This window comes from Rutidosis leptorrhynchoides, chromosome 9 (assembly GCF_046630445.1).
Source record: "Rutidosis leptorrhynchoides isolate AG116_Rl617_1_P2 chromosome 9, CSIRO_AGI_Rlap_v1, whole genome shotgun sequence".
Taxonomy (NCBI): Eukaryota; Viridiplantae; Streptophyta; class Magnoliopsida; order Asterales; family Asteraceae; genus Rutidosis; species Rutidosis leptorrhynchoides.
Genome location: NC_092341.1, coordinates 353,873,707 through 354,017,885, shown reverse-complemented (window position 1 = coordinate 354,017,885; position 144,179 = coordinate 353,873,707). Strand labels below are relative to the sequence as shown.

Here is a 144,179-nt window from a genome sequence, read left to right as displayed (position 1 = left end):
ATAGAAATATGCAACATATCTATATTAAAAAAGTTTTAAGAAAAAATTGAAGTTGTACACATAAACTTATATTAAGAAACTTATTAGCCTACGAAATGTTAAGAAACTTATTAGCCTACGAAATGTCGTTACACTTATTCAAACGACGAAATTTTTAAAGCTTAATAGTGCTTATATATATATATATATATATATATATAATAATAATAATAATAATAATAATAATAATAATAATAATAATAATAATAATAATAATAATAATAATAATAAAAAAAGAAGACGCATTACTAAACTGCTTTGGTGTTGAAATCCGCACTAAGATGTCGTTTGAATTAATTAGAAGACAATACTTTTGGTCTTTTTTAATATGATAGGTGCTAATAAAAGTTAATGATTTAATCTTTACTACATACTGTTTGATGGTGCTCTTTGTTGCGGCTGCATCTTTTCTTTATGTTGTCTATTGTCTGAATGTGGTTCTTTGTGTCGTGTATGTCATTTATTTGATGTTTTAGTATGAAAAAGGGATTGACAATGCCTGCTAAAAAATGATTTTATAATTTTATATAATCATCGACTGAATCTCTAAGCTCGCGAACAGCGTCATTGTTCATAATAGCTTCCAAAACAAATTGATCAGATGCTAATGATATCACCATTTTCTAAACACTTTGAAGGTTCTGTTTGCAGTAAACAAAAAAGTATCATAAACACTTTGAGAACCACTAGATTGAGAATGAGTAGGGTCTGCTTATCCTGCTGATGGTTCATTGTTTGTCGGAACAATCTACAAGAAGCAACGATCTACACCTTAAGTATGCCCACTCTCCTAGCCAGTGTGGATGTTTCATGATCGGTATTTTGTTTATTTGCTGCTTATCAACTTTTTTATAGTATAGTGTATCATTATTTAAACAAATATTATTTATTACTACGTCTAATTGATACCTAATGTGAGGGTTTTGACCAACAGTATTCTGATCAGCAGTTGTTCCCGGTGGAAATCATTTACTAGAGGTTGTAAGTGCACCATTCTAAAATATATAACTTTTTTAAAACATGCAGGTAATAGTCTTTGAAGTGAAGAGAAGTAAATATCCTTTTGTAATTGCTCAAAGGTTGGTTATTTTTTTTTTCAATCTCATAAACTTTAAACATATCGATGGTGAATCGTGTGTGAATTATTTCTTACAATTGGTTAATTTTAAGGATTACAGTGCTTTATTCTTAACGGTGGTTAACAAATTGTCATTTGCATAATGGGTTAAAATTGACACCAAGTAGATCAAAATGGGTCATCAAGTGTTTATTCAGGTTATTATAGAAGGGTTGTCATTGTTGCAGCTGTAAATGAGTTTATCCAAGGGAAGTTTGTTATTTGCAGCTGGAATTGAATGTTTGGATGTTTCGATGCAAGTTTTAGCAATGGTGTCTTCGTTTGTAGTGATTGTTAAGCTTTCTGTTATTTTAGTTTATTAGTATAAAATCAAGCGTTTTGTATGTAGGTGTTACGTTTCTACATGTGTCCAGAAATAGAAACGTCGACAAAACTGCAACAAGCTGATGGTTATGCTGATGTTCAGCAGCTGGTGGAGGTGGTGGTGGTGCTTCTGCAACAAGCTGCTGGCAATGCTGATGCCTTTGCTACTGTTGAGCAGCTGGTATAAGTGATTCATGTGGAGTCTTGAAGTCCCATTATTTGATGCACATATTTTCGGTAACGTTAGGATATGATCCTTTACTTTTGTTATATTATAAATCAACCTGCACATACATGCTCCTTTACTCTATCATCATTAACGATTTTTTGATACTTGAGTTAGGAAAATTATTCAATTGATAGAAAAGTTAAATGTTTTTCACTCTATTTGTAACTTATAGGTGTTGACCTCTTTTACATCACTATGAATTCACTATTTCTTTTTGATGTCATCATACTTGACTTTAGGAGTTCCCTGATTGAGTGAAATGTTAAGCTTACTAGACTAATTTGTTTGTTAACAGTATTAACCTCCATTATATCATAAGTTTTTGATTGATTAAAATGTAATGTTTTTGTTGATGTTATGATACTTGACTTTAGAAATTTCTTGATTGAGTCAAATGTTAATTTTTTTTATTATGAGTGTTAACCTGTCCCTTTATTCTACATTTGTCAAACAGCTATTTGTCCATTACAATAACTATAATAATTTACAATTAACATCCATTATATAGTAACACTACTTCTATAATCTATCTCTTACAGGATGCAACAACCAGCTGGAACATATGACAATGATTTCGTAACAAGCAAGAAGAAAAATGATACCAGGCTAGAATATTTGAGCTCCACAACTATACGTAATATGTAAAAACAATGTTAAACCACGCATAATAACTTATGTTAAACAATACAGCCACTGAAACCTTCTCAAATCGATATCGCACCAAAACGTACATTCAAACTAGGCCGCCGCAAAGCGCGACCTGTCACTTTTCTAGTTATTGTCTAATTTGAACAAACTTTTAATATATTACCTATTTTTACCGTTTATTTATTAACGTTGACATCATTTTTTTTAATTCATTATTCATTAATCCCTTAAGCATTTAATCATATCATCTTCATTATTTTAAGAATTTCGTGCCCCCAATGTAATGACTAAAATTTGCATTAATTTCTACTTCAATAAGGATTACCTATTTTTGTTTAATGAAATTGTCATTCAAAAAAGATGAGGATTATAAAAATGTGTTAATATATCCACCACTCAAATTAATAAATTCATCACATTTGAAGATTAAATATTTATACAATATAGAAGTTTAATGCACGTTTGTAGTGATTTTATCAATACGAGTGCTAGATATATCACTATTCATACATTATAAAAGTCGATTTTTAATGATTAATCGATTTTAATGTAGGTTGACCAGGCTTGGCCAAAATGAATTAAAATCCATCAATATCGATCAGTAAGTCAAAATATCTTAAATTCAAATTTAGTTAGTCAAAATCGTGATTAATTCAATCATATTATAATTCAGTAGGCTTATAACTACCTTTAGTGGTTCTTGACTGTAGAAGGTATATAGAGATAGAGATACTGTAAAACGGAGAAAACAAAGGTTGAACAAAAGGTATGAGTAATTGGTTTTTTATTTATAGAAAAATGTACAATGAGAGTTTGGTGGCATTTGGAATCTAGAGAGAGAGTGTTTTGTTAACCAAAAAATAATACATTAAACTCTAACTCAACACACCTATTTATACTCAAAAAAATATACTATGCAATATCTATAATAATAATAAAATTATCATCCAATTATTACTTTTATAACACTCCCCCTTGGATGATAATTTTATTAGTGAATAACTAGTACTGCCTCGTTAAAAACCTTGCTAAAGAAAACCCTTTGGGATAAAACTTTAGCTAAGGGAAAAAGAGTGCAGCATAGAATTGACTCCCCCTCAAGTAGGCAACGCCTGAGTTGTTACATCTTCTGAACATGCCTCATGCCAATATTATGAACGTGTGTTCTGAAAATAGCAGTTGGAAGTGCTTTGGTGAAAAGGTCAGCAGAGTTTTTGCTGGACTGAACATATCTCATTTCAATCTGGTTGTCCTTAATGAGATTTTGAGTGTATGAGAAGAATCTAGGGGGTATGTGTTTTGTTCGGTCACTTTTGATATACCCTTCTTTCATCTGTGTTATGCAAGCTACATTATCTTCATAGATAGTTGTTGAACTTTTATTGCGTTCTAGTCCACAAGAATCAGTAATGAGTTGTGTCATTGATCTCAACCAAAAACATTCCCGACTGGCTTCATGTAATGCAATTACTTCGGCATGATTTGATGATGTTGCAACAAGTGTTTGTTTTTGAGAACGCCATGATATTGCGGTACCTCCATTTAGGAATACATATCCATTTTGAGATTTAGCTTTATGTGGATCAGATAAATAACCTGCATCTGCATAACCAACCAAATCTTGTTTTGATTCGTTAGAATAAAATAATCCTAAATCAGTAGTTCCTCGAAGGTATCGAAATATGTGTTTGATCCCATTCCAGTGTCTTTTGGTAGGAGCTGAGCTGAACCTTGCCAACAAATTAACTGCAAAAGAAATGTCAGGTCTTGTACAATTTGTAAGATACATAAGAGCTCCAATTGCACTAAGATATGGTACTTCTGGTCCCAGGATATCTTCATGATCTTCACAGGGACGAAATGGATCAGTGTCAACATTAAGTGATCTAACAACCATAGGAGTACTTAATGGTTTTGCCTTGTCCATATTAAAGCGTTTTAAAATCTTTTCAGTATATGTTGTTTGATGTACAAGTAAACCATTAGGCATATGTTCAATTTGTAAACCAAGGCAATACTTGGTTTTTCCGAGATCTTTCATTTCAAATTCTTTCTTTAGAAGTTGAATGGCTTCATGGATCTCTTTATTTGTACCTATGATATTAAGATCATCAACATAAACAGCTATGATCACATATCCGGATGTTGTTTTCTTAATGAAAACACATGGGCAAATAAGATTATTGGTATACCCTTTGCTTATCAAGTAATCACTTAATCGTTTATACCACATGCGACCCGATTGTTTCAACCCATATAAAGACCTTTGTAACTTGATTGAGTACATTTCTTTGGGTTTTGCATTGGTTGCTTCTGATACCTTAAATCCTTCAGGTATCTTCATATATATATCACTATCAAGTGATCCATAAAGATAAGCAGTCACAACATCCATGAGATGCATTTCTAAATTTTCAGAAACTGCCAGGCTGATTAAGTATCTAAAAGTAATTGCATCCATAACAGGAGAATAAGTTTCCTCATAATCAATTCCCGGTCTTTGAGAAAAACCTTGAGCTACAAGTCTAGCTTTATACCTTGTAACTTCATTTTTCTCATTTCTTTTTCGCACAAAAACCCATCTATATCCCACAGGTTTCACATCTTTAGGTGTGAGAATGATAGATCCGAAAACTTTTTTTTTATTGAGTGATTCAAATTCAGCTCGTATTGCTCCTTTCCAATGATCTCAATCATGTCTATTTTGACATTCCATGACAGATTTTGGTTCTGGATCATCATCATCATTCATGATGTCATATGCAACATTATATGAAAATATCTCATCAAGATTTTTCATTTCATTTCGGTTCCATAATATTTTTGAATGTGCGTAATTGATTGAAAATTCCGTATTGACATCATCAATCTCCTCTGCAGAAGGAGTATTGATTTGTAGTTCTTCTTGAACACTTTCTTTTACCTCATTATCAGCTGATTTTCTTTTCCGAGGATTTTTATCTTTGGAACCAATTGGTCTCCCACGTTTCTGGCGTGGCAAAGACTCAAGAATAACATTATTGCCAGTTTTTGGAATTTCAATTCGAGCTGGAGCATTTGCTGCTGGTATATATGATTTAGTCACTCTTTTTGTATCTGTAAATGCATCAGGTAATTTATTTGCAAGTTCTTGCATATGCATTATTTTTTGAACTTCGATCTCGCATTCTTTTGTGCGAGGATCAAGATACATTAATTGAGGTTCACACCATGAAACATCATTTTCTTTATTTTTTATTTCTCCCCCTAATCTAGGGAATAATGTTTCATTAAAGTGACAATCAGCAAAACGTGCTGTAAAAACATCACCCGTCATGGGTTCAATATATCTTATTATTGAAGATGTTTCATATCTGTAGTGACCCGAACTTTTCCATGTTTATATATATTAATTGAGATTGATATTTACATGATTAAATGTTTCCAACATGTTAAGCAATCAAACTTGTTAAGACTTGATTAATTGAAATATGTTTCATATAGACAATTGACCACCCAAGTTGACTGGTGATTCACGAACGTTAAAACTTGTAAAAACTATATGATGACATATATATGGATATATATATATAGTTAACATGATACTATGATAAGTAAACATATCATTAAGTATATTAACAATGAACTACATATGTAAAAACAAGACTACTAACTTAATGATTTTTTAAACGAGACATATATGTAACGATTATCGTTGTAAAGACATTTAAGGTATATATATCATATTAAGAGATATTCATACATGATAAGATCATGATAATATAATAATTTAAAATCTCATTTGATATTATAAACATTGGGTTAACAACATTTAACAAGATCGTTAACCTAAAGGTTTCAAAACAACATTTACATGTAACGACTAACGATGACTTAACGACTCAGTTAAAATGTATATACATGTAGTGTTTTAATATGTATTCATACACTTTTGAAAGACTTCAAGACACTTATCAAAATACTTCTACTTAACAAAAATGCTTACAATTACATCCTCGTTCAGTTTCATCAACAATTCTACTCGTATGCACCCGTATTCGTACTCGTACAATACATAGCTTTTAGATGTATGTACTATTGGTATATACACTCCAATGATCAGCTCTTAGCAGCCCATGTGAGTCACCTAACACATGTGGGAACCATCATTTGGCAACTAGCATGAAATATCTCATAAAATTACAAAAATATGAGTAATCATTCATGACTTATTTACATGAAAACAAAATTACATATCCTTTATATCTAATCCATACACCAACGACCAAAAATACCTACAAACACTTTCATTCTTCAATTTTCTTCATCTAATTGATCTCTCTCAAGTTCTATCTTCAAGTTCTAAGTGTTCTTCATAAATTCCAAAAGTTCTAGTTTCATAAAATCAAGAATACTTTCAAGTTTGCTAGCTCACTTCCAATCTTGTAAGGTGATCATCCAACCTCAAGAAATCTTTGTTTCTTACAGTAGGTTATCATTCTAATACAAGGTAATAATCATATTCAAACTTTGGTTCAATTTCTATAACTATAACAATCTTATTTCAAGTGATGATCTTACTTGAACTTGTTTTCGTGTCATGATTCTGCTTCAAGAACTTCAAGCCATCCAAGGATCCATTGAAGCTAGATCAATTTTTCTCTTTTCCAGTAGGTTTATCCAAGGAACTTAAGGTAGTAATGATGTTCATAACATCATTCGATTCATACATATAAAGCTATCTTATTCGAAGGTTTAAACTTGTAATCACTAGAACATAGTTTAGTTAATTCTAAACTTGTTCGCAAACAAAAGTTAATCCTTCTAACTTGACTTTTAAAATAAACTAAACACATGTTCTATATCTATATGATATGCTAACTTAATGATTTAAAACCTGGAAACACGAAAAATACCGTAAAACCGGATTTACGCCGTCGTAGTAACACCGCGGGCTGTTTTGGGTTAGTTAATTAAAAACTATGATAAACTTTGATTTAAAAGTTGTTATTCTGAGAAAATGATTTTTATTATGAACATGAAACTATATCCAAAAATTATGGTTAAAGTCAAAGTGGAAGTATGTTTTCTAAAATGGTCATCTAGACGTCGTTCTTTCGACTGAAATGACTACCTTTACAAAAACGACTTGTAACTAATTTTTCCGACTATAAACCTATACTTTTTCTGTTTAGATTCATAAAATAGAGTTCAATATGAAACCATAGCAATTTGATTCACTCAAAACGGATTTAAAATGAAGAAGTTATGGGTAAAACAAGATTGGATAATTTTTCTCATTTTAGCTACGTGAAAATTGGTAACAAATCTATTCCAACCATAACTTAATCAACTTGTATTGTATATTATGTAATCTTGAGATACCATAGACACGTATACAATGTTTCGACCTATCATGTCGACACATCTATATATATTTCGGAACAACCATAGACACTCTATATGTGAATGTTGGAGTTAGCTATACAGGGTTGAGGTTGATTCCAAAATATATATAGTTTGAGTTGTGATCAATACTGAGATACGTATACACTGGGTCGTGGATTGATTAAAGATAATATTTATCGATTTATTTCTGTACATCTAACTGTGGACAACTAGTTGTAGGTTACTAACGAGGACAGCTGACTTAATAAACTTAAAACATCAAAATATATTAAAAGTGTTGTAAATATATTTTGAACATACTTTGATATATATGTATATATTGTTATAGGTTCGTGAATCAACCAGTGGTCAAGTCTTACTTCCCGCCGAAGTAAAAATCTGTGAAAGTGAGTTATAGTCCCACTTTTAAAATCTAATATTTTTTGGATGAGAATACATGCAGGTTTTATAAATGATTTACAAAATAGACACAAGTACGTGAAACTACATTCTATGGTTGAATTATCGAAATCGAATATGCCCCTTTTTATTAAGTCTGGTAATCTAAGAATTAGGGAACAGACACCCTAATTGACGCGAATCCTAAAGATAGATCTATCGGGCCCAACAAGCCCCATCCAAAGTACCGGATGCTTTAGTACTTCGAAATTTATATCATATCCGAAGGGTGTCCCGGAATGATGGGGATATTCTTATATATGCATCTTGTTAATGTCGGTTACCAGGTGTTCACCATATGAATGATTTTTATCTCTATGTATGGGATGTGTATTGAAATATGAAATCTTGTGGTCTATTATTATGATTTGATATATATAGGTTAAACCTATAACTCACCAACATTTTTTGTTGACGTTTTAAGCATGTTTATTCTCAGGTGATTATTAAGAGCTTCCGCTGTCGCATACTTAAATAAGGACGAGATTTGGAGTCCATGCTTGTATGATATTGTGTAAAAACTGCATTCAAGAAACTTATTTTGTTGTAACATATTTGTATTGTAAACCATTATGCAATGGTCGTGTGTAAACAGGATATTTTAGATTATCATTATTTGATAATCTACGTAAAGCTTTTTAAAACCTTTATCTATGAAATAAAGGTTATGGTTTGTTTTAAAAATGAATGCAGTCTTTGAAAAATGTCTTATATAGAGGTCAAAACCTCGCAACAAAATCAATTAATATGGAACGTTTTTAATCAATAAGAACGGGACATTTCAGTTGGTATCCGAGCGTTGGTCTTAGAGAACCAGAATTTTGCATTAGTGTGTCTTATCGAGTTTGTTAGGATGCATTAGTGAGTCTGGACTTCGACCGTGTTTACTTGAAAAATGATTGCTTAACAAATTTTGTTGGAAACTATATATTTTTAACATGTGAATATTATGTGATATATTAATCTCTTAACGCGTTTGATATTATGTGATAGATGTCTACCTCTAGAACAAGTCCCATTGACTCACCTAATAATAATGAAGAGTCAAATGTAAATTGGAATGATTCGTGGACTGATTCACAAGTTCCCGAAGAGGAACCGGAAGAAGAGTCGGAACCGGAAGAAGAATCGGAACCGGAAGAAGAATCGGAACCGGATGAAGAAATAGAACCGGTGGGGGAAATAATAAAACGGTTAAGTAAAAGAAAATCCTCAACCAACCGACCAAGGTTAATTATGTTCAATGGTGTTTCCGCCAAGGAAGCAAAATATTGGGAGGATTACCAATTCTCCGATGAATCGGATTCCGACGAGAATTCTGATGATGTTATAGAAATTACCCCAACTGAATTTAAAAAGGCAAAAGAAAATAATAAGGGAAAGGGCATAAAAATAGAGAAATCTAATTCCAACCCCGATGAACTTTATATGTATCGTCAACCCCCGAAGTCCTTAAGTTGTAACAATGACCCGGGAACCTCTAAACCACCAGGTTTTTCTAAACCAATGTGGATAACGACGGCTCGTATTAGGGGAACATCATATATCCCTAGAAACTTGGCAAAACGAACCAAAACCGAAGAAGAAGAAACAAGCGAGTCGGAATAAGATAGTTGTATTCGTGTGGTGTAATATATGTAATATAGTGTGCTTATGCTTTATGATATATGTAAAAATTGCTTGTATTAATAAGTATTTTTTTTTATGAATCTAACTCTTGTCTATTTTACAGTATAAAAACACAAAATGGATAGACAACCCAATATTTTAAGAGACCTACCCGGAGACATGATTGATGAAATCTTGTCTAAAGTCGGTCAGAATTCTTCGGCACAACTATTTAAGGCGAGATCAGTTTGTAAGACATTCGAAGAACGTTCCAAGAATGTCTTGGTATATAAGAGACTTTCATTTGAAAGATGGGGGATATCACATTGGGAAACCCATAAGTTACGATGTGTTTACTTTGACGCATATATTGCGGGGAACCCAAATGCTATTTTACGCAACGGGTTAAGAAATTATTTTGACTCAATATATCCGAATATTGGACTTCGTGATTTAGAAAAAGCGGCTAACATGCAACATAAAGAAGCATGTTATGCTTACGGATTAGTAATGTTCGCTTCTCACCAAAGTGAGAACAAGAACATCGGGCTACAACTATTAAACAAAACGTTTCCACAAGTGACGGAGTCGGTAATTGGGGTAAGAAATGAGGTTTTTAGATTGTTACGGGACTGTTGGACATTACGTAACCCTCGTCCCTTTGACGATGTTACAACACGCTGTCTTATCAACGGCCATAACGGTTATGTTCCACAAGACCAAGGATGGGAAGTAGTCCTAGTAAAACCAGAATGCATGACTTGTTTCTGGACGTATGAATTACGTGTCTTTATTGCCTTTGCTGAACGACTTGTGTACTAGCTAGAATTATCTTCACAACTATCTTGTATCAAAGTTATTGTGTGCTATATTTCATGCTTTATGTAAAATAAGCGGTATTGTAAGTTTGTAAAATATTGTATAAAAGTTTGAACGCGAAATATTATTATAATCAGTTTTTCATATAGAATTGTAGTAGTTGAATTGTATATTAGCTACTAAGTATGAACTTAACGGGTAGGTACTACCCGAATTTAAACTTATAAAACGCTAATATGAAGAAAAAGCTTTTATAAATGAGTTCATATTATGCTACGAAATACTATTAACTACTCTTAATATTCTGTATGATTAACTTGTTCCATTTAACTATTTTGAAGGAAATGGCACCGACTACTCGACACACCGTGAATATGAATGAAGAGGAATTCCGTACTTTTCTAGCTTCAAACATAGCCGCAGTACAGGCTGCGCTACATACCAACAATAACCTTGGATCTAGCAGTACAGGAAATCGTGTAGGATGCACCTACAAAGAATTCACTGCCTGCAAACCTTTGGAATTTGATGGAACCGAAGGACCGATCGGATTGAAACGGTGGACTGAGAAGGTTGAATCGGTGTTTGCCATAAGTAAGTGTACTGAAGAGGACAAAGTGAAGTACGCTACGCATACCTTCACAGGTTCTGCGTTAACATGGTGGAATACCTATCTAGAGCAAGTGGGACAAGACGATGCGTACGCACTACCGTGGTCAGCATTCAAGCACTTGATGAACGAGAAGTACCGTCCCAGAACCGAGGTCAATAAGCTCAAGACAGAACTTAGAGGGTTACGAACCCAAGGATTTGATATTACCACGTACGAAAGACGATTCACAGAATTGTGCCTATTGTGTCCGGGAGCATTCGAAGATGAGGAAGAGAAGATCGACGCGTTTGTGAAAGGATTACCGGAAAGAATCCAAGAAGATATAAGTTCACACGAGCCCGCCTCCATACAACAAGCATGTAGAATGGCTCACAAACTAGTGAACCAGATTGAAGAAAGAATTAAAGAACAGACTGCTGAAGAGGCCAATGTGAAGCAAGTCAAAAGAAAGTGGGAGGAAAACGGTGATAAGAATCACCAATACAACAACAACAGTAATTACAACAATAATCGCAACAATTATCCCAACAATCGCAACATCAATCGCAACTACAACAAACGGCCCAACAACAACAACAACAACAACAACAACAACAACAGCTATAACAATCATCCCAACAACAATAATAACCGCAACAACAACAACAATCAGAAGCAGCTATGCCAAAGGTGTGAAAAGTATCACTCGGGGTTCTGCACCAAATTTTGCAACAAGTGTAAAAGAAATGGTCATAGCGCGGCGAAGTGTGATGTCTACGGACCAGGGGTTAACAGAACGAAAGGAACAAATGGTGTCGGAACGAGTAATGGCGGAGCAAGTAGTGTCGGAGCAAGTTATGCCAATGTAGTTTGTTATAAATGTGGAAAACCGGGCCACATTATTAGAAATTGCCCGAACCAGGAGAACACGAATGGACAAGGCCGCGGAAGAGTTTTCAATATTAATGCGGCAGAGGCACAGGAAGACCCGGAGCTTGTTACGGGTACGTTTCTTATTGACAATAAATCTGCTTACGTTTTATTTGATTCGGGTGCGGATAGAAGCTATATGAGTAGAGATTTTTGTGCTAAATTAAGTTGTCCATTGACGCCTTTGGATAGTAAATTTTTACTCGAATTAGCAAATGGTAAATTAATTTCAGCAGATAATATATGTCGGAATCGAGAAATTAAACTGGTTAGCGAAACATTTAAGATTGATTTGATACCAGTAGAATTAGGGAGTTTTGATGTGATAATCGGTATGGACTGGTTGAAAGGAGTGAAAGCAGAGATTGTTTGTTACAAAAATGCAATTCGCATTATACGAGAAAAAGGAAAACCCTTAATGGTGTACGGAGAAAAGGGCAACACGAAGCTACATCTTATTAGTAATTTGAAGGCACAAAAACTAATAAGAAAAGGTTGCTATGCTGTTCTAGCACACGTCGAGAAAGTACAAACTGAAGAAAAGAGCATCAATGATGTTCCCATTGCAAAAGAATTTCCCGATGTATTTCCGAAAGAATTACCGGGATTACCCCCACATCGATCCGTTGAATTTCAAATAGATCTTGTACCAGGAGCTGCACCAATAGCTCGTGCTCCTTACAGACTCGCACCCAGCGAGATGAAAGAACTACAAAGCCAATTACAAGAACTTTTAGAGCGTGGTTTCATTCGACCAAGCACATCACCGTGGGGAGCTCCTGTTTTGTTTGTCAAGAAGAAAGATGGTACATTCAGGTTGTGTATCGACTACCGAGAGTTGAACAAACTTACCATCAAGAACCGCTACCCACTACCGAGAATCGATGACTTATTTGATCAACTACAAGGCTCGTCTGTTTATTCAAAGATTGACTTACGTTCCGGGTATCATCAAATGCGGGTGAAAGAAGATGATATTCCAAAGACTGCTTTCAGAACACGTTACGGTCATTACGAGTTTATGGTCATGCCGTTTGGTTTAACTAATGCACCAGCTGTGTTCATGGACCTTATGAACCGAGTGTGTGGACCATACCTTGACAAGTTTGTCATTGTTTTCATTGATGACATACTTATTTACTCAAAGAATGACCAAGAACACGGTGAACATTTGAGAAAGGTGTTAGAAGTATTGAGGAAGGAAGAATTGTACGCTAAGTTTTCAAAGTGTGCATTTTGGTTGGAAGAAGTTCAATTCCTCGGTCACATAGTGAACAAAGAAGGTATTAAGGTGGATCCGGCAAAGATAGAAACTGTTGAAAAGTGGGAAACCCCGAAAACTCCGAAACACATACGCCAGTTTTTAGGACTAGCTGGTTACTACAGAAGGTTCATCCAAGACTTTTCCAGAATAGCAAAACCCTTGACTGCATTAACGCATAAAGGGAAGAAATTTGAATGGAAGGATGAACAAGAGAAAGCGTTTCAGTTATTGAAGAAAAAGCTAACTACGGCACCTATATTGTCATTGCCTGAAGGGAATGATGATTTTGTGATTTATTGTGACGCATCAAAGCAAGGTCTCGATTGTGTATTAATGCAACGAACGAAGGTGATTGCTTATGCATCTAGACAATTGAAGATTCACGAGCAAAATTATACGATGCATGATTTGGAATTAGGCGCGGTTGTTTTTGCATTAAAGACTTGGAGGCACTACTTATATGGGGTCAAAAGTATTATATATACCGACCACAAAAGTCTTCAACACATATTTAATCAGAAACAACTGAATATGAGGCAGCGTAGGTGGATTGAATTATTGAATGATTACGACTTTGAGATTCGTTACCACCCGGGGAAGGCAAATGTGGTAGCCGATGCCTTGAGCAGGAAGGACAGAGAACCCATTCGAGTAAACTCTATGAATATAATGATTCATAATAACATTACTACTCAAATAAAGGAGGCACAACAAGGAGTTTTAAAAGAGGAAAATTTAAAGGATGAAATACCCAAAGGATCGGAGAAGCATCTTAATATTCGAGAAGACGGAACCCGGTATAGGGCTGAAAGGATTTGGGTACCAAAATTTGGAGATATGAGAGAAATGGTACTTAGAGAAGCTCATAAAACCAGATACTCAATACATCCTGGAACGGGGAAGATGTACAAGGATCTCAAGAAACATTTTTGGTGGTCGGGTATGAAAGCCGATGTTGCTAAATACGTAGGAGAATGTTTGACGTGTTCTAAGGTCAAAGCTGAGCATCAGAAACCATCAGGTCTACTTCAACAACCCGAAATCCCGGAATGGAAATGGGAAAACATTACAATGGATTTCATCACTAAATTGCCAAGGACTGCAAGTGGTTTTGATACTATTTGGGTAATAGTTGATCGTCTCACCAAATCAGCACACTTCCTACCAATAAGAGAAGATGACAAGATGGAGAAGTTAGCACGACTGTATTTGAAGGAAGTCGTCTCCAGACATGGAATACCAATCTCTATTATCTCTGATAGGGATGGCAGATTTATTTCAAGATTCTGGCAGACATTACAACAAGCATTAGGAACTCGTCTAGACATGAGTACTGCCTATCATCCACAAACTGATGGGCAGAGCGAAAGGACGATACAAACGCTTGAAGACATGCTACGAGCATGTGTTATTGATTTCGGAAACAGTTGGGATCGACATCTACCGTTAGCAGAATTTTCCTACAACAACAGCTACCATTCAAGCATTGAGATGGCGCCGTTTGAAGCACTTTATGGTAGAAAGTGCAGGTCTCCGATTTGTTGGAGTGAAGTGGGGGATAGACAGATTACGGGTCCGGAGATTATACAAGAAACTACCTAGAAGATCATCCAAATTCAACAACGGTTGAAAACCGCCCAAAGTCGACAAAAGAGCTACGCTGACATTAAAAGAAAAGATATAGAATTTAAAATTGGAGAGATGGTCATGATTAAAGTTGCACCTTGGAAAGGCGTTGTTCGATTTGGTAAACGAGGGAAATTAAATCCAAGGTATATTGGACCATTCAAGATTATTGATCGTGTCGGACCAGTAGCTTACCGACTTGAGTTACCTCAACAACTCGCGGCTGTACATAACACTTTCCACGTCTCGAATTTGAAGAAATGTTTTGCTAAAGAAGATCTCACTATTCCGTTAGATGAAATCCAAATCAACGAAAAACTTCAATTCATCGAAGAACCCGTCGAAATAATGGATCGTGAGGTTAAAAGACTTAAGCAAAACAAGATACCAATTGTTAAGGTTCGATGGAATGCTCGTAGAGGACCCGAGTTCACCTGGGAGCGTGAAGATCAGATGAAGAAGAAATACCCGCATCTATTTCCAGAAGATTCGTCAACACCTTCAACAGCTTAAAATTTCGGGACGAAATTTATTTAACGGGTAGGTACTGTAGTGACCCGAACTTTTCCATGTTTATATATATTAATTGAGATTGATATTTACATGATTAAATGTTTCCAACATGTTAAGCAATCAAACTTGTTAAGACTTGATTAATTGAAATATGTTTCATATAGACAATTGACCACCCAAGTTGACCGGTGATTCACGAACGTTAAAACTTGTAAAAACTATATGATGACATATATATGGATATATATATATAGTTAACATGATACTATGATAAGTAAACATATCATTAAGTATATTAACAATGAACTACATATGTAAAAACAAGACTACTAACTTAATGATTTTTTAAACGAGACATATATGTAACGATTATCGTTGTAAAGACATTTAAGGTATATATATCATATTAAGAGATATTCATACATGATAAGATCATGATAATATAATAATTTAAAATCTCATTTGATATTATAAATATTGGGTTAACAACATTTAACAAGTTCGTTAACCTAAAGGTTTCAAAACAACATTTACATGTAACGACTAACGATGACTTAACGACTCAGTTAAAATGTATATACATGTAGTGTTTTAATATGTATTCATACACTTTTGAAAGACTTCAAGACACTTATCAAAATACTTCTACTTAACAAAAATGCTTACAATTACATCCTCGTTCAGTTTCATCAACAATTCTACTCGTATGCACCCGTATTCGTACTCGTACAATACATAGCTTTTAGATGTATGTACTATTGGTATATACACTCCAATGATCAGCTCTTAGCAGCCCATGTGAGTCACCTAACACATGTGGGAACCATCACTTGGCAACTAGCATGAAATATCTCATAAAATTACAAAAATATGAGTAATCATTCATGACTTATTTACATGAAAACAAAATTACATATCCTTTATATCTAATCCATACACCAACGACCAAAAACACCTACAAACACTTTCATTCTTCAATTTTCTTCATCTAATTGATCTCTCTCAAGTTCTATCTTCAAGTTCTAAGTGTTCTTCATAAATTCCAAAAGTTCTAGTTTCATAAAATCAAGAATACTTTCAAGTTTGCTAGCTCACTTCCAATCTTGTAAGGTGATCATCCAACCTCAAGAAATCTTTGTTTCTTACAGTAGGTTATCATTCTAATACAAGGTAATAATCATATTCAAACTTTGGTTCAATTTCTATAACTATAACAATCTTATTTCAAGTGATGATCTTACTTGAACTTGTTTTCGTGTCATGATTCTGCTTCAAGAACTTCGAGCCATCCAAGGATCCATTGAAGCTAGATCCATTTTTATCTTTTCCAGTAGGTTTATTCAAGGAACTTAAGGTAGTAATGATGTTCATAACATCATTCGATTCATACATATAAAGCTATCTTATTCGAAGGTTTAAACTTGTAATCACTAGAACATAGTTTAGTTAATTCTAAACTTGTTCGCAAACAAAAGTTAATCCTTCTAAATTGACTTTTAAAATCAACTAAACACATGTTCTATATCTATATGATATGCTAACTTAATGATTTAAAACCTGGAAACACGAAAAATACCGTAAAACCGGATTTACGCCGTCGTAGTAACACCGCGGGCTGTTTTGGGTTAGTTAATTAAAAACTATGATAAACTTTGATTTAAAAGTTGTTATTCTGAGAAAATGATTTTTATTATGAACATGAAACTATATCCAAAAATTATGGTTAAAGTCAAAGTGGAAGTATGTTTTCTAAAATGGTCATCTAGACGTCGTTCTTTCGACTGAAATGACTACCTTTACAAAAACGACTTGTAACTAATTTTTCCGACTATAAACCTATACTTTTTCTGTTTAGATTCATAAAATAGAGTTCAATATGAAACCATAGCAATTTGATTCACTCAAAACGGATTTAAAATGAAGAAGTTATGGGTAAAACAAGATTGGATAATTTTCCTCATTTTAGCTACGTGAAAATTGGTAACAAATCTATTCCAACCATAACTTAATCAACTTGTATTGTATATTATGTAATCTTGAGATACCATAGACACGTATACAATGTTTCGACCTATCATGTCGACACATCTATATATATTTCGGAACAACCATAGACACTCTATATGTGAATGTTGGAGTTAGCTATACAGGGTTGAGGTTGATTCCAAAATATATATAGTTTGAGTTGTGATCAATACTGAGATACGTATATACTGGGTCGTGGATTGATTCAAGATAATATTTGTCGATTTATTTCTGTACATCTAACTGTGGACAACTAGTTGTAGGTTACTAACGAGGACAGCTGACTTAATAAACTTAAAACATCAAAATATATTAAAAGTGTTGTAAATATATTTTGAACATACTTTGATATATATGTATATATTGTTATAGGTTCGTGAATCAACCAGTGGTCAAGTCTTACTTCCCGACGAAGTAAAAATCTGTGAAAGTGAGTTATAGTCCCACTTTTAAAATCTAATATTTTTGGGATGAGAATACATGCAGGTTTTATAAATGATTTACAAAATAGACACAAGTACGTGAAACTACATTCTATGGTTGAATTATCGAAATCGAATATGCCCCTTTTTATTAAGTCTGGTAATCTAAGAATTAGGGAACAGACACCCTAATTGACGCGAATCCTAAAGATAGATCTATCGGGCCCAACAAGCCCCATCCAAAGTACCGGATGCTTTAGTACTTCGAAATTTATATCATATCCGAAGGGTGTCCTGGAATGATGGGGATATTGTTATATATGCATCTTATTAATGTCGGTTACCAGGTGTTCACCATATGAATGATTTTTATCTCTATGTATGGGATGTGTATTGAAATATGAAATCTTGTGGTCTATTATTATGATTTGATATATATAGGTTAAACCTATAACTCACCAACATTTTTTGTTGACGTTTTAAGCATGTTTATTCTCAGGTGATTATTAAGAGCTTCCGCTGTCGCATACTTAAATAAGGACGAGATTTGGAGTCCATGCTTGTATGATATTGTGTAAAAACTGCATTCAAGAAACTTATTTTGTTGTAACATATTTGTATTGTAAACCATTATGTAATGGTCGTGTGTAAACAGGATATTTTAGATTATCATTATTTGATAATCTACGTAAAGCTTTTTAAAACCTTTATCTATGAAATAAAGGTTATGGTTTGTTTTAAAAATGAATGCAGTCTTTGAAAAATGTCTCATATAGAGGTCAAAACCTCGCAACGAAATCAATTAATATGGAACGTTTTTAATCAATAAGAACGGGACATTTCAGTTGGTATCCGAGCGTTGGTCTTAGAGAACCAGAATTTTGCATTAGTGTGTCTTATCGAGTTTGTTAGGATGCATTTGTGAGTCTGGACTTCGACCGTGTTTACTTGAAAAATGATTGCTTAACAAATTTTGTTGGAAACTATATATTTTTAACATGTGAATATTATGTGATATATTAATCTCTTAACGCGTTTGATATTATGTGATAGATGTCTACCTCTAGAACAAGTCCCATTGACTCACCTAATAATAATGAAGAGTCAAATGTAAATTGGAATGATTCGTGGACTGATTCACAAGTTCCCGAAGAGGAACCGGAAGAAGAGTCGGAACCGGAAGAAGAATCGGAACCGGATGAAGAAATAGAACCGGTGGGGTAAATAATAAAACGGTTAAGTAAAAGAAAATCCTCAACCAACCGACCAAGGTTAATTATGTTCAATGGTGTTTCCGCCAAGGAAGCAAAATATTGGGAGGATTACCAATTCTCCGATGAATCGGATTCCGACGAGAATTCTGATGATGTTATAGAAATTACCCCAACTGAATTTAAAAAGGCAAAAGAAAATAATAAGGGAAAGGGCATAAAAATAGAGAAATCTAATTCCAACCCCGATGAACTTTATATGTATCGTCAACCCCCGAAGTCCTTAAGTTGTAACAATGACCCGGGAACCTCTAAACCACCAGGTTTTTCTAAACCAATGTGGATAACGACGGCTCGTATTAGGGGAACATCATATATCCCTAGAAACTTGGCAAAACGAACCAAAACCGAAGAAGAAGAAACAAGCGAGTCGGAATAAGATAGTTGTATTCGTGTGGTGTAATATATGTAATATAGTGTGTTTATGCTTTATGATATATGTAAAAATTGCTTGTATTAATAAGTATTTTTTTTTATGAATCTAACTCTTGTCTATTTTACAGTATAAAAACACAAAATGGATAGACAACCCAATATTTTAAGAGACCTACCCGGAGACATGATTGATGAAATCTTGTCTAAAGTCGGTCAGAATTCTTCGGCACAACTATTTAAGGCGAGATCAGTTTGTAAGACATTCGAAGAACGTTCCAAGAATGTCTTGGTATATAAGAGACTTTCATTTGAAAGATGGGGGATATCACATTGGGAAACCCATAAGTTACGATGTGTTTACTTTGACGCATATATTGCGGGGAACCCAAATGCTATTTTACGCAACGGGTTAAGAAATTATTTTGACTCAATATATCCGAATATTGGACTTCGTGATTTAGAAAAAGCGGCTAACATGCAACATAAAGAAGCATGTTATGCTTACGGATTAGTAATGTTCGCTTCTCACCAAAGTGAGAACAAGAACATCGGGCTACAACTATTAAACAAAACGTTTCCACAAGTGACGGAGTCGGTAATTGGGGTAAGAAATGAGGTTTTTAGATTGTTACGGGACTGTTGGACATTACGTAACCCTCGTCCCTTTGACGACGTTACAACACGCTGTCTTATCAACGGCCATAACGGTTATGTTCCACAAGACCAAGGATGGGAAGTAGTCCTAGTAAAACCAGAATGCATGACTTGTTTCTGGACGTATGAATTACGTGTCTTTATTGCCTTTGCTGAACGACTTGTGTACTAGCTAGAATTATCTTCACAACTATCTTGTATCAAAGTTATTGTGTGCTATATTTCATGCTTTATGTAAAATAAGCGGTATTGTAAGTTTGTAAAATATTGTATAAAAGTTTGAACGCGAAATATTATTATAATCAGTTTTTCATATAGAATTGTAGTAGTTGAATTGTATATTAGCTACTAAGTATGAACTTAACGGGTAGGTACTACCCGAATTTAAACTTATAAAACGCTAATATGAAGAAAAAGCTTTTATAAATGAGTTCATATTATGCTACGAAATACTATTAACTACTCTTAATATTCTGTATGATTAACTTGTTCCATTTAACTATTTTGAAGGAAATGGCACCGACTACTCGACACACCGTGAATATGAATGAAGAGGAATTCCGTACTTTTCTAGCTTCAAACATAGCCGCAGTACAGGCTGCGCTACATACCAACAATAACCTTGGATCTAGCAGTACAGGAAATCGTGTAGGATGCACCTACAAAGAATTCACTGCCTGCAAACCTTTGGAATTTGATGGAACCGAAGGACCGATCGGATTGAAACGGTGGACTGAGAAGGTTGAATCGGTGTTTGCCATAAGTAAGTGTACTGAAGAGGACAAAGTGAAGTACGCTACGCATACCTTCACAGGTTCTGCGTTAACATGGTGGAATACCTATCTAGAGCAAGTGGGACAAGACGATGCGTACGCACTACCGTGGTCAGCATTCAAGCACTTGATGAACGAGAAGTACCGTCCCAGAACCGAGGTCAATAAGCTCAAGACAGAACTTAGAGGGTTACGAACCCAAGGATTTGATATTACCACGTACGAAAGACGATTCACAGAATTGTGCCTATTGTGTCCGGGAGCATTCGAAGATGAGGAAGAGAAGATCGACGCGTTTGTGAAAGGATTACCGGAAAGAATCCAAGAAGATATAAGTTCACACGAGCCCGCCTCCATACAACAAGCATGTAGAATGGCTCACAAACTAGTGAACCAGATTGAAGAAAGAATTAAAGAACAGACTGCTGAAGAGGCCAATGTGAAGCAAGTCAAAAGAAAGTGGGAGGAAAACGGTGATAAGAATCACCAATACAACAACAACAGTAATTACAACAATAATCGCAACAATTATCCCAACAATCGCAACATCAATCGCAACTACAACAAACGGCCCAACAACAACAACAACAACAACAACAACAGCAGCTACAACAATCATCCCAACAACAATAATAACCGCAACAACAACAACAATCAGAAGCAGCTATGCCAAAGGTGTGAAAAGTATCACTCGGGGTTCTGCACCAAATTTTGCAACAAGTGTAAAAGAAATGGTCATAGCGCGGCGAAGTGTGATGTCTACGGACCAGGGGTTAACAGAACGAAAGGAACAAATGGTGTCGGAACGAGTAATGGCGGAGCAAGTAGTGTCGGAGCAAGTTATGCCAATGTAGTTTGTTATAAATGTGGAAAACCGGGCCATATTATTAGAAATTGCCCGAACCAGGAGAACACGAATGGACAAGGCCGCGGAATAGTTTTCAATATTAATGCGGCAGAGGCACAGGAAGACCCGGAGCTTGTTACGGGTACGTTTCTTATTGACAATAAATCTGCTTACGTTTTATTTGATTCGGGTGCGGATAGAAGCTATATGAGTAGAGATTTTTGTGCTAAATTAAGTTGTCCATTGACGCCTTTGGATAGTAAATTTTTACTCGAATTAGCAAATGGTAAATTAATTTCAGCAGATAATATATGTCGGAATCGAGAAATTAAACTGGTTAGCGAAACATTTAAGATTGATTTGATACCAGTAGAATTAGGGAGTTTTGATGTGATAATCGGTATGGACTGGTTGAAAGGAGTGAAAGCAGAGATTGTTTGTTACAAAAATGCAATTCGCATTATACGAGAAAAAGGAAAACCCTTAATGGTGTACGGAGAAAAGGGCAACACGAAGCTACAGCTTATTAGTAATTTGAAGGCACAAAAACTAATAAGAAAAGGTTGCTATGCTGTTCTAGCACACGTCGAGAAAGTACAAACTGAAGAAAAGAGCATCAATGATGTTCCCATTGCAAAAGAATTTCCCGATGTATTTCCGAAAGAATTACCGGGATTACCCCCACATCGATCCGTTGAATTTCAAATAGATCTTGTACCAGGAGCTGCACCAATAGCTCGTGCTCCTTACAGACTCGCACCCAGCGAGATGAAAGAACTACAAAGCCAATTACAAGAACTTTTAGAGCGTGGTTTCATTCGACCAAGCACATCACCGTGGGGAGCTCCTGTTTTGTTTGTCAAGAAGAAAGATGGTACATTCAGGTTGTGTATCGACTACCGAGAGTTGAACAAACTTACCATCAAGAACCGCTACCCACTACCGAGAATCGATGACTTATTTGATCAACTACAAGGCTCGTCTGTTTATTCAAAGATTGACTTACGTTCCGGGTATCATCAAATGCGGGTGAAAGAAGATGATATTCCAAAGACTGCTTTCAGAACACGTTACGGTCATTACGAGTTTATGGTCATGCCGTTTGGTTTAACTAATGCACCAGCTGTGTTCATGGACCTTATGAACCGAGTGTGTGGACCATACCTTGACAAGTTTGTCATTGTTTTCATTGATGACATACTTATTTACTCAAAGAATGACCAAGAACACGGTGAACATTTGAGAAAGGTGTTAGAAGTATTGAGGAAGGAAGAATTGTACGCTAAGTTTTCAAAGTGTGCATTTTGGTTGGAAGAAGTTCAATTCCTCGGTCACATAGTGAACAAAGAAGGTATTAAGGTGGATCCGGCAAAGATAGAAACTGTTGAAAAGTGGGAAACCCCGAAAACTCCGAAACACATACGCCAGTTTTTAGGACTAGCTGGTTACTACAGAAGGTTCATCCAAGACTTTTCCAGAATAGCAAAACCCTTGACTGCATTAACGCATAAAGGGAAGAAATTTGAATGGAAGGATGAACAAGAGAAAGCGTTTCAGTTATTGAAGAAAAAGCTAACTACGGCACCTATATTGTCATTGCCTGAAGGGAATGATGATTTTGTGATTTATTGTGACGCATCAAAGCAAGGTCTCGGTTGTGTATTAATGCAACGAACGAAGGTGATTGCTTATGCATCTAGACAATTGAAGATTCACGAGCAAAATTATACGACGCATGATTTGGAATTAGGCGCGGTTGTTTTTGCATTAAAGACTTGGAGGCACTACTTATATGGGGTCAAAAGTATTATATATACCGACCACAAAAGTCTTCAACACATATTTAATCAGAAACAACTGAATATGAGGCAGCGTAGGTGGATTGAATTATTGAATGATTACGACTTTGAGATTCGTTACCACCCGGGGAAGGCAAATGTGGTAGCCGATGCCTTGAGCAGGAAGGACAGAGAACCCATTCGAGTAAAATCTATGAATATAATGATTCATAATAACATTACTACTCAAATAAAGGAGGCACAACAAGGAGTTTTAAAAGAGGGAAATTTAAAGGATGAAATACCCAAAGGATCGGAGAAGCATCTTAATATTCGAGAAGACGGAACCCGGTATAGGGCTGAAAGGATTTGGGTACCAAAATTTGGAGATATGAGAGAAATGGTACTTAGAGAAGCTCATAAAACCAGATACTCAATACATCCTGGAACGGGGAAGATGTACAAGGATCTCAAGAAACATTTTTGGTGGCCGGGTATGAAAGCCGATGTTGCTAAATACGTAGGAGAATGTTTGACGTGTTCTAAGGTCAAAGCTGAGCATCAGAAACCATCAGGTCTACTTCAACAACCCGAAATCCCGGAATGGAAATGGGAAAACATTACAATGGATTTCATCACTAAATTGCCAAGGACTGCAAGTGGTTTTGATACTATTTGGGTAATAGTTGATCGTCTCACCAAATCAGCACACTTCCTACCAATAAGAGAAGATGACAAGATGGAGAAGTTAGCACGACTGTATTTGAAGGAAGTCGTCTCCAGACATGGAATACCAATCTCTATTATCTCTGATAGGGATGGCAGATTTATTTCAAGATTCTGGCAGACATTACAACAAGCATTAGGAACTCGTCTAGACATGAGTACTGCCTATCATCCACAAACTGATGGGCAGAGCGAAAGGACGATACAAACGCTTGAAGACATGCTACGAGCATGTGTTATTGATTTCGGAAACAGTTGGGATCGACATCTACCGTTAGCAGAATTTTCCTACAACAACAGCTACCATTCAAGCATTGAGATGGCGCCGTTTGAAGCACTTTATGGTAGAAAGTGCAGGTCTCCGATTTGTTGGAGTGAAGTGGGGGATAGACAGATTACGGGTCCGGAGATTATACAAGAAACTACCGAGAAGATCATCCAAATTCAACAACGGTTGAAAACCGCCCAAAGTCGACAAAAGAGCTACGCTGACATTAAAAGAAAAGATATAGAATTTGAAATTGGAGAGATGGTCATGCTTAAAGTTGCACCTTGGAAAGGCGTTGTTCGATTTGGTAAACGAGGGAAATTAAATCCAAGGTATATTGGACCATTCAAGATTATTGATCGTGTCGGACCAGTAGCTTACCGACTTGAGTTACCTCAACAACTCGCGGCTGTACATAACACTTTCCACGTCTCGAATTTGAAGAAATGTTTTGCTAAAGAAGATCTCACTATTCCGTTAGATGAAATCCAAATCAACGAAAAACTTCAATTCATCGAAGAACCCGTCGAAATAATGGATCGTGAGGTTAAAAGACTTAAGCAAAACAAGATACCAATTGTTAAGGTTCGATGGAATGCTCGTAGAGGACCCGAGTTCACCTGGGAGCGTGAAGATCAGATGAAGAAGAAATACCCGCATCTATTTCCAGAAGATTCGTCAACACCTTCAACAGCTTAAAATTTCGGGACGAAATTTATTTAACGGGTAGGTACTGTAGTGACCCGAACTTTTCCATGTTTATATATATTAATTGAGATTGATATTTACATGATTAAATGTTTCCAACATGTTAAGCAATCAAACTTGTTAAGACTTGATTAATTGAAATATGTTTCATATAGACAATTGACCACCCAAGTTGACCGGTGATTCACGAACGTTAAAACTTGTAAAAACTATATGATGACATATATATGGATATATATATATAGTTAACATGATACTATGATAAGTAAACATATCATTAAGTATATTAACAATGAACTACATATGTAAAAACAAGACTACTAACTTAATGATTTTTTAAACGAGACATATATGTAACGATTATCGTTGTAAAGACATTTAAGGTATATATATCATATTAAGAGATATTCATACATGATAAGATCATGATAATATAATAATTTAAAATCTCATTTGATATTATAAACATTGGGTTAACAACATTTAACAAGATCGTTAACCTAAAGGTTTCAAAACAACATTTACATGTAACGACTAACGATGACTTAACGACTCAGTTAAAATGTATATACATGTAGTGTTTTAATATGTATTCATACACTTTTGAAAGACTTCAAGACACTTATCAAAATACTTCTACTTAACAAAAATGCTTACAATTACATCCTCGTTCAGTTTCATCAACAATTCTACTCGTATGCACCCGTATTCGTACTCGTACAATACATAGCTTTTAGATGTATGTACTATTGGTATATACACTCCAATGATCAGCTCTTAGCAGCCCATGTGAGTCACCTAACATATGTGGGAACCATCATTTGGCAACTAGCATGAAATATCTCATAAAATTACAAAAATATGAGTAATCATTCATGACTTATTTACATGAAAACAAAATTACATATCCTTTATATCTAATCCATACACCAACGACCAAAAACACCTACAAACACTTTCATTCTTCAATTTTCTTCATCTAATTGATCTCTCTCAAGTTCTATCTTCAAGTTCTAAGTGTTCTTCATAAATTCCAAAAGTTCTAGTTTCATAAAATCAAGAATACTTTCAAGTTTGCTAGCTCACTTCCAATCTTGTAAGGTGATCATCCAACCTCAAGAAATCTTTGTTTCTTACAGTAGGTTATCATTCTAATACAAGGTAATAATCATATTCAAACTTTGGTTCAATTTCTATAACTATAACAATCTTATTTCAAGTGATGATCTTACTTGAACTTGTTTTCGTGTCATGATTCTGCTTCAAGAACTTCGAGCCATCCAAGGATCCATTGAAGCTAGATCCATTTTTCTCTTTTCCAGTAGGTTTATCCAAGGAACTTAAGGTAGTAATGATGTTCATAACATCATTCGATTCATACATATAAAGCTATCTTATTCGAAGGTTTAAACTTGTAATCACTAGAACATAGTTTAGTTAATTCTAAACTTGTTCGCAAACAAAAGTTAATCCTTCTAACTTGACTTTTAAAATTAACTAAACACATGTTCTATATCTATATGATATGCTAACTTAATGATTTAAAACCTGGAAACACGAAAAATACCGTAAAACCGGATTTACGCCGTCGTAGTAACACCGCGGGCTGTTTTGGGTTAGTTAATTAAAAACTATGATAAACTTTGATTTAAAAGTTGTTATTCTGAGAAAATGATTATTATTATGAACATGAAACTATATCCAAAAATTATGGTTAAAGTCAAAGTGGAAGTATGTTTTCTAAAATGGTCATCTAGACGTCGTTCTTTCGACTGAAATGACTACCTTTACAAAAACGACTTGTAACTAATTTTTCCGACTATAAACCTATACTTTTTATGTTTAGATTCATAAAATAGAGTTCAATATAAAACCATAGCAATTTGATTCACTCAAAACGGATTTAAAATGAAGAAGTTATGGGTAAAACAAGATTGGATAATTTTTCTCATTTTAGCTACGTGAAAATTGGTAACAAATCTATTCCAACCATAACTTAATCAACTTGTATTGTATATTATGTAATCTTGAGATACCATAGACACGTATACAATGTTTCGACCTATCATGTCGACACATCTATATATATTTCGGAACAACCATAGACACTCTATATGTGAATGTTGGAGTTAGCTATACAGGGTTGAGGTTGATTCCAAAATATATATAGTTTGAGTTGTGATCAATACTGAGATACGTATACACTGGGTCGTGGATTGATTCAAGATAATATTTATCGATTTATTTCTGTACATCTAACTGTGGACAACTAGTTGTAGGTTACTAACGAGGACAGCTGACTTAATAAACTTAAAACATCAAAATATATTAAAAGTGTTGTAAATATATTTTGAACATACTTTGATATATATGTATATATTGTTATAGGTTCGTGAATCAACCAGTGGTCAAGTCTTACTTCCCGACGAAGTAAAAATCTGTGAAAGTGAGTTATAGTCCCACTTTTAAAATCTAATATTTTTGGGATGAGAATACATGCAGGTTTTATAAATGATTTACAAAATAGACACAAGTACGTGAAACTACATTCTATGGTTGAATTATCGAAATCGAATATGCCCCTTTTTATTAAGTCTGGTAATCTAAGAATTAGGGAACAGACACCCTAATTGACGCGAATCCTAAAGATAGATCTATCGGGCCCAACAAGCCTCATCCAAAGTACCGGATGCTTTAGTACTTCGAAATTTATATCATATCCGAAGGGTGTCCTGGAATGATGGGGATATTGTTATATATGCATCTTGTTAATGTCGGTTACCAGGTGTTCACCATATGAATGATTTTTATCTCTATGTATGGGATGTGTATTGAAATATGAAATCTTGTGGTCTATTATTATGATTTGATATATATAGGTTAAACCTATAACTCACCAACATTTTTTGTTGACGTTTTAAGCATGTTTATTCTCAGGTGATTATTAAGAGCTTCCGCTGTCGCATACTTAAATAAGGACGAGATTTGGAGTCCATGCTTGTATGATATTGTGTAAAAACTGCATTCAAGAAACTTATTTTGTTGTAACATATTTGTATTGTAAACCATTATGTAATGGTCGTGTGTAAACAGGATATTTTAGATTATCATTATTTGATAATCTACGTAAAGCTTTTTAAAACCTTTATCTATGAAATAAAGGTTATGGTTTGTTTTAAAAATGAATGCAGTCTTTGAAAAATGTCTCATATAGAGGTCAAAACCTCGCAACGAAATCAATTAATATGGAACGTTTTTAATCAATAAGAACGGGACATTTCAATATCCAACATATATTCCCATCCTTCTTTGAGGACCCATTTTAGTGCGTTGTGGTGGTGCGATAGGGACATAAACCGCACAACCAAATGTTCTAAGGTGGGAAATATTTGGCTGATGACCAAAAGCAAGTTGCAAAGGAGAATATGTATGACTTGCGCTTGGTCTAATACGAATCAATGATGCAGCATGCAAAATTGCATGGCCCCATACAGATACTGGGAGTTTTGTTCGCATTATCAATGGTCTAGCTATTAGCTGCAATCGTTTAATTAATGATTCAGCTAAACCATTTTGTGTATGCACATGGGCAACGGGATGTTCAACAATAATCCCAATAGACATGCAAAAGTTATTAAATGCTTGAGACGTAAACTCACCGGCATTATCTAGTCTCACCCTTTTAATAGTATAATCAGGGAAATGTGCTCTCAATTTAATAATTTGAGCAAGAAATTTTGTAAATGCCATATTTCGACTTGATAATAGACAAACATGAGACCATCTACTAGATGCGTCTATTAGAACCATAAAATATCTAAATGGTCCACATGGTGGATGAATTGGTCCACATATATCACCTTGAATTCTTTCAAGAAACATTGGTGATTCTTTTTCAACCTTAAGCGGTGATGGTCTTATTATCAACTTTCCAAGTGAGCATGATGTACATGGGATAAGTGCATCATGAGGGATCCTTTGATCCGCCAATGGATGTCCATGTGTATTTTGTATTATTCTTTTCATCATTGTTGATCCTGGGTGACCTAATCTCTCATGCCACAAACTGATCATTACAGGATCACATAATTTTTCTTTAACTACCACATTTACTTCAGGTACATTTATATGTGTATAATGTAAACCAGAATGAAGTCTTGGTAGTTTTTCAATTACACGATTCTTGTCAGTGATACTTAAATATTTTTCATTTTCTGTTGTCACTGACTGATAATCATATCCATTTTGGTATATGTCAGAGAAACTTAACAAATTTCTCTTTGACATGGGAGAAAATAAGGCATTATTTATCAGAAAATTCGTACCATTTGGTAACATGAATTTTGCCTTTCCCATTCCTTTTATTAAGTCCACAGGACCTGATATAGTATGTATAGTTCCTTCCGTTGCTTTCAAGTCTGTGAAATATTTTTTAGATTTGAGTATGGTGTGAGTGGCACCACTGTCTGCAATACAAATATCTCCACCATTTGACTGATTTTTTACTCCAGCAGTATACATCATGAACTTCAAAAAAAATATGAGAAACAAATAATGAGTATATAATTCATCAATATATTACATTCAAAACATGTTACAAACGATAGCACATAATAAGGAAATATGTAGTAAACTAGATATGGTGTAGATTGAAAATCTACAACCATTTATTTAACGAGAACATATAATAGGATATCTATATATATATATATAGATATTAGAAATTTATTCATTAAAATAGTCACAAGTTGGCTCAGTGATTTTTATATCAAGGTCATCCACAAGATTTGCTTCTTTTCCTTTTCCCTTTAGGGATTCTTGATACCGATTAACAGAATGCTGATTTGTTCGGCAGTTTTTAGACCAGTGGCCAATTTTACCACATCGGTAACAAGAATCTTCAACATTCTTTGAAGAGCCTTCTTCAACATTGTGATTTGTGGGATTGTATGGTGTTTGGATTTTATAATTTTGTGGATTATTATTTCTTTGTCCACGACCACGACCACGACCACCACCACGACCATTACCATAAGGGTGATTTCGAACATAGTTATGATTTTTATTATTGTTATGGTAATTTCCATGATGATGGTTTTGGCCAATATGGCTACGACCTCTTCCACGCCCTCGTCCATGTGCATTTCTTCTTTTATTATTATTATTATTATTGTTAATAGCATTAGCTTCAGGAAATGCTAGCGCACCGGCAGGACGAGATTCTTGATTTTTCATCAGTAATTCTTTATTAACTTCTGCAACTAAGAGATAAGTTTGAAGTTTGGAAAAAGTTTTATAATTCTGCAATCTTAAATTTTCTTGCACAGTTATATTTGCAGAATGCATTGTGGAGAAAGTTGTTTCCATCATATCAGCATCACTTATTTCTTGACCACAGAATTGAAGCTTTGAACGGATCTTGAACATGGCCGAGCTGTATTCACTTACCTTTTTGAAATCTTGGAACCTTAGATTTCTCCATTCTTCCCTCGCAGCTGGAAGTAATATTTCCTTTTGATTATCGAATCTACTCTTGATACTTTCCCATAAAACATGTGGATCTTTGATAGTGAGAAACATATGTTTTAAGGTGGTATCAATATGTTTGCGAATAAAAGCAATTGATTTTAATTTATCTTGATCGGAACAAGTATTATTTTCTTTTAAAGTTTCTAGAATACCCAATGATCCAAGATTTATTTCTACGTCCATAACCCATGATGTGTAGTTTGTTCCCGATACGTCTAAGGCATCAAACTCAAGCTTTGATAAGTTTGACATTTTCTATTTTCAGAAAGATGAACAGCATAAATCATAATCATAATCATAATATTTTTTTTCGTAGATAAATAACAACATGCAATTAGAATTAGTTTAGATTCATAAGTAGTAAACAAAGGAATAATGGTATGATTACAAATAATAAAATTATAAGGGAATATAGGTTCATATTATATTATATTATTAATGATATTATTATAATATATATTAAGTTATAATATATATTATTATAATATATTTTTCTTATTTTAACCTTTAAGATTTACTTTTAATAAAAATACAAACTACTTTTCTTATTTTAACTTTTAAGATTTACTTTTAATAAAAATACAAACTACTTTTTTTATTTTAACTTTTAAGATTTACTTTTAATAAAAATACAAACTACTTTTTTTATTTTAACTTTTAAGATTTACTTTTAATAAAAATACAAACTATTTTTTCTATTTTAACTTTTAAGATTTACTTTTAATAAAAATACAAACTACTTTTTTTATTTTAACTTTTAAGATTTACTTTTAATAAAAATACAAACTACTTTTTCTATTTTAACTTTTAAGATTTACTTTTAATAAAAATACAAACTACTTTTTTATTTTAACTTTTAAGATTTACTTTTAATAAAAATACAAACTACTTTTTTTTATTTTAACTTTTAAGATTATAAATTTAAGAATAAACATTAGTATGCATGAAATAAATAATGATTAATTGCATAAGTAATCTTAAATGTTAGATAACATATAAAGACCCCATCGTATTCGTATTGATCGGAATTAATCTCGACCCATGGTACCGTGTTGTCAAATGACGTGTTGCGTACATAAAGTACCGTGTTGTCAAATGACGTGTTGCGTACAATCATGAGGTCTTATTAACATAAATATAAATGTTAGTGAAGTTAATAAGAGTTAGATTACAGAAAATATAATTCAGGTGGTATAACCGACCATATATAACTTAAATAACATAAATATAAATGTTAGTGAACATAACTGTAAATGTTAGTATACATAAATAAATGTTAGATAACATAAATGTAAATGTTAGTATACATAAATAAATGTTAGATAACATAAATGTAAATTAGGCGACAGTGTCGACCATATATCATTTAGGTGGTATAACCGACCATATATTAGTTAGGTGGCAGAGCCAACCATATTTAGTATAAATGTTGAGATAATCGTGCTGATAACGTATTATAATTCAGTAGGCTTATAACTACATTTAGTGGTTCTTGACTGTAGAAGGTATATAGAGATAGAGATACTGTAAAACGGAGAAAACAAAGGTTGAACAAAAGGTATGAGTAATTGGTTTTTTATTTATAGAAAAATGTACAATGAGAGTTTGGTGGCATTTGGAATCTAGAGAGAGAGAGAGTGTTTTGTTAACCAAAAAATACATACATTAAACTCTAACTCAACACACCTATTTATACTCAAAAAAATATACTATGCAATATCTATAATAATAATAAAATTATCATCCAATTATTACTTTTATAACAAATCAAAGATAGTTAACATTAAATAATAAATTCTAGAAACTCACTTATTATTTACTTTTACTTTTTATTTTTATTAGAAAATCAAAGCTACAATATATTACTGTATATTTAATGATTATACAAAGGTTATAAAATCAGGTGAAACAAAGCTAATATGATTATTAAAAAAAATGGTTCAGATTTAAATGAAATAAAGATCATGATTTTTTGATAATCAATGTATTTTCAGTGAAATATAGAGATATGATTGATTGTTATTTCAAAGATTCTTTTCTAAATCTTCCATCAGTGGCGGAACTTGACCCCGACTCGAGAGGGGGCGAAACAAATCGAAGGGGGGTAATCACTAAAAAAAACCTTATTTTTCCGTAATTTTTTTTTTAGTGTAAATTTTTTTTTTTCGAAATCGAGGGGGGGCGGATACCCCCTTTTGTCCCTATAATGTACCGCCCCTGTCTTCCATTATCAATTATCAATAATGAATTTACAAATATAGTAAGTTGCGTAATGCTTTTGCAAGTTCATGTTCACTTCAATAAATATATTCAAAGTATAAGATGAAGATCAAGGGTATCAAGGCGTTTTAGCATCTTTTTGCATTCATCTTAAAAGAAAAAGGCCATGAATTGCAGTATCCAACGACTATGAAACGAATAAAAAAATCAATTCCATTTTCAATAGTTCAAACTATAAACATTTTAATAAATAATAAATACAATTGTTCTTTTTAAAGTATAAAGTAACTTACATTTTCATTCTAATCTATGCCTATATATATGTATTTATAATTAAATTTATATTTATATATATTGAAATGTATATGTATAAATAATTTGGGACATGTAAAAGAAATTAATGGACAATTTTATTGAAACGTATATTTAACAAAATATAAAGACTCTTTCTGTAATTAAGACATACTTCAAGGTCTAAATTACACAACACATGAAAACTATATCCCAAATCAAAAAAGGGTTTTTGGGGTTTTTCCGGTTTCAACACGCCTCTCTTTCAGTTTGCCTCCACTGTTACTCACAGATTTTGGAACTATGGTTCTATCAAACAAGAAATTAAAGCAAAAGCTACGAGCCCAATTAGCTGAATCATTAGCCAATTCAGAGTCCCAATTAACTCAACCAGATCCCAGTCACTCACAAACCCATCAATCTTTCAAATCTTTGTTAAATTCAGCAACCCAGAAACCCATTTTATCAAAAAGAGAAATACGGAGGGTTAAAACGCCTGTTCTTGAAAAAAGTTCGAAGCTTGAAGATGGTGACGGAAAAAAAGAAAGTGAAAAGGGTAATAGGGATGGATTGAGTGAAAATAAGAAGAGAAAGAGGGAAAAAGATGGAGTTGAGGTGAAAGATTTGAGTGAAAAAAAGAATAAAAATAAAAAGAAAAATAATAAGAAAAAGAAAGTGGAGAAAAAGGAAGAAGTGGTTGTGGTGAAAGAAAATGGTGTAAGTGAAGAACAAGGTGTGGTTGAGGCAATTCAAACTCAAACTAGGTATGATTTTTCAGTTTCTTTGATACCCATTTTGCTTTTGGTGTTTATTTGTTATTTTGCATTTGATTGTGTTTAGGCTAATTTTGTAAAGCTTTTATTGGTGTGTTAATGTTTTGTGATTGAGCTTATTAAATGTGTTAATCAGTTTCGTCGAATACTTGTTATGTTTTTTGTGACTTGAAGTCACAATGAGCACTTTAAACATGTTTTCGAACTCCGACTTAAAGGCTAAGGTGAAACGTTGTAGGTGTTTATGCTATAAGTTGGTATACAGTTTTGGTGATGCGTGAGGTTTATAGCATTCGGTCTATGCATACCGTTCGAGGTCATAGAATGGAGAACAGGGGAGAAGAAATATAAACGAGTCGAACCTAGATACTTGACAGTTTTATTTATGATGAAAGTTTTAAGCCAAACTTGATTGAATTTTTACGTTGTGTTAATGCAGTAAAGAAGATGAGAGTATTGCTACAAAAATTTACGTTGGAGGCATTCCATACTACTCGACTGTCGATGATATTCGAAGTTTTTTTGAAGGTTGTGGAAGCATCACTGAAATTGATTGTCTCAAATTTCCCGAGACGGGAAAATTTAACGGAATCGCAATGATAAGTTTTCGGGTATGATAAAGGTGCATTTGTTATTGCAGTTCTTTTGATCATTATTATTATTTACTCCGTATAATTTAGTTCCCGTTAAGGTGGCAACATATGTGGGTGATGATATGGGTGCTTGGGTCAAAACATGTACTATAAGTTTAGTTCCAGTTATGCGGGTTGGTTTTACCGGCAACCTTTTGCTTCATAATTTGTAGGTTTTTAATAATCAATGTACGGTTAAATATGATTATGAAAGCTGTAGTGTTACTTTGTTATAATATAAGCTGATTTTCTATTACATAATATAGGAGATTGCCAAGATTATATCTGTTCCCTTTTTAGTTAATTATTGCGCTTTTGACGTGTTTGATGTAATATATAACCCGAATCGACCCATTAATGTGCAAATAGGTCAAAACTAGCATCTCTATTGTTGCGTGAAATAAAATGTATATATACGGTTACAAGTCTGGTGTTAAATTAACATCCCAATAATTTATTACAGACTGATGCTGCAGCAAAAAGGGCGTTGACACTTGATGGATCGGATATGTGAGTAAAATTTATTTTTTTAGTAGACACAATCATCACTCTATTATTATTATTATTAAATTATTAATTATTTATTGATATTAATTATAATTATAATTATTATTTTTAGAATTATTATGTGAACAACAATTACATCTTGCTACAGGGGTGGATTGTCCCTGAAGGTTCAACCATACAAGGCAACCAGAGATAAAAAAGTTTCCGACTTTGCCCCTGCAATGTTGGATGGCTATAACAGGATTTATGTAGGAAACTTGTCATGGGATATGAACGAAGATGAATTGAAGAAATTTTTTTCAGATTGCAGTATATCTGCTGTTCGACTTGGTAAGGATAAACAAACAGGGGAATTTCGAGGCTTTGCCCACGTGGATTTTTCTGATAATTTGTCTTTAACAATGGCGTTAAAATTGGATCAAAAACCTCTTTTTGGTAGACCAGTGAGAGTTAGATGTGCGGTCCCACCAAAAGTAGTGAACCCTGGTTCAAGTTCGGATGTCACTGGTGTTAAAAATGAGGGCAACGTTAAATCTGTGTCTGCGGGTGCAAGTGGTGATACGATAGTTAATGACGAGATGGCAAGAAAAGCAAAGAGGCAAACATGCTACGATTGTGGTGAAAAGGGTCATCTTTCTTCATCATGCCCAAACAAGAAGGCTGCTGATGTGGCAGTCACAGATTACGAAACAAATTATACGGCCTTTGATGGAGAAGAGACCGATAACGTTGGTGACGGTAAGCTGAAGAGGAGGACGTGTTATGAGTGTGGTGAAAAAGGTCATCTTTCTTCATTATGCCCGAACAAGAAGGCTGCTGACGTGGCACACACATATAACAGAACTAATGACGTGCTATTTGATGAAGTCAAAGAGGAGGTTGGTAATCTCGGTGACGGTAAACTGAAGAGGAGGTCATGCTATGAGTGTGGCGAAAAGGGACATTTGTCTTCATCTTGTCCGAAAAAGCAAGCTGCTGATGTGGCAAATTCTGTTAGGGAAACATTTGCTCCTGCAGCAGTTGTGTATGACAAAGGGGTTGACTATAATACGGTTAATTCGGTTAGCGATGGTAAGTTAAGGAGGAGAACATGTTATGAGTGTGGTGAAAAGGGTCATCTATCGTCAGCATGCCCGAAAGTACAAGCTGCTGACGTGGCAAATTTGGTAAAAGAAATTAATCATGTGGCAGTTGAGAAAGCTGACGTGGCAGTTGCTGGTAAAGAAGGTGGCGATAACATGATGGGTTCTGTCAGTGAAGGTAAGCTGAGGAGGAGAACGTGTTATGAATGTGGTGAAAGGGGTCATTTATCTTCATTATGCCCGAAGAAAGAAGTTGCTGATGTGGCAAATTCAGTAAAGAAAGTTAATGACACAGCAGTTGAGAAAGCTGATGTGGCAGTTGCTGGTAATGAAGGTGGTGATACTGTGGTGGGTCTGATTAGTGATGGTAAGCTAAAGAGGAGAACATGTTACGAATGTGGTGAAAGGGGTCATTTATCGTCATTATGTCCCACAAAACAAGCTGCTGACGTGGCGAGTTTGAACAAGGAAGGTGATGACATGGAGGTTGAGAAAGTTGAGGTTACAACTACACCGGCCGTTAGTGGCGGTAAGATAAAGAGAAGGAATTGCTATGAGTGTGGTTTAAAGGGTCATCTTTCGTCAATGTGTCCAAACAAAAAAGATATTGGTTTAACGACTTGATCAAGTAAGTTGAAAGCACTTTGTACTTATATGATATTATGATCAAGGTTACTTAGTTTTTTATTAGGAAATAAAAGAATGTTGCTATCCTACATCTAAAAGAGTATGTTGCCTAATATAGAAGCTGACATGTACTACGTTGTTATGCACATATGGTTAAAACTACAAATAAACTAGTAACATTTTATAGAAGCTATAAAGTTGTTAATGTTATAATAATAATAATAATATAGATATGGATAGTCAATTTTGGTGTATACATATAGTCAATTTTGGTACACAAAGTATGTATTTTTATATTGAGATTTTAGGCTATAAATACTCATGAATGCAAGCATTAAACTTGCACCATTTCTCACACTTACAAAGTGTTTCTTTCTTTCTCTCCATTATCATCTTTGTTCTTACACTTCATTATTAGTATTCTAAATCAAGAATCAAATCACTAAAGGTAGTTATAAGCCTACTGAATTATAACATCAAGAATCAAACCACTAAAGGTAGTTATAAGCCTACTGAATTATAACATCAAGAATCAAACCACTAAAGGTAGTTATAAGCCTACTGAATTATAACACGTTATCAGCACGATAATCTTAATACTAAATATGGTTGGCTCTGCCACCAAAATGATATATGGTCGGTTATACCACCAAAATGATATATGGTCGGTTATACCACCAAAATGATATATGGTCGGTTATACCACCAGAATGATATAGGTCGGTTATACCACCTGAAAAAATATATGGTCGACACTGTCGCCAAATTTTCATTTATGTTTACTAATATTTATATTTTTGTTATATAACATTTATTTATGATTGCTTACACATGGTCGACACTGTCACCTACTTATCATTTATGTTATATTAAATTTATGTTTAATGTTTATATACTTATGAATATAAATTGACTCTAATTTATCATAATGTTTGTTTTAATTTTTGATAATAGAAAATGTCGAATCTGGAAAAGCTTAAATTTACTCCTTTAGAATCAACTGGAAACAACTACATGCCATGGGTTATAAAAGTAAAAATGCATCTTAAATCAATGGGCATTCTTGAAACCATAAATGAAAACAACACTTGTTCTGAAAAAGAACAAGCTACGGCATGTTGCTTTATTCATCAACATATTGATGAATGCTTACAAAATAATTATGTGACTGTAGAAGATCCCCATGTTTTATGGGAAGATCTCAAAAGCAGATTCAATAATCAAAGAGAAATTTTACTTCCAGCTGCAATGGAACAATGGAGAACATTAAGGTTCCAAGACTTTAAGAAAGTAAATGAATACAGCTCAGCTCTGTATAATACATGTTCACAACTTAAATTCTGTGGACATGAAATTAGTGATGCAGACATGATGGAGAAAACTTTCTCCACAATGAATGCTGCAAACATCACAGTGCAAAGAAATTTGAGAATGCTAAAGTTCAAAACATATCCTGAACTTAATTCATATCTCTTAGTTGCAGAGCAAAATGATGAGCTATTAATGAAAAATCAGCAATCCCGTCCTACTGGTACACTTGCAATCCCTGAAGCAAATACTGCAAATAATTATAAACAGGGACAAGGACGCGGGCAAGGTCGTGGTTATAATAACCATCACCATCATCATGCCAAAAGCCATAACTATGGTAGAAACCATCCTTATGGTAATGGTAATGGGCGTGGACGTGGTCGTGGTCGTGGCCGTGGTGGTCAAAGAAATAGTAATCCACGAAAATATAAATATCAACCACAAAACAAGCCCATTAAACAAGATGTTGAAGAAAATTCTTCTAAAAATTCTGAAGAATCTTGCTACAGATGTGGTAGAATGGGCCACTGGGCTAATACTTGCCGAACATCTAAACATCTTGTTAAGATGTATCAGGATTCGCTGAAAGGTAAAGAAAAGGAAGTAAATTTTGTGGATAATATTGATCCAACAGTCACTGAGAAACCATCTGATTTATATGAAGATTTCTTGAATGTTTAAGTTGTGTGTCTTTTGAAAAATAAACGATTTAATATCGTCTGTCTTTGTCATTATGTTTGCTAAATGTTTCAGTACTATCTATTTGCGTTTAAAATATTGTGTAATATTAATGTACTCACTATTTATTTCTTATATATGAAGTTCAATATGAATTTTGCTGGAATACAACATCAATCAAGTGGTGGAGATCTCTGTATAGCAGACAGTGGAACTACACACACTATACTTAAATCCGAGAAATATTTTATTGATCTAAAACCAACGGAAGGAACTATACATACAATATCAGGACCTGCTAACTTGATAAAAGGGATAGGAAAGGCAAATTTCATACTACCAAATGGTACAAAATTTTTAATAAATGATGCCTTATTTTCTCCCAAGTCAAGCAGAAATTTATTGAGTTTCTCCGACATATACCTTAACGGGTATGATTATCAGTCAGTGACAACAGAAAATGAGAAATATTTAAGTATCACTGACAAGAGTCATGTGGTTGAAAAACTGCCAAGACTTAGTTCTGGATTACATTATACACATATAAATGTACCAGAAATACATATGGTAGTTAACGAAAAATATATTGATCCTGGTGTATTCAGTTTATGGCATAACAGATTAGGCCATCCAGGATCAACAATGATGAAAAGGATTATTGAATGTACTCATGGACATCCACTAAAGGATAGAAAAATCCATCATGATACAATGGTTCCATGTACATCTTGCTCTCTTGGAAAATTGATAACTAGACCCTCACCACTTAAGGTTGAGAAAGAATCACCAATGTTTCTTGAAAGAATTCAAGGTGATATATGTGGACCAATTCATCCACCATGTGGACCATTTAGATATTTCATGGTTCTAATAGACGCATCTAGCAGATGGTCTCATGTTTGTCTGTTATCAAGCCGTAATGTGGCATTTGCAAAATTTCTTGCCCAAATTATTAAATTGAGAGCTCATTTTCCTGATTACACCATTAAAAGGGTGAGACTTGATAATGCTGGTGAATTTACATCTCAAGCATTTAATGACTATTGCATGTCTATAGGAATTGTTGTTGAACATTCTGTTGCTCATGTGCATACACAAAATGGTTTAGCCGAGTCATTGATTAAACGTTTACAGTTAATCGCTAGACCATTGATAATGAGAACAAAACTCCCTGTATCTATATGGGGTCATGCAATTTTACATGCTGCTGCATTGATTCGCATCAGACCAAGTGCAAGTCATAAATATTCCCCCCTACAACTTGCTTTTGGTCAAGAGCCAAATATTTCCCATCTTAGAACATTTGGTTGTGCAGTGTATGTTCCAATTGCGACACCACAACGTACAAAAATGGGTCCTCAAAGGAGGTTGGGAATATATGTTGGATATGAAACATCTTCAATATTAAGGTATATTGAACCTATGACAGGTGACGTTTTTACAGCACGTTTTGCTGATTGTCATTTTAATGAAACATTGTTCCCTAGATTAGGGGGAGAAATGAAAAATAAAGAAAATGATGTTTCATGGTGTGAACCTCAATTAAAGTATCTTGATCCTCGCACAAAAGAATGCGAGACAGAAGTTCAAAAGATAATGCATATACAAGAACTTGCAAATCAATTGCCTGATGCATTTACAGATACAAAAACGGTGACAAAATCATATATACCAGCAGTAAATACTCCAGCTCGAATTGAAATTCCAAAAGCTGGCAATAACGTCACTCATGAATCTTTGCCACGTCAGAAACGTGGAAGACCAATCGGTTCAAAGGATAAAAATCCTCGAAAAAGAAAATCAGCTGATAATGAAGTAAAAGAAAGTGTTCAAGAAGAACCACAAATCAGTACTCCTACTGCAGAGGAGATTGATGATGTCAATACAGAAATTGCAATCAATTATGCATATTCAAAAATATTATGGAACCGAAATGAAATGAAAAATCTTGATGAGAAATTTTCATTTAATGTTGCATATGACATCATGAATAATGATGATGATCCAGAACCAACATCTATGGTTGAATGTCAAAATAGACATGATTGGGCTCAATGGAAAGAAGCAATACGAGCTGAATTAGAATCACTCAATAAAAGAAAAGTTTTCGGATCCATCATTCTCACTCCTAAAGATGTGAAACCTGTAGGATACAGATGGATTTTTGTCCGAAAAAGAAATGAGAAAAATGAAGTTACAAGGTATAAAGCTAGACTTGTAGCTCAAGGTTTTTCTCAAAGACCGGGAATTGATTATGAAGAAACTTATTCTCCTGTTATGGATGCAATTACTTTTAGGTACTTAATCAGTCTGGCAGTTTCTAAAAATTTAGAAATGCATCTCATGGATGTTGTGACTGCTTATCTATATGGATCACTTGATAGTGATATATATATGAAGATACCTGAAGGATTTAAGGTACCAGAAGCATCAAATGCAAAACCCAAAGAAATGTATTCGATTAAATTACAAAGATCTTTATATGGGTTAAAACAATCGGGACGTATGTGGTATAACCGATTAAGTGATTACTTGATAAGCAAAGGGTATACAAATAATCTTACTTGCCCTTGTGTTTTCATTAAGAAAACAACATCCGGATATGTGATCATAGCTGTTTATGTTGATGATCTTAACATCATAGGTACAAATAAAGAGATCCATGAAGCCATTCAACTTCTAAAGAAAGAATTTGAAATGAAAGATCTCGGAAAAACCAAGTATTGCCTTGGTTTACAAATTGAGCATATGCCTAATGGTTTACTTGTACATCAAACAACATATACTGAAAAGATTTTGAAACGTTTCAATATGGACAAGGCAAAACCATTAAGTACTCCTATGGTTGTTAGATCACTCAATGTTGAAGCTGATCCATTTCGTCCATGTGAAGATCAAGAAGACATTCTTGGACCAGAAGTACCATATCTTAGTGCAATTGGAGCTCTTATGTATCTTACAAATTGTACAAGACCTGACATTTCTTTTGCAGTTAATTTGTTGGCAAGGTTCAGCTCTGCTCCTACCAAAAGACACTGGAATGGGATCAAACACATATTTCGATACCTTCGAGGAACTACTGATTTAGGATTATTTTATTCTAACGAATCAAAACAAGATTTGGTTGGTTATGCAGATGCAGGTTATTTATCTGATCCACATAAAGCTAAATCTCAAACTGGATATGTATTCCTAAATGGAGGTACTGCAATATCATGGCGTTCTCAAAAACAAACACTTGTTGCTACATCGTCAAATCATGCCGAAGTGATTGCATTACATGAAGCTACTCGAGAATGTTTTTGGTTGAGATCAATGACACAACTCATTACTGATTCTTGTGGACTAGAACGCGATAAAAGTCCAACAACTATCTATGAAGATAATGCAGCTTGCATAGCACAGATGAAAGAAGGGTATATCAAAAGTGACCGAACAAAACACATACCACCTAGATTCTTCTCATACACTCAAAATCTCATTAAGGACAACCAGATTGAAATGAGATATGTGCAATCTAGCAAAAACTCTGCTGATCTTTTCACGAAAGCACTTCCAACTGCTATTTTCAGAACACACGTTCATAACATTGGCATGAGACATGTTCAAAAGATGTAACAGCTGAAGCGATGTCTACTTGAGGGGGAGTCAACTCCATGCTGCACTCTTTTTCCCTTAGCTAAAGTTTTTTCCCACTGGGTTTTCTTTAGCAAGGTTTTTAACGAGGCAGTAATTTATAGTTGATCTTCAACAAAATAAAATTGCTATCCAAGGGGGAGTGTTATAATAATAATAATAATATAGATATGGATAGTCAATTTTGGTGTATACATATAGTCAATTTTGGTACACAAAGTATGTATTTTTATATTGAGATTTTAGGCTATAAATACTCATGAATGCAAGCATTAAACTTGCACCATTTCTCACACTTACAAAGTGTTTCTTTCTTTCTCTCCATTATCATCTTTGTTCTTACACTTCATTATTAGTATTCTAAATCAAGAATCAAATCACTAAAGGTAGTTATAAGCCTACTGAATTATAACATCAAGAATCAAACCACTAAAGGTAGTTATAAGCCTACTGAATTATAACATCAAGAATCAAACCACTAAAGGTAGTTATAAGCCTACTGAATTATAACAGTTAATAGGTTTTTTAGTTAGTTGATTAAAATTAAATGAGTACATGACACTAATCGTTACAAAAGGTATCTTTTTTTAGCATATACTCTACTACTCCGTATGCCAACGATGTTATGTTACTTCTTATGTTACATGTTGTATGAGACTTGTATTGAACCCTTAGCATGCACTCCCTAGTTTTTAAGCGTTTTAGACATTTGATTATTTGTCAAATATATATATTTATTATACTATGTACCATATGCAGCACTTATTGGGATCTACATATTTTATAGATGTTAACTTAGTGAGTGTCAAGATCTTATTCGCCATTAAGAGAGTATTTGGCCCAGCCCAACATGACACTCTATGGACGTGTATGTAATTACCCATTCTTCCCATTTTTCTGCTTGCTGGCCTCTAACATTAACCATTAATTTGTATATGCTTTTGGGGCAATGATGTTTTAAAAAAATTGTTTACGTAATTATCCATTCTGATCTTATTCTCTTCCTTTCAGGTTTTGTCATGTTGGTCAACCATGCCTCAATTTGGGTCATGAGGGTTATGGTTCGGCTCTCATTGATGACAGAAAACAAGTATCGTTTCATTTAATATTTAGTCAAAGTCGTTGCAGCACATAATGGGACGACGCTTCTCATTTGTGAATTGTGACACATGATATGCTGCCTAAGTTTTGTAGCGCTTCAGCGGAATCAACTTTATGTGGATGTGAGTTATTTTGAGAATTGAGAGAAAACAATATAATTTTCATTTTATTTTGGCTATTTTTTTTGTCTTTTATTGTATAATAGGATAGGATAGGATAGGATGAATTGGATTCAGAAAATTTGTTTGAATGTCATGTGTTCTGATAAGAAACCTTGATGGTAAATGCACACAAAATGGGTCCTTGTCATAAAACAAAGCCCAAGTTGGAACATTGAATTTTGATGCTTTATTTTCCTACACTTATGTGTTTATTAGTCAAAATGGACAACATGTGAAGAAGACAACATTTCTCATCAGATTTACTGAAAATCAAATCCGACATTATGCTACTATCAACACTTGGTACTGAAATGCTATAGTAACCTGACATAATTGGTTCTTTGTTGGGATGTAAATAAACCGAGTTGAGCTCAAACTCGCCTATGCTCGAGCTCAACTCGTTTAAAATTAAAAGAACTTGAGCTCGACTTCGGCTCATTTGATATTAAACAAGATCGAACTTCACTCGATATTATGCTAATAGATAGTAATAGATATTCTTATATAGTTATACATTATACTATTGTAAAAATAATAAGAAATTTACATAAATGAAATGCTCGTTTAGGATCATGAACGTGTTCGAGCTCGATATAAGAAGCCCAAACTCGTGAATTAAACAATCTTCAAAATATGTTCTAGTCCGGGCTCGAGCTTGTTTAAGCTCGGCTCGAGTCGAATAGTTCATTTACATCCGAGTCGAATAGTTCAAAATGGGTGAATAGTGGGATGTAGATACAAATGGAATGTAGAAACAAAGAAAGATCACGGAGCAACTCGGGAAATGGGGAAGTGTATTTGGAATATTGCACAATTTTGGTTTTTGAGCCGTTAAATACATACAATACAATACAAATTATAATAAATCATAACTACAATTTAATTAAAGGAAGATGTTGGCCCTTTGTCATTCTAATTTTGGACATCAATGGACAAATACATATTTTTATTGTATTGTTTTCTGTGATTAGTGTATTATTTTAAAGGACGTGGGCGTTTTGGGAAGTTTTTTAACATATTATATATAGGGATGATTCTAACACACCATTTTTTGATCCTCACACACCTATTTTAACCTTTTACTCTTCTAATAATACTCCATTTCTTTAAATTGGTGTGTGAGAATCATCCCCCATTATATATCCACTCTTCCATAACTATTCATCACTGAAAATGTAGAGTATTCTTTTTTTATAGATTACGGATCTCGAATTTACATTTACTAATGTTGTTACAAGAAATCAAAATATTTCACAAGATAAAACTAAAATAAACCACAATTTCCGAAGTTTGTTAACTCAAATACAAAAGAAAACTGCCAATGAGGCCTTGCTTCATTGGTATCCATGTTTCATGGATTCGAGAGTGACCCAGGTTCGAGTCTAACAACTAACCTTGCCTTTCAAAAAAAAAAAAAAAAAAAAAAAAAAAAAAAAAAAAAAAAAAACTGGAGTCAATAGCCGAAGATTAAGGAAAACCTGGAAATTTTTGTTTATAAAATCCTTGAATACAGATTACCAGTATCTTTTCTGTTTTGTATTTTTGCATGAAACAAAATTAGGGTGGCTTTGTATGATCATTGTGTTTCATATATTCTTTTTATTTAACCAAATTTCTAGTTGAATGTCATCATGATCTCAGGATAGCAAATTCATTTAAAGATATGATTGACACCAAAACATTATAATAACATGACTGAGGTGATGATCGAGATCGATTCACAAATAGTATTTTTTCACTTACCGTCCATGCCGCGTATGAGATTGGTGCAGGTTTTCTTCTGGGCACGCAATTGGAGGCGGGTATAACTGTTTGGGAGATAAACGCGTGAGTGGTTAAGTCCCCCCTTAGGTGATCCTAACCGCTATAAAAAAAAAAAAAAAAAGGCATTAGACCGTAAAACTAAACAATGTCATTCATACCTCTACGACTGAACTTCTTTGTGTCACGTTAGCATTTATTTACATTTTCATTTCCTCTAACTAAAACAAAACATTACACTTTTTTACAACTCAAATTTTGTTAAAATATTTCATGATTACATTTAAAAATAATAAAAAACAAAAACAATCAAAAACATTATTAATGGTGTATCCTATGATTTACACGCATAAAAACATCATTTTTGTACAGAGAAAACGTTTGGAACACACAAAAACAGTGTTAAAGGCAGTTTTTATTATTTATCCGTTCATCGTGTTCCATTGTGATGACCCGGAAATTTCTGACCAAATTTAAACTTAATCTTTGTATGATTAACATTTCCGACACGATAAGCAAAGTCTGTAAAACTGAATCTCAAAATTTTTGAACTACTTTTATATATTTAAATACCCTTCGGTTATTTTCGACGATTCGCGAACAATTATATGTAAATAGATACATATATACTATAACTTGAAAAGGTAACAATGTATTAATTATTTGATACCGTACATTAAACTTATTGGATACAAATACTAAAACTGATTTTGTGTGAGTTTCATAAGATCCCTTTTACTTTCTACATTTTCGGGCTGAGAATACATGCAAATGATTTATTAACCGATATACAATATTTATATGCGTGAGTTTCATATGATCCCTTTTACTCAATATATTTTTGGGCTGAGAATACATGCGACTGTTTATAAATACTGAAAATACTAGATTTATAAGCGTGAGTTTCATTTGCTCCCTTTTTAATTGCTTTTGCAATATATATTTTTGGGCTGAGAAAACATGCACTTTATTTTAAACACAATGGATACAAGTACATACTAAATTCTACACTGAGTTTGAACCGAAAATCCCTTAGCTTTGGTAACTAGTAACTGCCAGTTATAAGAACTGGTGGGCGCGAGTAGTAGTATATGGATCCATAGGGCTTGATATCCCCGTCCGAGCTAGAGCACTAGCCTTTTAACGGACGTATGCTATTTGAGAAGCGTACACGTTGGTTTGCGTGTATTATTAAGATGATTATACAAAGGGTACAAATTATATATACGTTAAAGTTTAGTTACCAGGGTGCTCAATTTCGTAGTATATTTTTGATAAACGTTTCTGGATGAAACAACTGAAATCTTGTGATCCACTTTTATAGAATATATTGATAAACGTTTCGGATGAAACAACTGAAATCTTGTGATCCACCTTTTATGTAAAACCTATTGATAAACGTTTTGAATAAAACAACTGAACTTTTGTAAATCCACATTGATATACGGATTATGTGTAATATTAAAACTATGAACTCACCAACCTTTGTGTTGACACTTGAAGCATGTTTATTCTCAGGTTTCCTAGAAGTCTTCCGCTGTTTGTTTAGATGTTAGACAAGCTATGTGCATGGAGTCTTATATGACACATTTTTCAAGGAAACGCTGCATTCACCAAATCATCACCATGTATTTTATTTTGACTGCATTGTCAACGGAAATAATGTTGTAAACTATTATTCATGGTGATTGTCTATATGTAGAAATCATCAGATGTCAAAAACCTTTGATTTAAATATTCATTTATGGTGTGCCTTTTCAAAAGAATGCAATGTTTACAAAATGTATCATATAGAGGTCAAATACCTCGCAATGAAATCAATAAATGACGTGTTCGTCCATATGGATTTGGAGCGATCGTCACATCCATCGAGAACAGTAAAATATATAAACAGGCCGCCCAGCGTTTTGCGTAAGCCCTGAAGGCAACTTTCTATGCTTAAGCCCTTAAGTAAGTACGTGAGCAGCACACATGCCACGTCACTATTTAGCATAAACTCGGTTACGGAAATCTCGCATAAATCAATCAATAGCGGCATGACACGTGTCTCCAAATATCACGGGGATTTATGCCTATAAATAGGCCACCTGTGTCATCACTTTACAACTAAATTTGTGACAGAGAACGCACTCTCTCACACACAGTACCTTCTATCACTAGAACTGAACCGTTCAACCACAGAACGCCAAACGGACGAGTTCATATCCTAGTTCCGGAAGATTGATAAAGCAACCCCACGACTCCTAGGTCGTGAACCGGGTCTACATGGATTCTTCCGAATGTATACATGAATCGACAATCCACCTCATCACATGGAGTAGTTCTAGTATTGTACTGATACGTCTTGACGCTAGCCCGAAATAAGTACCAACAATTATAATTATAATCATTTTTAAAAGTATTAAAAAAGTGTACTTAGATGATTAAAACCAAAAATCCTTGCAATTAATCTTAAAATATTAACTCTGTTTTTCTATTTGCGTGTAGAAACAGTAGAATGTTTCCTTTAGCTCTTTCCCATAAATACCACATCACATAACCATGCGCCATAGGAACTAGCAACTCAAGAAGCTAACTGAATTTACGTACCCGCCATCTTTTACACACATAAACATACACATGACTACCGATTCTAACAATACGACGTCGGATATGTTCATCTCCAGATCAAGGCCTAAGAAGAATACTCGAAATCATCATCGTGTTATTAATGCAACTGCAAATGCAAATTCAGATCATTTGATCATTGAAAATCATACCATTACTCCTGATACAACACCTGTTGCTGTGATTAAACCTAGAACATCGGTAATGGCCCCTCGAAAAGTTCCGGTTTTGTATTACCTCACACGAAATGGCCGCATCGAACATCCACATCTTATCGATGTGCCGTTATCTTCTCCTCGTGGTTTATATCTCAGAGGTAATTAATTTATCACACACATGTATATATGTATATGTATATATAGTTTTGTGCACTCAATTGAATTCGTTTTTACGCTAATTTGTACTGTTTTGGTTTGCAGATGTTATGAACACACTGAATAATTACAGAGGAAAAGGAATGGCAAATATGTATTCATGGTCTTTTAAACGGTATTCAACGATAAGCCAAAATTTAGTTTTCTACAGGTAATTATATGAGATCCTAATTCGCGATATATATATATATATTTTTTTTTAATTGATGAAATTTAGGAGCTACAAAAATGGATATGTATGGCATGATTTATCAGAAGACGATTTAATTGAAGCGATAAATAGTCAAGATTACATCCTGAAAGGATCTGAGCTGCTCGAAACGGATGCAATGGAAACAAACCATATAAACAACGAAGATTGTGTGTCAAGAACAACTGCAGCTGCATCAATTATCAGAAGACGGAATCAGTCCTGGAGCTCGTTCGATAATCCACAAGAATACATGGTGGTGAAATGTGAATCCAGCAGAGAGTTAGCGGCGAATTTTGCAGCTGATGCAGCCACTCAAACAGATGAGCAAATGAAACGACGTAATTTTAAACATGAGAAAAAGGATCAAGTGAGAATGATGGTGGGAAGAGAAGATATGATATCAGTAGTATCACCGCCACTTTCTAATTCGAGTTCGGACGTTTCTGAGGGAGCGATTGGTGGGAGACATGTTGATCGGACGCCGACGGTGAACGACAGGGGAAGAGAATCAACGGTTGAGGATCGATATGATGTTGGTGGAAAGATGAAAGCTTCTCAAGTTTTGAAGCAGCTGATTGCGTGTGGGACGCCTTCCCGGTTAAGAATTTAAGCAAGGTGAAATGTAAGTACTTGAGAGGAAAAAGTTTTAGTGAATCAATAAGTATGTAATGTAATGTAGTGTTTATAAATACAAAACATGAACATATGTGACTGTTTGTACATTCTGATTCATGTATGAAAACGAACTCCGCTGGAATATTTCATGTATATTATGTTTTGGCTCGGCCTCGATCAAAAGGTCTAGGTTTGATGCAGATACGCAGGGACATGTTGGGTTGAGTATTGGGCCACGTCTTGGGCCACTCAAGCTGGAAGACTATTTTGCTGAATTGGATTTTGGGCTCAAGTAATGGCAGCAGCCCACAAAAGAGTCTCCCTGGAAGATAAGGAACGACTTGTTCCTGGAAGTTTGTTTTAAGAAAATTAGGCTCCTCGTTTCTCGTTAATTTGTTTTGATGTTTATCTCTTTTAATTTTCCAGTATTTTAGTCGATGTTTTGTCATTCAAATGGACTGGTTGATTATCATTGTTTTGAGTAAAATAAAGATAAACCGAGAAGGTTTTTATTCCTCAGTATTCGATTTTGTCCCTGTTTTCTGTTTAGCCACGATCTTGTTTCATTAAGGTTTCTTTGGCGTCGTGTGAAGTAGTATCACCGTTTAGTCATACATTGTAGTGTTGTGTAATCGAGGGTCTATCAAGCTTTGTTCTCAGCTTCTGGCAACTTTGATCTTATAAATATAGTCTGTTGTTGTGACGTTCGGGTTTTTAAGTTTACAGGATGACAAATAAGTTGAGTCATTCAACAATGGAAGCAACAATGGCCTAACAGAATTTAATAGTAGCCGTACAGTTCATCGTTGATTTTGGGTTTTGTGCAGTGACAATGCTTGATAATGTAGGATATAAAACTTCAATATACATCATATAGCTGGCAACAAATGTAATTAGGAAGTAAAACTGAAATCAGAATACAATACCAATTTTGTATTTTTTTTTAATGTAGGATCACACAAAAAACATCACAACTTATACTAGAATTCATCAAATTCTTACGAAAGCAACTTGAAAAGTAAAGCAGGTAAGACAGACAACATCATATCTAAATGTTCATCCCGCGTTTCACAACCATTAGACATTTAAAATATATTGGCTCTCCAATTGTAGCATCGCATGAATCAGTTAGCTCGGCTTTTAATAATGTCAAGGCCCACCTCAGTAGGATCAGTTGCTTGCAACTCTACCTGAATACCGTCGAGCTCTCTCTTGAACCTGTCCTTTGAGCTTGCATAAATCATTTTGGTCCTCACTCTTGCAGTATCAGGGGACCTTCAAACAGATTAACATTGTTACGGGTCAGTTGAGTTACGGGTCAAAACAGAGCAGGTCAGTTGGGTTAAGGGTCAAAACAGGTTGTATTTGATATAAATCATTTTTTGGTACAGTAGTACAGGCTACTGTCAAGATAAGTCAGTTCTGGTTGGCTCACTATCACTTTTTTTTATCAATAACTAACGACTTAAATATGAGTTTATGACTAGTAAAGCAATTTTAGAACCATGATATCAATTAATTGAGATATGATGAAAAGATTATTACCAAGCAATAAAGAATATTCTACTTTTTTGGCAATTTTCTTCTGTCACAAAATCGAAATCGTAAACAGCATATCGGCATTCATCAGCAGGAAGGCAAGCTGTAAAATCTTCATAACTTTCAGATGGTTCACCAAGCTTTTCAACAATAACTTGCTTTTCTTTCTCCTCGATCTTGTATATGATGAAACGAAAGGTTCTCTTTGCCTTCAAATCAAGAAATTTTAGCTTGCACTCATCATGCACAGCAAACCCTGATGCTGCATTGGCCTACATATTTGATAGATTATCAATCACAAAGAACACAAAAGAAAAAGATAACATAACAAAAATTCGAATGGCAACCGCCAAGCGATCATTATAGGATTATAAGTAGGCATATGACGAGTACCGAAATAGTTGGATTTTAGATTCTTGCATTTGCAATTTTAGCATGACATCATTAGGTTCAATAGACAAAAAAAGTAAACAAACAGGTGATGTCATAGACTTCGCATTGCACAATGCAAGACTTTCAATCTCTCAAACAGATCTGTACTAATAATTCAGACTATAAATTCATACTTCCTCAAGACTCCATCTGTTTCCACACACCCTTCATCAAAACCTCCTAAAAACCTAATAAGCAACATTTACAGACTATGATCACCAACTTAATGCAAAATCAAGCTTCAATGATCTTACAGAAATGTGCTTCACTCAGTTGATAATCTTACAGAAATGTAATAATCTTATAAATATGATTAGAATTACTGAGTAGATACTGGTAATTCATAATCCAGTTGCCATATGACATTAATTAATTTCTATAAGGTGAGGTGTATATCAAGCAACATTTTCGAACTTCCACCAAAAATCAGCCTAAACTTGACATGAGGGGAGGCAAAAGTCTCAAGTCACCAACCCACAATAACTAACTGATAACTACCTTCAACCTAAAGACAAGCCTATTTCACCCACTAGGGCACCAATATTCCCTTGTTAATCTATATACCAAGCAATCAACCGCTTCAGATTTATTTTATCATTACTAACGCCACCTGAATTCATTTATTTGATCATTACGTGTAGATACATCACAAAAAAAATCTATAAAAGTCCAATTATCCACTCATATATCTATTAAAAAGTATATACTAGATACAATCATCTTGCAGTACTTTTGTTAACTGCTAATTCCTCAAACTGTAATAAAAAAACGCATAAATCTGATAATCTATCGAAATAACTAAGGTTAATCAAAAACTTTCAGTGCAGCATCTAGGATTATAAACAATAAGTACGATTATATCTACCATTACAGACCGCTCGATTTAACAATTTCAAAGTCAAAATATTACGATCACGCGAGATCATCAGCACACGTATACGTAAATCACAAATTCTCATCAAAGCTAAACGACCGCATACAGAGATCAAATAAGCAAACAGCAACACAATCAGTCTATCACAAACCTTAGCATGCGTAAGAGTAGCTACAATTATACAGATCGCACTAAAAAAATATCAAATCGAGCAAAATTACAACTAAAATGAAGCAAATCATGTATGTGAATGAACAGATTAAATACAGGAAGTAAATAAGATGAGTTTACCATGGTTTTGATCGATGGATTGAATTTTGAGTAAATCTAGGGTTAGCTGGCGATTTATGAAATATTATGTGTGGATTTGGGTGTGTTTAATCTCTGCCTTTGGAATTTGGTAAAGGATTTGCGGTTATATAGATGGTGGGAATTTGAAATGTTAAAAGTAAGTGAAAAAAATAAGATATGAGGTGTATATAGAATTTGTTATTTGTGTCAATAACCTTCTAGAAAATAAATGGTCATGTTACACCTTGCACTTTGTCAAAATGTTGAAATCAAAACCTTTATAGTGTGAATATTGGAGTAATATTAATGACATTTCATAAATCATAAGGTTTTACTCCATATTTTATTTGTTTCAAATCAACTGTGTACACCTCAAAAATTTGAAAGTGTTTGCAAAGTAGATTATTAACTTGTTCTTTTCACCAAACTGCAAAATTAACAAAAATGCTTTGTGTAGCAAACTACATATAAAGGCTAATATTCAAAATCATAAATACTACTGTAGTAAATATTAGAAAAGTAAGAGTTAAAGGTATATTCTATGTGTCATTTTCAGTGTTGAAAGAGTCGGTTGACTTGGGCGACGCGTCGGCCGACGCGTCGTTTTTTAGGCATGACCGATGCGTCGTTGCTAAAAAGTCGGTCAATGGTAAAAAGTCGGTCAAAGTCGGAAAAAGTCGGTCAAAGTCAGAAAAAGTCGGTCCAAGTCGGTCAAAGTCGGTCAATTTTTTTATTTTTTCTTTTTAATATTGTTGAAAATTGTTAATTGTTTATGTTTATTGTAAATATAGTTTATATTTTAAGATTCGATCTATATACTGTTATACAAATATATATTTCATAAAAATATTTTAAAAAGTCAACGTTAGTCAACGCCCGTTGCGTCCCCGTTGCGTCCGACGCGCCATTTTTTAGGCTTGGCGGATGCGTCCCCGACTCGCATCTTTTACAACCTTGGTCATTTTGATGTAAATGTAAATAATCTATGTATGGCTAATTACATAGATATGATAAGTCCAACAATACATATTTACAAGAAAGATAAAAGAAAGTATTTACATTTACATGAATAATATAGTATATACTCAATTCTAATATCATGAATCACTTTCATAGTAGACGATGTACATCTTTAATCTTTAATGGAAATAAACTAAATTATTTACTACTTACTAGTATTGATTATAAACAATGGTGTTGTGTACGAAAGTGATAGTAATATAACAGAGGATAAAATAACTATGTGTTGAGTGTTTAAGTACAATATTACAACTTGCTTGTTCGATGATTTTGTACATGCTTGAATAATACAACTATTCTATAGTGAAATATAATGTCTTGCAGTTTTATAATATTGTTTTATCATATCTTAGGTCTATCAAAAAATATGATGGTTTTGATACAAGTTTGACAGACCTAGTTTTTATGAGATGTTAACGCAAAATTCATGTAACATCATGGATCTTTCTTCAATATCTTTTTAGTATCTCTCTCTATGTCCTCACAATTCCACTCGCTTTTTGTTGGCGTTAGATTTCCGCTACTATTAAAAAGCATGTAGTAGCCACTAACATTCCGCCACGTGTATCTCGTGTTAATATTCTTTAAGTAAATAACTATATGAGGTATAGTAATCGGCTCCATTTATACTTGGCTACCGAATTTTATTTTGAAGATAAAAAAAATGAAGTTAAAAGAAAAGTTAGAGATTTAATGTTCTTGAGTTTTAGTTTGGAAATAAAAAGAAAAGTTAGAGATTTAATGTTCTTGAGTTTTAGTTTGGAAATAAAGGAAAGAAGATGAAAAGGTTATTCATATTACTTTTCCTTTCAAATTGGAAGGATCATGTTTTGTTTTTTTTTTTTTTTTTTTTTAAAGGGTTATCCCGGAAAATATTATTAAAAAATAATAAAGGAATGAGTACAATGAGAGTTCAATGTTGTAAGCGCGCCTTACAACCAAACAGCAAACCAACTAGACTAAACATAAATTATGCAAAATCTAGACCCCACTACCAAAACAAGATTATGTTATGGCACTTTCCAACACTCCTTCATTACTCGAACAAAGGCAGAATTCCGAAACTTGATAGACAATAACTTCATTCGAGCTGTTGAGAAGATAGCTTCATAAAGTTGGTCCACCGAACGAGCCTTTTGGCCATATAACAGGTTGTTTTTTTCCTGCCACACGTAGTCAACCAAGGCACCAAAAACGAGTTTAGCAACAACACCACGAGCAACATTGCAGTTCGCATAAGGGATTAGAATTTCCCGAAGATTTTTCCAATCGCTACTCCAGTTTGCAACCGCAACCACATGCGTGAACCTCTCGCATGATTGTTTCGAAACGGGGCAATCAAAAAATAAATGATCATGCGAGTCAGGTTGAGTCTTACACAAGGCACACGTCAAATTCACATTCAATTGTAAATTTCGTTCCCATGCCTTTAATTTATCCTGGGTTTTCAACCGTTCTCCCATAATAAGCCAAACAATAAAGCGTGTCGGGGAATGCAATGGCTATACCAAATCACGCTACACCACGGGATCGTAGGAGCATGGGGACGAATTGTATCCCATACCACACTAACTGAAAAATCTATCCAATTACCACTACAATCTCGCCATTGAACTATATCAGATTGATCCGTAAGAATGGGAGGCGCAACATCTTGGATAGCATTAAATTCCGTATACCACGTACTCGGCCATGTCAATTCAGAACCATGCATTACATCACACACCTTCTCATTTAAATTGTACCCTTCACGAACAATGTTCCGACGAGAAACAATTTCTACAATAGTCCCGTGAGGGTGCCAACGATCAAACCAAGCATTAGTGGTAGTCCCATTACCAATCTTATGAACAACATGCATATGGATAATGTCTCTAATATTAAGCATTTTCCGCCAACTCCAACTAGCATCATTAGGCATCACCACATCCCAAAAATTACGATTAGGCAAACGGTAAGTGTGCACCCACTTCACCCATAAAGATTGCTTATGGGATAACAGACGCCAAACTTGGGAAGATAATAACGCCACATTCCATAGTTTGAGACGCCTAATACCGAGACCACCCTCTGTTTTTGGAAGGCATACATCATCCCACTTAACCTTAGCTTTACCACGTTTCATCTCGCCTTGACACCACAAGAAACCCCTTGTCATTTTCTCAATCTCTTTGACTACCGAATCTGGGATAACAAACATCGAGTACCAATACAGTTGCATAGACTCGATCACCGACGTAATCAGTTGGACTCGGCCTGCAAACGATAAAAACTTATTTTTCCAGTCATTAATACGATTTTTCACCATCTCAAGCAACGGTTTACAATCACGTATGTGTAATCTTGAAGAAACCAAGGGAACACCCAAATAACGCACAGGAAGATGACCCACTTCAAACGACATTAATGAAATGTCCCGTTCTTATTGATTAAAAACGTTCCATATTAATTGATTTCGTTGCGAGGTTTTGACCTCTATATGAGACGTTTTTCAAAGACTGCATTCATTTTAAAATAAACCATAACCTTTATTTCATCAATAAAGGTTTAAAAAACTTTACGTAGATTATCAAATAATGATAATCTAAAATATCCTGTTTACACACGACTATTACATAATGGTTTACAATACAAATATGTTGCAACAAAATAAGTATCTTGAATGCAGTTTTTTTACACAATATCATACAAGCATGGACTCCAAATCTTGTCCTTATTTAAGTATGCGACAGCGGAAGCTCTTAATAATCACCTGAGAATAAACATGCTTAAAACGTCAACAAAAAATGTTGGTGAGTTATGAAAGGACCCGTTCATATACATTATAAACGATTCACAATAGTTGATTACATTGCGAGGTATTTGACCTATATATGATATATTTTACAAACATTGCATTCGTTTTTAAAAGACAATCTTTCTTTACATCAAAAATTGACAGGCATGCATACCATTTCATAATATCCACTATCCAACTATAAATTGATTTAATAATAATCTTTGATGAACTCAATGACTCGAATGCAACGTTCTTCGAAATATGCTATGAAAGACTCCAAGTAATATCTTTAAAATGAGCAAATGCACAGCGGAAGATTTCTTTAACACCTGAGAATAAACATGCTTTAAAGTGTCAACCAAAAGGTTGGTGAGTTCATTAGTTTATCATAATCATTTATTTCCATCATTTTAATAGACCACAAGAATTTCATTTCCAGTTCTCATAAATATACGTCCCATGCATAGAGACAAAAAATAATCATTCATATGGTGAACACCTGGTAACCGACATTAACTAGATACATATAAGAATATCCCCTATCATTCCGGGATCCTCCTTCGGACATGATATAATTTCGAAGTACTAAAGCATCCGGTACTTTGGATGGGGTTTGTTAGGCCCAATAGATCTATCTTTAGGATTCGCGTCAATTAGGGTGTCTGTTCCCTAATTCTTAGATTACCAGACTTAATAAAAAGGGGCATATTCGATTTCGATAATTCAACCATATAATGTAGTTTCGATTACTTGTGTCTATTTCGAAAAACATTTATAAAAATTGCGCATGTATTCTCAGCCCAAAAATATAAAGGGTAAAAAGGCAAATGAAACTCACCATACTGTATTTCGTAGTAAAAATGCATATAACGTCATTGAACAAGTGCAAGGTTGGCCTCGGATTCACGAACCTAAATTAATTATATATATTTATGTGTTGGTCAATATTTGTCTAACAAATTAGGTCAAGTCATGGTGTACCACAATCCTAATGCTCGAGACTAATATGCAAAAGTCAACAAAAGTAAATTTGACTCAAAATAATTTCCAAAAATTTATACATGATTAATATATAGTTTAAATATTGTCGTTTTATATTTTTAAATATTTTTAAAAGATTTATTAGAGTAAATAATATAATTTATTTATTAATAAATAAAATTTTATATTATATTTATATAATAAAATATACTTTTATATATATTAAGTAATAAAATTTATAGGGTTCATTTAATATTATAAAGATAATATGATACGTATTATTAAAATAAGTTATTACACGTAGTAAAATATGTTTGTATCAAATATTTATTTGATAAAATAATATCTATAATGATAGTAAGTAAAAGTTGTATTATTTTGTAATAATAATTATTATTATAAAAATATCAATATTTATAATTACTAAAATGACATTATGATAAAACGATAATTCTAATTATGATAACTTTAATATTTACGATAATTTTTAATATTATCTTTAAAATAATAATTCTATTTAAAATAATAATAATAATGATATTTTATAGTAACAATGACATTTCTATTAAAATGATAATTTTTGTTAAAATGATAGTTTTAATACTAACGATAATTTTAATAATAATAGTAATGATAAAAATAATAAGAACGATAATTTTATCTAAATCAATATTTTATAATATTTTAATTTCATCATGATACTCTTACCCATTATTTCCTAATCGTTTCGTTTAATAGCTTTTAATCGTCTTTTATATCGTGTTCGTAATAATGATAATAATAGTAATCAAAATAATTAGGTGTTACAAATATTTATTTTAATTACACTAATATTAATAATGATAGTTACTATAACATTATTAATGATAATACTAATAAATATCTTAATGATAATATAGTAATAATAATAATAACAATAACAATAACCATTTTTAAATAATGATATATATATTAATAATGATAATAATAATAATAATACCAATAATAATAATAATAATAATAATAATAATAATAATAATAATAATAATAATAATAATAATAATAATAATAATAATAATAATAATAATAATAATAATAATTGGATAATAATAATAATACTAATTATAACTTTAACGATAATAACGATAGTAATAATAAAAAAATAACAATTTTTAATGATAAATCCTTTTATTAATAAAGATAATAATAATAATAATAATAATAATAAGAAAAAACTAGAACGACGATAATAACGACGATAATAATAATCATTTTTAATAATAATACAAAAATTCGATGGACTATAACTTCAAATCCGTTCATCGAAATCATTCGATATCTAAATGAAAAGTTCTTAATTTTTCGCTAGCTTTCCAACGACATGCATATCTTATACCTTATCTCAGTCGCATATATAACTAATTCAGGATTCAACATAACCTAACTAAAGGCAATATCAAAAGTACAAACATGCATAATCCTATATACTCGAGCATTAGTCAGGGATACACTATTAGTATGTATGTAAGACCCAAATATTGATTGTACATAATGTATTTATGGTGTATGATGCGTGTATGAAGTGTACGTGTTGCTTGCTCGAACGTCGAAGGAAACTGGACGTTGTCCGAAGTGACAAGGTGTGTACGTATCTTTTCAACCCCAAATAAAGTTTGAGTTGATGTTTCAAAGCGTTACCATTGGATAGAATATCTTATTACGTTTCCAACGATATTTGATTCATCAAAAACGGAGTTACGGTCAAAAAGTTATGGCCAAAACAAGTTGCTGAAACCTGTTTTGGGCTCGACCACAATTTCCAGTTATTTGGAGCGGCGCTCCACCTTCTGGCGCGGCGCGCCGATTGCTGCTGAGGCAATTTTCAGCCTTTTTAAAAGGTTTAAATGAAGGGTATTTGGGTAATTTCACTTGGGGCCGGATTTGTGAGCCATATTAGCTGGTTTGGATCAGTTTTGGATCATTTTCACATCCATCCATCACTCCCAACTATCTAGAGAGAGAGAGAGAGATTCTAGAGAGAGATTTGGGGTTTTGGATAAGAAGGAGGCCGTTTGGATCAAAAGCTCGAGTTCTAAAGTTGTTCCTTTCGTTCCTAGCTACGTTGTGGTAGTATTGGTAAGCTCAAACTCTGAATTTCATCTATTTGATTTGATATTCAAGTTAGGGTTTTGAGTTAGTTTGTGGTAAAACCCTTTTAGGTGATGAAATGGGTTTAGTGAAGCTAGTAATTGGGTTTATTGTTAATTGTTGGTGGATTTTGGGTTGGTGAACTAATTGGCCATGTTTAGGACTTGAAATTGAGTTTAATCACTTAAGTTAGTGATTACGGAAGTATTGAAACCCATTTAAAGTTATTTGGTTGACTAATTGTGACTTTGGGTCAAATTAGGGTTTGGTGGTGATTATGACCCATTTGGCGATTTAATGAGGTTTATAAACTTAAAATGGATTAAGTTGAAGTATTAAACCGAGTTAAATGTGTTTTGGTGTCAAAACTTGTAAATGGTGAGATTTTGACCTTATAGGTCAAAATTAGGGTTTAAGTGTCAAAATGGGTATGACACGTGTTTAACACTTGAGTTCGGGTTTAATTGGCGTATTAGGACCATTCTCACTCGTGTTAGTGATTATTGGTTAGTTTTGGGCACGGTTTGTGCTTGGAAGTGCATTTGGGTCGCAATTGCACTAAGTGACGAATTGGGTTGATTTGTAAATCCACTCTAAGTGTATTGTTGTAATTGTGATAATGGAATAGGTATTTTCCATTGGCGAGTGGCGGTTTACTTGGAAGCTTTCTTCAAGACTTCAAGGTGAGTGATAATATCCTATATGCATATGTATGTGTAGGATGGGTGCGGGTCGGGTGAAGTGGTTCTCGGTTATAGAGCTCCCTTCACATATAGGTGGATTTGATAGACTTGCGTTTAGATCCAATTGGCACGGTTGTGCCTTTTGGTTGACCACCTTTGGCGAGGTACACGTTTTGTGTGTACACTATCACACGTGGTTGTGATGTGGATGATATAACCCCAATGGCGAAGGGTTTTGAGTTGGAGAAGTGAATCGCGTGTAGTTCGGATTCACGATGACGCGTGTAGTTCGGTCATCTTATCAAAAATGAATCTCGTGTAGTTCGGATTCATGGTGACTCGTGTAGTTCGGTCATCTTATTGAGGTAGTAATCTCGTGTGGTTTCGGATTACTAAGGCTCGTGTAGTTCGGCCAACCTCGATGTTGTGAAGATAGTAATCTCGTGTGGTTTCGGATTACTAAGGCTCGTGTAGTTCGGCCAATCTTCATTGTGGTATTTGGTTCTCGGTATTGGGTTAAGGCGTTAACCTTGTTCGTTTATAATGTTATATATTAATGTATTGTTGTGTTGTAGCTAACCCTCCGGGTGTAGCTATTTGGCGTTGTTCACATCGTCGTTGGTGAACTTATATTGTTGTTGTATCTTTAGCTCGTTGCTTAGAGATCGTACTGTATGCTTAGTGTAGTGCCTTATATATGGATGCCTCGGTATGCGGTATTTGTTATTTTGTGGCGTGTCCATTTTATACATATATATGTATGTAGTATATTATCATTCACTAAGCGTTAGCTTACCCTCTCGTTGTTGACTCTTTTTATAGATTGCATGCGGATGGTGGCTCGGGTAAGCGCGAGGATTAGAGGACTTGCATAGTTTGCGTAGAAGGCTTGCTTTTGGATTTATTAGGATTGAGTAGCGTATCCCCAATCGCCATGCTCGGCTTTGTTTTGTATTAAAAGTCTTATGGTCGAAAATTGTATTTTGATACTTAAAGGGTAATTTGGGTCGATGTGGGCCCCGCTTCGTAAACATAATTTTATTAATAGAACGTGCTAGTTTTTATATATGGAACATGGGGTTAAAAGCGTTACGCCTAAATATGTCGGGAACTAGTCAAACATTTTCGCGTTTAAAGACTTTCCGGACAGACAGGTTTGGCGCGCCGCGCCAGGTGGCAGTTCAGCAAATATTTTTTTTTTTTTTTTTTTTTTGTAATTTTACACGGTTTAATCGCGGGTTGGTTTGGGTTGTTACAAGTGGTATCAGAGCATGGTCTAAGGGATTTAGGTGACTTGAGATAGGTGCCTAGACTTAGACTTGTGTGTGCTTAAATTGTTGCGGGACTTGTAGGATTACGGGTCGGAATGGGTTTGGTTAGTGCCTTGGCTATAGGTTGACTAACGTTTATATTAGTAATGCGGATATTATTAATATGTTGTTGTGTTGAGATAATAATTCTCGCGTGTGTTTGTACCGCGTAGAATTTTAGTTGTGTTTGTGTATATCATCGAGCGAGACGGTCGTTGTACTAACGAGTCGATGCGGCATGTGTGCGTAATAAGAACTTGCAAACCTTATTACGGGTGCAAATCGTGTCTAACAAGTGATGTACGATGAGTGTTTAGCAAGATGGGGCTGTGTCGTGCGTACGGTTTTACACGTTCGTGGACTAATCGTTTTGCATTCTTTAGAATGACGACGCGAAACGAGACCGAGGCTAATGACGCGGAGTTTAACACTAGGGTTGCGGCCGCCGTTGCGGAGCAAATGGGTGCGTTAGAAGAAAGAATGGAAAGGAGGTATTCCAAACTTCAAAGTAGTGGTGAAATGGAGCGTTATCTTAAGAGCTTCATGAGGACTAAACCCCCGATGTATGACGGAAAGCCGGATCCTTTGGTAAGCACAACTTGGATTTCGAACATCGAAGGGTGTTTCCGTACTATTGATTGCCCTTCCGAGAGAAAGACGAGACTCGCTACGAGTTTGTTGCGGGGTAGGGCAAGGGATTGGTTGGATGGTAAGATTGATCTTGTCGGTGGCGAGACGTTTATGGCTTTATCGTGGGACGACTTTAAGGAGGAATTCTTCGAGGAGTTCCGGACTTCGGCCGATTTGTGGGAATTGCGTAATGAGTTGCGAAATTTGCGACAAGGATCTATGGATTTGAGTACTCTCAAGACGACCTTTATGGCGAAGGCTCGTTTTTGTCCGGAGTATTTGGGGAATGATCGTTTGTTGATGGGAGATTTCTATCGGACCTTGAATGATGACTTGAAAAGTAAAATTAGCCGGGGTCAAGCGAAATCGTTTTCGGAATTATTCGACTTGGCTAGAGGTTTCGAGTCGTATTCACGATCGAAAAAGGGTGAACCTTCAAGTGAGCGAAGGGTCGTTTCTTATGGTGCTCCGAGTAAGAGGGCTAAGGGTCCGAGTGTAACGACCCGCACTTTTTCGATCATACTATACTTATAAGATTAATATTTACATAAATTAAACCTTGCCAACATGATAAGCAATCCAAATTGTCGAGACTTATATTTCCGAAAAGAGTTTTACACAACGTTTGACCGTCTAGTTTGACCAATGATATCACGAACTATACAATATATGATAATTATACGTTTGTGTATATAAATGTATATATACATATTTAACATGATTAATAAATGTTTTAATGTCTCATTTTGTATTAATAACAACAAGTTATATGTGTATTTTGAAACTACTAACTTAAGTTTTCAAAACGATAACTATACGTAACGTTATTTGACATAAATACTTAAGACATATAATGTTTATACATATATTGTATAAGTAATGTATTTAATCACTTTTAAAGACTTAAATACATAAAACCATATAAGTGTATTCACAAAAGATAGCTATATTTGAATCCTCATTCCATTTTTCACAAAATTTCTATACGTATACCTAGAGTATTTGTACTCGTATCATACCAAGCTCCTATATGTATTTAATAATAGTAAATACACATCAAAATCACCACCTAACCAGCCATTATTCATGCCATGAGGGCTAGGTAATTGAATTTGGAAGCAATTAGGACTAGATACATAAAATTATAACTTGGAATTTTTGTCCATATACACCATGGAACACGTTTTTGGTGTATATATATACATGATCATTTTGCTTCATTTTTACTTCCATTTTCTTATCAAAAACACACACTCTTTCTTACTCTCTAAACTCCATAACAATCCAGCAAATAACCAAGAAGATCTAGCCATAAAAACCATACTAAAACACCATAAGAAAACTCTTACAACAACACTTCAAGAAAACCTTCCAAGAACACCAACTTACTTCCAATCTTTCATCCACTTCTATCACCCTTTTGATTCTAGCTTCTTACTCCTCTTTTACAGCAAACTTATCCAAGGAACTTGAGGTAGTAACTATGTTCATAACCTTATTCGATTCATATATATATAGCTATCTTATTTTGTGGTACAAAAGTTTAACAACAAGAACATAGTTTGAATGTTTTCAAACTTGTTTGCAAACTAAATAGATCCTTCTAACTTAACTTTTAAAATACTTCAAGACATGTAACATAACTTATTTATATGTTAATTTAACAAGGTAAAACTTGGTTTTTCAAAGTATAAGTATTTTTAGAAAAATGGTCATTAAATGATTTTGTTGTAACAAAAATGTTTAACTTCATATGTTTCACTAATGTTTCACTTATGCCGTATGATTTTGAATACAAACCAAGGTATTTACAGTTCATAGTCTTAAAGAAGAACTCGATCCAAGAAGATGGCAATTTGAATCAACGAAAACGGATTTGTAACGAAGAAACTATGACCGAAACAAAATTGGTTATCCTAGATCATTTCAACTACGGGATCAATTGGAAAAAAATGATATAAATCACATATTTCTAAGATAACATGATATTTTATATATATGTACTTATAATTCAATTTTATATGGTTCAGGATCACCCGTAAACAATACGAGAAGATTAATCATAAGATCCCATGTTTGTACGCAACACGTCATTTGACAACACCGGTACTTTATGTACGCAACACGTCATTTGACAACACCGGTACCATGGGTCAAGATTAATCTCGACCAACACATATACGATGGGGTTTTATTGATTTCGTTGGGGGTTTTATTTATTTCATTGCGGGTATATTAAACATCTAAAAATGAACCATTAAAATTGAATTACTAACATCGGACTGCTAACTACGGACTAAGGAATTATTCAAAGTATTAAAAGTATAACAAGTATATATTTATAACGTTTAAAAATGAAAACATATTGATATATTATATATGGATAGGTTCGTGATATCAACCGGAAGACCGAGTCAAAATATATATATCATCAAGACAAGAGTGAGTATATAGTCCCACTTTTAAACTCTAAATATTTCGGGATGAGAATACATGTATTTTATGTTTTACATTATGGACACAAGTAACTGAAAAATATGTTCTACGTTGAGTTGTACCACTGGCATACTTCCCTGTAGCTTGGTAACTAATATTTACAGCGGTAATGTAAACGCGAATCCTGTTGATAGATCTATCGGGCCTGACAACCCCAATCGGACTGGACGACCAGTATTCAACGGTTGCACAGTACTTCGTTTTGTGACTACACTTGGTACGGTGTAGTAAGATTTCATATTAAAGGGAATATGCGACGTGAAAATGTTAAGTATGGTTACCAAGTGCTCAACCACTTAGAATATTTTTATTGAAATGTTTATATACGAAATCTTGTGGTCTATATATATATATTGCTGCGCACTAAACCTATATCTCACCAACTTTATGTTGACGTTTTTAAACATGTTTATTCTCAGGTGATAATTAAAGCTTCCGCTGCATTATGTTGAATCTAAGCAGGATCATGCGTACTCATATTTGTGTCAAAAATAAAACTGCATATCCGAGGACGTGTGTTGTAAAATATGCTAGAAATCGTGTTGTTATTATCATTTGTAAAGTTTGTAAGTCGAAGATTATCGTTAAACGATAATCATCTTTTTATTATCTAAAGCTTGTAACAAAAATAATGGTTTGGTTTGTAATGTATAATATATGCAGTTTTCCTTTTTTAAAAATGTCGCATATAGAGGTCAATACCTCGCAATGAAATCATACGTTATCTAACACGTTCTTATGGTTAAGGACGGGTTATGACATGTGGTATCAGAGCGTTGGTCTTAGCGAACCAGGTCTGTATTAGTGTGTCTAACCGAGAAGCCGTTAGGATACATTAGTAAGTCTGGACTTTGACCGGGTCTGATTTAAAAAAAAAAAAACCATTGCTTATCACTGTTGGTTAAAATTTATATGTAAATATTATATAAGTACTAATGGGTTAGTTGTTGTGTGATAGATGTCGAGCTCAAAAATTGTTATCACAATCAACGACTCCGAATCAGAATCTTCAGATGGCGTTCCAGTCATTAACCTGTCCGATGACGAAAATGATATCCTTGGGGAAGACTCACAATTTCCGGATGAACCAACTATAGAAATATCGGAAAGTGAACCCGAGGAGGAAAGTGAACCCGAGGAGGAAAGTGAACCCGAGGAGGAAAGTGAACCCGAGGAAGAAATACAGGAAATTACAAAAGACGAGTTCGAACTAGGAAAGAAACGAAAGGCTAATGAATTAGAAAATTCAAATCCCGAACTTAGTGAGAATGACGTAGCACCAATTCCACTCAACACTACCACCCCTATCCCCGCTATTCCTATTAGTGCTATCCCCGCATCTAGTTCTTCGGCTCCTCAGCCAAAACGTAGGCAGACAGCTAGGATAAGCGTTAGGCCATTCATTGGAACTAAACGCCCTAGAAAATAGACCGAACGATGCACTGCCGTATTAAGCCATGGAATCATATAATGTTTTGTATAATATTATTAGTGTGGTTTGCTTAAAGTTTGATGTAAGCATATGTAAAATAGCGAAGTATGAAATGCAATAATTTTCCATGGTTAAGTATTATTTAGATTGTAGTAATTGGTTCTGTACTAAGCTATTAAGTATGAACATTAACGGGTAGGTACTACCCAAGATATAATTATAAAACGCTAATAAGAAGAAAAGGCTTTTATAATAATACCTAGTTCATATTATTAATAAGCTATAATGTACTATAAATACACACTACATCTATAATAATCCATGTGAATAATTATTTTCTTTCATTAGGAAATGGCGCGATTGAATCGAATGACGGAACAAGAACTCGAGGAACTCATCAACCAGCGAGTGAACGACAGAATGTTATGGGTTGAGGCTGCAAGAGCTGCTGCAGTTAATCCAAATCCTCGTGTAGGATGCTCCTACAAGACGTTTCAAGCTTGCAAGCCATCATCATTCAGTGGAACGGAAGGACCTATCGGTTTAACCCGATGGATAGAAAAGATGGAGACGGTGTTCAAAATCAGCGGTTGTGATGAAAAAGACATGACCAAGTTTGCATCGTGCACTTTACAAGATAGTGCACTCACATGGTGGAAGAATTATGTGAAGGCGGTAGGAGGAGATGTAGCTTATGATACTCCATGGGAAGAATTCAAAGCAATGATAATCACCGAGTATTGTCCAAGGAATGAGGTTATTAAGTTAGAAGATGAGTTACGAAGTTTGAAGGTGGTTGGTACTGAAATCACCAACTACAATCAGCGATTCATGGAATTGGTTTTACTATGTCCTGAATTGGTTCCAACCGAAGCACGGAAGATTGAAATGTACAAAGGTGGTTTGCCCAAAAAGGTCAAGGCAAACGTTACAGCATCGAAACCTAAGACAATTCATGAAGCTATAACCATGGCAAACGAGCTAATGGATCAGGTCATTTTGGACAAGAAAGCATTCAATACTGAGGTGAAGGTATTGGGGAACAAGAAAAAGTGGAATGGAGGTTATGATCAAGGTAACCAACAACAACCTTATAAGAAACAAGAAACCACGAAAGGTGCGGGTAGCGGTTCAGGCTTTGGTTACAAAGGACAAAGTCCTTTATGCAACCGTTGTCACAAACATCATTTTGGTTACTGTAGTGTGTTGTGCACTAAATGCAATAGACAGGGACATCTTGCTGAAGATTGTAAGGCTCTCGTTACAAATGCAAATGGTAACAAGACTCCTGCCACCAACGCAAATAGAACTGCTTTGGCTAACATTACTTGTTTTGGGTGTGGAAAACAAGGTCATTATAAGAGCCAGTGCCCGAATCAGAATGGCGGACCTGCACGTGGAAGAGCGTTTGTTATTAATGCTAGAGAGGCACGAGAAGACCCGGAGCTTGTTACGGGTACGTTTACCATTAATAACTTATCAGCATCTATTTTATTTGATACTGGCGCCGATAGAAGTTATGTGTGTAGAAATTTTTACACTAAATTGAATTGTTCATCATTACCTCTAGATGCTAAGTACTTGATTGAGTTAGCTAATGGTAAACTAATTAAAGCCGATAAAATTTGTCGTGATTGTGAAATAAATCTAGCCGGAGAAACGTTTAAAATCGACTTAATACCCGTAGAATTAGGAGGTTTTGATGTAATAGTCGGCATGGACTGGATGTCCAAAATAGGAGCGGAAGTTGTTTGTGCCAAGAAGGCAATTCGTATTCCTGGTAAGGATAAAATACCGGTGATGATTTATGGAGAGAAGGGTAATTCAAAGCTAAAACTCATTAGCTGTTTGAAAGCCAAGAAGTGTTTAGAAAAGGGATGTTACGCTATTTTAGCACATGTTAATAAAGTCGAAAAGAAAGAAAAGTGCATCAACGACGTGCCTGTGGCAAGAGATTTTCCTGAAGTTTTTCCGGAAGAATTGCCGGGATTACCTCCATTTAGATCTGTAGAATTTCAAATAGATTTAGTACCAGGAGCTGCACCAGTGGCCCGTGCGCCATATAGACTTGCACCGTCCGAATTAAAAGAACTTCAAAGTCAGTTAAAAGAATTACTAGACCGTGGATTCATACGACCAAGTACTTCACCGTGGGGAGCTCCGATTCTATTTGTTAAAAAGAAAGATGGATCTTTTAGGATGTGCATAGATTATCGTGAATTAAATAAGTTAACTATCAAAAATCGGTATCCACTACCGAGAATTGACGACTTATTTGATCAACTCCAGGGATCATGTGTTTATTCGAAAATCGACCTAAGATCGGGCTATCATCAACTACGTGTCAAAGAAGAGGACATTCCGAAAACTGCTTTTCGAACACGTTATGGTCATTACGAATTTTTGGTCATGCCGTTTGGGTTGACAAATGCGCCAGCTGTATTCATGGACCTCATGAATCGAGTTTGTAGTCCGTATTTGGATAAGTTTGTTATCGTTTTCATTGATGATATTCTTATCTATTCCAAGAGTGAGCAAGAGCATGAGCAGCATTTAAGGTTGATATTAGAGTTGTTGAGAAAAGAACAGCTATACGCTAAATTTTCTAAGTGTGCTTTCTGGTTGAAAGAAGTGCAATTTCTTGGTCACGTTGTTAATAGCAAAGGAATTCAGGTTGATCCAGCAAAAACTGAAGCTATTGAAAAATGGGAGACTCCTAAGACACCAACACAGATACGCCAATTTTTGGGTTTAGCCGGTTATTATAGAAGGTTTATTCAAGATTTTTCCCGAATAGCTAAGCCGTTGACAGCATTAACGCAAAAAGGGAAGAAATACGAATGGACCTCGGAGCAGGAGAACGCATTTCAAATACTGAAGAAGAAGTTAACTACGGCGCCTATTTTATCGTTACCAGAAGGGAACGATGATTTTGAAATATATTGTGACGCTTCGCGACAAGGTTTTGGTTGTGTTCTTATGCAACGGAAGAAAGTTATTGCATTTGCATCCCGACAATTGAAGATTCACGAGCGAAATTATACGACGCATGATCTAGAATTGGGAGCAGTCGTGTTTGCATTGAAGATGTGGAGACACTACTTGTATGGGGTTAAATTCACTGTGTTTACTGATCATAAAAGCCTTCAACATATTTTCGATCAAAAACAGCTGAACATGAGGCAACGTAGGTGGGTCGAGCTGATAAACGACTATGATTGTGAAATTCGTTATCATCCCGGGAAGGCGAACGTGGTGGCCGATGCTCTAAGCAGAAAGGAACGAGAACCAATTCGAGTACGAGCGATGAACATAAAAATTCGCATGAATCTCAACTCACAAATCAAAGAAGTTCAACGAGAAGCACTTACTAAAGAAAATATAGGAAATGAAATAATGAAGAAGTATGAGAAGCAACTCGTTATGCGGGAAGATGGAATTCGATATTTTGCAAATCGTATTTGGGTACCGAAGTTGGGTGGATTAAGGAAGTTGATATTGAACGAGGCACATAAGACAAGATATTCGATACATCCTGGAGTTGGAAAGATGTACCAAGATCTTAAGACGCATTATTGGTGGCCTAATTTAAAAACAGACGTTGCAACATATGTTGGGGAGTGTTTAACTTGTTCCAAGGTTAAAGCAGAACACCAGAAGCCGTCAGGGTTACTTCAACAACCAGAAATTCCAGAATGGAAATGGGACGGTATTACCATGGATTTCATCACGAAGTTACCAAAGACTGCCTGGGGATACGACACCATTTGGGTGATTGTTGATCGTCTCACCAAGTCTGCACATTTCTTGCCTATAAAGGAAACGGATAGAATGGAGAAACTATTACGATTGTATATAAAGGAAGTTGTTTCAAGGCATGGAATACCTATTTCCATTATATCCGATCGTGATAGTAGATTTACCTCAAAGTTTTGGCAATCACTACAGGAGGCACTAGGAACTCGTTTGGATATGAGTACCGCATATCATCCGCAGATCGACGGACAGAGTGAGAGAACGATTCAGACTCTCGAAGACATGCTCAGGGCATGTGTGATCGATTTTGGAAACGGATGGGATAAATATCTACCGTTAGCAGAATTCTCGTATAATAATAGTTATCATGCGAGCATTGGAGCTGCGCCATTCGAAGCATTGTATGGAAGGAAGTGTAGATCTCCTATCTGTTGGAATGAAGTAGGAGATCGACAATTAACTGGTCCCGAGATCATACATGAAACGACTGAGAAGATAGTGCAAATCAAGGAGAGATTGAAAACAGCCCGTAGTCGCCAAAAGAGCTACGCCGATGTCCGAAGGAAACCATTAGAGTTTCAGGTCGGGGACATGGTTATGCTAAAGGTGTCACCTTGGAAAGGTGTGATACGTTTCGGCAAAAGGGGTAAATTGAACCCAAGATATGTAGGTCCGTTCAAGATTATCGAACGCATTGGACCGGTAGCTTATCGACTCGAGTTACCGCAACAACTCGCCGGAGTACATAATACCTTTCACGTCTCAAACCTTAAGAAGTGTCTTGCAAAGGAAGACCTCACCATTCCTCTTGAAGAAATCCATGTCGACGAGAAACTACAATTCGTCGAAGAACCAATCGAAATCATGGACCGTGAAGTTAAACAGCTCAAGCAGAGCAATATACCGATTGTTAAGGTTCGTTGGAATGCTAGAAGAGGTCCCGAGTTTACTTGGGAACGAGAGGATCAGATGAAACGAAAGTATCCGCATTTTTTTCTCGATGACGCAAAATAGGTACAATTTTAAAATTTCGGGACGAAATTTATTTAACGGGGAGGTAATGTAACGACCCGCACTTTTTCGATCATACTATACTTATAAGATTAATATTTACATAAATTAAACCTTGCCAACATGATAAGCAATCCAAATTGTCGAGACTTATATTTCCGAAAAGAGTTTTACACAACGTTTGACCGTCTAGTTTGACCAATGATATCACGAACTATACAATATATGATAATTATACGTTTGTGTATATAAATGTATATATACATATTTAACATGATTAATAAATGTTTTAATGTCTCATTTTGTATTAATAACAACAAGTTATATGTGTATTTTGAAACTACTAACTTAAGTTTTCAAAACGATAACTATACGTAACGTTATTTGACATAAATACTTAAGACATATAATGTTTATACATATATTGTATAAGTAATGTATTTAATCACTTTTAAAGACTTAAATACATAAAACCATATAAGTGTATTCACAAAAGATAGCTATATTTGAATCCTCATTCCATTTTTCACAAAATTTCTATACGTATACCTAGAGTATTTGTACTCGTATCATACCAAGCTCCTATATGTATTTAATAATAGTAAATACACATCAAAATCACCACCTAACCAGCCATTATTCATGCCATGAGGGCTAGGTAATTGAATTTGGAAGCAATTAGGACTAGATACATAAAATTATAACTTGGAATTTTTGTCCATATACACCATGGAACACGTTTTTGGTGTATATATATACATGATCATTTTGCTTCATTTTTACTTCCATTTTCTTATCAAAAACACACACTCTTTCTTACTCTCTAAACTCCATAACAATCCAGCAAATAACCAAGAAGATCTAGCCATAAAAACCATACTAAAACACCATAAGAAAACTCTTACAACAACACTTCAAGAAAACCTTCCAAGAACACCAACTTACTTCCAATCTTTCATCCACTTCTATCACCCTTTTGATTCTAGCTTCTTACTCCTCTTTTACAGCAAACTTATCCAAGGAACTTGAGGTAGTAACTATGTTCATAACCTTATTCGATTCATATATATATAGCTATCTTATTTTGTGGTACAAAAGTTTAACAACAAGAACATAGTTTGAATGTTTTCAAACTTGTTTGCAAACTAAATAGATCCTTCTAACTTAACTTTTAAAATACTTCAAGACATGTAACATAACTTATTTATATGTTAATTTAACAAGGTAAAACTTGGTTTTTCAAAGTATAAGTATTTTTAGAAAAATGGTCATTAAATGATTTTGTTGTAACAAAAATGTTTAACTTCATATGTTTCACTAATGTTTCACTTATGCCGTATGATTTTGAATACAAACCAAGGTATTTACAGTTCATAGTCTTAAAGAAGAACTCGATCCAAGAAGATGGCAATTTGAATCAACGAAAACGGATTTGTAACGAAGAAACTATGACCGAAACAAAATTGGTTATCCTAGATCATTTCAACTACGGGATCAATTGGAAAAAAATGATATAAATCACATATTTCTAAGATAACATGATATTTTATATATATGTACTTATAATTCAATTTTATATGGTTCAGGATCACCCGTAAACAATACGAGAAGATTAATCATAAGATCCCATGTTTGTACGCAACACGTCATTTGACAACACCGGTACTTTATGTACGCAACACGTCATTTGACAACACCGGTACCATGGGTCAAGATTAATCTCGACCAACACATATACGATGGGGTTTTATTGATTTCGTTGGGGGTTTTATTTATTTCATTGCGGGTATATTAAACATCTAAAAATGAACCATTAAAATTGAATTACTAACATCGGACTGCTAACTACGGACTAAGGAATTATTCAAAGTATTAAAAGTATAACAAGTATATATTTATAACGTTTAAAAATGAAAACATATTGATATATTATATATGGATAGGTTCGTGATATCAACCGGAAGACCGAGTCAAAATATATATATCATCAAGACAAGAGTGAGTATATAGTCCCACTTTTAAACTCTAAATATTTCGGGATGAGAATACATGTATTTTATGTTTTACATTATGGACACAAGTAACTGAAAAATATGTTCTACGTTGAGTTGTACCACTGGCATACTTCCCTGTAGCTTGGTAACTAATATTTACAGCGGTAATGTAAACGCGAATCCTGTTGATAGATCTATCGGGCCTGACAACCCCAATCGGACTGGACGACCAGTATTCAACGGTTGCACAGTACTTCGTTTTGTGACTACACTTGGTACGGTGTAGTAAGATTTCATATTAAAGGGAATATGCGACGTGAAAATGTTAAGTATGGTTACCAAGTGCTCAACCACTTAGAATATTTTTATTGAAATGTTTATATACGAAATCTTGTGGTCTATATATATATATTGCTGCGCACTAAACCTATATCTCACCAACTTTATGTTGACGTTTTTAAACATGTTTATTCTCAGGTGATAATTAAAGCTTCCGCTGCATTATGTTGAATCTAAGCAGGATCATGCGTACTCATATTTGTGTCAAAAATAAAACTGCATATCCGAGGACGTGTGTTGTAAAATATGCTAGAAATCGTGTTGTTATTATCATTTGTAAAGTTTGTAAGTCGAAGATTATCGTTAAACGATAATCATCTTTTTATTGTCTAAAGCTTGTAACAAAAATAATGGTTTGGTTTGTAATGTATAATATATGCAGTTTTCCTTTTTTAAAAATGTCGCATATAGAGGTCAATACCTCGCAATGAAATCATACGTTATCTAACACGTTCTTATGGTTAAGGACGGGTTATGACACCGAGTGTGAGCACGGGTGGTACGCGAGCGGGTATGTCGGATTCTAGTGCGGCTAGATGTTACAATTGTGGCGTGAGGGGTCACAAGTCTTGGGAATGTTCGGTACCAAAGGGTGATGGTATGGTGTGCTTCAATTGCCAAAAAGAAGGACATCGTAAGTCGGAATGTCCCAAGTTAGTGGGGACGGGTGCGGCCAGGAGACGTTAAGGTACGTTTAATTTTGATAAATATGTCTTTTGATTATTTATTAAATGCCGTTTGAGTTTGAGTTGCGTGCCTTTGTTGTGCATGTTATGCTATGGGTGACGTTCCTAATGGAAGTACCCTATGTTGATGTTTGATTGACGGGCGAAGGGCGTAAGACTTGGTGTAACCAAGCATTCCTTAGTATTTGGGAAACGTTTCTACCAAGCCACGGAAATGGTTTTGGTGTTTGGTTGTTAAGCGCGTGTTCGCTTTTATGTTGAAGTGACGAATCATGAGGTTCGTCAGTTGGTTGTAACCCTTGAGATCGAGTGTTTTAAATCTCGATGTGTGTTGGTAATGGAGTCTTTATGACGCGACATTAGGTGCCTCTTTTATACCTACTAGTGTGGTGTTCGACTTCGATTGTGTTGCGGTACACTTTTCGTACAAAGTGTTTAAGGGTTGGTTAAAATCCTTCGTGTGCTCAAGGTTGGAGCAAGATGTGGTAAGGGGTCGTGTGAGCCCAATTGTTGGTAAAGTCTACCTGTGGTAGCATTGTGCAGTTGTACGAGTTGTGGATATGGAACGTGGTTCTAAGTGGGGGAGTTACACTCCCGCACGAGGAAGTTTTAGTGTGAGATTTCGGATGATGCTATTGGTAGATCCGGAAAATGCTGTCGAGACCTGGTTGGGTCGAATTGTGGTAGAGCACAATTTTGGATAAATTGTACTTATGATTTTGGATTTGAATTATCACCAAGGTGGTAATGTGGTAAATCTCGTTGAGGGATAATGGACGTATTTGGCGAGCAAGGTGAAATCCTCCGGTTAAGGGAGGTGTGTGTCGGGTTCTCTTGTGGAGAATTATTGTTTGGTACCTATGTTTGGTATAGGTGGTTCTTGCTCCATTATGGTATGGTTGTTTGATGAAGCATGATCTTTAGGGTCCGCTGACTTCATCATAGGAATACGTGATTGGTGGAGCACGACCTTCAGGGTCCGCTGACTTCATCATGAGCGTGATGTTATATCGGTGAAGCATGATCTTCGGGTCCGGTGACTTCATCCGGTGTTGTGATTGGTGGAGCATGACCTTCGGGGTCCGCTGACTTCATCAAGGGAGTAGTGTTATGTCGGTATGGTGTAACACTATCGGGAAATGCGAAGTACCGGTGGGAAATGCGAGTACCATTCCTATGTTGAGATTGTGAATCGCGTGTGGTTTCGGATTCATGATGACGCGTGTGGTTTCGGTCATCTTAACTAAATGAATCTCATGTAGTTCGGATTCATGGTGACTCGTGTAGTTCGGTCATCTTATTGAGGTAGTAATCTCGTGTGGTTTCGGATTACTAAGGCCCGTGTAGTTCGGCCAACCTCGATGTTGTGGAAGTGAATCTCGTGTAGTTCGGATTCACAAATGACTCGTGTGGTTTCGGTCATTGTATTGAGGAGTGAGTCTCGTGTAGTTCAGATTCACAAATGACTCGTGTAGTTCGGTCATTCCTCCGGGATAGTGACTCTCGTGTAGTTCGGATTCACTATGGCGCGTATAGTTCAGCCATTCCCGATTGTTGTTGTGGTGAAGGTAATGAGTCGCGTGTAGCTCGGATTCACTAGGGCGCGTGTGTTTTCGGCCAGCCTTCGTGTCATGTGATCTATTGGTTGTTTGATACACCAATGGTAGGGTCGTAAGGACCATGTTGCGGGAACTATCGGTCGTTTTATACATCGATGGTGGGGTTGTGAGGACCATGTTGTGGGATTAGTGAGGCGATAGCCGTGTTTCGCTCACATGTTTGTTACGGGTGTGACGATGGTTGATTTTGTACACCTTAGGATTAGCGTTGCCATAGTCGTTTTGGGCGCTTTTGGTTTTAGTCGTTGCTTATGATGTTAGGATAGTGGCGTATTGGTTGTATTGCGCACTACAAAGGATGTTGAGTGGTAAGAGTAATCCGTGAGGATTCATGTGGTTCGATCTTCAACGTTCGGATTGTTGACTTTAGGATTTAAACTTGGTTGCTTTTAGCATTGTACTTGGTAATGATACGCTAGAGGATTGATATCTCGGTACGAGATTAGTTGAGTTTCTCCCGATGTTGGGGTAGGAGCATGGTTTTAGTGCTCGGATTGTGGTTTTGATAAATCGTGGGTGACGATTTTAGTTGTTAAAGGCGATTCATTGGGAAGAATTGCCTAGAAAAGTCGGATTGGGACTTATAATTGAGGACCGTTGAGTAGTTCCGAATTGGTTAAGTGGAGAAGATCACGAGGACGTGATCGAGTTTAAGTGGGGAGAGTTGTAAGACCCAAATATTGATTGTACATAATGTATTTATGGTGTATGATGCGTGTATGAAGTGTACGTGTTGCTTGCTCGAACGTCGAAGGAAACTGGACGTTGTCCGAAGTGACAAGGTGTGTACGTATCTTTTCAACCCCAAATAAAGTTTGAGTTGAGGTTTCAAAGCCTTACCATTGGATAGAATATCTTATTACGTTTCCAATGATATTTGATTCATCAAAAACGGAGTTACGGTCGAAAAGTTATGGCCAAAACAAGTTGCTGAAACCTGTTTTGGGCTCGACCACAATTTCCAGTTATTTGGAGCGGCGCTCCACCTTCTGGCGCGGCGCGCCGATTGCTGCTGAGGCAATTTTTAGCCTTTTTAAAAGGTTTAAATGAAGGGTATTTGGGTAATTTCACTTGGGGCCGGATTTGTGAGCCATATTAGCTGGTTTGGATCAGTTTTGGATCATTTTCACATCCATCCATCACTCCCAACTATCTAGAGAGATTCTAGAGAGAGATTTGGGGTTTTGGATAAGAAGGAGGCCGTTTGGATCAAAAGCTCGAGTTCTAAAGTTGTTCCTTTCGTTCCTAGCTACGTTGTGGTAGTATTGGTAAGCTCAAACTCTGAATTTCATCTATTTGATTTGATATTCAAGTTAGGGTTTTGAGTTAGTTTGTGGTAAAACCCTTTTAGGTGATGAAATGGGTTTAGTGAAGCTAGTAATTGGGTTTATTGTTAATTGTTGGTGGATTTTGGGTTGGTGAACTAATTGGCCATGTTTAGGACTTGAAATTGAGTTTAATCACTTAAGTTAGTGATTACGGAAGTATTGAAACCCATTTAAAGTTATTTGGTTGACTAATTGTGACTTTGGGTCAAATTAGGGTTTGGTGGTGATTATGACCCATTTGGCGATTTAATGAGGTTTATAAACTTAAAATGGATTAAGTTGAAGTATTAAACCGAGTTAAATGTGTTTTGGTGTCAAAACTTGTAAATGGTGAGATTTTGACCTTATGGGTCAAAATTAGGGTTTAAGTGTCAAAATGGGTATGACACGTGTTTAGCACTTGAGTTCGGGTTTAATTGGCGTATTAGGACCATTCTCACTCGTGTTAGTGATTATTGGTTAGTTTTGGGCACGGTTTGTGCTTGGAAGTGCATTTGGGTCGCAATTGCACTAAGTAACGAATTGGGTTGATTTGTAAATCCACTCTAAGTGTATTGTTGTAATTGTGATAATGGAATAGGTATTTTCCATTGGCGAGTGGCGGTTTACTTGGAAGCTTTCTTCAAGACTTCAAGGTGAGTGATAATATCCTATATGCATATGTATGTGTAGGATGGGTGCGGGTCGGGTGAAGTGGTTCTCGGTTATAGAGCTCCCTTCACATATAGGTGGATTTGATAGACTTGCGTTTAGATCCAATTGGCACGGTTGTGCCTTTTGGTTGACCACCTTTGGCGAGGTACACGTTTTGTGTGTACACTATCACACGTGGTTGTGATGTGGATGATATAACCCCAATGGCAAAGGGTTTTGAGTTGGAGAAGTGAATCGCGTGTAGTTCGGATTCACGATGACGCGTGTAGTTCGGTCATCTTATCAAAAATGAATCTCGTGTAGTTCGGATTCATGGTGACTCGTGTAGTTCGGTCATCTTATTGAGGTAGTAATCTCGTGTGGTTTCGGATTACTAAGGCTCGTGTAGTTCGGCCAACCTCGATGTTGTGAAGATAGTAATCTCGTGTGGTTTCGGATTACTAAGGCTCGTGTAGTTCGGCCAATCTTCATTGTGGTATTTGGTTCTCGGTATTGGGTTAAGGCGTTAACCTTGTTCGTTTATAATGTTATATATTAATGTATTGTTGTGTTGTAGCTAACCCTCCGGGTGTAGCTATTTGGCGTTGTTCACATCGTCGTTGGTGAACTTATATTGTTGTTGTATCTTTAGCTCGTTGCTTAGAGATCGTACGGTATGCTTAGTGTAGTGCCTTATATATGGATGCCTCGGTATGCGGTATTTGTTATTTTGTGGCGTGTCCATTTTATACATATATATGTATGTAGTATATTATCATTCACTAAGCGTTAGCTTACCCTCTCGTTGTTGACTCTTTTTATAGATTGCATGCGGATGGTGGCTCGGGTAAGCGCGAGGATTAGAGGACTTGCATAGTTTGCGTAGAAGGCTTGCTTTTGGATTTATTAGGATTGAGTAGCGTATCCCCAATCGCCATGCTCGGCTTTGTTTTGTATTAAAAGTCTTATGGTCGAAAATTGTATTTTGATACTTAAAGGGTAATTTGGGTCGATGTGGGCCCCGCTTCGTAAACATAATTTTATTAATAGAACGTGCTAGTTTTTATATATGGAACATGGGGTTAAAAGCGTTACGCCTAAATATGTCGGGAACTAGTCAAACATTTTCGCGTTTAAAGACTTTCCGGACAGACAGGTTTGGCGCGCCGCGCACCCCTGGTGGCACGCCGCGCCAGGTGGCAGTTCAGCAAATTTTTTTTTTTTTTTGTAATTTTACACGGTTTAATCGCGGGTTGGTTTGGGTTGTTACAATGTAAAAGTTAAATTATGAGTACTCACGTATCAATATTGAGATTCAATATTGCAGGAAAGGTACGTAGACGCAACGGAGATGATAAACACTATATTGACCTCACGAGCATACCCATGAACCATATCAATCACCTCCATAGCTATAACCTATAATTTCCTTAATCCAATCCCACTCGAAAAACAATTTCGAAATCACTCGGACAGCACTCTGACGTAATATTTTATGTATACTAATAATATCTTGAAATAATACGGAGTAAATATATATATATGTAAATCGATTGAGAGAGTTTAGAGAAAAATATTTTCAAGTTTCTATGAAATAATGAAACCTATTGAATTCTATTTATAATAGATTTTTGAATTATTAAAGTGAATTATTAAAGTATGAATTATTAAAGTGAATTATTAAAGTATGAATTATTAAAGTGAATTATTAAAGTATGAATTATTAAAGTGAATTATTAAAGTATGAATTATTAAAGTGAATTATTAAAGTATGAATTATTAAAGTGAATTATTAAAGTATATATTATTAAAGTGAATTATTAAAGTTAAAGTAAAGTAAAAATAAAGTAAAGGTAAAGTTTAAGTATAGTAAAAGTATAAAACTATGTACGTATAATACGCGTATAAATATATATAATATTAATTTAAATCGTTATATATATATTTAATAAAATAAAATATAAATATCGTTATCTTTATCATACTGGTTAAGTAATGAGTTGTTAAAAGTGGTTCTAGATATTTATAAAAGTTATATACGTTTTAATAATAAAGTTCTTTTTAAACTGAAAACGTTTTTGTACGTTTGAAACTAAATCAAATAAATATAATAATTTTGTTTTCCAAAACCAAATATATTTTTAAGAATCATTTTGTTTAAAGGTTAAAATAATGGAAATCGTTATATCATAAAATGTTTTAAAAAAGTAGAATCATATATATTCATAATAGGTTTCAAGTTTTTAAATTACAGTTTGTTGGTGAAGCATGGGATAAAGTTCAAAGGTTAAATAAACGTATGAAATTATCTTAATGAAAAATGTCGAGTTACTTAACTTGTCGATATCCAACATCTAAGTTATTTACACTTCACGTTCTTACTTATAAATCACTTTACCATTTTCCGAATGTTGTCAAAAAGAATAGATTTCTTAAATCATAGTGGACCTCATAACATAGACCCGTAATCATATCATAATGTATCTGATAAATCAACAATTTGATATTATCTTCTAATTCCATCGATAAACATATTGAAACAAATACGATCATGTAAAGTATTATACGTTTAATACTTTATTAATATTCTCAAGTTATAATATATATATATATACATATATATACATATTTATTTATATATAACGGTTCGTGAATCGTCTGAATTTGGTCGAGGTTATAATGAATATATGAACACAATTTAAAATTCTTGAGATTTAACTTAACAAACTTTGCTTATCGTGTCGGAATAATATAAAGATAAAGTTTAAATTTGATTGGAAATTTCCGGGTTGTCACAGTACCTACCCGTTAAAGAAATTTCGTCCCGAAATTTGAGTGGAAAGGTCGTGAATGATAATAAGTATGTTTTCATGATGCATACAGGCTGAAAATTAGAGTTTTATCATCAGCGAATAATTTGGATAAACAATCCATTTATATGAAGAGTACGAATGAAGCTAACATAGAAGAGTGAAATGAGTAAGTGTAGATTCATCTTATCATTTGACGTAGATATGATTGATTTCCAGATTTCAAGGGATTTGAAGAAAATCTTTGTAATAAGATTTGATTCTCCGGTAACAAAAGGAATTAGGATCCGCTTTAAATGCGATCATCCATTTTAATTGTTCTGTCGGAGATTTTCTTATAAATTCACCTCCTTCCTTTTCTTACAACTCACACCTTCTGTTGATGCATTTTATGCAAGTCCCTAGACATCTACCCACGTCCATTGCAGGTACAACAGTTTACAGGCCACCATGATCGTTCGTTATTATCCTATTTGTGTTTGTATGTGGTTACAGCAACTGCAGGAACGAGATGTGGATGTTTGACTATGTTAGACTTAGTCAGACGTCCGAGTGAAGCCTCACTCGTACAGCTGACAGGCTCATACGCACGGTTGATGCTGAGCTAAGTCACAATTACAATCTAAATGAGAAGACACGAGTGAGTGATCACCCGTACGGCTGATGAAGCTAACTCGTATGTGTGATGGATGAATCATACGGGTGAGTCAACAGCAGGGGTATATAAAGTCTTATATTCTTCATTTTTAGGTTAAGCATCTCATTTGTTACACACACTCAAATCTGGTGAGCTCCTCCGATTCTCTCTCAACTCAAATCACCCAGGTGGTGAATAATAGCTCTAGGTGTTGATCTAATCACACTTGATTTAGTTGTGGTATGACTAAATTAATCACAAAAAGCTTAACCTATTCACTAGAGGGTTTGATTCACTTATTCCGTCATTGTATGAGTTAAATCTGTTGATTTCTAAGTTCCTAGTCATATTTCATCACCTTCTATTCTTTCCCCCTCAACTCATATTTTAAAGTATTCATCAATATGCTCCATCCAGTTCTGATTCTCGATATACTTATAACTTTCATATCGGTCATTCTTCTTTTTCATCTACCGTCGGAAGAATCTATTTACTTCTACTATACTCTTGGGTTTATAGTGTTTCTAGTTCTCCCGTATCTTTATATTGCTATATGCATCGATATATATGGTTTATAATTTTTGGTTTGTCGTTGGGCTTTATATCTTCCCTTATATTTCAAAGTCTCTGTTTCTATCTTCTATAATCATTGTCATCCACAGTTAATGCTCTCTTTTATTTGCCGCAATTTATACCCCAATTTCTATTTCGGAGTTTTGTCCTTTCGTTTCTTCTTCTTGCGATTAAGCACCGCTTGTAATGGTCCAGAATTCACAAATATGATTTTCGGAATGAACATTGTTAATGTTCTAGGAAGGAAATTGTGATGGCACGATCTTGACTTGTCAAATTACTAGAATACCTTGGAAAAGGCCGAATCATCAAGAAATATTTTCTTGATATTTTAGAGGTTAAATAGAATACAAGAGTCGTATAACATGGCACATGATGATGTTATGATCTGTGAATCATCACGTTCCATTTAGAAACTCAGCATGAATTACTGTAATATAATCACGTTGATCAAGTGTCATTATATTATACTAACTCATGCTTCAGTTTCCAACACTACTTCAAAAACATTCATATTTTAAACTCAAAGGTTTACAGAGTATAGGAACTAAACAGTTTCCTTTTTGATGTAATACAGATAGCGCAAAGAGATAAATGATTCCAGATAAAAATAGTTATGGAAATATCTTCAGAAATATGGAGGATATTTATAATGAAAGATACGATGATATCTTAGAATTTCTAATATCAGAGGATGATGAAGAATATTGTCTGTAAGGATTTAGTGTCAGGAGCAAGGTATTCGTTAATGACTTCAGCAGACACTGAATCATTTGGATTCTTTGAAGGCAGGTTCAGTCTTTGTGATTTGTCCACAGCCTCCTTCATACTTTGCTCAATCCGTTTTCCAGTTCCAAAACTTCTCTATTTCTGAGCTTTGTTAATACACTAATCTTTATCATCAAACTTTTTACTGCTAAGGTCGTTTACAGTTTTTGTTGCTTTATCAGCATTTCGAGAACTAGTTGCGGTTCAGAGTGTTTTTCAGAAACTTCACATTCGAAGTATGTAAGCCTTGGAAATAGACGTTATGTATAACTGTTGGCGTCAACATGCTGTGAGATTTCAATATACTGATTGCTAACTCCCAATGATTCGTATGACAATTCTCGTTACAAGAGGCAGATGAGTAAATGATGAGGTTTCGATAAATATAAAGATTCTTCGGAATGCCCAAGATCAGTGAAGTTGTTGGTAAGTTTATTGCTAATGTGGTGGAATATGAAAGGTTCTCCGGTAACAAAAGGGTAATCACATATATCAAAATTATGATAAGGCTACTCCGAATGAAAAAATCGAAGTTATCTTGCTGGAGCTGTGATATAATTTGCTACTTTGCAAAGGAATTGCAAGGTTATTTTTGCTAATAAATGCCAAAAGATCTGACACAGATATGTGTTTAATTATGACTTTGGTTTCGAGAGCTTTTTAAGTACATAACTGTGGGTAATATGTGGTTGGATCATCATCTCGATTGCTCAATATTTGAAGTGTCTTCAGAGATTTTCGAAGGGTTTGAACATAGATTGTAATCGTTTATATACATTTGATGTTCTAACACACTTTTGAAGTCAAAGTATAGCTTTGAAAGATGTAGGAATCTAAAAGTAATGGTACCGGTTATATCTCGAATTGAATTCTGAGATTTTAAAATCAGAATACGTAATTGGGTTTGAATGAGTATGGTTGTTTTGATTTCTATGAAAGAATGTATATTATTGTGAAAGTAGGAAGTATAATTGATAATTTGCTTAATCTGATTCGAAGAATGTAACATATTAATTGTGAATTTATATATATCTCTCGGGTATTACCTATCCGTTAAAAAATTTTCACAAGTAATATTTTGTACATAAGAATTTTATTACAGTCTTTATGAAAATATATATGTATATATTCTCCTCAAATGTAACATAGATTTTAATGAGTTAATACTAAATTAAACTCATTCGATTTACGGTTGGAACTAGAATTGAATAATTCCTTGAAGGTTTAGAGGTTACATAAGTATTTCTTCAATAATATTGAAATTATGAATCAATACTTCATTATTTGTTGAGAAGTGATGTTGGTTTTCGTTAAATTCTTGTGAACTTCGCAAAGTATGAATGATGTTATCTGAAAAGTTTCGGTTACATCAATGATGAAGTGTAAAATCAAATATATACTTGATTTATTAGGAATTGGAATTTGTTGAATTGAGACAGAGATTGTAGTTAACGATGGTTAAGTCGCGGGTGAGGGACGTACATTATTGCATATTTGTAATATGAATTAACTGAGTAGTTAAGATTCACACACAATAGCTTAGCACGGAAAGATTTGTTTTTTATTTCAAAAAATATATATATATATAATATATATATATATAATTTCTTCAGAGGGAATGAGTTAATTCTTCATAACTTGTTGATACAATATACACGTTATTGATTCGTAATGATGTCCACAGTGATTCTTGAACTGACGGAGTTTGTGATGTTATAGGTGTTGTTGATTCTGATGTTGACTGTACTGACGATGCTGGTGACGTTGACGGTACTGTTGATGCTGTTAGTAAAACAAGTTTAACTTGTTAATCACACACCATTTTTGTCAGGGTTTCTACTCTTCTTTCTATCATTTTGGTTCGCTTAACTGATTTATGGTTAGGGCTAGATTAGATAATCTCTAAGACTTTAGAGATTAAATAATCGCCGCGGAATGTTTCTCCAATGAAGTTATGAATTAATACTTCGTCAGTTATTGTTGTTGGTACTCCTTGGTATCTATGGTGCGTATGACGTTGATGCTCGTGGGACAGATTGTGAAGTTGAGGTTTACAACGCGGTTGTGGTTGGAGGTGGTAATGGTACTGTTGGCGTTGATGATGGTGGTACTGGTTATGCTGCTGGTGCTGCTGCTGGTGTTTGTCATCTCTGCACCATATTCTCCAAAGCCACTACCCGAGCGCGAAGTTCGTTGACTTCTTCTATTATTCCAGGATGATTGTCGGCCGGAACGAGCGGATAAATAAAATCAAGAATTTGATGTAGTATATAATCGTGACGAGATACCCTGGAAATGAGAGAGAAAATGGTGTCTCGAACAGGTTCGCCGGTAAGTGCTTCAGGTTCTTCGCCAAGAGGGTAATGTGGTGGATGGAAAGGATCGCCTTCTTCTTGTTTCCAATGATTGAGGAGGCTACGAACCCATCCCCAATTTATCCAGAATAGGTGATGACTGATTGGTTGATACATTCCGGTCACATTGCTTTCGGAGCTTGAGTGAGATTCCATTTCGGAATCCGAGTGACTGGAACTGATGACAAATTCCATTTCGTACGATTGGATAAAGGATTTTTAATATAAAAATGATTTTTCAGCTATCGGGTGGTATTCTATTTACATAGGATATCTATATATAGAGATCAAAAGATTTCATAGATTACGGAGGAATTTGCGGGGTATGTCAGGTAAAGTTTAAAGTAACAGATACGATAAGATATGATTTAGCAGATACGCTAAGATATGAAGTTTGTCTATACACTACTCATGCAATTAATGTAGTAAGACGTGTCTAGACTAATAATGATAAGTAGGTAATTTCCTATGGATGATAAGCAGATGATTTCCGACTAGAAATGATAAGCAAAACTTTTGACATGCAGACACAGTCGAAGTCCAGACTCACTAATGCATCCTAACGACTTATCAGTTAGACACACTAATGCAGACCTGGTTCGCTAAGACCATCGCTCTGATACCAACTGAAAGGACCCGTTCATATACATTATAAACGATTCACAATAGTCGATTACATTGCGAGGTATTTGACCTATATATGATATATTTTACAAACATTGCATTCGTTTTTAAAAGACAATCTTTCTTTACATCAAAAATTGACAGGCATGCATACCATTTCATAATATCCACTATCCAACTATAAATTGATTTAATAATAATCTTTGATGAACTCAATGACTCGAATGCAACGTTCTTTAACATGCTTTAAAGTGGAAGATTTCTTTAACACCTGAGAATAAACATGCTTTAAAGTGTCAACCAAAAGGTTGGTGAGTTCATTAGTTTATCATAATCATTTATTTCCATCATTTTAATAGACCACAAGAATTTCATTTCCAGTTCTCATAAATATACGTCCCATGCATAGAGACAAAAAATAATCATTCATATGGTGAACACCTGGTAACCGACATTAACTAGATACATATAAGAATATCCCCTATCATTCCGGGATCCTCCTTCGGACATGATATAATTTCGAAGTACTAAAGCATCCGGTACTTTGGATGGGGTTTGTTAGGCCCAATAGATCTATCTTTAGGATTCGCGTCAATTAGGGTGTCTGTTCCCTAATTCTTAGATTACCAGACTTAATAAAAAGGGGCATATTCGATTTCGATAATTCAACCATATAATGTAGTTTCGATTACTTGTGTCTATTTCGAAAAACATTTATAAAAATTGCGCATGTATTCTCAGCCCAAAAATATAAAGGGTAAAAAGGCAAATGAAACTCACCATACTGTATTTCGTAGTAAAAATACATATAACGTCATTGAACAAGTGCAAGGTTGGCCTCGGATTCACGAACCTAAATTAATTATATATATTTATGTGTTGGTCAATATTTGTCTAACAAATTAGGTCAAGTCATGGTGTACCACAATCCTAATGCTCGAGACTAATATGCAAAAGTCAACAAAAGTAAATTTGACTCAAAATAATTTCCAAAAATTTATACATGATTAATATATAGTTTAAATATTGTCGTTTTATATTTTTAAATATTTTTAAAAGATTTATTAGAGTAAATAATATAATTTATTTATTAATAAATAAAATTTTATATTATATTTATATAATAAAATATACTTTTATATATATTAAGTAATAAAATTTATAGGGTTCATTTAATATTATAAAGATAATATGATACGTATTATTAAAGTAAGTTATTACACGTAGTAAAATATGTTTGTATCAAATATTTATTTGATAAAATAATATCTATAATGATAGTAAGTAAAAGTTGTATTATTTTGTAATAATAATTATTATTATAAAAATATCAATATTTATAATTACTAAAATGACATTATGATAAAACGATAATTCTAATTATGATAACTTTAATATTTACGATAATTTTTAATATTATCTTTAAAATAATAATTCTATTTAAAATAATAATAATAATGATATTTTATAGTAACAATGACATTTCTATTAAAATGATAATTTTTGTTAAAATGATAGTTTTAATACTAACGATAATTTTAATAATAATAGTAATGATAAAAATAATAAGAACGATAATTTTATCTAAATCAATATTTTATAATATTTTAATTTCATCATGATACTCTTACCCATTATTTCCTAATCGTTTCGTTTAATAGCTTTTAATCGTCTTTTATATCGTGTTCGTAATAATGATAATAATAGTAATCAAAATAATTAGGTGTTACAAATATTTGTTTTAATTACACTAATATTAATAATGATAGTTACTATAACATTATTAACGATAATACTAATAATTATCTTAATGATAATATAGTAATAATAATAATAACAATAACAATAACCATTTTTAAATAATGATATATATATTAATAATGATAATAATAATAATAATACCAATAATAATAATAATAATAATAATAATAATAATAATAATAATAATAATAATAATAATAATAATAATAATAATAATAATAATAATAATAATTGGATAATAATAATAATACTAATACTAATTATAACTTTAACGATAATAACTATAGTAATAATAAAAAAATAACAATTTTTAATGATAAATCCTTTTATTAATAAAGATAATAATAATAATAATAAGAAGAAAAAACTAGAACGACGATAATAACGACGATAATAATAATCATTTTTAATAATAATACAAAAATTCGATGGACTATAACTTCAAATCCGTTCATCGAAATCATTCGATATCTAAATGAAAAGTTCTTAATTTTTCGCTAGCTTTCCAACGACATCCATATCTTATACCTTATCTCAGTCGCATATATAACTAATTCAGGATTCAACATAACCTAACTAAAGGCAATATCAAAAGTACAAACATGCATAATCCTATATACTCGAGCACTAGTCAGGGATACACTATTAGTATGTAAAAGTTAAATTATGAGTACTCACGTATCAATATTGAGATTCAATATTGCAGGAAAGGTACGTAGACGCAACGGAGATGATAAACACTATATTGACCTCACGAGCATACCCATGAACCATACCAATCACCTCCATAGCTATAACCTATAATTTCCTTAATCCAATCCCACTCGAAAAACAATTTCGAAATCACTCGGACAGCACTCTGACGTAATATTTTATGTATACTAATAATATCTTGAAATAATACGGAGTAAATATATATATATGTAAATCGATTGAGAGAGTTTAGAGAAAAATATTTTCAAGTTTCTATGAAATAATGAAACCTATTGAATTCTATTTATAATAGATTTTTGAATTATTAAAGTGAATTATTAAAGTATGAATTATTAAAGTGAATTATTAAAGTATGAATTATTAAAGTGAATTATTAAAGTATGAATTATTAAAGTGAATTATTAAAGTATGAATTATTAAAGTGAATTATTAAAGTATATATTATTAAAGTGAATTATTAAAGTTAAAGTAAAGTAAAAATAAAGTAAAGGTAAAGTTTAAGTATAGTAAAAGTATAAAACTATGTACGTATAATACGCGTATAAATATATATAATATTAATTTAAATCGTTATATATATTTAATAAAATAAAATATAAATATCGTTATCTTTATCATACTGGTTAAGTAATGAGTTGTTAAAAGTGGTTCTAGATATTTATAAAAGTTATATACGTTTTAATAATAAAGTTCTTTTTAAACTGAAAACGTTTTGTACGTTTGAAACTAAATCAAATAAATATAATAATTTTGTTTTCCAAAACCAAATATATTTTTAAGAATCATTTTGTTTAAAGGTTAAAATAATGGAAATCGTTATATCATAAAATGTTTTAAAAAAGTAGAATCATATATATTCATAATAGGTTTCAAGTTTTTAAATTACAGTTTGTTGGTGAAGCATGGGATAAAGTTCAAAGGTTAAATAAACGTATGAAATCATCTTAATGAAAAATGTCGAGTTACTTAACTTGTCGATATCCAACATCTAAGTTATTTACACTTCACGTTCTTACTTATAAATCACTTTACCATTTTCTGAATGTTGTCAAAAAGAATAGATTTCTTAAATCACAGTGGACCTCATAACATAGACCCGTAATCATATCATAATGTATCTGATAAATCAACAATTTGATATTATCTTCTAATTCCATCGATAAACATATTGAAACAAATACGATCATGTAAAGTATTATACGTTTAATACTTTATTAATATTCTCAAGTTATAATATATATATATATACATATATATACATATTTATTTATATATAACGGTTCGTGAATCGTCTGAATTTGGTCGAGGTTATAATGAATATATGAACACAATTTAAAATTCTTGAGATTTAACTTAACAAACTTTGCTTATCGTGTCGGAATAATATAAATATAAAGTTTAAATTTGATTGGAAATTTCTGGGTTGTCACAAGTTATAGGTTTAACCTATATATATCAAATCGTAACAATATACCACAAGATTTCATATTTTAATATACATCCCATACATAGAGATAAAAATCATTCATATGGTGAACACCTGGTAACCGACATTAACAAGATGCATATATAAGAATATCCTCATCATTCCGGGATCCTCCATCGGACATGATATAAATTTCGAAGTACTAAAGCATCCGGTACTTTGGATGGGGCTTGTTGGGCCAGATAGATCTATCTTTAGGATTCGCGTCAATTAGGGTGTCTGTTCCCTAATTCTTAGATTACCAGACTTAATAAAAAAGGGCATATTCGATTTCGATAATTCAACCATAGAATGTAGTTTCACGTACTTGTGTCTATTTTGTAAATCATTTATAAAACCTGCATGTATTCTCATCCCAAAAATATTAGATTTTAAAAGTGGGACTATAACTCACTTTCACATATTTTTACTTCGTCGGGAAGTAAGACTTGGCCACTGGTCGATTCACGAACCTACAACAAATATGTACATATGATAATGCTAAAAACGAACATATATTTCATAGCATTATTCCTCAAGAAAGACAAGCTTTTAGTTGCAATTGTTCTATTTACAAGTGATATTCGTTTAAATAATAAAAGGTGAAGACAAAAGACAGATTCGACGAATTGAAGACGCAAACGACCAAAAAGCTCAAAAGAACAAAAGACAATCAAAGAGGTTCCAATTATTGATAAGAAACGTCTCGAAATTACAAGAGTACAAGATTCAAAACGCAAAGTACAAAATATAAAATTGTACGCAAGGACGTTCGAAAATCCGGAACCGGGACCAGAGTCAACTCTTAACGCTCGACGCAACGGACTAAAAATTACAAGTTAACTATGCATATAAATATAATATAATATATAATTAATTATATTAATTATATATATATTATATTTATAAATAAAAACCGTCGGCAGAGAAAGACTCCAAGATGTGAGCTGGAATTTCAAACTCCGCGACTCGCGGAGTTTGAAGGCCAAAATGGCCGCGAGTCGCGGAGCCCCAAAATGAAAAAATGCCTATAAAGCCAACCGAATTCTGAACGCAAAATATCAATCTCTCTTCTCTCATATATACGTAAAATATATATATATAATTCATATTTTAATTTTAATTTTAATTATAATTCTAATAATAAGGGTATGTTAGCGAATGTTGTAAGGGTGTAAGTCGAAATTCTGTCCGTGTAACGCTACGCTATTTTTAATCATTGTAAGTTATGTTCAACCTTTTTACATTAATGTCTCGTAGCTAAGTTATTATTATGCTTATTTAAAACGAAGTAATCATGATGTTGGGCTAATTACTAAAATTGGGTAATTGGGCTTTGTACCATAATTGGGGTTTGGACAAAAGAACGACACTTGTGGAAATTAGACTATGGGCTATTAATGGGCTTTATATTTGTTTAACTAAATGAAAGTTTGTTAATGTTAATATAAAGATTTACAATTGGGCGTCCCTATAAATTACCATATACACTCAATCGGACACGATGGGCGGGGTATTTATATGTACGAATAATCGTTCATTTAACCGGACACGGAAATGGATTAATAGCCACTAGAATAATTAAAACAGGGGTGAAATTACATTCAAGGGTAATTGGTGTAATTGTTAACAAAGTAGTAAAACCTTGGTTTACACGCAGTCGATAACCTGGTGTATTCATTAAACAAAGTATTAAAACCTTGTTACAATTCGAATCCCCAATTAGTTGGAATATTTAACTTCGGGTATAAGGATAATTTGACGAGGACACTCGCACTTTATATTTATGACTGATGGACTGTTATGGACAAAAACCAGACGGACATATTAAATAATCCAGGACAAAGGACAATTAACCCATGGGCATAAAACTAAAATCAACACGTCAAACATCATGATTACGGAAGTTTAAATAAGCATAATTCTTTTATTTCATATTTAATTTCCTTTATTTTATATTTAATTGCACTTCTAATTATCGCACTTTTATTTATTGTTATTTAATCGCACTTTTAATTATCGTACTTTTTAATTATCGCAATTTTATTTTATCGCACTTTTATTATTCGCAATTTCATTATCGTTATTTACTTTACGCTTTAATTTAAGTCTTGTATTTATTTTTAACTGCGACTAAAGTTTTAAAATCGACAAACCGGTCATTAAACGGTAAAAACCCCCCTTTATAATAATAATATTACTTATATATATGTTTGTATTTTTATAAAAGTAAATTAATATAGCGTTGAGCTTTGTTTAAAGATTTCCCTGTGGAACGAACCGGACTTACTAAAAACTACACTACTGTACGATTAGGTACACTGCCTATAAGTGTTGTAGCAAGGTTTAAGTATATCCATTCTATAAATAAATAAATATCTTGTGTAAAATTGTATCGTATTTAATAGTATTTCCTAGTAAAATATAAGCTATTTTATATACACCTCGCATAACATCAAGTATTTTTGGCGCCGCTGCCGGGGAACACTCTTAAACGCCGGAAGCGCAACGCTAATATAAAAAAAAAAAAAATTTAGTTTACTTCTATTAAAAGTCGCTTTTGTAAAAATACGTTTTAATTATTCAAAAATATAAAAAGAAAAACAAAAATATAAGTATTTTTAAGATTTTGTTAAATATTTAAGTTTTATAAAGTTTCTTTATTTTTAGTTTATAAAAACATAAGTTTTATTTAAGTATTTTGTTTTTATTTAAAAACATAAAAAAAAAATATATAAAAAAATATATATATAAATCTAGTTTTAAGATTTTTATTTATAAAATTATAAAGTGATTCTATTTTTATTTAAGTTTTAAATATAAGTTTTATTTATACACATATTATTTTTTTTATAAACAGAAAATAAAATTAAAAATAGAAAATAAAATAAAAAAATAAAAAAATAAAAAAAAACGCGTAAAATTTCAAACTGCTCCAGATCTGAAATTCTGAACCCCGCGACTCGCGGGGTTTTCTTATTAAATTACCGCGACTCGCAGAGGGTACCTGACACACGGACAGAAGCCCTAATTCAGCATTTATTACGGTAATTATTAATTAATTATTATTAAACCCTAACTAATTATTATTATTATAATTACTTTTACTTTTTATTTAATTTATATATTTTAGTTAAATTAGTTTAGTTAAATTGTAAAATTAATAGTTTAATAAAATAAATAATATAAAAATAATATTTTTATAAAAATTGTACTTTTTACAACTTTTTATATATTTTTATATTTTGTCCCTTTTTAATCGTTTTAGCGTAACTTTTGTATTTTTAGCTCATATTTAATTTTAAACTTAGTTTTTGCTATAGTCATTTTTACTCCTAGATTTTTAGGCTTTGCCGTAGAATTCCTTAAGTGCTTTTTCTTTAGACTAAGATTTAGGTGCTTTAGAATTTTGCGACGCCTTTTTAAGTTTTAGTTTCTTTTTAAGTATTTCCATTTGGGATTTAGTTTTTCCCGTAAGCTTTAATATTTTTAGACACCTTTTACTATGTATCAATTATCATTCCAATTAGTAATTTCAATTTGCGATTATAATTTTAAGTTAGTTGTAGTAATAAGGTTAGGTTAGTCAAGTATTTTTAAGTTTTTATAAGTTTCTTTTATTTTTCCGTCACCTTTTATTTTTCAACCATTTTTTCTTTTTCGACCTGAAGCGACGAACTCTTTTTCTCTCTCATTTCTCGCTATTCTAGTTTTAGGACATAGATTTTTTTCTACTTCTTATCTAAATTTTCTTAAAATTACGAAAATTTATTTTAAGTGGTTAAATTAATAGACATCAAAATTTTCTGGTTCGTAGTAATAGTTGGATTTGTACGTGGACCGGGTTATTGGAGCCAAACAGTCCTCAATTATATTGAGACCAAACGAATCCTGCCCCTCTGCTGCATCTTTTGGCTATTCGAAACGTGGGCAAAATCAGAAAAGTCTATTGATTGGATAACTTATTATAATTTTTCTTTCCTTTTTAAAACTAATAGGATATTCAGTGAATGCACCGAGCAAGACGTTCATCACCTTTTGTACGTTCACCACCTGTAACTAGATCAAGACATTTAGCAAATATAACCGCCGTTGATTTTTCTTTAGAATCGTCATCCAGTCGACCAAGTACTTCAGTTCAAATTTCCGATAATCCATTTTTTGAACCCGACATCACAATTGAGAATCCGAAAAATATTCAGGAACGGTTCGTAGATCCTGAACCATTAAACCTTCCTCCGGAACCACTAATCATTCAAACAGAGATTGTTGAGGAACGAACCATTAAATCAGAATCATCTAGTGATACCGATTCAACAAATTCAATTATGGAGAATCTGGAACCTTTAAGTATGGAAGACCGAATGAGAGCTAAACGCACTGGTCAAGGTCACGCAATTACTCATCCAGACATTAATGCGCCAGATTATGAAATCAAAGGACAAATTCTACACATGGTGACTAATCAATGCCAATTTAGTGGTGCGCCGAAGGAAGATCCAAATGAACATCTACGTACCTTTAATAGGATCTGCACACTATTTAAAATCCGAGAAGTGGAGGATGAACAGATATATCTCATGTTATTTCCCTGGACTTTAAAGGGAGAAGCCAAAGATTGGTTGGAATCGTTACCTGAAGGGGCGATCGATACATGGGACGTTTTAGTTGACAAATTTCTTAAACAATTCTTTCCTGCATCTAAAGCCGTAAGACTTCAAGCAGAAATTGTTACGTTCACACAGAAACCAAATGAAACTCTATATGAGGCGTGGACAAGATATGGAAAGTTATTAAGAGGATGTCGGCAACATGGTTTAGACACCTGTCAAATAGTACAAATATTCTACCAAGGATGCGACATCACTACAAGGAAAGACATAGATATAGCAGCTGGTGGTTCTATTATGAAGAAAACTGAAACTGATGCTTACAAAATTATTGATAATACTGCTTCCCACTCACATGAGTGGCACCAAGAAAAAGATATCATTAGATCATCTAAAGCAGCTAGAGCCGATTCTAGCCATGACTTAGATTCCATTTCCGCAAAGATAGATGCTGTGGAGAGACGAATGGAAAAGATGACTAAGGATATTCACTCAATACGAATTAGTTGTGAGCAGTGTGGAGGACCACATTTGACAAAAGATTGTCTCAGTATTGAATTAACAATGGAACAAAGAGAGAATATTTCATACATAAACCAAAGGCCTGGAAATAATTATCAGAATAATTATCAACCGCCAAGACCGATTTACAATCAAAACCAGAATTATAATCGAAATATTCCATACAACAACCAACAAGGTCCTACCAATCAACAAGTATCCAATAATACTTATAATCAGCAAAGACCTAATTTTCAAAACAAACCACCACAACAAACCGATGATAAAAAGCCGAATTTAGAAGATATGATGGCGAAGCTAGTTGAAACTCAAACGCAGTTTTTCACGTCTCAGAAACAAACCAATGAACAAAATGCTCAAGCATTTAGAAATCAACAAGCTTCTATTCAAAATCTGGAACAAGAAGTAAGTAACCTAGCAAGATTAATAGGTGAAAGAAAACCGGGAAGTTTACCAAGCGATACAAATGTTAACCCCCGGAATGAAACAGCTAAAGCTATTACCACAAGAAGTGGTACAACACTTAAACCACCTGAAATACCTGTAACTTCTGATGAAACTATTCCTACTCCACAAGAACCACAACCTGATCAAGATAAGGAAAAAGAACCGGTAGTTGAGAAGGTTAATGAAGATAACAAAGTTAAGGATAAACCTTATGTTAAACCATACCAACCATCACTTCCTTACCCGAGTAAAATAAAGAAAGAGAAACTTGAAGCCGAGCAATCCAAATTCTTGGATATGTTTAAACAGATAAATGTAAATCTTCCTTTCATTGATGTGATTTCAGGAATGCCAAGATATGCTAAATTCTTGAAAGATCTAATCTCAAATAGAAAGAAAATGGAAGAACTCTCGGCTGTTACTATGAATGCTAATTGTTCAGCAGTGCTGTTGAATAAGATACCAGAAAAACTATCTGATCCAGGAAGTTTCACAATTCCATGTTTTCTGGGTAGTCTTAGTTCAATAGAAGCATTGGCAGACTTAGGTGCTAGTATAAATCTAATGCCGTATTCACTATACGCTAAACTAGACCTTGGAGAATTGAAACCAACCAGAATAAGCATACAACTAGCCGATAGATCAATAAAATATCCTAGAGGGATAATGGAGAACATGCTAGTTAAAGTTGGTACTGATAAGGCTAAAAAGGAACATATATTTCATAGCAAAATCCCCCAAGAAAGACAAGATTTTAGTTGCAATTGTTCCATTTTCAAGTAATATTCGTTTATTTTAAATAAGTGCGAAGACAAAAGGCGAAAACGACGATTTGAAGACACAAAGGTCCAAAAAGCTCAAAAGTACAAGATACAATCAAAAAGGTTCAAATTATTGATGAAGAACGTCTAAAAATGACAAGAGTACAAGTTACAAAACGCAAAGTACACGATATAAAATTGTACGAAAGGGCGTTCGAAAATCCGAAACCGAGGCATGAACCAACTTTCAGCGCTCGACTCAACAGTGTAAAAATTATGAGTCAACTATGCACAAGAATAAAATATAATATTTAAATAATTCATAATAAGAATAATATTAAATAATAAAAAGTTGTTAATTGAGCATAGTTCAGGGGTCGTAAATGAAAATTTTAATTCTAATTTCGCTATAAAAGCGATGATTTACGATCAATTTGAGGAGACTTTTTTTTCGATCATTTTTTCTATCTTTTTCTTACTTTTCTATATCAAATATCAATATCTATATTTATAATTCTCTATCATAATGTTAATATAATCAGATATAACAATAATCTTAATGTTAAGTTTAAATTATGATAATAATAAGATTTATGATAGAGATCGTTTTGATTGTGTAAGTCGAAATTCTGTCCGTGTAACGCTACGCTATTTTTAATCATTGTAAGTTATGTTCAACCTTTTTACATTAATGTCTCGTAGCTAAGTTATTATTATGCTTATTTAAAACGAAGTAATCATGATGTTGGGCTAATTACTAAAATTGGGTAATTGGGCTTTGTACCATAATTGGGGTTTGGACAAAAGAACGACACTTGTGGAAATTAGACTATGGGCTATTAATGGGCTTTATATTTGTTTAACTAAATGATAGTTTGTTAATGTTAATATAAAGATTTACAATTGGGCGTCCCTATAAATTACCATATACACTCAATCGGACACGATGGGCGGGGTATTTATATGTCCGAATAATCGTTCATTTAACCGGACACGGGAATGGATTAATAGCCACTAGAATAATTAAAACAGGGGTGAAAATTATGTACAAGGACACTTGGTATAATTGATAACAAAATATTAAAACCTTGGGTTACACTCAGTCGACATCCTGGTGTAATTATTAAACAAATTATTAAAATCTTGTTACAGTTTAAGTCCCCAATTAGTTGGAATATTTAACTTCGGGTATAAGGATAATTTGACGAGGACACTCGCACTTTATATTTACGACTGATGGACTGTTATGGACAAAAACCAGACGGACATATTAAATAATCCAGGACAAAGGACAATTAACCCATGGACATAAAACTAAAATCAACACGTCAAACATCATGATTACGGAAGTTTAAATAAGCATAATTCTTTTATTATATTTCTCATCGTATCTTTATTTACTGTCATTTTATTACTCGCAATTTTATTTACTGTCATTTTATTTATTGTCATTATTTTACGCACTTTAATTATCGTCATTTATCTTTACGCTTAAAATATAGAATCGACAAACCGGTCATTAAACGGTAAAACCCCCATTTTTATAATAATATTACTACTTATATAATTATATATATTTTGTAAAAATATAGTTAAAAATATAGTAAGTATCACCAGCTCCATGTGGAACGAACCGGACTTACTAAAAACTACACTACTCTACGATTAGGTACACTGCCTATAGTGTTGTAGCAAGGTTTAGGTATATCCCATCCGTAAATTAATAAAACTTGTGTCATATTTTGTAGTATTTGGTATTAAAAATAATAACTATTTTCGTACACCCCTGCACACACATCAAGTTTTTGGCGCCGCTGCCGGGGAGCACTAAAACGCTATATTTTTAATTTATATTTGCAAAAATATATAAAAAAAAAAAAAACGTTTAAAAAAAAAAACGTAAAAAAAAAAAACGTAAAAAATATATATATATATATATATATTTTTTAAGATTTTGTCTATAAAAAAAATGTTTTTTTAGTTTTATTACCTTTAGATTTTTATACTATAGTCGCAACTTTTAGTATTAAGTTTAGTTTTGCCATAGTTATTTTCTTATTTTTATTTTTCGACGCCTTTTACCTATGTATCAATTACAATTCCAATTAGTAATCTCTATTTGTAGTTTTAATTTTAAGATAGTGATAGTTATAAGGTTGGATTAATCGCGTGTTTTTAAAGTCTTATAAGCCACTCTTCGCCTTTTTCGTTTTTCGACACTTTTCGACGCGCAATCTATTTCTTCCTTATTTCTCGTCATTCTAGTTATAGGACATAGAATTTTATCTACATCTAATCTAATATTTCTTAAACGGAAAGAGAAATTATTTAAGCGGTTAAGTTAATAGACGTTGACATTTTTCTGGTTCGTAGTAATAGTTGGATTTGTACGTGGACCGGGTTGTTGGAGCCAAACAGTCCTCAATTATATTGAGACCAAACGAATCCTGCCCCTCTGCTGCATCTTTTGGCTATTCGAAACGTGGGCAAAAATCAGAAAAGTCTATTAATTGGACAACTTATATAAGTTTTTCTTATTATTTTTTTATAACTAATAGGATAATTCTGTGAATGCACCGAGCAAGACGTTCGCCGTCGGTCATACGTTCACCACCTGTAACTCGATCAAGACATCGTTTAACAAATATAGCTGCCGTTGATTTTTCTTTAGACTCGTCATCAAGTCGACCGAGTACTTCAACTCAAATTTCCGATAATCCAGTTTTTGAAACCAATATCACAATTGAGAATCCGGAGAATACTCAGGGACAATTCCGAGACCCTGATCCATTAATTATTCCTCCGGAACCACCAATCATTCAAGCAGAGATTGTTGAGGAAGAAACCATTAAATCAGAAACCTCTAGTGATTCAGATACAACACTTCCAATCATGGAAAATCTAGAACCTCTAAGTATGGAAGACCGAATGAGAGCTACACGCACGGGCCAAGGTCATGCCATTATTAAACCAGAAGTTAATGCTCCAGATTATGAAATCAAAGGACAAATTCTACACATGGTAACTAATCAGTGCCAATATAGTGGTACGCCGAATGAAGACCCAAATGAACATCTTCGTACATTCAATAGGATCTGTACACTATTCAAAATCCGAGAAGTGGAAGATGAGCAGATCTATCTCATGTTGTTTCCCTGGACTTTAAAGGGAGAAGCCAAAGATTGGTTAGAATCGTTACCTGAAGGGGCGATTGACACATGGGATGTTTTAGTTGAAAATTTTCTTAAACGATTCTTTCCGGCATCCAAAGCCGTGAGACTTCAAGGAGAAATTGTTACGTTCGCGCAAAAGCCAAATGAAACATTATATGAGGCGTGGACAAGATTCGGAAGGATGTTGAGAGGATGTCCTCAACACGGATTAGATACTTTTCAAATAGTACAAATCTTCTATAAAGGCATAGACATCGCCACACGAAAAGACATCGACATAACCGCTGGTGGATCCATTATGAAGAAAACCGCAACTGAAGCTTACAAAATTATTGATAACACAGCATCCCACTCGCATGAGTGGCACCAAGAAAAAGATATCTTTCGATCATCTAAAGCGGCTAGAGCCGATTCTAGCCATGACTTTGATTCCGTTTCCGCAAAAATAGATGCTTTCGAAAGACGAATGGAAAAGATGAATAAAGATATTCACGCAATACGAATCAGTTGTGAGCAATGCGGTGGACCACACTTATTGAAAGATTGTCACATTGAACCAACGATGGAACAACGAGAGAATGTTTTCTATATGAACCAAAGGCCGGGAAATAATTATCAAAATAATTATCAACCGCCAAAGCTAAACTTCAATCGAAATCAAAACATTCTTTACAATCCAAAAGGACCCGAAAATAACTGGTATAACCAACAAGGTCCGAATAACCAACCAACTCAAAACAACACTTTCAATCAACAAAGACCTGGCTTATATAAACCACAACAACCCGAAGAGAAAAAGCCAAATCTAGAAGAAATGATGGCAAAGCTGATTGAATCTCAAACACAATTCATTACATCTCAAACCCAAACGAACGAGAGGTTTGATCAGTCATTAAGAACTCAACAAGCTTCCATTTTGAATCTTGAAAAACACGTAGGTACTCTTGCTAGCATGATGAGTGAGAGGGAACAAGGAAAGCTACCGAGTAATACTGAAGTAAATCCTCGGAATGAGAATGTTAATATGGTGTCAACAAATTCTGAAAAACCAGCACCAGAAGATGGGAAGGTTTTAGATGAGAGTAACAATGAAGAAGTTACACCACCACCACCCGAGTATGTAAAGCCAGTGGTGGCACCATACAAACCACCCATCCCGTTTCCAAGAAAAGGAGTTGAGTATGAGCAAGTGATAGGTAATAAAGATTGTGATACCTCTGGAAAGAAGAAGAAGAAAAAGAATAAGAAAGTGCAAGAAACAAAAGCCGTAAATATAAACCCGGTGAAGACAGTTCCACCAAAATCTCCACCTAGGGTAGGTGATCCGGGTGAATTTATTGTTCCTTGTCTACTTAGTGATTGTGTCATGTATGATGCACTAGCAGATTTAGGTGCAAGTGTAAGTGTTATGCCTCTTTCCTTATATAAGAGATTAGGTGTAGGTAAGTTAAGTCCAACGGATATGAGTGTTCGACTCTTTGATCAAACCATTAAGCACCCAGTTGGAATTGCTGACAACCTACCCGTTCAAGTAGGCAATTTAACCTTTCTAGTCGAATTTATTGTCATTGACATAGAAGAGGACCCAAACATTCCTCTAATTTTAGGTCGGCCATTCTTAGCGTCCACCAAGGCGTTATTTGATGTAGGAAATGGAAGAATGACACTTAAAAGTGGTGACAAATCGATCACCTTTATGATTCGAAAGTCTAAATCTCCACCAGCCAAAACCGTTGAACCAGTAAAAACAATTGGTAAGAACCATGTGCTTTTACCAACTCCAACGGTAATACTTAGCAATAATGAAACGCCTAAGTGTGGGGAAAATGAAGTAACACCTAATGATGACATGATAACAAAGAACCCCGTTGTTGATACGAAATTAAATGATCCCGTTATTAATAGTTCAATGAAGAAACTTATTAAACGGATTCGCGATGCTAAAACCAAGGGGAACTTTAAGTTATGTAACCGGTTAGTATCCAATCTATCACCTAAAGAAAAGGAGAAACTAGTTGAAATTATGGATATTACACAGGAATCCGACCAATGGCTTAAAGAAAAAGTCACGGATATGCAAGTTGATTATGGACCAAGAGAAATTGACGATAAAGTTAATCACAATTTCGACACCACAGCTACCTAAGTGTGGGGAGATTCGAATGTTATAAAAAGATAATGCTGTCTAAAGTTATTTGTTCTGTTCTCGTGTAGTTCCGAGAATGGAATCCGATTGGTCTTTTCCGCTAGCAGACACTAAAGAACTAGTTTTCTCCCTCCATTCTGAATTTTTATTTTTTTAGGTTTTATTTGAAATTAATATGCATTTTAATTTATGTTTTATTGTGATTTTAAAAAACAAAATTTACTTTATTTCTTTAAGTTAAAAAAAAATGATTTATAAAATTCGTCGTAAGTTGAAGACTAGGTCATAGAGCCGAAATTGCTTTACCCGAGGACGGGGCGACAAATTTTGTTATCATTATTTTTAATTTTATTGATCTAAAGTATGCTAAAAAGATTTTAGATTTTATACATTTTTGAACGTGGGGTTATATACCAAACTTCAAAAATATGTATATATATGTTTGTGTTCTATGTTATGTACAAAATAGGGTAAAACAGCGCACTTTCAAAGACTGTCATTAAGTTCAGCAAAAGGTACTAATTTTGACGACAAGACACAAAACAACAAATGTGATATAACAAATGAAGGAATGAACGATGAGGCGCCATCAATCATTCAACGAGCTTTGAAATTACAAATTCGGTATTTTTAATCACTTTTCTACACTAATCACCCTCATGAATTTATAATTATAGTCTGATTTCATGCAAATGAGGGCATTGCATGATCTCAAGTGTGGGGAAGGGTTATAAATTCTCTCGGGTTTACACTTAGTTTATTTGCCAAATTTTGTGAAAATTTGAAAAATTTTCAACTAAATGAACTCAAAATCATGTTTATACATATTTATGAAACTAGGTGTTAATACCGAAATTATCGTTACCTCGAAAAGGACATAAATTGAGAAACACCCTAAAACGCTTGAATTCATTTAAAATGAAATAGAAGAAAATAAAAAGGCAAAGAAAGAAACTAAGTGTGGGAAGAATGTACCAAGTTATTCAATTTAAAACATATATCACATATTTTTGTACAAGATTATTGCAGGTACTTTTGCTTTGGACGATACTAATCAGTTTTACCCGGTTTACTGTAATACATTTGAAAGAAAGATGGATCTACACGATGAATCAATTCCATCATTAAAAGGAAGTAAAGTCTTCCGAAAAAGACACGCGCTTCTTGATTTAGGTCATGAAGTTGTCGTCCAGACCAGCTGTAGGTTGACGAAAAATCTAGAAAAGTCATCACTAAAATCAGCAGGAAATCCACGGACCTCAGCATCAAACAGGGTCGCCAAGTGGTCAGATTTATCCTAACCATGAGAAGGATTTATCTCGTACAATGGGGAGGCACCGTGCAAATTAGCTTGATAAGACTAATGAATCAGATCCCCAGAAAAGGATAATCTCCTTAAAGATTAAAAATCAGCTTTTAAGACTGATATTACTCAATCCTAGAGATTGACCTTAAAGATTGAGAATTCAAACTCATGGAATTCAATGATATCTAAACTCGAGCTTGAACGAGAAAATATTTTGATCAAAAATACAAACCGATTTGTTTTCTGAAAACCCATTTTCAATCCGTTCATTACCATTGAACGTAAAATCCTAGGAATTCACCTGGAATTCATTAGGTCACCTGAACAAAATCGGGTGTCAACCGTAAGAACGGTGGTTGCATAGCATGGTCGGAGACAGGACCTTGTGCCAGACCGAAAAATTATAGGATGATCTTTACTATTGCTCCTACCAAGGATAGTACTAGCATCCGACACGTTTTTAGACCATAATCAAATGCATGTCACGGGACATTGCCTTAACAGTTTCTTGTTCATCGCTTTCCTTTACAACCGGACGGTAGTTTACCGAAAGGTAATATACGGAACAAGTAAATTGGATGTGTGCTTTCCGATACCGGGATAGCAGTGGATTACACGAACCTAAATGTTTTTAGCCAAAATATTGATCCACAAATATATTTTGCAACACCGATGGTGGGTCAAATCAGAAAACTTGTCTAGGGTAAAATCTAGCTTGAATTTTTAAAAGATCAAATGTTTTCATAAAGATCCAATTTCCTAAAGGATCTACATTTTTATAGTCATGTGGGACTGTAAACCGCCTTTCAAATGTGCACTTTGCTTTGGAAACCGAAAGTAAATCGGCTATTTGATTGCAAGTGTCGTTAACCTAAACCCAAGGCAACTGTGGATGACACACCCACCTTTAACCATGGTTCTATTGTTAATATCATTGTTTATACCGCTCTATCAAAATCACTGATGTACAAAGTGTGAAGAATAAAGAAGTGATTCGTGTGATGTATTATATTATTTCAAGACTGTATTGCTTGAGGACAAGCAACGCTCAAGTGTGGGGATATTGATAAGGCTAAAAAGGAACATATATTTCATAGCAAAATCCCCCAAGAAAGACAAGATTTTAGTTGCAATTGTTCCATTTTCAAGTAATATTCGTTTATTTTAAATAAGTGCGAAGACAAAAGGCGAAAACGACGATTTGAAGACACAAAGGTCCAAAAAGCTCAAAAGTACAAGATACAATCAAAAAGGTTCAAATTATTGATGAAGAACGTCTAAAAATGACAAGAGTACAAGTTACAAAACGCAAAGTACACGATATAAAATTGTACGAAAGGGCGTTCGAAAATCCGAAACCGAGGCATGAACCAACTTTCAGCGCTCGACGCAATGGTGTAAAAATTACGAGTCAACTATGCACAAGAATAAAATATAATATTTAAATAATTCATAATAAGAATAATATTAAATAATAAAAAGTTGTTAATTGAGCATAGTTCAGGGGTCGTAAATGAAAATTTTAATTCTAATTTCGCTATAAAAGCGATGATTTACGATCAATTTGAGGAGACTTTTTTTTCGATCATTTTTTTCTATCTTTTTCTTACTTTTCTATATCAAATATCAATATCTATATTTATAATTCTCTATCATAATGTTAATATAATCAGATATAACAATAATCTTAATGTTAAGTTTAAATTATGATAATAATAAGATTTATGATAGAGATCGTTTTGATTGTGTAAGTCGAAATTCTGTCCGTGTAACGCTACGCTATTTTTAATCATTGTAAGTTATGTTCAACCTTTTTACATTAATGTCTCGTAGCTAAGTTATTATTATGCTTATTTAAAACGAAGTAATCATGATGTTGGGCTAATTACTAAAATTGGGTAATTGGGCTTTGTACCATAATTGGGGTTTGGACAAAAGAACGACACTTGTGGAAATTAGACTATGGGCTATTAATGGGCTTTATATTTGTTTAACTAAATGATAGTTTGTTAATGTTAATATAAAGATTTACAATTGGGCGTCCCTATAAATTACCATATACACTCAATCGGACACGATGGGCGGGGTATTTATATGTACGAATAATCGTTCATTTAACCGGACACGGGAATGGATTAATAGCCACTAGAATAATTAAAACAGGGGTGAAAATTATGTACAAGGACACTTGGTATAATTGATAACAAAATATTAAAACCTTGGGTTACACTCAGTCGACATCCTGGTGTAATTATTAAACAAATTATTAAAATCTTGTTACAGTTTAAGTCCCCAATTAGTTGGAATATTTAACTTCGGGTATAAGGATAATTTGACGAGGACACTCGCACTTTATATTTATGACTGATGGACTGTTATGGACAAAAACCAGACGGACATATTAAATAATCCAGGACAAAGGACAATTAACCCATGGGCATAAAACTAAAATCAACACGTCAAACATCATGATTACGGAAGTTTAAATAAGCATAATTCTTTTATTATATTTCTCATCGTATCTTTATTTACTGTCATTTTATTACTCGCAATTTTATTTACTGTCATTTTATTTATTGTCATTATTTTACGCACTTTAATTATCGTCATTTATCTTTACGCTTAAAATATAGAATCGACAAACCGGTCATTAAACGGTAAAACCCCCCTTTTTATAATAATATTACTACTTATATAATTATATATATTTTGTATAAATATAGTTAAAAATATAGTAAGTATCACCAGCTCCCTGTGGAACGAACCGGACTTACTAAAAACTACACTACTCTACGATTAGGTACACTGCCTATAGTGTTGTAGCAAGGTTTAGGTATATCCCATCCGTAAATTAATAAAACTTGTGTCATATTTTGTAGTATTTTGTATTAAAAATAATAACTATTTTTGTACACCCCTGAACACACATCAGGTACTTTAGTATTTCCAGTAGATTTTGTTGTTTTGGACATGGAAGAAGATTCTCAAGTTCCTCTCATATTAGGAAGACCATTCTTAAACACGGCTAAAGCAATGATAGACGTGTTCGGTAAGAAACTGACCCTAAGTATAGAGGATGAGAGTGTTACCTTTTCAGTTGATAGAGCAATGCAACAACCACAATCTGCAGATGATACATGTTATTATATTCAAACTATAGATGCACATGCAGAATTATTAGAAGAATTTCCAGAATTACAAGGAACGGGAGAATGTTCTTTAGGAGAAGGTAATGAACCAATTGATGAAGCTGAAATGTTAGCTACACTTATAGCTAATGGATATGAACCAACAACAGAAGAAATTCAAATGCTAAAAGAAGAAGACAGATATCGATATAAATCATCGATAGAAGAACCTCCGAAATTAGAGTTAAAGCCACTTCCAAACCATTTGGAATACGCTTATTTACATGGTGAATCTGAATTACCTGTAATAATATCGTCTTCTCTTACTGAAAATGAGAAATCACAACTCATTTCTGTGTTGAAAGCTCATAAACCAGCCATTGCATGGAAGATTCATGATATTAAAGGAATAAGTCCTTCGTATTGCACACATAAAATCCTTATGGAAGAAGGTCATAAAACGTATGTGCAACGCCAAAGAAGACTAAATCCTAATATGCAAGATGTAGTTAAGAAAGAGATTATTAAACTGCTAGATGCAGGTTTGATATATCCAATTTCTGATAGTCCATGGGTAAGCCCAGTTCAATGCGTACCTAAGAAGGGTGGCATGACTGTCATTACAAATGAGAAAAATGAGCTTATTCCTACTAGGACTGTAACAGGATGGCGTGTATGTATTGATTATAGAAAATTAAATGACGCCACCAGAAAAGATCACTTTCCCTTACCTTTCATAGATCAAATGTTGGAAAGATTAGCCGGAAATAGTTACTATTGTTTTCTAGATGGATTTTCCGGATATTTTCAAATTCCAATAGCACCCGAGGACCAAGAGAAAACCATATTCACGTGCCCTTATGGTACTTTTGCTTACAAACGCATGCCATTTGGACTTTGCAACGCCCCTGCAACCTTTCAAAGGTGTATGATGGCGATTTTTCACGACATGATAGAAGAATGCATGGAAGTATTCATGGATGACTTTTCAGTCTTCGGTGATACATTTAAATCATGTCTAGTTAATCTGGAACGAATGCTAATTAGATGCGAAAAATCAAATCTAGTACTTAATTGGGAGAAATGCCATTTCATGGTTAAAGAAGGCATCGTTCTTGGACATAAAATTTCAAAAGAAGGAATCGAAGTGGATAGAGCTAAAGTAGATGTAATTGCTAAACTTCCACATCCCACCAATGTTAGAGGAGTTAGGAGTTTTCTAGGGCATGCCGGTTTTTACCGACGTTTCATAAAAGATTTTTCTAAAATTGCCACTCCTATGAATAAACTCCTAGAAAAGGATGCGCCATTCATCTTTTCAGATGAGTGTATCAAATCTTTTAATATTCTTAAAGAGAAACTCACTAATGCACCGATCATGATAACACCAAATTGGAATCTACCATTTGAACTAATGTGCGATGCAAGTGATTTTGCAATGGGAGCCGTTTTAGGACAAAGGATTGAAAAACGATTTCAACCTATATATTATGCTAGTAAGATGTTACAAGGAGCACAAACGAACTATACAACTACTGAAAAAGAACTCCTTGCTATTGTCTTTGCTTTTGACAAATTTCGATCATATCTCGTTCTAGCAAAAACGGTGGTCTATACCGACCATTCTGCTCTTAGATACCTATTTTCAAAACAAGATGCTAAACCAAGATTAATCCGTTGGATCTTACTCTTACAAGAGTTTGATATTGAAATCCGAGATAAAAGAGGAGCAGAAAATCTCGCCGCTGATCATCTTTCTCGTCTTGAAAATCCGGAATTAGAAGTTCTAAATGAATCGGCCATACAAGACAACTTTCCTGATGAATATCTATTGAAGATAGATTATAAAGAAATCCCATGGTTTGCAGACTATGCAAATTATTTAGTATGTGGATTCCTTGAAAAAGGATTATCGTACCAAAGACGAAAGAAATTCTTCAGTGATATAAAACACTATTTCTGGAAAGATCCACATCTGTTTAAAAGTTGTCCCGATGGAATAATACGCCGATGTGTATTTGGAGATGAAGCTAGTAAAATTTTAAACCATTGTCACACAGGACCAACAGGAGGGCATTATGGGCCTCAACTAATAGCAAGAAAAGTTTATGAAGCTGGATTCTATTGGCCAACAATTTACAAAGACGCACACCTTCTTTGCAAATCCTGTGATGCATGTCAAAGGGCCGGAAAAATAAGTCAACGTGATGAAATGCCACAAAATGTCATCCAAGTATGTGAAGTATTTGACATTTGGGGTATTGACTTTATGGGTCCATTTCCAAAATATAATAATAATCTATATATACTCGTAGCCATTGATTATGTATCTAAATGGGCGGAAGCACAAGCTCTCCCAACTAACGATGCACGAGTTGTAGTCAACTTTTTAAAACGTCTTTTTGCAAGGTTTGGAACACCGAAAGCTTTAATAAGTGATCGGGGTACTCATTTCTGTAATAATCAACTTGAGAAAGTTCTTAAAAGATATGGAGTAACTCATAAAATCTCCACCGCATATCATCCACAAACAAGTGGACAAGTTGAAAATACCAACCGAGCTTTAAAACGTATTCTAGAGAAAACCGTAGGATCAAATCCGAAGGAATGGTCCATTAAATTGGAGGATGCACTCTGGGCTTTTAGAACAGCCTACAAAACTCCAATTGGAACCACACCTTTTAGACTTGTTTATGGAAAAGCATGTCATCTTCCAGTAGAAATTGAACACAAAGCATTTTGGGCTTTGAAGACATGTAATCTTGATTTACATGAAGCCAGACGTCTATGATTAAGTCAACTAAACGAATTAGAAGAATTAAGACATGAAGCATACGAAAATTCGTTAATCTATAAAGAAAGAACGAAGAAATGGCATGATAAAAGAATCAGAAGTTCAAAAGAATTTAAAGAAGGAGACAGAGTTCTTCTTTTCAATTCACGATTCAAGCTATTTCCGGGAAAATTGAAATCAAGATGGTCTGGACCATTCATAGTCAAAAGAGTTTTCCCATACGGAACGATAGAATTAATAAATTCAAATGGGATTGAATTTAAAGTTAATGGTCACAGAGTTAAACATTACATACATGGTCCGATGGAAGTCGACAACGAAGTTAATCACAATTTCGACACCACAGCTAACTAAGTGTGGGGAGAATCAAGTCTTTAAAGGATAATATGTATTTCTGTTAGAGTTAGATTGTCTGTTTTCGTGTAGTTCTCGAAAATGGAACCCGAATGGTCTTTCCCTAGCAGACCCTAAAGAACTAGTCTTCTCCCCCCATTCTGAATTTTTATTTTTTTAGGTTTTTACAAAATGAAGACTGCCTGTGAACTAAACCATGGTCTAATGCTACACGCTTTGATCACTAAACGTAATAATGACATACTACCGAGTGAAATAGTATCAGTAATCAGAGAAAGAATGGACGGAGTTAGAAAAGAATCCAGATGCGAAGATAATAAGTTACAATTTGGTAAAGGAAAATCAAAATCCGCAGCGAAAAGAAGAGCACGACACTTAGAACGATGTCACAAATGCGGAAAATGGTCACATGGAGGTAAATGTTCAAATAATCAAACCTATTCAAATACCGAATTTGTTACTTTATGCAGAGACGGACCGTTCATATGTTTAGAAGAAAGGACACTGAATGCTCGAGGTTACGCCTATGTAGCCATGGAAAACCAATTAAACCGACTATCTTATGAATGGGATAGATCATATAACTAAGAAATCTATTTCACAGGTATGTCTGTACAGTTTTTATTTTTATTTTTATTTTTAACCTTTTGATAATAAACGCTAATTTGTTGGCTAAAAAGTATTAAATTGGTATTGAATAAAATTAGGTTTGGCGACCGAAATTATTGATATCATTCAAAAATTTATTACATCACTGCGAAATTTAACGTTTATTCTTAAGTTATAAATATCTTTAATCAATCAAACCAAAATATTTCAAAAATTCGTCATGAGTTAAATTAGGTCTTGGAACCGAAATTACTTTACCGAAAAGAGGGGCGCATATTTTTGATAATATTTGATTGATTAAAGTGGGATAAAAAGACAAAAAGATTTTTAAATTTATTTTTACCATGTTTTTAAAATTAATATTTAAATCTTAAATTAATATTGTCAATTTTGTAAAAACAATATATTTAAAATTGTAAATATTTGAAAAATTAATATAAGTTTGATATGAATTTATGAATTTTTAAATTAAGTTTGGTGTGAATTTTTAAAATATAAATTTTTAATTTTATGCATTTCAAATTTTAAGTTTGGTGTGAATTTTTAATAATAATTTTGAATTTTATATTTAAGTTGTGTGAATTTAAAAACAAAAATTTACTCTATCTCATTAAGTTAAAAATATGATTTTTAAAATTCGTCGTAAGTTGAAGACTAGGTCTTTTAACCGAAATTGCTTTACCCAAGGAAGGGACGAGAACTTTTATTATCATTATTTTTAATCTTATTGAATTAGAGTATGCCAAAAACATTGAAAAAACCCAAAAATCTTAGCTTTTAAAATAATCGCTACAAAAAGACAAATTTTAAAATTTTGTCGAAGGACGGACTAGGACATCGATCCGAAACGACCTCGTCCTAAATAACAAGGGAAACAAAATTTTAAAATTAATTACTTAATTGTTTTAATAAGTTAATGATTAAAAAAAAAAAAAATACCAAACTCCGCGACTCGCGGAGAGACTAAAAATCGAAAAAAAAATATAACCGCAGAACAGATCAGTCCCCAACCCACAAAAACTAAAAACCTGCGAAAATAGCTGCGAAAAACCCGAAAAACACCCCCAAGAATCCCAATTTTTAACCGTTAATCACCAAATTTTTTGCTAAAATCATGTTGAGAAGGATGCTATCTAAGAATTACTCAAGAAAAACGGTAAATTTCTACACCTAAACACCATTTAATCCGAAATTTGGTGTTCTTGAGTCATTTTTTTTCCCAATTTGATTTTGATGCTTTTTAGTGTAATTATGCTTAAATTGTTTATGTATTATGCTTGTATAACCTAGATTGATGCTGTTTAACATGATTAGAAGCCTTAAACTTCAAATTTTGAGTAATCTAGGGTTTGTGTTCTTGAGCAAATTTGGGGCTTTTTGATATAAACAGGTTATGGCCGATTTTTGTCATGAATTGTTGCTAAATTGAGTAGTGTAACATGTCTAGGTAGTTAAATGATCCAAACTTTGAGCCTAAACATGATTTTGAGAATTAAAGTGGACTTTTTCAAGTCTAAAATTCATGAACTTGATTTTTGAAAGATAATGCCATTTGAGACTTGTTTAATTGCTAGTAATGATTATTTTGACATGTTATTTGAGTTGAATGCTTATGAACTTGGCGAACATTTTCGTATATGCTTATTTGAAAAAGTGTAGATTTGATAAAAATATGAAAATGAGCTTAAGTTTGATATAAATTGATAATGTCATTGTAATTATTTTGATTGATGATTTTGCTGACACTAATGCATATTTGGATGCACAAAATTTGTGTTTGATGTGTTTTGCAGACTGAAAGGGGTGAATCTTCATCCCAAGCCCGCAATGCTCCTGCTGAGAATTTGGAACAACAGGAGGTGGATAACTACTACAAGCAGGATATACCTCATCCAGTCATGACCTTTTCCGATATGCACTTGGAAGAGTTGCACCCGAACCTGAGATTTGACAGACTTTGGATAGATTATCCAAAATATCAACGGGGTTTGCATACTCTTCATTCTAAGGTTGTTGAGGTACCGAGGGTCATAGAATGGGGACCCTTAGAAGCTGTAGAATTGGCCGGGCCAATTAGGGAATTACTTGTACAGAGGTATGGTAATTCTTCTTTTAATGACTGGGTACATTTATTCACCATACGTAGACCTGTATATAAAGTATGGTGTGAAGAATTGTTATGTAATATAGAGTTGAATGATCGGGTAGCTAGTTTAACCGATCGTTCTTTTATTAGATTTTTGTTAGGCGGTTCGATGCGCCACATGTCTTTACTGGACATGGCTCAGGCTTTACGTATATATACGCCTGAGGAGTTAGCGTCTGCCGATTGTAGAGGATTGATACTAAACGGTAGAAAGATAGATGAAAATTTTGATACACACGGTGTGTGGAGTCAAATGACAAGCCATCACCGTTTCAAAGGGGGAAATTACTCTTATTTGGATATAGATAGAGCCGAATTAAGAGTGATACATAGGTTTTTAGCTAATTCGATTACACAAAGGGGTAAAAACAAGGAAAAGGTAAATGAACAGGATTTGTTTTACCATATGTGTATTAGAGACCCACAAAGCGCTGTAAGTATACCATATTGTGTGGGTTATTATTTATCAGCTATGGTTCGGGGGATGCGACCGCATAGCATAATAGGAGGTGGTATTTTTATTACTTTGATTGGTGAATATCTCGGTGTGGATATAAGTCGGGGGGGATTATTACTAGAAGAGCCGGAACCCCGCGATACTATAGGTTTAAATGTATACCATGGTGCGAAAGTTTTGAAGAGGCGAAATAACGCCGCAGTACGATACCATGGTAGACATCCACAGGTGGAGAGAAACCAGCAGCAAGGTAATGTAGGAGGGGGGAATGAGATGCAAGAAATGCAAAGGTTTATAGCTTCTCAGGAATACGAAAATGCTAGACAGAGAGCATTTGAAGATTGACAAGTTCATCAGAACCAAATCATAGCTCATTGCCAACATATAGGTAGAAACTATATTCCTACACCGAAACCCATCTTCCCTCCTTGGTTTATAGAGATGCAGCCACCATATCCTACGTATGACCCTGCCGAAGCATTCTATAGCACCTATGGTTATGCCTGGAACCCCTATTGGTACCAATATCATCCTTAGATTACTTATTATTTTTTTTATTTTGTAATTTGTAATTATTGATACGTTTAATACTTTTGTTAATATTGTAATCATTTTTATAATTATCTAACTTTTATTCTTAAATTTTAATAATTTTTGAATGTGGGGTAATATACCAAACTTCAAAAATATGTATATATGTTTGCAGTTTATCTTATGTACACAACAGGGTAAAACAACGCATTTTCAAAGACTGGCATTAAGTTCAGCAAAAGCAACTAATATTGACGACAAGATGCAAAATATATGTGAAATAACAACAAGACGGAATGAACAAATGATGTGCACCATTTATCATTCAGCAAACAAACGCCAATATATTTGGAAACTTTGGTAAAATTTAATCATTTTCACACAAATCACCCTCAATAATTTAAATTGTTACTGATTTCTTGCAAATGAGGGCATTGCAAGATCTTAAGTGTGGGAAGGGGTTAAATTCTTTCGGATTTTAAAATTTTTATTTTATACACTTGGTTACCATTAAAAATACTAGTAAAGCAGTAGTTGTATTAGAATCTAGTGCTCTCTGATAATAAAGAACAGCCCTGGTCTTATATACTGACTACCCAATTCTAGTAAAATTTTTCAAAATTTTCAATTAAATGAATTCAAAATCATGTTTATACATATTTATGAACGATAAAACTAGGTTTTAACACCGAAATTATTGTTACCTCGGAAAGGACATAAATTGAGAAACAAACTAAAATGTTAAAATTCATTTAAAATGGAATAGAGGACGATAAAAAGGAAAATAAAAGCCAAGTGTGGGAAAATTTACCAAGTTATCTTAAACATATGTCACATATATCTGTAACAAATAACTGAAAATACTTTTGCTTTGGACTAAACTAAACTGTTTTACCCGATGAAAGAAAAGAAGAGATGGATCTACACGATGAATCAATTCCATCATTAAAAGGAAGTAAAGTCTTCCGAAAAAGACACGCGCTTCTTGATTTAGGTCATGAAGTTGTCGTCCAGACCAGCTGTAGGTTGACGAAAAATCTAGAAAAGTCATCACTAAAATCAGCAGGAAATCCACGGACCTCAGCATTAAACAGGATCGCCAAGTGGTCAGATTTATCCTAACCATGAGAAGGATTTATCTTGTACAATGGGGGGGCACCATGCAAATTAGCTGGATAAGACTAATGAATCAGATCCCCAGAAAGGATAATCTCCTTAAAGATTAAAAATCAGCTTTTAAGACTGATATTACTCAATCCTAGAGATTGACCTTAAAGATTGAGAATTCAAACTCATGGGATTCAATGATATCTAAACTCGAGCTTGAACGATAAAATATTTTGATCAAAATTACAAACCGATTTGTTTTCTGAAAACCCTATTTTCAATGCGTTCATTACCATTGAACGTAAAATCCTAGGAATTCACCTGGAATTCATTAGGTCACCTGAACTAAATCGGGTGTCAACCGTAAGAACGGTGGTTACATAGCATGGTCAAAGACAGGACCTTGTGCCAGACCGAAAAATTATAAGGGTGAGCTTTACTATTGCTCCTACTAAGGATAGTAATTGCGTCCGACACGTTATAGACCATAATTAAAAGCATGTCAGGGAACATTGCCTTAACAGTTGCTTGTTCAACGCTTTCCTTTACAACCGGACGGTAGTTTACCGAAAGGTAATATACGGGACAAGTAAACTGGACGTGTTGCTTTCCAAATACAAGGTTAGCAAGTGGGTGACACAAAATCGCAAGTTTTGAGCTAAAATTTTCAAATCTGAAACCCACAAAAATATTTTGCAAACACCGGTAAAGGGTTATTCCGGAAAACCTATCTAGGGTAAAAACTAGATTTAATTTTCAAAAGATCAAATGTTTTCATAAAGATCCAATTTCCTTAATGGATCTAAATTTTTATAGTCATGTGGGACTGTAAACCATATCGTTACTACCATTGTTTATACCGCCATATAGAAAATCACTGATGAACAAAGTGTGAAGAATAAAGAAGTGATTCTAGTATTTCAAAACGATATTGCTTGAGGACAAGCAACGCTCAAGTGTGGGAATATTTGATAATGCTAAAAACGAACATATATTTCATAGCATTATTCCTCAAGAAAGACAAGCTTTTAGTTGCAATTGTTCTATTTACAAGTGATATTCGTTTAAATAATAAAAGGTGAAGACAAAAGACAGATTCGACGAATTGAAGACGCAAACGACCAAAAAGCTCAAAAGAACAAAAGACAATCAAAGAGGTTCCAATTATTGATAAGAAACGTCTCGAAATTACAAGAGTACAAGATTCAAAACGCAAAGTACAAAATATAAAATTGTACGCAAGGACGTTCGAAAATCCGGAACCGGGACCAGAGTCAACTCTTAACGCTCGACTCAACGGACTAAAAATTACAAGTTAACTATGCATATAAATATAATATAATATATAATTAATTATATTAATTATATATATATTATATATATATTATATTTATAAATAAAAACCGTCGGCAGAGAAAGACTCCAAGATGTGAGCTGGAATTTCAAACTCCGCGACTCGCGGAGTTTGAAGGCCAAAATGGCCGCGAGTCGCGGAGCCCCAAAATGAAAAAATGCCTATAAAGCCAACCGAATTCTGAACGCAAAATATCAATCTCTCTTCTCTCATATATACGTAAAATATATATATATAATTTATATTTTAATTTTAATTTTAATTATAATTCTAATAATAAGGGTATGTTAGCGAATGTTGTAAGGGTGTAAGTCGAAATTCTGTCCGTGTAACGCTACGCTATTTTTAATCATTGTAAGTTATGTTCAACCTTTTTACATTAATGTCTCGTAGCTAAGTTATTATTATGCTTATTTAAAACGAAGTAATCATGATGTTGGGCTAATTACTAAAATTGGGTAATTGGGCTTTGTACCATAATTGGGGTTTGGACAAAAGAACGACACTTGTGGAAATTAGACTATGGGCTATTAATGGGCTTTATATTTGTTTAACTAAATGAAAGTTTGTTAATGTTAATATAAAGATTTACAATTGGGCGTCCCTATAAATTACCATATACACTCAATCGGACACGATGGGCGGGGTATTTATATGTACGAATAATCGTTCATTTAACCGGACACGGGAATGGATTAATAGCCACTAGAATAATTAAAACAGGGGTGAAATTACATTCAAGGGTAATTGGTGTAATTGTTAACAAAGTAGTAAAACTTTGGTTTACACGCAGTCGATAACCTGGTGTATTCATTAAACAAAGTATTAAAACCTTGTTACAATTCGAATCCCCAATTAGTTGGAATATTTAACTTCGGGTATAAGGATAATTTGACGAGGACACTCGCACTTTATATTTATGACTGATGGACTGTTATGGACAAAAACCAGACGGACATATTAAATAATCCAGGACAAAGGACAATTAACCCATGGGCATAAAACTAAAATCAACACGTCAAACATCATGATTACGGAAGTTTAAATAAGCATAATTCTTTTATTTCATATTTAATTTCCTTTATTTTATATTTAATTGCACTTCTAATTATCGCACTTTTATTTATTGTTATTTAATCGCACTTTTAATTATCGTACTTTTTAATTATCGCAATTTTATTTTATCGCACTTTTATTATTCGCAATTTCATTATCGTTATTTACTTTACGCTTTAATTTAAGTCTTGTATTTATTTTTAACTGCGACTAAAGTTTTAAAATCGACAAACCGGTCATTAAACGGTAAAAACCCCCCTTTATAATAATAATATTACTTATATATATGTATGTATTTTTATAAAAGTAAATTAATATAGCGTTGAGCTTTGTTTAAAGATTTCCCTGTGGAACGAACCGGACTTACTAAAAACTACACTACTGTACGATTAGGTACACTGCCTATAAGTGTTGTAGCAAGGTTTAAGTATATCCATTCTATAAATAAATAAATATCTTGTGTAAAATTGTATCGTATTTAATAGTATTTCCTAGTAAAATATAAGCTATTTTATATACACCTCGCATAACATCAACATATATATCAAAGTATATTCAAAATATATTTACAACACTTTTAATACATTTTGATGTTTTAAGTTTATTAAGTCAGCTGTCCTCGTTAGTAACCTACAACTAGTTGTCCAACTTTAGATGTACAGAAAAAAATTGATATATATTATCTTGAATCAATCCACGAACCAGTGTATACACGTCTCAGGCTAGATCACAACTCAAAGTATATATATTTTTGGAATCAACCTCAACCCTGTATAGCTAACTCCCACATTACTGCATATAGAGTGTCTATGGTTGTTCCAAATAATATATACACATGGGTCGATATGATATGTCAAAATATTTGCATACGTGTCTATGGTATCTCAAGATTACATAATATATTAGAATACATGTATAATACAATATAAGTTAGCTAGGATATGATTAATATAGATTTGTTACCAATTTTCACGTTGCTATAACAAGAAAAATTATCCAATCTTGTTTTACCCATAACTTCTTCATTTTAAATCCGTTTTGAGTGAATCAAATTGATATGGTTTCATATTGAACTCTATTTTATGAATCCAAACAGAAAAAGTATAGGTTTATAGTCGGAAATATAAGTTACAAGTCGTTTTTGTAAAGGTAGTCATTTCAGTCGAAAGAACGACGTCTAGATGACCATTTTAGAAAACATACTTCCACTTTGAGTTTAATCATGATTTTTGGATATAGTTTCATGTTCATAAGAAAAATCATTTTTTCAGAAGAACAACTTTTAAATCAAAGTTTATCATAGTTTTTAATTAACTAACCCAAAACAGCCCGCGGTGTTACTACGACGGCGTATGTCAGGTTTTACGGTGTTTTTCGTGTTTCCAGGTTTTAAATCATTAAGTTAGCATATCATATAGATATAGAACATGTGTTTAGTTGATTTTAAAAGTCAAGTTAGAAGGATTAACTTTTTTTTGCGAACAAGTTTAGAATTAACTAAACTATGTTCTAGTGATTACAAGTTTAAACCTTCGAATAAGATAGCTTTATATGTATGAATCGAATGATGTTATGAACATCATTACTACCTCAAGTTTTCTGGATAAAGCTACTTGAAATGAGAAAAATGGATCTAGCTTCAAAGAATCCTTGGATGGCTTGAAAGTTCTTGAAGCAGAATAATGACACGAAAACAGTTCAAGTAGATTTTCACTCGAAATAAGATTGTTATAGTTATAGAAATTAAATCAAAGTTTGAATATGAGTATTACCTTGTATTAGAAAGATATCTTACTGTAAATAAGAAAGATTTCTTGAGTTTGGATGATCACTCTACAAGATTGGAAGTAAGCTAGCAAACTTGGAAGTATTCTTGATTTTATGAAACTAGAACTTGTAAAATTTATGAAGAACACTTAGAACTTGAAGATAGAACTTGAGAGAGATCAATTAGATGAAGAAAATTGAAGAATGAAAGTGTTTGTAGGTGTTTTTGGTCGTTGGTGTATGGATTAGATATAAAGGATATGTAATTTTGTTTTCATGTAAATAAGTCATGAATGATTACTCATATTTTTGTAATTTTATGAGATATTTCATGCTAGTTGCCAAATGATGGTTCTCACATGTGTTAGGTGACTCACATGGGCTGCTAAGAGCTAATCATTGGAGTGTATATACCAATAGTACATACATCTAAAAGCTGTGTATTGTACGAGTACGAATACGGGTGCATACGAGTAGAATTGTTGATGAAACTGAACGAGGATGTAATTGTAAGCATTTTTGTTAAGTAGAAGTATTTTGATAAGTGTCTTGAAGTCTTTAAAAAGTGTATGAATACATATTAAAACACTACTTGTATATACATTTTAACTGAGTCGTTAAGTCATCGTTAGTCGTTACATGTAAGTGTTGTTTTGAAACCTTTAGGTTAACGATCTTGTTAAATGTTGTTAACCCAATGTTTATAATACAAATGAGATTTTAAATTATTATATTATCATGATATTATGATGTACGAATATCTCTCAATATGATATATATACATTAAATGTTGTTACAACGATAATCGTTACATATATGTCTCGTTTCAAAATCATTAAGTTAGTAGTCTTGTTTTTACATATGAAGTTCATTATTAATATACTTAATGATATGTTTACTTATCATAATATCATGTTAACTATATATATAACCATATATATGTCATCATATAGTTTTTACAAGTTTTAACGTTCGTGAATCACCGGTCCACTTGGGTGGTCAATTGTCTATATGAAACCTATTTCAATTAATCAAGTCTTAACAAGTTTGATTGCTTAACATGTTGAAAACACTTAATCATGTAAATAACAATTTCATTTAATATATATATAAACATGGAAAAGTTCGGGTCACTACAATTAAGCTCAGGATTTGAGTTTTCACGTCATTGTTAACATTAGCAAAGTAACCGGTGTTTTTAGGAATGCTAGGAGTAAGGCCCGAAACTCTCTTGAATTCATCCAACGAATCAAAGACAACTCTTGCGGATACAACATCTGCATGAGTAAATAAGAACAAGTCATCTGCGAAACATAAATTAATGATTTTAAGCCTCTCACACTTTGGGTGATAACGGAAACCTGGCGAACTCCGAATATTCCGTTGTAACATGAGCGAAAGCACTTCCATCACAAGAGTAAATAAATAAGGAGACATTGGGTCTCCCTGTCTAAGACCCCGTTTGCCCTTAAAGTATCGACATAAGTTACCATTAATGCATATCGAGAAGGAAGTAGATGAAACACATTTCATTATCCACTTTATCATTATTTTATGAAAACCAAAATGCCCCAATATAGCCCTCAAAAAACTCCAATCAACCGTGTCATAAGCTTTTTGGATGTCAACCTTGAAAGCACACCTAGGAATCCCACTTTGCAAGTGATAATTCCTCATTAATTCCTGGATTAATAAGATATTATCGGCTATACGGCGACCCGAAATAAAAGCCGATTGGTTTTCCTGGACAATATCACCCAAGCACGAAGTAATACGGTTAGTAATAATTTTGCTAATGCATTTATAAATAACATTACAGCATGAAATCGGGCGAAAATCATTAACCTTACTTGGGTGCTGAGATTTCGGCCAAGAGAAATAATCGTGTGGTTCAGTTCCGAAAGCAACTGACCATTAGCAAAGAAAGCTTTAATAGCCGAACAAACATCCTCTCCAACAATATCCCACGCCTCTTTGAAAAACATCGAAGAGTACCCATCTGGCCCCGGCGCTTTATCATTACCAATATTGAACATAGCCTCCCGAACTTCCTGGCTCGTAATTGGTCTCACCATATGAACAGCTTTGACCGAACTAATACGTGAAGTATACAATGAATCAGGATCATCGATGCTATCACAGTTGGCTGCCATACCAAGGAATTGTTCATAATGTTGCGTAAAAACATTAGCAACTTCATCACCTTCAACGACATTATCATTATTGTCAAAAATAGAGTGAATATGGTTACGATTTTTCCTACCTTTAACAACTTTGTGGAAGTAACTAGAGTTTGAATCACCAACTCGAAGCCACTCCACCTTTTCCTTTTGTTTTAAAAAGCGTTCTTCCTCAATCAATGCTTCGTTAAACTCTTGCAATTTGTTTTTTTCAGCTAATCGAAGAGGCACCGAATCAGGATTAACATCTAGAAGAACCTGCGTTGAGTCCAATTCAGCCCTTAGTTTAGTAACTCGATCATGAATATTTCCTTTAGACCACATGAGTTTTCTAAAGGCTTTCTTCATCAATCGAAGTCTTTTAACAACACGAAACATTAAATGACCATGCACCTCAACACCCCAACCATCCTTAACCACCTTTTGAAACGCCTCACTATGAACAACAAAATTGCCAAACTTAAACGGTTTTGGCTTAGAGCCGCTAACATCAGGCAACTTTAACACCATGGGACTATGATCAGAAATTCTATAAGGTTGAAAAATAACATAAGCATCCGGGAATAATGTTACTTCGAATCCAGTTGGTGTACCAGAGGTGAGTGGTTCTGCTGCTCAGGTGGCCACTAGGGAAGATGATACGTTGAAGAATGGTGGTATACCAGAGGTGAGTGATCCTGTTAAAATTGATAAAAATTTAAATGTTGAAACACCAAAGGTATCTTACTTGAATGCTACGGTTGGTACTTCAGTAACCAAAAAGGTGAACTTTAGGCTCATGGAGAGTTCTAATGTGATGAATGAAGGAGTTGACATTGAGTTACCTATCTCTTCGGTTATGGAAGCTTGTGATCGTTATAGTAATACATTATACGGTTACTTTATCGGGAAGCGAGTCGTTTACCCGGTTGTTAAGAACTATGTGATGAATACGTGGGCCAAGTATGGCATCGAGAAAACTATGATGAACTCGAAAGGATTTTATTTTTTCAAGTTTGTAACGTCTAAAGGTATGCTTGATGTCCTGGAAAACGGCCCGTGGATGATACGTACAGTCCCTATAATGTTGAATAAATGGGCGGCTAATGTTTGGTTGACGAAAGAGGACTTGTCTAAAGTGCCGGGTTGGGTGAAGTTGTTTGACGTTCCCTTTACAGGTTATACTGAAGATGGTCTTAGTATGATAGCGTCGAAGGTTGGAAAGCCAATCATGTTGGATTCTTACACAAGCACGATGTGTGTGGAGGCTTGGGGTCGCCCGAATTACGCTAGGGCTATGATTGAAATTAGTGCAGAAAGTGAGTTAAGGACTAACTTGAAAGTTGGAACGCCTGGGATTAATGGTGCTAGCAGTTTAGTCGATACGGTTACTATTGAATATGAGTGGAAGCCTCCAAGATGCTCGGGCTGTAAAGTGTTTGGTCATAGGGATGCGCAATGCCGGAAAAATATCCCGGTTCAGCCAGCTACAAAAGTTATCGATAGTGATGGTTTTCAATCTGTAAAACCTTCGAAGGTGGTCACGCTGAATAAGAAATAGAATGACGGCTTTCAAATGGCAAAACGTGGGCCTACTATGGTGTACAGGCCAAAGATTAACCCAACAAATGTTGCAAGTACAAGTGGTGCTACAAGTAAGAACGTTCCAGTGGAAAAGCCAAGGAAGGATAAAGACCATGTTTCAGTTAGTAACACTTATGTTGTTCTAGATAATATTGTGGAAGAAGGAGGAACAACAGGGTATCAACTTGTTGATGAACCTAGTGATGTAGAACCTGAGAATAACGAGACTGTGAACTTTATGGTTCCACCAAATTCTGAGGGGGTAAGCACTCCCGGTAAGGACGATCATCATGGTTAGTATCGCTGCATGGAATATAAGGAGTTTGAACCGAATCCCTAAACAACAAGAGGTTCACGAGGTGATTGTTAGTAACCGGTTAAGTGTCTTTGCTATTTTAGAGTCTCACGTTGCTCTTAGTAAACTTAATAATGTTTGTAATTCTGTGTTTCCTCATTAGAGTTGGACATCGAATAGTAATATGTGTGCTATTGGTACTCGTATTATTTTGGGTTGGGATCCATCTGTAGCTCAACTCAACTTATGGTGGTTACAGCTACTGATCAGGTGGTTCATTGTCTACTCTCGTTTCATTGTGGTAAGAAATTCTATGTCTCTTTTGTTTATGCAGCTAATTACTACATACAACGTAGACATCTATGGAAGGATTTGTGTGTTCATAAGCAGTTTGTAGGTGATCATCCTTGGACTATTATGGGGGATTTTAATGCATCTCTTAGTCTTGTTCTCCTTTTTCATTTCATTTTATTTTTTTCTTAAAAAATCTCTCGTACAAAGTCTAAATATCACATGTAATCTGCATTTGATGAAAGATAATGATTAAACATTGAATGGTTATAATCAAAATGTTTTAAAGATTCTAAATGAACCTCATTATAAATGATCATAACTTGTTGATAATTATTTATGAATAAACACTCTAATGATATATAAGTATTGTATTAACCTTTACATTAATAAACAAAAGAGTATAATATCTTTTCATAAGGATATTATGTGAGTTCAATGATTATGAGTTACTTAAACTCTAAATGGTTCATCAGTAATATTTGTTTAATCCGGTACCACCTATCAAGGGTTACAAACAAGGGATTATCACAAAAAAAACTCCATTTTTTGAACTTGTTTGCGTGAGAGCTGATAAAAAAAAAAGTTTGACAATTTGTCCTTGCAAAGAGCAAGAAGCCTCTTGCTCCCTTGCGCCTTGCGTCCTTGCGACCTTAGTCACACTTGAGAGCAAGGTGACTCTTGCTCCCTTGCTCCCAGGTGGAAGCAAGGACGCAAGGTGCCTCTTGCTCCCTTGCTCCCAGGTGGAAGCAAGGGAGCAAGATGCATCTTGCGTCCTTGCTTTCACCTGGGAGCAAGGGAGCAAGAGGCACCTTGCTCCTTGCTCTCAAGTGTGACTAAAGACGCAAGGCGCAAGGGAACAAGATGCATCTTGCTCCTTGCGAGGGCAAATTGTCAAACTTTTTTTTTATGGGCTCTCACGCAAACAAGTAAAAAAAATAGGCTTTTTGGTGATAATCCCTACAAACAAACAAATTAAATGTTGAAGAATTTAACATTTATTGCTAAAGAATTTAACATTTAATATTGAATCATTCAATTAAGATGTATTTAATATAACATAGATGATAAATCTCATGAAGATGGGAAGAGTTTTAAAGTTACCTTATTTAAGCTTCTTTAATTATCATCAATAAAAATTTTATCAAATTACATTACAATAAAATGATCATAAGTAAACGGTAAACTTTTATCATACAGAGAATGGAACAAGTTAACTAATAAACTTTTGTCATAAAGAGTGGAACATGTTAATTAATAAGATTAGAGAGACTTTACACACAAGGGTCCATAGCTCAGTGGTAGAGCAATTGACTGCAGATCAATAGGTCACCGGTTCGAACCCGGTTGGGCCCTAATATTTTTTCCCAAAAGCCGATTTCCTCTCAAAATAATCTTAAATATGCTGGCGTTAGCGCGAGACACATTCGGTACTTAGTTCCTTTAAATAAAAATCTGCAGATCAATAGGTCACAACCCGGTTGGGCCCCAACTTTTTTTTTTTTTCTTTCCCAAAAGCCGATTTCCTCTCAAAATAAGCTTAAATATGCTGGCGTTAGTGCGTGACACATTAGGTACTTAGTTCCTTTAAATTAAAATTGTGCAACCAAATATGGTTTCTTGACTTCCTTTAATACTGAAAAAAGAAATTGGCTCAAAATACCCCTTACATCAAGGAAAGGACCGTTCAACATTGCATATATTGGTAAATTTCAATTTTGTCGTACACCCTCTTAAGACTTTAATATATTAATTTTATATTTTTATCATGTACAAAAGTAGCAGGCGATTATGGTAAAACTCCACTCTTAATCCCTTGTAGTCATGTACAAGTGTGACAAAACCATTAACATATTTAACAGAACAACAAAACATGGATATTTCGCAAAGTTAGCAGACCAAAACAACTCTGAGAAATTCTAGAAACGTAGCCATTTACAGACACCGTCTGTTTATTTAGTTCCACGATCCTATATATTTGAGTACTTTTCTATACCTTTTACTTTTCTATAACAACATACTGAAAGTTCAAAACCAAGAGTAACAGCCTCTTGCCCAAAACTGGTAAACTCTAGTTACATGAAATCTGCAACAAATATTCGATTCTTACACAACAATCTACACCTGAAATCAAAGCTTGATACCCTTTTCCCGGGCCATTTTAACAACTTCATTTGTCTTCTTAGTATTATTAACATCCAACGCAAGATAAGACTTCCAGAGCCGTACTGAAAATGGGTAAACAGACAACGCCTTTCTGTGAAAACTCTCTAACATAGACTTAAAACCCGCCACATTATGTAACAAACTTGATGCCTCAACCCATACAGACTCTGAAGCAACTGGGACTGCTTGAAACAGAGAATCGATCAACTGTGCGCTCGCCCAGAATGAAATGCTAACATTAGCTTCTGATAAGTTCTTACAAATAGAAAGTGCTAGCTGATAATTTGCAGGCCTTAACTCCATTAGCGCTTCGGCAAAATCCACATCATCTGTTAGCCTTTCAGAAACTTGAAATGGCAACAGAGACGGGCCAAAGCATGATTCGAGAACGAGATTCAACAAAGAAGAATCTGATGAGACCGGACACAAGAGATTGGCAACTATTTTTTGCGTTTTTGGATCGCCAATGTTCCTGATGAAGCTTCTAGAAAGTGGTTTAACAGAAGGGGAAGCTCGTGGATCCATTAGATAACGGTTCAACATGTTCAAGAAGCTGTCTAATTGGGCTTTTCCAAACCGGTTACCGAACCCGTTTTTGAACGAAAACATTGCATGCTCTCTTACACAACGGTTGTAGTCAGTAGAAGAGGCGAGTTCTATCAACTGTTCGATGGCAATACGAGCTTCTGTATGATCATTTTGCAACTGCTTATGTAAGGCGAGATTAAGCAGCCCGAAAACAATATCAGTCTGGTTCAAACTAGATATCCAGGCACTGATATTTAGAGTTTTGGTTTCTGGATGATGAAACTCAGAAATAGAGGTAAACCATCGTTCCATTAACTCTTTTGCAAAATCGAGTCTTCCATTCTCAAGGGCAGATTCGGCATATTGGTTCCAAACACACTGTATTCCAGATTCTCCAACCCAATTAGCCAAAACCTCTTCAAATGCTGCAAATGTTGACTCAGTAGAGTCAAATCCATTGACCCGTACCGATAGAAGAATGAGTTCCAAACATGACGGGAACAATTGAATGTACTTCTTCAACAAACTCTTGCAAGGATCAAAACCCTTAAGGAGAGCTGTGCACTTAATGTGATTAACAGCAAAAAACTCGGCTGATTTTATTCCCTTTTTGATCTGATCTGAAATGTTATCAAAATACTCGCTGGCGAGTTCGATCAGTTTGATTGCTTGCATACTCTCATCAGGTGTTAAATGAACAGAAGGCCATTCGATTGCGGATAATTCTTTTTGACATTCAAACTGTTGCACAATGGTATCTGGTAATTTCTTATAGAGGATCAAGTATATGCAACAAACCCATAAGACATATTTGTCGGGTACCGTTAGGCGTGTATGAAGTTCGGGAAGCAGATCAGTTGATGTTTTTGTGAAGGTTAAGAGTGTGTAGGCTTTTTGGATAGCATTGTTGACTTGACCACAAGAGCATAAAAAGTTCAGCATTTGTAAGTACATATCTAAGATGCATTCACTATCAAGCTCGGGATTTCGATCCGGAGCAAATGCATGCCGACAAAGTGCAGAAAGAGCAGTGTCGTAACCACGCAACCGATCATCAAGTTTTTTGCGACTATTGATGAACATCAGCCAGAGCTCATAAGATGATTGATTGTACCCAACCTGGATACAACAATAAAATGTGTAATATGAAGAGAAAAAAAGGTAAAGCTGAGATAATTGAAGTTCAGTATAAACGAAAAATAAACTCCATGTGCAGTGCAGTTGTCGCATCATATGCAATCGCCGGATATTAATAATCATGTAAATTTTAGCATTGTACGTACATTTGTGAAGAACTACATGATGTAGGCCACATCATGCAAATGCTCATGTATGTTATTTTTATTCCTGAAGAGACATTTTGGTCTCAATCTTTTAGGACTCTGTTTCTATAGTATATAATTTCTAGTTCTTTTCATATGATGATCCTATTTGAAGGTCAGTTTGTAGGGTAACTTTTAAAGTTTTATTGTATATTTTCCCATTTGACCTGTAAGGTTATAATGCAATGTGAATGTGAATTGACATGTTTTAATATGAATGAATTGAAATTGCCACTTCTATCATAGCTAACTTCATATATATTACAAAAAGTACTATGTAGACCTCTGACTCCATTTAACATAAAACAACGAAAAACATGAGGCTTTCAGTCCGAAATAATACAAGAGCAAAGAGAGAAAAATGAGGTACATACTGCATATCGAAACAGGTCGTCTTTTCCAATTGACTTCTGATTGCTATAGTAAATGTGCAAATACACAATCCATAAAAGTACAGATGTAGGGTGTTGCTCAAGGGCTTGAGCGAGGACTCTAAGAGCCTGCATATTTCCATTAGTTAAATCACAAAGGATACAACTTCCAGACATATTATGAGATACATAAGAGACTAAATCAAAATTACAACATCCAAAACATGATATAAGATATGTAAGAAATCCTGTATCAAAGGTACCTCTCTGCGTCCCCTCTGCTTGTTAACGTCTCTACTGAGATTATGAAGAGCTATCTCAACGGGTTGATAAGTATCATCCATATGCTTTTCTGGATGGCCCTACATACAAATAACTTACATAGATATGTCAAAAGAACAAGCTACGTACAGTATCAAAATCAGTTCAAGAGGCAATGAATAATTGACAAATATATCATCTATTTTACTCACATACTTGAACAAAATATAATAACCACATATTTACACTTTCACATGCATATTGGTAATATAACTTTCAGCTACTCCTGAACAAATTAATTAAAACTAAAAAATTGTTGAGAAGACCCTATAAGCTATTCAACGAGGAAGTATATAGCAAAATAACATAAAATAATATAAAAAATAAGAGGCCACTAAAATCAACTGTAAAAACAGGAACTTGTGGACTGACCTCATTGGCATTGTTACCATGAAAATACGATAATTGTCGATTCCAAACCCCATGGACATCAATGCGTGTTTCAGGACTATGCAGACACGGCTCACCTGGGTGCAAATCAGCAAAAATTGAACTTGAAACAACCAACGAAGCACTGAAATATTTCTGCCAACGCTGTTCGAGACTTTGAGCTACAAGATACTTATACGGGTGTGAACCAGATTTCAGACTGTCTAAACACACAAGATACGTAGGTGGAGTCACATTAAGAGAACCTGTACTATCTGCAAAGATAACATGACAATAAAATATAAGAAAAGTATAAACCACATTCTGGAAGAAAAACAAGATTGGTTGAAAGTTTCATACCATTCCGGTTACAATCATTGCTTTTGGATGAATAATTTCTGGCATGTTGCATAGGACACTCATCATCATTGCATTTACCTCTTAGTTCAAACATGCAAAGAGGCCAAAAGGGATTGATTGCTAAGCTGTTAGAGTAAGAACCAACTTCACTCGCATACACCTCCAATAAAGAGAGCGTCTTCACATTGGCTAAGAAATCAGTATGGTGGGCCCCAGAAACACTAGAAACTTTTTTCTCATCTAAAATAGCATCAGTATGTGGTTGCATAGAATTCAACGCGACTGAGAACTTTACATGACCAAAAGTAGTCCTCATAACTGGCTCAGTCAAAAAAGATCCATAACAGACAGGAGGATATACGACAACATCACACTGGTCCTTCATACCCAAAGGGAGCTCACATATACTCTTCTCAGATCTCACAATATCTTTTTTTTTTTTTTTGCCAAAAAAAAAAATAAAAATAAAAATAAAATAAAATAGAATTAAAAATAATGAAGAAGGTTAAAATGCCAGAATACATAAAGTTTATATACTATTTTAATTCTAAAAACTTGATGCCATGAGTTTAATAACATACTTAAAGAGCCAAAAGTACAAACAATACATACCTCCAGATTCATAAAGCTGGTGTTGATCAGTATCAGAAGGCACGATTTCATCATCTTCCATTATTTCTCCATCCTCTCTTTCAACAGTAGCAGGTTCCATGATCTGATCCGTTTCATTCTTCTTTGAAATTCTAATTCCTAACCTTGCAAACAGTTGAGACCTCAATGTTGCTTCAAGAAGCAACGAGTCCTCAGTGGGGTCCGAGGTCACCGATTCATTATCTACTTCAGCCCTTTCGCCACTTAATACTCCTTCCCCATTACTAGAATCACTACCTTTATGTTCCCGAGGCTCTGATCCACTAGTATCTTGTTCACTGCATGATTCAGAATCTACATTTTTTCCATCTTCAGTCTCATTACGCACTTGATGATGTGGCATGTTATTTTCCGACATGTTGGTTATGGAGTTCATATTAGCTCCACTATGCTGATGTGACATATTTGTTAAGAAAGTACTTGAGTCATTCATCATATTAGACCGAATTTTGGAATAAAGATAAGAACATCTGGTGTTAGCCTCAGCTAAATTTCTTTGGGCCTTGCGATAAGCTTTAAAGGCATTTCTTTCTTCAATTTCACATTTGCGCCGATACACTTGTGCTTCATCCAGCTCCTTGTCTTGTAACTCCTCAATTTCGAGCAGTGATCTGATATCCATATTACCAGTTGCTGATGTGTTGGCAGCACCAAAATGATTTAAGAAGCTTGAATTGTTCAAAGATCCCTTATATCAAATAACAATAAGGCAACTGGTCATGCTCAGATCAACATCAAGATGTTTATTAATCCATGAAAACTACTTGAGAGGCTCATAACATTCAAGTAGTCTACAATTTATACTGTATACTTTTCTATTGTGCAATGGGTAAGATTAGCAGGTTTCCTTTTTTAAATAGCAAAACTATGTTATTAAGTTGAACGGGCCACCTTAGAACATTAAATAAAGCAGCAGCAACAACTAGAGAGACATGGTCTACGCATAGCTGTGATGTAACTCAAACTTCTATATATGCTAAAGCACAATTGCAAGACTAAACTAATAGGACACTGGAATTCATCTTTTGCCAACTAAATTGATGCTACAAGAAAGGTTAAGCATATGACCTAATTCGGTGACTTTTAAGGGTGTGTCTGGTAAGGAGAATTACAGAAGGATTGGGAAGAAATGTGAATAAAGAAACAGATTGTACTACAATAGATATGTCAATAAAGAAACAGATTGTACTACAAATAGGCAAGTTATTTTCTTTCCTTCAAAGGTTTTTTATGAAAGAAAAAAATATAGTGAACCATTTTTTCAGACTTCACAGCTGTATGTAGGCAAAAGCAAAGCCACCAAAATATGTCAATAAAGAAACATATTGTACTACAATAGATATGGACTGTACATATAGGCCTATTACATAACATATTACTCCCAAGTCCCAAGTGTACAGTCATAGACAACAACAACAACAATACCCAATCCCGCGCCTGCGGGGTATGGAGGAGGTAAGATGTAGACAATCCTTCCTCTACCCTAAACTAGAAGAGAAGTCGTTTCCTTTACCACGAGTCGAGAAAAGGAATTCTCCACCCATAGGAAAGGGAAATTCATCCCCTCTCTACTCCAGGTAGAGAGATTGCTTCCGTGAGGACCTCCGGCTAAAAAGAATTTTTTTTTTTTTTTCTTTTTTTTTTAAAGATAAGTTAAAAAAAATAAATAAATAAATAAATAAAATAGAAAAATAAAAATAAATAAATAAAAATATAGATACATAAAAAAAAAAAAAAAAAAAAAAAAAAAAAAAAAAAAAGGGGAGACGCCATGAAAATGGTAGAATCAAATTTTCATGGGTTTAAAGCACGCATGAGAAATCAATTTAGGCTCTGAGCGGCAGTCAAGACGCCACTAAAACGGCGCTTGTCGTTGCCTCAATAAAAATAGCCAAAAGACCTTGTGGACAGCAACTCGAGGGCATGCCGGGTGGAAGTTGTTGCGCAAGCAAAGAGCCAACCACCCTTAGCAAACCAAAAACCACTCATGCACCTTTACGGTAGACACCCCCGAAACCACCCAACTAAAAGAAACCAACCAAGCTCTAGAGCAAGGGAAAGTAATTTGTTCTAAGAAACTTAGTATATTCTCATTTGCGCACCATCATAAAGGTGAAGTGCATACATATTCATCAGTAAGATGAATGCAGTCAGAATTGAGAGTAGACGAACATATCAAATTTTTAATGGATGTGTGAGCTTTGTATTTGATTTCAACTTCTCTGCAATGTAAATTCATTCTCTGTACCTGTGTACTTGGAGATATTATATCAGCTTTACCCATTAAAGGGGTAGAAGACTCCGCCCTATTATGTGGCCTGCTCTTCCTGATTATGCCGCTACCTACACAACCAACATTTTACCTTGTATTATGCCTCATTTAGTGTTAATAAACACAACTTTAGCAAAAAGCGGTAAACAATCCATATATATTAGCATAAATGGATAACTATCAATAAGAGCTACAATCTTTACAATATCCAACCTGATGGCGGATGCAATGGAGGGATGGAAAGATTTTTCACTTCGTTTATCGGCTGCATTTTACTAGACTGCCCTCGCTCACCTATAATTCCTTTTTGACGCCTATCATATTTACCCTTCAGACTATCGATTCCAATTGCAGGTATTTTGGCCCCTGATGTTGACTCTGAAACAGTCTTGTCATGTTTACCAACAGACATTAAAGCCCTTGTAGATGACTCGGCAACTTTAAGACGTTTCTTCTCTGGCTCCTTAGGTTCACCAAGTACACCTTGAGTAGATTCTCTGATCCTTACAGCATTGATTTTTCGATTCATAGCTGTACTACTCTTTGGTGCACTAGAAGCTACCTCCTTATCAAGCTTGCCAGATTTACTCTTCGACTCATTTTCACGAATCGCAATCAACTGCCTTAAATCTTGGACTTTATTTGGGGCTGATATTGCTTTGCTTGGGGGATTAGATTTCTTAAGATGTGTTTTTACGCCAGCAGATGTGCTTCCACCATTCTTGGAAAAGGTTCCATTAGCTCGGTTCATTGACGAGACAGTACGACTTATTGATAAATTTTTGGGCATTTTGATGTTAGTGTTGGCAGTTCGTTGCACCATCTGTGAGTTAGCCAATGAAGTGGACAACATTTTATTCTTCATGACTCCTTTTGCCACCTCATCAGACTCAACTGTGTTTTCTGTCATGTCTTCTTTAGAGTCACTGTCACTATCATCATCTGAAAAACTAATCACAAATGGCACTCGTTTCTTCTCTGTACCTGTACGTTTCTTCGAATGCATAGAAGTTCTTGAAGTTATAGCAGTGTGTGTAGGATTGTGAATTAGAGCAGATGACCCTATCACGTACCCAACAAAATCAGAAGATTAGTTAAGATGAATCACAGGCAGTGTCCATGGACAGAAATTAAACCTAATGGATCTTCCCAATAACCATGCAGGTGAAAGAATATACAAGCATCACGTGTTACTGGCCTACATAGCTTTATAAATCAAATTAGCAAATACTTCCACTCCTACTTGTGTAAGTCAACAAGTAATGAAATACATAATGGAGGTCTAAGTAGATGATTGAAATAGTGTTTCTATGTATAAACATCATGCTTTTATTAAAGCTCCGTGTGAATGGGATCGCAGATTACAAGCACACATTAGAAAAATACGTCTATATATCCTTCATACACATTCCCTTTATTTTCTTGTGCAACATATACAAATTCCGTTTAATAGATGTAACCAAAAGAGTATCACTAGAATCGAAAGATATTAAGGATGATTTTAAAAAACAATTAACTGGCTAACAATCATACCCATCTCAACATTGGTATCCTTGCTCGATAAAGCCCTCCGAACAATGGTGCTACCTTGGAAATGAGAACCTGCTACCTCCTGGAAGAAAATCAATGCATCAACATTATATTTCAATATCTAATAAGTAAAAGAGTAACCAGATCTAAATTGATTGTGTTTCCGCCTATAAACTATTAATTCAAAATTTTCCATATCCAAAAACAAATCCGGAACAAAACGTATTGCAATTAAAGTAGCAGCATCTGTTTAATTCAACAGAGATAACTAGAATCTAGGTCTCTAGCAGCTCAATTAAGCATCATAGGCCTAAATTTACTTTAAACTTATTGACAAACTGAACGCATAATGTAGCAATAACAAGTCAAGCATATTGAAATGAAATAATCCATAAGACATCAAAGTAACTCATAATCTAATGATTCTCCCCACAGCTATATTGACCTTGAGAAACTCAATAAAATCATTATAGACTAACTACTCCGTATATGAATATGAATAATCCTAAACTATAAACAAAATTAGGAAGAAATTAACCAAAAAACTAAGATATTTAGCCAACATCGTCTCGGATATAATTATATAATCGCACTGAATGAAATCTAAATAGTTATCTAAAACAACAGAATCACACTACAAGCAATCGTCTATTCGAATTACGCATACAAAAATAGAATATAATTATATACGAGTAATACGTTAGGGTTTCGCAAACGTACGTCATTTTCAGGTGCAGGTAGTTCGCCTTCTTCTCTGTCTACAGCCGAAGTTGTAGTGATTTTTGAATTGTTATTGTCACGGTGATTTGATGTTGTGACAGCAGGATGAATTGTAATAACTGTTTTCTCTCTCATTTCAGTTTGCAGAAAGCTTTGGTGCGTAATGTAGCTGTAGACAGTATGTATAAAAGGCGGTTAATTTACTGTGCGTTTGGATGCCAAGTTTAGAAGGAGCTTAAAGGTGTGTTTGGCACGAGTGATAATCTTTGGTAATGTATTAAAGGAGAGCTTATCAAGGGTAGGAGTATGTTTGGATGAAAATAATTTTTAGCGTTTATTTTTTAAGCTATATAATTGTTTGATACATTAACTGGAACTTATGTATGTAAAATGATGCAGTATATAAAGACAAAAAAGTAAGTGACGTGTAATGATTTAAGAGGTAATAATATGATTTAATTTTTCATAAGTTTCGTTGTTTATTTTTATTTATAAGCTACTTCAAGTAGCTTAATTTTTCAAAGCTTATATTTTTTTATAAGTTCTTAACCGTTAGGTGTAGTTAGCTTTCGAGCCTTGTCCGCTGTTGCTTCTTGTATCTTGTTTTCTATTTCTCTTTTCGAGAAAAAGAATTTGTTATATAGTTTTCGTTTTTTGCCAAAAAAAGGGTAAAGCTTTTGAAAAAAAAAAAAGTTTGCGTTTTCATAAGCTTCTAAAAGCTAACACACCCTAAAATTATAAACTCTTCAAAAATAAGCTCCACACTATAAGCTTATGAAAAAAAGTACGACTTATGAAGTGTATAATCAATGTAAGGTCCTATAGAATTTTCCAATATTATTATTATACAAAATACTTCGAACTTCAACTTGCACCTTACACCCTCTGTCCCATATTTTATCTTATTTTTCTTATCTATTACAGTTATTTTATTTTGAAACATCCTAGTATGAGTTACTAGACAATTAATTAGGGACACAGGTAGCATAAAATAAGCTCCACCAGCAGCTCCGGTTACTTTCACCAAACACCGTACTAACTTCATAACGAATGTACTTATTATTTTGTACGATAATTTATGCGTAATAATTGACAATTAATTCACGTTTATCTCATAAGAATATTTGTGTTGCGTATGAGATATTTTTCTTTATCTTTTTTAACGGGCGGTTAAGAGTTACAGACAGGGTCTGAACATGATATCAGAACCCACTCACCCGATCATTTTCCTGGATGAATCATTATAGTTCTATGTTGGAAACTTCGACGAGCCCAACACACCCACTATAGAGGACCTAGGTTATACTCACTCACTAGACCAACACTTTTACGTTGGTTAGCCTTTAATTTTATGAATCCTTAGTGCACAATAATAGTGAGGCGACAGTGTCGACCATATATCATTCAGGCGGTATAACCGACCATATATCACTTAGGCGGCAGAGCCAACCATATAATAAAAATAACACAAGTGCACTAAGAACTTAAACACGAACTAAGGTTTAACCGGGAAACTTAACAAAGAACACTTTTATTAATACAAAATATAATTACAATATTACTTACTTACAAGTTTTCTCTTCTCGAACTCACACTCTTCTTACTTCCTCACAACTCTCACAACTTCACTTACTCACACCTTACACAACTTACTCACAAATGAAATCACCACCCATATTTATACTACTCCATGGAAACTTCTACACACTAGATTTTTTCATGGATAAATATCTAGATATTTTACCACATAAAAATATCTAGATTTTTACATTTTAACATCTAGATTTTTCTTCATTAATATCTAGATATTTCTTTTACATTTTAATATCTAGATATTTACATACATTACTAATTCCATATTATCTAAATTTGCATTGCATTTTAACACTCCCCCTCAATGCAAATTTTCTTCCATTGGTGACTTGCAGACCATTCCAAGTGCTTCTCTGAATTTTGTAAACTTTGGTTTACTTAGGCTCTTGGTGAATATATCTGCTACTTGTTCATCTGTCTTTGTTGGCACCATATTGATCTCCCCTTCAAGAACCTTTTCGCGAACATAGTGATAGTGCACTTCTATATGTTTTGTTCTCGCATGAAAGACTGGATTTTCTGCTAGACGTATAGCTGATAGGTTATCGCAGAAAAGCTTTACTTGATAATCTGCTGATTGATGTAGATCTTCCATTAGTTGCTTCAACCACATAATTTCTTGTGTTGCTGATGCCGCCGATCGATATTCTGCTTCAGTGCTTGATAAGGATACTGTTGGTTGTCTCTTGCTGCACCATGATATTACTCCCGATCCAAGACTAAACATGTATCCAGTTGTTGACCGTCGTGTATCATAGTCTCCAGCATAATCGGCATCACAATATCCAATCACATGACATTCTTTTGTTTGTATAAAATGCCAAAGTTAATAGTGCCTTTAACATACCTTAAGATGCGTCGTACAACATCAAGGTGATGCTTCTTCGGATTGCTCATGTATTGACTAACCACTCCAACTGCATAAGATATGTCTGGCCGGCTTAGTGTGAGATAAATAAGACTTCCGACCATCTTTCGATACATGGTAACATCTTGAAGACTTTTTCCTTCATCTGCTCGTAGTTTTGTATTCGGATCCATCGGAGTTGAGATAGGTTTGCAATTAAGCATTCCGTACTTTTGTAAAAAGATCTCGCGCATATTTCTGTTGTCCCAGAAATAATCCTTCTCTTTTCTGCTCTATTTCGAGTCCAAGAAAATGTTTGAGTTCTCCAAGCTCCTTCATATGAAATATGATAGACAGATTCTCTCTTGTTCTTTGGATCTCCTCATAGTGATCTCCCGTGATGATTAAGTCATCCACATATACTAGCACTATGGCTAGTTTTCCTTGATTTTGTTTCACAAATAAACTAGAATATGAAGGAGCAACTGTAAAACCACTTTGTACCAAGAACTCACCAATTTTCCCGTACCAAGCTCTTGGAGCCTGCTTTAAGCCATATAGTGCCTTCTTTAATTTGCAGACATGCTCAGGATGGATCTTGTTCTCAAAGCCTCTTGGTTGCTCCATATAAATGTTTTTGTCGAGTTCTCCATGTAAGAAAGCGTTCTTGACATCCATCTGCCATAACTTCCAAGATTTGCTAGCAGCTAAAGCTAGTAGAACTCGAATTGTTATGATCTTTGCCACCGGACTAAATGTTTCTTCATAATCCAGCCCATATCGTTGAGAAAAACCTCGAGCAATAAGTCGAGCTTTATACCTTTCAATGGAGCCATCGGATCGAGTCTTCACCTTGTAAACCCACTTACAAGATATTGGTTCCACATCTTTTGACTTTGGAACTAAATTCCATGTCTGATTTTCTGTTAGTGCATTAATTTCTTCTTCCATTGCTTTTCGCCATTCTTGACTTTGTGCTGCTTCTTCATAAGTGGAAGGCTCAATAGGTATTGATTCATCCACATGAGCAGCATTGGCATACCTCGGATTAGGTTGGCCTTGTTGATCTCCGTAATTCTTGCACATGCTCCTCGGCATCCATTTGGCTTGGACGAACCTCTTCGGATGTAGATTGATGTACCCCAGTTTTCCATGGACTCGTTTCCTTAGAGTACGATCCATCTCCTTCTTTAATTGGATCCGATATGTGCTCTTTATGTTCTTCTTTCTCTTCTGGAACTTCTTCTAATCCATGAGATTCTGGAAGCTCTATCTTTTGAGGTGACCACCATGAAGAAGCTTCATGAAATACCACATTTCTTGAAGTATGACACTTTCCAGTATTTGGATCACAACATCTCCATCCTTTTCTTGATTCATCATAACCGACAAAAATGCATCGAATTGCCTTCTTATCAAATTTGCTTCGTAGATGATCGGGTACGAAGACGTAGCATACACATCCAAAAATCTTGAGATGGTTGACGGTTGGCTTGATCTTCCATAATCTTTCATATGGTGAAATATATTCCAACTTTGTTTGTGGGAGTCTGTTAACCACGTATGAAACCGTCCTCATACATTCGGCCCAAAATCTTCCTGGTACAATCTTACCATGAAGCATACTTCGACAAGTTTCAGCAAGATGACGATTCTTACGTTCTGCCACTCCATTCTGTTGTGGAGTATTAGGGCAAGTTAATTGCCTTCTGATCTTGTGCTTCTCAAGATAGATATTGAACTCGGTTGATAAATATTCTCCTCCATTATCTGTACGTAAGCATCGAATCTTAGTATTGAGCTCACTTTCTACCTTGTTCTTGAACTCTTTAAACTTCAGAAAAGTCTCCGACTTCTCCTTCATGAAGTAAACCCACACATATCTTGAGAAGTCATCAATGAATGTCACCATATATTTCATACCTCCAAGTGATGTTTGTTTCACTGGGCCGAAGACATCTGAGTGTATGAGCTCTAGTGGTGTCTTGGACTGATGCGCTGACTCCTTGAATGGCAATTGGTGAGCTTTACCAAATGGACATCCAGCACATATTGTATCTGTTCGGATATTAATTTGAGGAAGCCCATTTACTATGCGTTTCACCATCATGTCCTTTAACTTATTGTATCCCACATGCCCAAGACGTTCATGCCACAGATCAGCCGTCTCATTCTTTCGAGTCTTATCCACATAAGCTGTTTCAGCAGATAATACATAGACCGATTCTATTCTTCTTCCATGCATAACTGGATTGCCAACCACCTTTACTCTCTTGAATACAGACACATCTTCTGGTCCAAAGAGCACATAGTTCCCTTCTGCTGTCAATTGTGGTACTGATAGTAAATTCTTCTTTAGGCCAGGGACAAGATACACCTTCTCGAGTTGGAGCTTATGAGAGCCGCCTTCATTTGGAATTATTGTCTTTCCAATGTGAGAAATAGATAACCTTGAATTGTCGGCTGTCAACACGACTCTCTTTCCTTTGTAATCCTCCATTTCTTTCAGCTTCGTCCCATCGTTGGTCATATGATTTGAGCACCCAGAATCGATGATCTAATCATCTTTGTAGTTTATTTTTGACTTTAAAATTGTTGTAAGAGCTTGATCATCTATGTCAGCTTCAACAGAGAGTCCAGCTTCTGCATCCCATGTTTCCTCATTAATGGTTGCTTCGAATGTGACCTCTTTCTTCTCATCTCTTGTGGCGGCCACATTTCCTTCGAAAGTTCGCCTTTTGGGGAATCTACAATCTCGAGCAAAATGACCCTTCTTGCCACAATTGAAGCATTCACCATTCTTTCTCTTATCATTTTCCCCGTATTGTTGGCGATGATCTATTCTTCCTTGTTGAGCTCCCCCTGAAGCGTTGCCTTTTGATTTTAGGTGACCCTTCCACTCATATGTCTTACTTTCTTTCATCGCCTCTTGTCTTCGAGACATAGCTTTCTTCTTATTGGTGAAGAGTGCTTCTTCTTCTCCTTTTATGCTCACTTCATTCATCTTCTTGGCTAATGCCTCTTGGTTAGCCAATAAATTCTCCAGCTCTATTAATGATGGTTGAGTAAGCCATCCTCTCACAGCGGCTATAAATCCATTATACTCGAATCTTAAGCCGTGGATGATAATTCTCTTCATCCTTGCATCACTCACTTTCTCTTCAGGGGCAAGTTGAGATATCTCACGGCAAATAGATTCTACCTTGGTGAAATACTGAGAAATAGATAGACTTCCTTGTGAGATACCTGTGAGCTCATTTTCCAAGAGCTGGAGTCGTGCTTCATTCTTCTTTGAAAATAATTTTTCAAAAGTTTCCCAAGCTGTCTTTGGTGTTTTCTTGTCACGGATGTTCTCCAATAGATCCTCCTCGATTGTAGTCTTCAATATAAATAAAGCCTTTCCGGCCTTGATGTTCCATTTTCTCAAGGCTTCGGCATTTTCTTTCGGTGGAGGCGTTGTGTCACTGCCAGCAACTATTTCCCATAAATCCTGTCCTTGTAGGTAGGATTCTATACAAGTCCGCCAATAACCATAGTTGTGGTTATTGAGACTCTTGATTCCACTGCTCGTACTTGCAAGATCTGCCATCATGACGTCCAACGTCCAATAAGCTTGGTCCCTGACCGATGAGCTTTCACAGTTCCTAACTATGCTCCGACAGAATCTCCCTTAGAGCCTTGGTGAAAACAAGTCGATGTAAACGTCCAACGTTTACCGATGAGTACCTCCACTAGCAATGGTCCCGAACGACCCGCTCTGATACCAATTGTTGGAAACTTCGACGAGCCCAACACACCCACTATAGAGGACCTAGGTTATACTCACTCACTAGACCAACACTTTGACGTTGGTTAGCCTTTAATTTTATGAATCCTTAGTGCACAATAATAGTGAGGCGACAGTGTCGACCATATATCATTCAGGCGGTATAACCGACCATATATCACTTAGGCGGCAGAGCCGACCATATAATAAAAATAACACAAGTGCACTAAGAACTTAAACACGAACTAAGGCTTAACCGGAAAACTTAACAAAGAACACTTTTATTAATACAAAATACAATTACAATATTACTTACAAGTTTTCTCTTCTCGAACTCACACTCTTCTTACTTCCTCACAACTCTCACAACTTCACTTACTCACACTTTACACAACTTACTCACAAATGAAATCACCACCCGTATTTATACTACTCCATGAAAACTTCTACACACTAGATTTTTCCATGAATAAATATCTATATATTTTACCACATAAAAATATCTAGATTTTTCTTCATTAATATCTAGATATTTCTTTTACATTTTAATATCTAGATATTTACATACATTACTAATTCCATATTATCTAAATTTGCATTGCATTTTAACATTCTACTGTCCTCGGGAGGAAACCCACACCATGAATCCATACGTGCATAGCATGTGGTAAAACCAACTCGTGTGAGGCTTAAACACATAGACGTCTGAAACCTTTAAGACCCATGAAATATGCGCGTAACCACAAAGGAAATATTTTTGTAGCACATGCGAGTCGAACTCCTAACTTCCTCTATGGAAGATCATGTCAACACCAATTCACCAACACTAAGTAGTGTTGGAATGTTTTTCTTATCTTATTCAATATCTTTATGGTTTACACACAACATCCGGATCCTGGTCCTGTGTAGAGAAGGTTGCAAGTTGATAATCTATCTAATTTAATCTAATCTAATTTTTAAACATGCGAAACTAATAAATGCATACAAAAATCACGATATACAGCCACAATAATGCACACTGCATAATTGAACGAAACTGAGAACTAGAGACCATAAATAAGATAATTTTCAAGGTGAAATCTGATTAGCACATTGTACGGACAAAATAAGTTTTTCAGGTAAACAGTCATATGGTTTAATTTACCATCCCATAAGTGTTGACCTGACTTTATCAACTATATCCAATTTAGCATATTTGCTAGTTGATGACGATCCTCGCGTTTCGTCCAATCGGAACCTGTACACTTCCCACTCGCGATCTGATGTCGAGTGTCTTCCAACTTCCGCCTGTAAGAAACCAATTGATGGATACAAATTAGTGAAATCTTGTAATAACTAATCAAAATTATCAATCAATTTGTAATACAAAACACACCGAGAAGATGCATATCCCAAGCGTCTTTAACGCAAACGTGACATCATAGAAAACACGTGGTCTTCCTTTTCCAGAAAGCTCGACGGGATTAGCAACTAAAAGTTCGGTATCAGGGCCACGGTTCGTGATGGTAACTCTCAACGGATGTAACATTTCTTCCTTAAGTCTGGTACATAAAGCAACCTGGCTCTCACTGTCGATAATCTTCTTCCCGTCGTCTTTCTGAATAAACAAATCCAAACTCCGGTACCCATTAACGCTTGTAGAGATTCTTCCATGCGCAATCTGATTAGAACATAAGAATCAATCCATCCATTAAACCTCTGAAATTACACTGCTAAAAAAAGCCTTATGATAATTGAAGTAATAAAACTTCTGTTATCATAATTGAGACACGATTTTAATATAGAAAAAAGTTGTATAATGAATTACAGTGCTAAAAAAAGCCTTATGATAATTGAAGTAATAAAACTTCTGTTATCATAATTGAGACACGATTTTAATATAGAAAAAAATTGTATACTGAATAGGGAAGACTATGTGTTTTAATGTCTGCAAAATAACTTAATCATGTATGCTAAACATAGAAGCATATTTCTAAGTCTGCGAGTTTGCAGACTGAATAAGACATTATTTTATCTTATATCTTCAAAAAACAAACAGTCTGCAATAAAAACGTCCGCTAGCGCGCAAACATAAGACATAATAAAATTTGCAGACAAACACCTAAGTCTCTCATTGCCTCCTTTCTTGAGAAAAAAGAAAAGGAAATAAATATGGTGCCAAAGATGAGAACAATACCCGGATATTGAGGTCCTTAGAGATCTTCAAAATGTCATAGATGAGAGCCTTTTGATCAAGGCAATGTATTTGAAGCAAAGTATGAGCTGGGCTCGTTAAATTATCTACAGTTATAACTGCCTTCTTAACATTCGAAATGTCTGAGCTAAGAGTTTGTGAACAATCTTCCTTTGTGGACAGTTCACAGCTGAACAATTCATCAGTGATTTCTTCTGAAATGGATGAAAATCCTTGTTGGCATTCGTACTCGGGCCCCGCTAACTGAATTTCGCAGCTAATACAACACTCTCCTAACACACCACTAAGGTGCTGACATGTCTCTTCTCGCCTAATATCTGTGTGCAACAAGTCCCTACAATAAATTGAAATCCACCAATTAATCATAGTTAACACACTAATTATTTAGATTAGTTGAGAAATAAACTGGCATGACACAAAGTCACCCAAACACATTTTGAAGTGCTACTTAACCAGCATATTTTGCTAATTGTACTTGATGTAAATAAGAAATTGATAGGATAATTAGAAACAAAGACAAAAACAATTTAGTTTATTGTATTAGAAACAGTTAGATTAGAAACTGCAAAATACAAAAGGCTTACAAGTGATCGGTAATAAAGAAGAGGTCCAAGACCTTGCCATCCGGGGTTGTCATAACTTTTAATCGTTGAATTGTTAACTCGCGCTCACAAAGCACTTGTGTCACATCTGAAATTTGCATTCAGAGTCAAAACATGCGAACCAAAATTCAACAGTTTGAAATACAGAGAAAATGAAAAGAATCACTATCATACTATAATAGTAAATGACTATTAACATTAACACTTACCATGAATTAACCCTTTACGGTCCAAGGAGAAAACCTTCAAGACATATATACTTGCTGGCTTAGAACGATTCGGTAACTGATTTAGATAAAACGCAGGCAAAAAAGATGGACAACAAGCTAAAAGCCGCTTTTTTAAGCTCTCCCAATCAATCTTCAGTGAGCTTGGACGCGAAACAACCCATAACACAATGTAACACCATTTCCCATCCGTAGAGAAATCTATAAAAAAGAAACAGTAACCAAACTACCATATAATACTCCTTTGGCCATCTAAAAAAAGCCATCACCTACCGAAAAGTTAACCTATTTTTTGTTCACATCATGTTACAAAAGCAAAATCTGTATTACAAACGCAATCCTAAAGTCTACCAAAATGCAAAATTCATTTTTCCCCTTCCCATACAACTTTCTTTGTCACTCATTATCAATTCTTATAACAGTTGAGCAATCAATTTTATGGATTATAAATTTATAGAAATTTGAGATAATAAACCAGTGTCGATTCCAGAATTATAATTTAGTGGGGTCCCAACTTTTTTTCAGTACTAATTACATTTGAATGATATTTTAGTGGTAGTTTACTTTCAAAAAACTACAAATTCGAAATATATATATATATATATATATATATATATATATATATATAAGTGGTTAAATTTAGTGGTGTCTTATACAAATTAAAAGAAAAACTCTAAATTTGAAAAATATATGGGGTACTGCAGTTAAATTTAGTATTATCTCATACAATTTAAAGGCATTTTCTACTAAAAAGTTTTAAACAAGTAGTGTCCCGTGACCCACGGGCTTCTTACTACACTCGCCCCTGTAATAAACTCATTTTTATTAGCATACGAGCTTATGAATTCGATTTAAGGCCCTGAGTTCCTTGCAAGAGGTCTCAGATTCGAATACCGTCTAGGATGAATATTTTGTATTGGCTAGAGAAGGGTTGGAAACAGCCATGAGTAATCCTGCTAGGTTGCGTATATCAGAGTATGTGGTCGGATTACGTGTCCTCCCGAATAGCCGAACAAGGAAAACCATCTACCTAATTCGGTTTAAGGCATCTTTTTTTTTTTAAAGTCAAGTTGTTGGCATCGAATACTCTCATTTGCCACGCACGCACGCGCTTTTGGGCAGGAAACCCGAACCGCATTACAGGGATCCGAACCTTATACCATCCCGAGGGGCAGGCGGTCGGACCTGAGTCCTAGGTCGGTAAAACCTTACCCGGAGCACGCGCTTTAGGGCATCTTTAATCTCATACACAATCAAAATTCAGCTTATAGACTTTTCATTTAACCATCTACTAGTTGTAGTCTTCTTAAATCAATAAACTACTCTAACACAATCATCAAATATAAATCAAGTACAATTAAGCATACCATCACATTCATTTCATATAAAATTAATAATTGACTGAATATACACATACAATTATCAAAAGGGACGGTAAAAAAAAATCAAATAATAATTAAAAAATAGAATAACTGACTGACCACCACGAGTAACATAAAGTCCGAATTCAAGCACATTCCGTACAAGGTCGCATCCGAGTCCGGCTTTATCGGGGCAGTTCACGGTTACGACAGTTGGTTCCTCGGAATTTTTGCCTTCTTCGATTAAAACGTCGTCGTCCCACGACATCATCCCCATTACTGGAAACGATGCGTGTCTAATTAACCTTGGTTTTATACTGAATTGAACGATGTTTTTTAGTTCATTTTTGCTTGTTTTTGTATACCATAAACGATGGGTGTTATACATGTGTTGTGTGCCGTAGACTTGCTGGTGCCGGGTGGCTGCGTCCCATGTGGGCCCCCTTGTTGTGTCGTTTCCACGTCAGCTGTGTACTAGGAGACAAAGAAAGCATACACAAGGGTGAATTAAATGTAGTATAAAATTCTACATATAAATCGTTGTCGTTTTTTCTAAACTTTCTTTATAACTACTCCCTCCGTCCCATATTACTAGTCTACCTTTTCTTTTTCGTCCGTCCCCAAATTAATAGTCCACTTCTATAAATGGAAAAAAATAATTGGTTAAAATACTTGTATACCCTTACTTTATTTAAGTAAGACAAAAGTATAGGTAAAGAGTAATGGGTAAAACTGAAAAACAGGGAAAAAGTAGACAAAAAGTACATGTGACAGTCACTTTTTCTTAAACTGTGTGTTTTTTGTCTGTGGACTATTAAATTGGGACGGAGGGAGTATTTGAGAGACTTTTTTGTTCCTTTGGTCCCTATATTATACCCTATATTGCTAAGAGTGTTTCTCGAGTTTTTTTTTTTTTTTTTGTTTTCAGAATCCTTTGAATTGCAAAAATTTACAATCATCACCCATCCGTCAACCCCGTTAAAAAAAGTCTGTTAACCTTTGACTACCTTGCATGTGAGGGTAAATTCGTTTTTTTACGAATTTCATCATCTTCTCTCTTTACATGTGTTTCTTCATCTTCTCTCTTTACATCGTCTCTCTTTACATCTCTTTACATCTGTTGCTCACCTATATTTAACAAACATCATACTTCATGCATGCCCCCTGTAACATCCCGTCTTTTTCCGTTTACTTTTCGTTATTTATTTAAAGTCCGTTATATGATTATAACATCCT

The 144,179-nt window shown here is 34.4% G+C and overlaps 7 protein-coding genes, 1 long non-coding RNA gene and 1 other non-coding gene across 12 annotated transcripts in view; 5 read left to right on the top strand and 4 right to left on the bottom strand.

Annotated features, from left to right (window-relative positions):
• Positions 1-2,527, top strand: part of LOC139866640 (uncharacterized) — a 3,972-nt gene extending 1,445 nt beyond the window's left edge. The window contains exons 2-5 of one of the 3 annotated variants that reach the window (XR_011765519.1): positions 691-856; positions 1,066-1,118; positions 1,506-1,717; positions 2,249-2,527. This is a non-coding gene — a long non-coding RNA (uncharacterized lncRNA). Of the gene's footprint in view, positions 1-307; positions 857-1,065; positions 1,119-1,505; positions 1,718-2,248 lie in introns of those variants that run through there. The other 2 variants (XR_011765518.1, XR_011765517.1) reach the window with 2 other exon arrangements.
• A 31,154-nt stretch (positions 2,528-33,681) lies between these two features.
• LOC139866367 (phragmoplastin interacting protein 1) lies at positions 33,682-44,069 on the top strand. The gene is made up of 5 exons (XM_071854598.1): positions 33,682-34,186; positions 34,635-34,806; positions 35,291-35,337; positions 35,483-37,044; positions 43,680-44,069. The coding sequence occupies exons 1-4, from the start codon at positions 33,726-33,728 to the stop codon at positions 37,038-37,040; spliced, it is 2,238 nt and encodes a 745-aa protein (XP_071710699.1). The 5' UTR covers positions 33,682-33,725; the 3' UTR covers positions 37,041-37,044; positions 43,680-44,069.
• A 4,122-nt stretch (positions 44,070-48,191) lies between these two features.
• Positions 48,192-49,532, top strand: LOC139867299 (protein SOSEKI 5-like). 2 transcript variants are annotated; one of them, XM_071855652.1, is made up of 3 exons: positions 48,192-48,614; positions 48,718-48,787; positions 48,890-49,532. In XM_071855652.1, exons 1-3 carry the CDS (start codon positions 48,311-48,313, stop codon positions 49,473-49,475), a joined length of 960 nt encoding a protein of 319 aa, XP_071711753.1. In that variant the 5' UTR covers positions 48,192-48,310; the 3' UTR covers positions 49,476-49,532. The 2 variants fall into 2 exon arrangements, with proteins under 2 accessions (XP_071711753.1, XP_071711752.1); XM_071855651.1 differs by having other exon boundaries at positions 48,718-48,823.
• Positions 49,533-50,387: 855 nt separating this feature from the next.
• On the bottom strand, positions 50,388-52,756 carry LOC139867467 (actin-depolymerizing factor 2). The gene is made up of 3 exons (XM_071855832.1): positions 52,617-52,756; positions 51,026-51,291; positions 50,388-50,755 (listed from the first exon to the last, which is right to left on the bottom strand). Exons 1-3 carry the CDS (start codon positions 52,617-52,619, stop codon positions 50,605-50,607), a joined length of 420 nt encoding a protein of 139 aa, XP_071711933.1. The 5' UTR covers positions 52,620-52,756; the 3' UTR covers positions 50,388-50,604.
• Positions 52,757-54,646: 1,890 nt separating this feature from the next.
• On the bottom strand, positions 54,647-120,104 carry LOC139869215 (uncharacterized). Its single transcript, XM_071857534.1, has 5 exons — positions 119,265-120,104; positions 118,776-119,157; positions 118,605-118,691; positions 55,201-55,892; positions 54,647-55,075 (listed from the first exon to the last, which is right to left on the bottom strand). Exons 1-5 carry the CDS (start codon positions 120,102-120,104, stop codon positions 54,647-54,649), a joined length of 2,430 nt encoding a protein of 809 aa, XP_071713635.1.
• Positions 120,105-120,372: 268 nt separating this feature from the next.
• Positions 120,373-121,134, top strand: LOC139869214 (uncharacterized). Its single transcript, XM_071857533.1, has one exon. It carries the CDS (start codon positions 120,373-120,375, stop codon positions 121,132-121,134), a length of 762 nt encoding a protein of 253 aa, XP_071713634.1.
• A 1,893-nt stretch (positions 121,135-123,027) lies between these two features.
• Positions 123,028-123,099, top strand: TRNAC-GCA (transfer RNA cysteine (anticodon GCA)). Its single transcript has one exon. It is a non-coding gene; the product is annotated as a tRNA-Cys (tRNA).
• Positions 123,100-123,873: 774 nt separating this feature from the next.
• LOC139869213 (uncharacterized) lies at positions 123,874-132,488 on the bottom strand. The gene is made up of 10 exons (XM_071857532.1): positions 132,354-132,488; positions 131,637-131,715; positions 130,317-131,165; positions 129,957-130,174; positions 127,793-128,519; positions 127,181-127,609; positions 126,824-127,095; positions 126,394-126,492; positions 126,134-126,259; positions 123,874-125,556 (listed from the first exon to the last, which is right to left on the bottom strand). Exons 1-10 carry the CDS (start codon positions 132,486-132,488, stop codon positions 123,874-123,876), a joined length of 4,617 nt encoding a protein of 1,538 aa, XP_071713633.1.
• Positions 132,489-139,422: 6,934 nt separating this feature from the next.
• Positions 139,423-143,376, bottom strand: LOC139866406 (ACT domain-containing protein ACR9-like). Its single transcript, XM_071854640.1, has 6 exons — positions 143,064-143,376; positions 141,565-141,783; positions 141,338-141,443; positions 140,736-141,087; positions 139,935-140,219; positions 139,423-139,846 (listed from the first exon to the last, which is right to left on the bottom strand). The coding sequence occupies exons 1-6, from the start codon at positions 143,329-143,331 to the stop codon at positions 139,700-139,702; spliced, it is 1,377 nt and encodes a 458-aa protein (XP_071710741.1). The 5' UTR covers positions 143,332-143,376; the 3' UTR covers positions 139,423-139,699.
• Positions 143,377-144,179: the final 803 nt, after the last annotated feature.

Excerpts from the sequence above, each read along its gene's own strand:
- LOC139866367 (XM_071854598.1), top strand. The coding sequence starts at position 33,726 with ATGGTTCTATCAAACAAGAAATTAAAGCAAAAGCTACGAGCCCAATTA. Across the intron at positions 34,187-34,634 it reads GCAATTCAAACTCAAACTAG|TAAAGAAGATGAGAGTATTG; the intron begins GTATGATTTTTC and ends GTGTTAATGCAG. Across the intron at positions 35,338-35,482 it reads ACACTTGATGGATCGGATAT|GGGTGGATTGTCCCTGAAGG; the intron begins GTGAGTAAAATT and ends ATCTTGCTACAG.
- LOC139867299 (XM_071855651.1), top strand. The coding sequence starts at position 48,311 with ATGACTACCGATTCTAACAATACGACGTCGGATATGTTCATCTCCAGA. Across the intron at positions 48,615-48,717 it reads TCGTGGTTTATATCTCAGAG|ATGTTATGAACACACTGAAT; the intron begins GTAATTAATTTA and ends TTTGGTTTGCAG. Across the intron at positions 48,824-48,889 it reads CAAAATTTAGTTTTCTACAG|GAGCTACAAAAATGGATATG; the intron begins GTAATTATATGA and ends GATGAAATTTAG.
- LOC139867467 (XM_071855832.1), bottom strand. Across the intron at positions 50,756-51,025 it reads AGAATATTCTTTATTGCTTG|GTCCCCTGATACTGCAAGAG; the intron begins GTAATAATCTTT and ends ATCTGTTTGAAG.
- LOC139869215 (XM_071857534.1), bottom strand. The coding sequence starts at position 120,104 with ATGGTGTTAAAGTTGCCTGATGTTAGCGGCTCTAAGCCAAAACCGTTT. Across the intron at positions 119,158-119,264 it reads GCCGAAATCTCAGCACCCAA|GAAAACCAATCGGCTTTTAT; the intron begins GTAAGGTTAATG and ends GATATTGTCCAG. Across the intron at positions 55,076-55,200 it reads TAGATTTTTCAGTTAGTGTG|GATAAATTAAAGGCATGGGA; the intron begins GTATGGGATACA and ends TTGAAAACCCAG.
- LOC139869214 (XM_071857533.1), top strand. The coding sequence starts at position 120,373 with ATGGAGAGTTCTAATGTGATGAATGAAGGAGTTGACATTGAGTTACCT.
- LOC139869213 (XM_071857532.1), bottom strand. The coding sequence starts at position 132,488 with ATGAGAGAGAAAACAGTTATTACAATTCATCCTGCTGTCACAACATCA. Across the intron at positions 131,716-132,353 it reads TACCTGCACCTGAAAATGAC|GAGGTAGCAGGTTCTCATTT; the intron begins GTACGTTTGCGA and ends ATTTTCTTCCAG. Across the intron at positions 127,610-127,792 it reads CCAGCTTTATGAATCTGGAG|ATATTGTGAGATCTGAGAAG; the intron begins GTATGTATTGTT and ends AAAAAAAAAAAG.
- LOC139866406 (XM_071854640.1), bottom strand. The coding sequence starts at position 143,331 with ATGTATAACACCCATCGTTTATGGTATACAAAAACAAGCAAAAATGAA. Across the intron at positions 141,784-143,063 it reads ACTTTATGTTACTCGTGGTG|ATTTCTCTACGGATGGGAAA; the intron begins GTCAGTCAGTTA and ends TCTTTTTTATAG. Across the intron at positions 141,088-141,337 it reads TTCTTTATTACCGATCACTT|GGACTTGTTGCACACAGATA; the intron begins GTAAGCCTTTTG and ends AATTTATTGTAG.